At 41.2% G+C, this 144,179-nt stretch overlaps 7 protein-coding genes across 7 annotated transcripts; 2 read left to right on the top strand and 5 right to left on the bottom strand.

Moving 5' to 3' along the window:
* Nucleotides 1-25,726: 25,726 nt before the first annotated feature.
* Nucleotides 25,727-29,737, bottom strand: LOC145876150 (uncharacterized). Its single transcript, XM_082971940.1, has 2 exons — nucleotides 29,733-29,737; nucleotides 25,727-26,605 (listed from the first exon to the last, which is right to left on the bottom strand). The coding sequence occupies exons 1-2, from the start codon at nucleotides 29,735-29,737 to the stop codon at nucleotides 25,897-25,899; spliced, it is 714 nt and encodes a 237-aa protein (XP_082828066.1). The 3' UTR covers nucleotides 25,727-25,896.
* Nucleotides 29,738-41,364: 11,627 nt separating this feature from the next.
* Nucleotides 41,365-45,217, bottom strand: LOC145876149 (uncharacterized). Its single transcript, XM_082971938.1, has 2 exons — nucleotides 45,205-45,217; nucleotides 41,365-43,149 (listed from the first exon to the last, which is right to left on the bottom strand). The coding sequence occupies exons 1-2, from the start codon at nucleotides 45,215-45,217 to the stop codon at nucleotides 42,227-42,229; spliced, it is 936 nt and encodes a 311-aa protein (XP_082828064.1). The 3' UTR covers nucleotides 41,365-42,226.
* Nucleotides 45,218-49,209: 3,992 nt separating this feature from the next.
* Nucleotides 49,210-55,711, bottom strand: LOC123733113 (uncharacterized). Its single transcript, XM_045712471.2, has 2 exons — nucleotides 55,100-55,711; nucleotides 49,210-50,524 (listed from the first exon to the last, which is right to left on the bottom strand). Exons 1-2 carry the CDS (start codon nucleotides 55,479-55,481, stop codon nucleotides 49,638-49,640), a joined length of 1,269 nt encoding a protein of 422 aa, XP_045568427.2. The 5' UTR covers nucleotides 55,482-55,711; the 3' UTR covers nucleotides 49,210-49,637.
* Nucleotides 55,712-69,239: 13,528 nt separating this feature from the next.
* On the top strand, nucleotides 69,240-106,122 carry LOC145876148 (uncharacterized). The gene is made up of 4 exons (XM_082971937.1): nucleotides 69,240-69,245; nucleotides 72,861-73,339; nucleotides 78,890-78,897; nucleotides 105,249-106,122. The coding sequence occupies exons 1-4, from the start codon at nucleotides 69,240-69,242 to the stop codon at nucleotides 105,896-105,898; spliced, it is 1,143 nt and encodes a 380-aa protein (XP_082828063.1). The 3' UTR covers nucleotides 105,899-106,122.
* Nucleotides 80,835-84,915, bottom strand: LOC145876141 (uncharacterized). The gene has a single exon (XM_082971929.1). It carries the CDS (start codon nucleotides 84,913-84,915, stop codon nucleotides 83,671-83,673), a length of 1,245 nt encoding a protein of 414 aa, XP_082828055.1. The 3' UTR covers nucleotides 80,835-83,670.
* Nucleotides 106,123-112,613: 6,491 nt separating the features above from the next.
* Nucleotides 112,614-126,314, top strand: LOC145876145 (uncharacterized). The gene is made up of 2 exons (XM_082971934.1): nucleotides 112,614-113,138; nucleotides 122,354-126,314. Exons 1-2 carry the CDS (start codon nucleotides 112,850-112,852, stop codon nucleotides 123,826-123,828), a joined length of 1,764 nt encoding a protein of 587 aa, XP_082828060.1. The 5' UTR covers nucleotides 112,614-112,849; the 3' UTR covers nucleotides 123,829-126,314.
* A 7,887-nt stretch (nucleotides 126,315-134,201) lies between these two features.
* LOC145876144 (uncharacterized) lies at nucleotides 134,202-142,006 on the bottom strand. Its single transcript, XM_082971932.1, has 2 exons — nucleotides 141,428-142,006; nucleotides 134,202-137,703 (listed from the first exon to the last, which is right to left on the bottom strand). The coding sequence occupies exons 1-2, from the start codon at nucleotides 141,795-141,797 to the stop codon at nucleotides 136,649-136,651; spliced, it is 1,425 nt and encodes a 474-aa protein (XP_082828058.1). The 5' UTR covers nucleotides 141,798-142,006; the 3' UTR covers nucleotides 134,202-136,648.
* Between the last annotated feature and the right edge of the window lie 2,173 nt (nucleotides 142,007-144,179).

The following is a 144,179-nucleotide window of genomic DNA, read 5'->3' as shown; positions in this document are numbered from 1 at the left end:
TCCCTCCCTCTAGTCAGGTTATAGTGATGACTGGCTCCCTCCCTCTAGTCAGGTTATAGTGATGACTGGCTCCCTCCCTCTAGTCAGGTTATAGTGATGACTGGCTCCCTCCCTCTAGTCAGGTTATAGTGATGACTGGCTCCCTCCCTCTAGTCAGGTTATAGTGATGACTGGCTCCCTCCCTGTAGTCAGGTTATAGTGATGACTGGCTCCCTCCCTCTAGTCAGGTTATAGTGATGACTGGCTCCCTCCCTCTAGTCAGGTTATAGTGATGACTGGCTCCCTCCCTCCAGTCAGGTTATAGTGATGACTGGCTCCCTCCCTCCAGTCAGGTTATAGTGATGACTGGCTCCCTCCCTCTAGTCAGGTTATAGTGATGACTGGCTCCCTCCCTCTAGTCAGGTTATAGTGATGACTGGCTCCCTCCCTCTAGTCAGGTTATAGTGATGACTGGCTCCCTCCCTCTAGTCAGGTTATAGTGATGACTGGCTCCCTCCCTCTAGTCAGGTTATAGTGATGACTGGCTCCCTCCCTCTAGTCAGGTTATAGTGATGACTGGCTCCCTCCCTCTAGTCAGGTTATAGTGATGACTGGCTCCCTCCCTCTAGTCAGGTTATAGTGATGACTGGCTCCCTCCCTCTAGTCAGGTTATAGTGATGACTGGCTCCCTCCCTGTAGTCAGGTTATAGTGATGACTGGCTCCCTCCCTCTAGTCAGGTTATAGTGATGACTGGCTCTCTCCCTCTAGTCAGGTTATAGTGATGACTGGCTCCCTCCCTCTAGTCAGGTTATAGTGATGACTGGCTCCCTCCCTCTAGTCAGGTTATAGTGACGACTGGCTCCCTCCCTCTAGTCAGGTTATAGTGATGACTGGCTCCCTCCCTCTAGTCAGGTTATAGTGATGACTGGCTCCCTCCCTCTAGTCAGGTTATAGTGATGACTGGCTCCCTCCCTCTAGTCAGGTTATAGTGATGACTGGCTCCCTCTAGTCAGGTTATAGTGATGACTGGCTCCCCTCTAGTCAGGTTATAGTGACGACTGGCTCCCTCCCTCTAGTCAGGTTATAGTGATGACTGGCTCCTCCTCTAGTCAGGTTATAGTGATGACTGGCTCCCTCCCTCTAGTCAGGTTATAGTGATGACTGGCTCCCCTCTTGTCAGGTTATAGTGAATGACTGGCTCCCTCCCTCTAGTCAGGTTATAGTGATGACTGGCTCCCTCCCTCTAGTCAGGTTATAGTGATGACTGGCTCCCTCCCTCTAGTCAGGTTATAGTGATGACTGGCTCCCTCCCTCTAGTCAGGTTATAGTGATGACTGGCTCCCTCCCTCTAGTCAGGTTATAGTGATGACTGGCTCCCTCTAGTCAGGTTATAGTGATGACTGGCTCCCTCCCTCTAGTCAGGTTATAGTGATGACTGGCTCCCTCTAGTCAGGTTATAGTGATGACTGGCTCCCTCTGGTCAGGTTATAGTGATGACTGGCTCCCTCTGGTCAGGTTATAGTGATGACTGGCTCCCTCCCTCTAGTCAGGTTATAGTGATGACTGGCTCCCTCCCTCTAGTCAGGTTATAGTGATGACTGGCTCCCTCCCTCTAGTCAGGTTATAGTGATGACTGGCTCCCTCCCTCTAGTCAGGTTATAGTGATGACTGGCTCCCTCCCTCTAGTCAGGTTATAGTGATGACTGGCTCCCTCCCTCTAGTCAGGTTATAGTGATGACTGGCTCCCTCTAGTCAGGTTATAGTGATGACTGGCTCCCTCTAGTCAGGTTATAGTGATGACTGGCTCCCTCCCTCTAGTCAGGTTATAGTGATGACTGGCTCCCTCCCTCTAGTCAGGTTATAGTGATGACTGGCTCCCTCCCTCTAGTCAGGTTATAGTGATGACTGGCTCCCTCTAGTCAGGTTATAGTGATGACTGGCTCCCTCCCTCTAGTCAGGTTATAGTGATGACTGGCTCCCCTCTAGTCAGGTTATAGTGATGACTGGCTCCCTCCCTCTAGTCAGGTTATAGTGATGACTGGCTCCCCCTCTAGTCAGGTTATAGTGATGACTGGCTCCCTCCTCTAGTCAGGTTATAGTGATGACTGGCTCCCTCCCTCTAGTCAGGTTATAGTGATGACTGGCTCCCTCCTCTAGTCAGGTTATAGTGATGACTGGCTCCCTCTAGTCAGGTTATAGTGATGACTGGCTCCCTCTAGTCAGGTTATAGTGATGACTGGCTCCTCCCTCTAGTCAGGTTATAGTGATGACTGGCTCCCTCCCTCTAGTCAGGTTATAGTGATGACTGGCTCCCTCCCTCTAGTCAGGTTATAGTGATGACTGGCTCCCCTCTAGTCAGGTTATAGTGATGACTGGCTCCCTCCCTCTAGTCAGGTTATAGTGATGACTGGCTCCCTCCTCTAGTCAGGTTATAGTGATGACTGGCTCCCTCCCTCTAGTCAGGTTATAGTGATGACTGGCTCCCTCTAGTCAGGTTATAGTGATGACTGGCTCCCCCTCTAGTCAGGTTATAGTGATGACTGGCTCCCTCCCTCTAGTCAGGTTATAGTGATGACTGGCTCCCTCCCTCTAGTCAGGTTATAGTGATGACTGGCTCCCTCCCTCTAGTCAGGTTATAGTGATGACTGGCTCCCTCCCTCTAGTCAGGTTATAGTGATGACTGGCTCCCTCCCTCTAGTCAGGTTATAGTGATGACTGGCTCCCTCCCTCTAGTCAGGTTATAGTGATGACTGGCTCCCTCTAGTCAGGTTATAGTGATGACTGGCTCCCTCTAGTCAGGTTATAGTGATGACTGGCTCCTCCCTCTAGTCAGGTTATAGTGATGACTGGCTCCCTCCCTCTAGTCAGGTTATAGTGATGACTGGCTCCCTCCCTCTAGTCAGGTTATAGTGATGACTGGCTCCCCTCTAGTCAGGTTATAGTGATGACTGGCTCCCTCCCTCTAGTCAGGTTATAGTGATGACTGGCTCCCTCTAGTCAGGTTATAGTGATGACTGGCTCCCTCCCTCTAGTCAGGTTATAGTGATGACTGGCTCCCTCCCTCTAGTCAGGTTATAGTGATGACTGGCTCCCTCCCTCTAGTCAGGTTATAGTGATGACTGGCTCCCTCCCTCTAGTCAGGTTATAGTGATGACTGGCTCCCTCCTCTAGTCAGGTTATAGTGATGACTGGCTCCCTCCCTCTAGTCAGGTTATAGTGATGACTGGCTCCCTCCCTCTAGTCAGGTTATAGTGATGACTGGCTCCCTCCCTCTAGTCAGGTTATAGTGATGACTGGCTCCCTCCCTCTAGTCAGGTTATAGTGATGACTGGCTCCCTCTAGTCAGGTTATAGTGATGACTGGCTCCCTCTAGTCAGGTTATAGTGATGACTGGCTCCCTCCCTCTAGTCAGGTTATAGTGATGACTGGCTCCCTCCCTCTAGTCAGGTTATAGTGATGACTGGCTCCCCCTCTAGTCAGGTTATAGTGATGACTGGCTCCCTCCCTCTAGTCAGGTTATAGTGATGACTGGCTCCCTCCTCTAGTCAGGTTATAGTGATGACTGGCTCCCTCCCTCTAGTCAGGTTATAGTGATGACTGGCTCCCTCCCTCTAGTCAGGTTATAGTGATGACTGGCTCCCTCCCTCTAGTCAGGTTATAGTGATGACTGGCTCCCTCCCTCTAGTCAGGTTATAGTGATGACTGGCTCCCTCCCTCTAGTCAGGTTATAGTGATGACTGGCTCCCTCCCTCTAGTCAGGTTATAGTGATGACTGGCTCCCTCTAGTCAGGTTATAGTGATGACTGGCTCCCTCCCTCTAGTCAGGTTATAGTGATGACTGGCTCCCTCTAGTCAGGTTATAGTGATGACTGGCTCCCTCCCTCTAGTCAGGTTATAGTGATGACTGGCTCCCTCTAGTCAGGTTATAGTGATGACTGGCTCCCTCCCTCTAGTCAGGTTATAGTGATGACTGGCTCCTCCTCTAGTCAGGTTATAGTGATGACTGGCTCCCTCCTCTAGTCAGGTTATAGTGATGACTGGCTCCCTCTAGTCAGGTTATAGTGATGACTGGCTCCCTCCCTCTAGTCAGGTTATAGTGATGACTGGCTCCCTCCCTCTAGTCAGGTTATAGTGATGACTGGCTCCCTCCCTCTAGTCAGGTTATAGTGATGACTGGCTCCCTCCCTCTAGTCAGGTTATAGTGATGACTGGCTCCCTCCCTCTAGTCAGGTTATAGTGATGACTGGCTCCCTCCCTCTAGTCAGGTTATAGTGATGACTGGCTCCCTCCCTCTAGTCAGGTTATAGTGATGACTGGCTCCTCCCTCTAGTCAGGTTATAGTGATGACTGGCTCCCTCTAGTCAGGTTATAGTGATGACTGGCTCCCTCCCTCTAGTCAGGTTATAGTGATGACTGGCTCCCTCCCTCTAGTCAGGTTATAGTGATGACTGGCTCCCTCCTAGTCAGGTTATAGTGATGACTGGCTCCCTCTAGTCAGGTTATAGTGATGACTGGCTCCCTCCCTCTAGTCAGGTTATAGTGATGACTGGCTCCCTCCCTCTAGTCAGGTTATAGTGATGACTGGCTCCCTCTAGTCAGGTTATAGTGATGACTGGCTCCCTCTAGTCAGGTTATAGTGATGACTGGCTCCCTCCCTCTAGTCAGGTTATAGTGATGACTGGCTCCCTCCCTCTAGTCAGGTTATAGTGATGACTGGCTCCCTCTAGTCAGGTTATAGTGATGACTGGCTCCCTCCCTCCAGTCAGGTTATAGTGATGACTGGCTCCCTCCCTCTAGTCAGGTTATAGTGATGACTGGCTCCCTCCCTCTAGTCAGGTTATAGTGATGACTGGCTCCCTCTAGTCAGGTTATAGTGATGACTGGCTCCCCTCTAGTCAGGTTATAGTGATGACTGGCTCCCTCCCTCTAGTCAGGTTATAGTGATGACTGGCTCCCTCTAGTCAGGTTATAGTGATGACTGGCTCCCTCCCTCTAGTCAGGTTATAGTGATGACTGGCTCCCTCTAGTCAGGTTATAGTGATGACTGGCTCCCTCCCTCTAGTCAGGTTATAGTGATGACTGGCTCCCTCCCTCTAGTCAGGTTATAGTGATGACTGGCTCCCTCCCTCTAGTCAGGTTATAGTGATGACTGGCTCCCTCCCTCTAGTCAGGTTATAGTGATGACTGGCTCCCTCCCTCTAGTCAGGTTATAGTGATGACTGGCTCCCTCTAGTCAGGTTATAGTGATGACTGGCTCCCTCCCTCTAGTCAGGTTATAGTGATGACTGGCTCCCTCTAGTCAGGTTATAGTGATGACTGGCTCCCTCTGGTCAGGTTATAGTGATGACTGGCTCCCTCTAGTCAGGTTATAGTGATGACTGGCTCCCTCCCTCTAGTCAGGTTATAGTGATGACTGGCTCCCTCCCTCTAGTCAGGTTATAGTGATGACTGGCTCCCTCCCTCTAGTCAGGTTATAGTGATGACTGGCTCCCTCCCTCTAGTCAGGTTATAGTGATGACTGGCTCCCTCTAGTCAGGTTATAGTGATGACTGGCTCCCTCTAGTCAGGTTATAGTGATGACTGGCTCCCTCCCTCTAGTCAGGTTATAGTGATGACTGGCTCCCTCCCTCTAGTCAGGTTATAGTGATGACTGGCTCCCTCCCTCTAGTCAGGTTATAGTGATGACTGGCTCCCTCTAGTCAGGTTATAGTGATGACTGGCTCCCTCTAGTCAGGTTATAGTGATGACTGGCTCCCTCTAGTCAGGTTATAGTGATGACTGGCTCCCTCCCTCTAGTCAGGTTATAGTGATGACTGGCTCCCTCCCTCTAGTCAGGTTATAGTGATGACTGGCTCCCTCTAGTCAGGTTATAGTGATGACTGGCTCCCTCCCTCTAGTCAGGTTATAGTGATGACTGGCTCCCTCTAGTCAGGTTATAGTGATGACTGGCTCCCTCTAGTCAGGTTATAGTGATGACTGGCTCCCCTCTAGTCAGGTTATAGTGATGACTGGCTCCCTCTAGTCAGGTTATAGTGATGACTGGCTCCCTCTAGTCAGGTTATAGTGATGACTGGCTCCCTCTGAGTCAGGTTATAGTGATGACTGGCTCCCTCCCTCTAGTCAGGTTATAGTGATGACTGGCTCCCTCACTCTAGTCAGGTTATAGTGATGACTGGCTCCCTCTAGTCAGGTTATAGTGATGACTGGCTCCCTCCCTCTAGTCAGGTTATAGTGATGACTGGCTCCCTCCCTCTAGTCAGGTTATAGTGATGACTGGCTCCCTCCCTCTAGTCAGGTTATAGTGATGACTGGCTCCCTCTAGTCAGGTTATAGTGATGACTGGCTCCCTCTAGTCAGGTTATAGTGATGACTGGCTCCCTCCCTCTAGTCAGGTTATAGTGATGACTGGCTCCCTCCCTCTAGTCAGGTTATAGTGATGACTGGCTCCCTCCCTCTAGTCAGGTTATAGTGATGACTGGCTCCCTCCCTCTAGTCAGGTTATAGTGATGACTGGCTCCCTCCCTCTAGTCAGGTTATAGTGATGACTGGCTCCCTCCCTCTAGTCAGGTTATAGTGATGACTGGCTCCCTCTAGTCAGGTTATAGTGATGACTGGCTCCCTCTAGTCAGGTTATAGTGATGACTGGCTCCCTCTAGTCAGGTTATAGTGATGACTGGCTCCCTCCCTCTAGTCAGGTTATAGTGATGACTGGCTCCCTCCCTCTAGTCAGGTTATAGTGATGACTGGCTCCCTCTAGTCAGGTTATAGTGATGACTGGCTCCCTCCCTCTAGTCAGGTTATAGTGATGACTGGCTCCCTCCCTCTAGTCAGGTTATAGTGATGACTGGCTCCCTCCCTCTAGTCAGGTTATAGTGATGACTGGCTCCCTCCCTCTAGTCAGGTTATAGTGATGACTGGCCCCCTCCCTCTAGTCAGGTTATAGTGATGACTGGCTCCCTCTGGTCAGGTTATAGTGATGACTGGCTCCCTCTGATCAGGTTATAGTGATGACTGGCTCCCTCCCTCTAGTCAGGTTATAGTGATGACTGGCTCCCTCACTCTAGTCAGGTTATAGTGATGACTGGCTCCCTCTAGTCAGGTTATAGTGATGACTGGCTCCCTCCCTCTAGTCAGGTTATAGTGATGACTGGCTCCCTCTAGTCAGGTTATAGTGATGACTGGCTCCCTCCCTCTAGTCAGGTTATAGTGATGACTGGCTCCCTCCCTCTAGTCAGGTTATAGTGATGACTGGCTCCCTCCCTCTAGTCAGGTTATAGTGATGACTGGCTCCCTCCCTCTAGTCAGGTTATAGTGATGACTGGCTCCCTCCCTCTAGTCAGGTTATAGTGATGACTGGCTCCCTCCCTCTAGTCAGGTTATAGTGATGACTGACTCCCTCTAGTCAGGTTATAGTGATGACTGGCTCCCTCCCTCTAGTCATGTTATAGTGATGACTGGCTCCCTCTAGTCAGGTTATAGTGATGACTGGCTCCCTCCCTCTAGTCAGGTTATAGTGATGACTGGCTCCCTCTAGTCAGGTTATAGTGATGACTGGCTCCCTCCCTCTAGTCAGGTTATAGTGATGACTGGCTCCCTCTAGTCAGGTTATAGTGATGACTGGCTCCCTCCCTCTAGTCAGGTTATAGTGATGACTGGCTCCCTCTAGTCAGGTTATAGTGATGACTGGCTCCCTCCCTCTAGTCAGGTTATAGTGATGACTGGCTCCCTCCCTCTAGTCAGGTTATAGTGATGACTGGCTCCCTCACTCTAGTCAGGTTATAGTGATGACTGGCTCCCTCTGGTCAGGTTATAGTGATGACTGGCTCCCTCCCTCTAGTCAGGTTATAGTGATGACTGGCTCCCTCCCTCTAGTCAGGTTATAGTGATGACTGGCTCCCTCTAGTCAGGTTATAGTGATGACTGGCTCCCTCCCTCTAGTCAGGTTATAGTGATGACTGGCTCCCTCTAGTCAGGTTATAGTGATGACTGGCTCCCTCCCTCTAGTCAGGTTATAGTGATGACTGGCTCCCTCTAGTCAGGTTATAGTGATGACTGACTCCCTCCCTCTAGTCAGGTTATAGTGATGACTGGCTCCCTCTAGTCAGGTTATAGTGATGACTGGCTCCCTCCCTCTAGTCAGGTTATAGTGATGACTGGCTCCCTCCCTCTAGTCAGGTTATAGTGATGACTGGCTCCCTCCCTCTAGTCAGGTTATAGTGATGACTGGCTCCCTCCCTCTAGTCAGGTTATAGTGATGACTGGCTCCCTCTAGTCAGGTTATAGTGATGACTGGCTCCCTCCCTCTAGTCAGGTTATAGTGATGACTGGCTCCCTCCCTCTAGTCAGGTTATAGTGATGACTGGCTCCCTCCCTCTAGTCAGGTTATAGTGATGACTGGCTCCCTCTAGTCAGGTTATAGTGATGACTGGCTCCCTCCCTCTAGTCAGGTTATAGTGATGACTGGCTCCCTCCCTCTAGTCAGGTTATAGTGATGACTGGCTCCCTCCCTCTAGTCAGGTTATAGTGATGACTGGCTCCCTCCCTCTAGTCAGGTTATAGTGATGACTGGCTCCCTCTAGTCAGGTTATAGTGATGACTGGCTCCCTCCCTCTAGTCAGGTTATAGTGATGACTGGCTCCCTCTAGTCAGGTTATAGTGATGACTGGCTCCCTCTAGTCAGGTTATAGTGATGACTGGCTCCCTCCCTCTAGTCAGGTTATAGTGATGACTGGCTCCCTCCCTCTAGTCAGGTTATAGTGATGACTGGCTCCCTCCCTCTAGTCAGGTTATAGTGATGACTGGCTCCCTCCCTCTAGTCAGGTTATAGTGATGACTGGCTCCCTCCCTCTAGTCAGGTTATAGTGATGACTGGCTCCCTCTAGTCAGGTTATAGTGATGACTGGCTCCCTCTAGTCAGGTTATAGTGATGACTGGCTCCCTCCCTCTAGTCAGGTTATAGTGATGACTGGCTCCCTCACTCTAGTCAGGTTATAGTGATGACTGGCTCCCTCACTCTAGTCAGGTTATAGTGATGACTGGCTCCCTCACTCTAGTCAGGTTATAGTGATGACTGGCTCCCTCACTCTAGTCAGGTTATAGTGATGACTGGCTCCCTCCCTCTAGTCAGGTTATAGTGATGACTGGCTCCCTCCCTCTAGTCAGGTTATAGTGATGACTGGCTCCCTCCCTCTAGTCAGGTTATAGTGATGACTGGCTCCCTCCCTCTAGTCAGGTTATAGTGATGACTGGCTCCCTCCCTCTAGTCAGGTTATAGTGATGACTGGCTCCCTCCCTCTAGTCAGGTTATAGTGATGATTGGCTCCCTCCCTCTAGTCAGGTTATAGTGATGACTGGCTCCCTCCCTCTAGTCAGGTTATAGTGATGACTGGCTCCCTCCCTCTAGTCAGGTTATAGTGATGACTGGCTCCCTCTAGTCAGGTTATAGTGATGACTGGCTCCCTCCCTCTAGTCAGGTTATAGTGATGACTGGCTCCCTCTAGTCAGGTTATAGTGATGACTGGCTCCCTCTAGTCAGGTTATAGTGATGACTGGCTCCCTCCCTCTAGTCAGGTTATAGTGATGACTGGCTCCCTCCCTCTAGTCAGGTTATAGTGATGACTGGCTCCCTCTAGTCAGGTTATAGTGATGACTGGCTCCCTCCCTCTAGTCAGGTTATAGTGATGACTGGCTCCCTCCCTCTAGTCAGGTTATAGTGATGACTGGCTCGCTCCCTCTAGTCAGGTTATAGTGATGACTGGCTCCCTCCCTCCAGTCAGGTTATAGTGATGACTGGCTCCCTCCCTCTAGTCAGGTTATAGTGATGACTGGCTCCCTCTAGTCAGGTTATAGTGATGACTGGCTCCCTCCCTCTAGTCAGGTTATAGTGATGATTGGCTCCCTCCCTCTAGTCAGGTTATAGTGATGACTGGCTCCCTCCCTCTAGTCAGGTTATAGTGATGACTGGCTCCCTCCCTCTAGTCAGGTTATAGTGATGACTGGCTCCCTCTAGTCAGGTTATAGTGATGACTGGCTCCCTCCCTCTAGTCAGGTTATAGTGATGACTGGCTCCCTCCCTCTAGTCAGGTTATAGTGATGATTGGCTCCCTCCCTCTAGTCAGGTTATAGTGATGACTGGCTCCCTCCCTCTAGTCAGGTTATAGTGATGACTGGCTCCCTCCCTCTAGTCAGGTTATAGTGATGACTGGCTCCCTCTAGTCAGGTTATAGTGATGACTGGCTCCCTCCCTCTAGTCAGGTTATAGTGACGACTGGCTCCCTCTAGTCAGGTTATAGTGATGACTGGCTCCCTCCCTCTAGTCAGGTTATAGTGATGATTGGCTCCCTCCCTCTAGTCAGGTTATAGTGATGACTGGCTCCCTCCCTCTAGTCAGGTTATAGTGATGACTGGCTCCCTCCCTCTAGTCAGGTTATAGTGATGACTGGCTCCCTCCCTCTAGTCAGGTTATAGTGATGACTGGCTCCCTCCCTCTAGTCAGGTTATAGTGATGACTGGCTCCCTCCCTCTAGTCAGGTTATAGTGATGACTGGCTCCCTCCCTCTAGTCAGGTTATAGTGATGACTGGCTCCCTCCCTCTAGTCAGGTTATAGTGATGACTGGCTCCCTCCCTCTAGTCAGGTTATAGTGATGACTGGCTCCCTCACTCTAGTCAGGTTATAGTGATGACTGGCTCCCTCCCTCTAGTCAGGTTATAGTGATGACTGGCTCCCTCTAGTCAGGTTATAGTGATGACTGGCTCCCTCCCTCTAGTCAGGTTATAGTGATGACTGGCTCCCTCCCTCTAGTCAGGTTATAGTGATGACTGGCTCCCTCCCTCTAGTCAGGTTATAGTGATGACTGGTTCCCTCTAGTCAGGTTATAGTGATGACTGGCTCCCTCTAGTCAGGTTATAGTGATGACTGGCTCCCTCCCTCTGGTCAGGTTATAGTGATGACTGGCTCCCTCCCTCTGGTCAGGTTATAGTGATGACTGGCTCCCTCCCTCTAGTCAGGTTATAGTGATGACTGGCTCCCTCTAGTCAGGTTATAGTGATGACTGGCTCCCTCTAGTCAGGTTATAGTGATGACTGGCTCCCTCTGGTCAGGTTATAGTGATGACTGGCTCCCTCCCTCTAGTCAGGTTATAGTGATGACTGGCTCCCTCTGGTCAGGTTATAGTGATGACTGGCTCCCTCCCTCTAGTCAGGTTATAGTGATGACTGGCTCCCTCCCTCTAGTCAGGTTATAGTGATGACTGGCTCCCTCCCTCTAGTCAGGTTATAGTGATGACTGGCTCCCTCCCTCTAGTCAGGTTATAGTGATGACTGGCTCCCTCCCTCTAGTCAGGTTATAGTGATGACTGGCTCCCTCCCTCTAGTCAGGTTATAGTGATGACTGGCTCCCTCCCTCTAGTCAGGTTATAGTGATGACTGGCTCCCTCCCTCTAGTCAGGTTATAGTGATGACTGGCTCCCTCCCTCTAGTCAGGTTATAGTGATGACTGGCTCCCTCCCTCTAGTCAGGTTATAGTGATGACTGGCTCCCTCCCTCTAGTCAGGTTATAGTGATGACTGGCTCCCTCTAGTCAGGTTATAGTAATGACTGGCTCCCTCTAGTCAGGTTATAGTGATGACTGGCTCCCTCCCTCTAGTCAGGTTATAGTGATGACTGGCTCCCTCCCTCTAGTCAGGTTATAGTGATGACTGGCTCCCTCTAGTCAGGTTATAGTGATGACTGGCTCCCTCCCTCTAGTCAGGTTATAGTGATGACTGGCTCCCTCCCTCTAGTCAGGTTATAGTGATGACTGGCTCCCTCCCTCTAGTCAGGTTATAGTGATGACTGGCTCCCTCTAGTCAGGTTATAGTGATGACTGGCTCCCTCCCTCTAGTCAGGTTATAGTGATGACTGGTTCCCTCCCTCTAGTCAGGTTATAGTGATGACTGGTTCCCTCCCTCTAGTCAGGTTATAGTGATGACTGGCTCCCTCTAGTCAGGTTATAGTGATGACTGGATCCCTCCCTCTAGTCAGGTTATAGTGATGACTGGATCCCTCCCTCTAGTCAGGTTATAGTGATGACTGGCTCCCTCTAGTCAGGTTATAGTGATGACTGGCTCCCTCCCTCTAGTCAGGTTATAGTGATGACTGGCTCCCTCCCTCTAGTCAGGTTATAGTGATGACTGGCTCCCTCCAGTCAGGTTATAGTGATGACTGGCTCCCTCTAGTCAGGTTATAGTGATGACTGGCTCCCTCCCTCTAGTCAGGTTATATTGATGACTGGCTCCCTCCCTCTAGTCAGGTTATAGTGATGACTGGCTCCCTCCCTCTAGTCAGGTTATAGTGATGACTGGCTCCCTCCCTCTAGTCAGGTTATAGTGATGACTGGCTCCCTCCCTCTAGTCAGGTTATAGTGATGACTGGCTCCCTCTAGTCAGGTTATAGTGATGACTGGCTCCCTCCCTCTAGTCAGGTTATAGTGATGACTGGCTCCCTCTGGTCAGGTTATAGTGATGACTGGCTCCCTCCCTCTAGTCAGGTTATAGTGATGACTGGCTCCCTCTAGGTCAGGTTATAGTGATGACTGGCTCCCTCCCTCTAGTCAGGTTATAGTGATGACTGGCTCCCTCCCTCTAGTCAGGTTATAGTGATGACTGGCTCCCTCCCTCTAGTCAGGTTATAGTGATGACTGGCTCCCTCCCTCTAGGTCAGGTTATAGTGATGACTGGCTCCCTCCCTCTAGTCAGGTTATAGTGATGACTGGCTCCCTCCCTCTAGTCAGGTTATAGTGATGACTGGCTCCCTCCCTCTAGTCAGGTTATAGTGATGACTGGCTCCCTCCCTCTAGTCAGGTTATAGTGGTGACTGGCTCCCTCCCTCTAGTCACGTTATAGTGATGACTGGCTCCCTCCCTCTAGTCATGTTATAGTGATGACTGGCTCCCTCCCTCTAGTCAGGTTATAGTGACGACTGGCTCCCTCCCTCTAGTCAGGTTATAGTGATGACTGGCTCCCTCTAGTCAGGTTATATAAATGACTGGCTCCCTCCCTCTAGTCAGGTTATAGTGATGACCGGCTCCCTCCCTCTAGTCAGGTTATAGTGATGACTGGCTCCCTCCCTCTATTCAGGTTATAGTGATGACTGGCTCCCTCCCTCTAGTCAGGTTATAGTGATGACTGGCTCCCTCCCTCTATTCAGGTTATAGTGATGACTGGCTCCCTCCCTCTAGTCAGGTTATAGTGATGACTGGCTCCCTCCCTCTAGTCATGTTATAGTGATGACTGGCTCCCTCCCTCTAGTCAGGTTATAGTGATGACTGGCTCCCTCCCTCTAGTCAGGTTATAGTGATGACTGGCTCCCTCTAGTCAGGTTATATTGATGACTGGCTCCCTCCCTCTAGTCAGGTTATAGTGATGACTGGCTCCCTCTAGTCAGGTTATAGTGATGACTGGCTCCCTCCCTCTAGTCAGGTTATAGTGATGACTGGCTCCCTCTAGTCAGGTTATAGTGATGACTGGCTCCCTCCCTCTAGTCAGGTTATATTGATGACTGGCTCCCTCTAGTCAGGTTATAGTGATGACTGGCTCCCTCTAGTCAGGTTATAGTGATGACTGGCTCCCTCTAGTCAGGTTATAGTGATGACTGGCTCCCTCTAGTCAGGTTATAGTGATGACTGGCTCCTTCCAGTCAGGTTATAGTGATGACTGGCTCCTTCCAGTCAGGTTATGTTGACGACTGGCTCCCTCGTCATTTGTGTGTTTTAATTATTTAATGAAATAGCATGCTTAAAGCATCAGACAAGTTCAGTACATATAGTTGATTTTATTAAAACACATGGGGTGATTGGTAGAAAGAACAGATGACTCTTGGTTGACCAAGATGTATTTTAGTTGGGGACAGCACTAGAACATGATTTTGGGGCTCCCGAGTGGCGCAGCGGACACTGCATCTCAGTGCTTGAGGCATCACTACAGACACCCTGGTTCAAATCCAGGCTGTATCACAACCGGCCGTGATTTGGAGTCCCATAGGGCGGCGCACAACTGGCCCAGCGTCGTCAGTCATTGTAAATAAGAATTTTTTCTTAACTGACTTGCCTAGTTAAATAAAGGTTACGTTGAAATAAATTTAAAAAATTGTGTTTCATGACAAACCATTTTTTACAAATCCGGCAAGGCACCAACTTTGAGAAGGTTTCAAACCAATTCATGAATGTAATTGAATCTAGGTATGTCTTGCCTTTAATGTAATGGCATGAAAAAAAATTGGCTGAATTTTATACAATGACTTATCAACAGCTCTAATAATTTGCCTCCACAGGAAATCTACACTGGCAGTTATAGAATATACTATATATCCTAGAAACCTGGTTAAACTATCATTATGACATCATGGATGAATTCTAGAATATACTATATATCCTAGAAACCTGGTTAAACTATCATTATGACATCCTGGATGAAAACTAGAATATACTATATAGCCTAGAAACCTGGTTAAACTATCATTATGACATCATGGATGAATTCTAGAATATACTATATAGCCTAGAAACCTGGTTAAACTATCATTATGACATCATGGATGAATTCTAGAATATACTATATATCCTAGAAACCTGGTTAAACTATCATTATGACATCATGGATGAATTCTAGAATATACTATATAGCCTAGAAACCTGGTTAAACTATCATTATGACATCATGGATGGCCAGTCTTTGTATTCATAGTGTAGTGAATTCAGGGGGAGGCCCTGAGCTGAACTCAAACCTGGGTCCAGCGACTGTCATGCCAACACCTTATAACTGTTACGCCAAGATGTCTAAACTTCTTGAAGAGGTTGCTAGGTGTTGGGTTACGGTTTCTACAATAGCTTTCTCTATGAATTTGAGAGTGGTTACACTTCTTCCCCCATTCCTCAGCTGTTTACCAAACCAAGCCTCTGGGCAGCCATTTTGTTGCCGTTTAAAAAACCCACACAACCCATCAATCTGCAGTTCAAACAATAACAAAGCTGTAATTCCACCACTGTTTTGGTAATAAGATGATTATGGGGTTGGAGAAATGTAACTACTTTCAAATTCATAGACAGACCTATGGATGCAAGGACTGACCATCCATGATATCAACATTATAGTTTTAACCATGTTGAGGGTATACAGTGTTGATTTACATTTCTTTACTCTAATGTTTAGAACCAAGCTTATTTGGGGATCTGATGGGGTACAACAGTTGAACTAAGCTCATGAGGCATGTGTTATATTCTTCAAGAATCAATGGCTATAAATAAATAATTTAAAAGTCCAAATATAGATGTAGCTATTGCAGATTTCCGCTTTAACACCACACATCAGTTCAACAACTGCAGAGTTTGTGCCTCTGTATTTAAGACAGTACTTACTAGTGTTAATCAGGGAACGGTTTCTCAAAACCATCTTATGGCTAAGTTCACCGTTAGAACCATTGGACGCCTTAAGATGCGTTTGGGAAACCGGGCCCAGATGTCCAGTTTCCTCCTCTATCGATGTAACAGTCATCTCCCCCTCTTCCTCTTCCTCTTCATAAACTGCATCCTCCTCTTCTTTTACTGTAACATCCTCCTCCTCTTTCACTCTGAACGCGTATTTTTCTTCTTTCACAGTAACGGCCTCACCCTCTACTTCTTGTTTTACTGTGACATTCTCTTCATTAGCAGGAGAGTAGCTCAGTGACCGCATGGTCGGAGATGTTAGCTAGCTAGGCTAATGCTAAATTAACCAGCCCGCTAGCTGATCAATAACAAAAACACCGTAAATATGAAATTAAATCTGATAACTAACTAGACGACAGAAGTGGTTTTAAAACACAGTGGTTAATATACACTAAAGCGTCTAAAGAGCTTTATTGTTCGGCTATTTTGTCTAGCAAGCTACCGTGGTGTCCGACTAACTGTTGCTGCTGTTGAAAGAAGAGTTCCGTCCACTACATTATACGTCACACCAACAGCATCGCGTTAAATTCCCAGACCGCCATCTGCTGACTGGAGTGGGTAACGCAGTTGAGTAAAATGTATATTTTGTCAGACAAAAAGTTAAAGGGTAGGAATAAGGGACATCGCTGGTCATAAAATATTCATTACTTTCTTCAGCAATACTAGGAGAGAGGGGTACCCCTACACAGAACTGAACTGGATCTAAGATGGCGGACAGAAATACTAGGAGAGAGGCGTACCCCTACACAGAACTGAACTGGATCAAAGATGGTGGACAGAAATACTAGGAGAGAGGGGTACCCCTACACAGAACTGAACTGGATCTAAGATGGAGGACAGAAATACTAGGAGAGAGGGGTACCCCTACACAGAACTGAACTGTATCAAAGATGGTGGACAGAAATACTAGGAGAGAGGGGTACCCCTACACAGAACTGAACTGGATCAAAGATGGCGGACAGAAATACTAGGAGAGAGGGATACCCCTACACAGAACTGAACTGGATCAAAGATGGCGGACAGAAATACTAGGAGAGAGGGATACCCCTACACAGAACTGAACTGGATCAAAGATGGCGGACAGAAATACTAGGAGAGAGGGATACCCCTACACAGAACTGAACTGGATCAAAGATGGAGGACAGAAATACTAGGAGAGAGGCGTAACCCTACACAGAACTGAACTGGATCAAAGATGGCGGACAGAAACACTAGGAGAGAGGGGTACCCCTACACAGAACTGAACTGGATCAAAGATGGCGGACAGAAATACTAGGATGGAAGCAAATGTAAGGGATTATAACGTCATAACGAATCATGCAGAAACATGTACAGTTGACAGAAATGTTAGTTAATGTAGAGACAAACGATTATGCTTTTTTTTATCATAAAGTTTATTTACGAAAATCGCGATTTAGCCAGCTAGCTGAATAGCTAACATTAGCCAGCTAACGGACTAGCTAACATTAAACAGCTAACGGACTAGCTAACATTAAACAGCTAGCTGACTAGCTAACATTAACCAGCTAGCTGACTAGCTAACATTAACCAGCTAGCTGACTAGCTAACATTAGCCAGCTAGCTGACTAGCTAACATTAGCCAGCTAGCTGACTAGCTAACATTAACCAGCTAGCTGACTAGCTAACAATAACCAGCTAGCTGACTAGCTAACATTAACCAACTAGCTGACTAGCTAACATTAGCCAGCTAGCTGACTAGCATTATGGGTGTTGTGACATGAGTATGTAATTGTCATTCTGGTTGTTTTAGGGACTCCTGAAACAACCAGCAAACCAGGCTGTTGTTTTGTGAAACAGTGAATGTATAGAATCTAGCCAGCTGAAGAATTTACTGAAAATTTAATGTACAATTGTGTTAGCTTGCCTTGCTGATATTTGCCATGCAGATAGATGAAATAACGTAGCTAGCTATGTTCTTGCTTATTGTGCAGTGGATGATTAAAATACCTGTATGCCTATGGATGTGTAGCTAGCTATCTAGCCGATCTGTGTATGGACCCAAACGTTTGGTATACATATTAGTTCAAAACCTATGAACCTCAGCTATCATAGCCAGTTGTATCAACTTCAAAACAGCCTGAATGACATTAATGAAGCCTATGGATTGAGTAGAATATAATATCATGTTGTGCCAAGGATGCAAGTCGTATATACATGTAGTTATTACCATGCATGAGATCCCCACATTGTAGCCTGTACATTTAACATATTCACTGATCATGTACTCTACCTTGGCAAATAAAGGTGCAGTTTAGGTATGAATGTCTTTGAGATTATTTTTCAGTCATATCCAATACCAGGAGTATCAAATTCCAGTCTTTGAATGACGCTGTGTCTGCATGCATGTATTACAATTATACACTTCAACAGTGTTTACCAATCTTGGTCCTGGGACATCAATGGTTACACATTGTAACTAATAGACAAGAAACATGATTTAACTAGTTAATTCATATATACAGAAATATCATGTTAAAAAACAGAACACTACACTTCCTATGCATCATGTAAATACTCTAACACTGGTTCATCTCAACATCTAATCTCCTTCATCTGCATTGATCTGATAAACACAGGATAGGTGGAGTATTTCATCACATTACACTTCATTTCAACCAGTAGAGAATGTGAAACGCTTTATTGAAAAGCTCATTATCCAAGTGTTATAAATACAAGTTTAATCTGTACTTCAATTCACATCTGTTGTGCATTATAAAAACAGAGGAAGAAAGAGGAGGTGGTGAGAGAGGTGTAAAAGACAGAAAGGGAAAGAGGTAAGCACATAGGAGCAGGGAAGGCAGCACATGATTAATGAATCACAGTGCTACATAAATATTCTCTCAGTTCATCACAATTACATAATAGTGTCTCTAGTCGGCCCAAAGGTTCTTAAAAGCAGGTGAGGTGGTGATGATGGGACTGGGGGTTGGCATCCTCTCACATCAAAACATACCTGCAGATGAGAGAGAGAGCATGTTTAAACCTTGTGTTTATATTTTTTATTCTAACATTGTTAGTCATCAATCAGGAGGTGAAATAAAAAACTGACCTTGGATCATTAACTCTGGGACTATTGCATTTCTATCTGTATTTCAATGTAAAGCATCTCTTTACTAATACTTCCTGTATAATATAAACTGACCTGGGATCATTAACTCTGGGACTACTGCATCTCTGTCTGTATTTCAATGTAAAGCATCTCTTTAATAATACTTCCTGTATAATATAAACTGACCTGGGATCATTAACTCTGGGACTACTGCATCTCTATCTGTATTTCAATGTAAAGCATCTCTTTAATAATACTTCCTGTATAATATAAACTGACCTGGGATCATTAACTCTGGGACTACTGCATCTCTGTCTGTATTTCAATGTAAAGCATCTCTTTAATAATACTTCCTGTATAATATAAACTGACCTGGGATCATTAACTCTGGGACTACTGCATCTCTATCTGTATTTCAATGTAAAGCATCTCTTTAATAATACTTCCTGTATAATATAAACTGACCTGGGATCATTAACTCTGGGACTACTGCATCTCTGTCTGTATTTCAATGTAAAGCATCTCTTTAATAATACTTCCTGTATAATATAAACTGACCTGGGATCATTAACTCTGGGACTACTGCATCTCTATCTGTATTTCAATGTAAAGCATCTCTTTAATAATACTTCCTGTTGACCTGACCAAGTGACCTCTCACCTCTGATCATGCTGTGCCCTCTATGTAGCCAGTTCAGATGCAGGAGGGGTTCACCGACACAGCTGATATAACCTAGAGGATTTAGGGAGAAGAGGAGAGAGGGATGAAGTGAAGGAGAGAGACTGTTATTGAGAAAATAAGGTAGTTAAAGCGACAGTGTTCACAGGAATCTGTGTGTGGCCTCACCTGGTGTCCACACCACACTAAGTGGCTGCAGAGTACTTTATGCTGAAAAACATGAACGGACCCACAAGGACAAACAATATAGCGTAGTTATAGAAATAATGAAGTGTCTTACTATTCTCCATGGTTGGCCCTCTTGCCTATTCTTTGAAGGTGGAAGGAGAACACAGTTATACACCTGAACCTGCTTACTGCACAACACAATCCATCAATCAGATTGATACATTAGTGTGTAGGTGTGGGTTATAAGGGTGTCCAATTGTTCTACATTTTTTCAATATGGGTGATTTAAAATAGTCTGTTTTGTTTTTGCACAGACATCACACCCTTATCTAAACAGCACCCTCACCTGAGAAGTAGAAATCAAAGGGAGAGAAACTGTGAATTGAATAACTGCAGTTGACATAGCTCAGTAAATGGAAGAATACTCTTATTGCAATGTGAATGGCTCTTAAAAGAGCCTTTGGTTGTGCATAGTGACGTCTATGGTGTTGCCAGGGAACAGCACCCTCTTTGAAGAAGTAGGAGGTGAAGATCTCCTGCACACGGATTGCCTCTCTTGCTGCGTTGTTGGACCCCATCCTTGAAACATCCTGCAGAGCAGCAGACTCCTCCTCTGGCACACGGCGGCGAGCTGCAGATCCCCTCCTGGTCCTTGGTCACCCAACCTTGCAGTGCCCTACACGTTAACTGTAGGCAATCATTTTGAAGGAATCTCCAGTTACAAGGTATCTGTAGGAATATGGAAGACAATGTAATTATTAGACTTTTTTTGATAGATGCATGGGCACACATATGTACATGTGTAGCATGTGACAATAACAGGATCATATCAAGGATGGCATCACAAATGAATACATAAATACCACTTGAAGCTTGATGATGAGTTTGAATCATTTGAATCAGCTGTGCAGTGTGAAGGCAAAAACAACAATGTGCCCCTCTGAGTCCCCAGGACTGAGAACCACTGCTCTTCATTGGGACCTCTTCATATGTAGACTGGCTTTCATAGAGCTCTTTATCTGAGGACAGAAAACCTCACAAGAAACAGACTTCATTATAGTCAAATTACACCACACTGAATATTATGTTACTATTATCTCCGTCCTCACTTCTAGGGACAGGAACTACACAAAAGTACCTGCCCTATCCAGAATAGCCTCCTCTCTCACTGACAGTTGGGGTTGCTATCCTTTCACCCTCCTCCATGGCTGTTAGCTAGCTACCTACAAATAAATGCATGTGGAGTTTGTTTTTTACAGTGATAAATACATCAAGATAGCTAGCTAAAATGAAGTTAGGTAGCTGGTGATATTTAATTATATCTATACAGAATGTGATATTTAATTCTATCTAGCTATCTATCTATACAGAATGTGTAGTTGGCTAGATAGCTAGCTCATTTAGCAGCTCATTTGAGTTAGCCTGCACTGCAGCTAGTTAGCTAATAATACATCGTTGTTTTTTTACATTTTCAAAATCTATTTACTTACTTGAATAGGTTCTCCCAGCCATGTGGACAACTGGAAACAGGGCAGCAAAGTTTGTCACCAGAGCGTTTTAGAGGATATTACTATTGAACTATGTACCCATTTAATAGCCAGACCTTCATACAAACTTGCTCTGCTGAATTCTTGATGGAGTCACAATGGGCGGCCTAAGAGGCATCTAGTCCATCTGCTGACTGGACGCAGTTCAGTAAAATGTACATTTTATCTTCAGACAAAAAGTTAAAATGTAGGAAGCATGAGTTTTTACTCACCAGTGTAACAACACAGTGTGGTTAAAGACTTAGTAACTGAGCTGTAGTCATGATCTGGTTCCCTATAAGTACAAACAGTTGTTTTTGTTTTAAATTTACAAAATTAAAATTACAAATTTACATTTTAAATGTTTTCTTTACTCAAGTATTACAATTGTTTTATTAGGGGTGTAGGGTGGAAGCTGTCTCCGCGTAACAGGGAATTCCTGTCCGTCGGCTTCCTGTATAGGTCTGTGCTTAATCCACCCTTCTCCCTCTTAATCAAAATGTCCAGATAACTTGTTTCATGCACATGAAAGGTGAGGGTGAATTTCAGATGTTTACTGCTTGTATTGATGAAGGAGTGGAATCGATGAAGTTCCTCTGCTGTCCCCTGGAATAGATGGAACACGTTATCAATGAAGTCTTTTTCAGAGCCTGGTGAGGTGCTAGAATGGATTGTTAGGGCTGACAATCACATTCTTCTCTAACAACCCCACATACAGATTGGCATAATTTAGGGTGACCAAATTTTAGTTTTCCAAAAAGAGGACATGTCCGGGAAAAAGAGGACGTATGGTCACCCTACTGTAAATGCAATATATTTGGAAAAAATCCCATTATTTTCCAGTGTTTCTTTGATGTATTGCGCGATCGTATCAGCTGTCTCATTTGGAGTGTTTTTAACTTCGACTAATTTACTTTGCACGCCACCATTCTTCCAATCAAAATACTGAATAAGCAGAGGGAATATTTTCACAGCACCGTGATTGCTCCCATCAGTAGAAACAAGACAGTAAGGTATGTCTTCTAGTGCTTTCTGAGCTATGTCGACAGAATGTGGTGCTATCACAGCGTTAACAATTGTTTCGGTCGTAGTACGAGCGCTTGAAAGCGGTCAAAGCAATGCAAAACCCCCAAAACGCACACAATGAATGGAGACTGTAGGAAGCAAAAGCCGAATCCCGGACATTTTAGGCGATTTAGAAATCCCGGCCGGACGCATTTTTTTTGGTCCAAAAAGAGGACATGTCCGGGAAAAAGAGGACGTATGGTCACCCTACATAATTAGATGCTATTTTTTAAACTACAATGACCATAATGCACTGCGTGCCTACTTGTCTTGTCTGTGTTTATTTTACACCTGCTATGTAAAAGAGACAGAAGAATGCATGATGGTCAATGCTATCTGGGATCCTTGGTACATCCCTATCCTAAACCCTAACCTTAACCCCTACCTTAACCATTTTAAATGTCAACTTCAATGGGCTAGGGACGTCCCAAGGATGTATCTCTACCTGAAAATACATGATCTAAGTGATTGATAGTTGGTATTCAGCAGTCATAAAGCCTTATTTACTTTAATGAACTACTAAAATAGTGATTTTGTCAGACAGCAGCTCTACACTTTATTGACTGACTGATCCATTCATCCTTCCATCCCTCCTCAGCCTTCCTCTCCTCTGAAGACCCAGTGAGGGTGGAGCTCAGTCAGAGAGCTGTTGAGGGACTGGTTAGGAAGAACACTTCTACAGCCAGAGAGGTGAGAGGTCACACATGGTTTAGATGGTAAATATTTATGTCCCCTTAGCGGTTCATCACGTCAGCAAAAGGGAATATGTTCCATCATCTATATTTATTTACATTAGTGCAAATTGTCCACTGATATTGGTGTAATTTCTCATCCCCGTTGGCTGTATGAAAGTTAATTTCCCCTCAGACACACACATTTGTTCTTTGATATTATGAAGGTCATTTGTGTCAAATGTACCTTTCCCCACTCATTCACCCCATCTCTTTACATTGCTGATGCATATTCGGTGGCCTGGCTGCATCCAGACGATGTCAAAGGCCCATCCTGGTAGATCTGAACCTAATGCAGTTTAGAGTGATCGGATGACAGATGTCACATTTAGGTGCCAGGTGTAACTGAGGCCATAGATGCTCCATATCCATTACTTTGAGTGTTTTATTTAACATGATTAAATGTGTTTATTTCTGTGTTACAGGGACAGTCAATAAATGGAACAGCAAGGCCACAGAACATGACATAAGCAGAGCTGTGGGAGACCACCTCAAGCCCCTGGTAGAGCCGGGGGTGGTGTTTACCGCTCCACCACGCCTTCAGCAGGCTGGAAAAGTGGGATTGATCTGGTTGATCCATTTGTTTGTTTCGGTTTGCAGTAGTTGAATCCTTTGACGTATTGTTGAATTAAACATTTATCTTCAACAAATGCACTGGGTTGGTTGAAAAGTGATACAAAACTTACATACCATGAACTATTTTGACATAGTGGGAGATTTACTGACTTTATACTGTTTTTCATACTAAGATGGATAAAGATGTGTTGCTTTTTGCACATATTTGTTCATTGGTTTAGCAAGAGTCTGTTGATTGGTCAGTCATTGGGTTAATTTGTTTTACAATATGTTCAAATCAAATCAAGCTTTATTTATACAGCACATGTCAGACATGGATGCAACACAATGGCTTCACAGGAAAAACCTATGAAAATAATCAGAAATATTTAGTACACAAATATGAGGATAAAAAACAATAATAACAACTGAAAGACTAATGAGCATTGTAAGGAAATGCCATTGATTAAAATATCAACAATAGGATGCAACATCCAACCCAAAATATAACTTGTTTTTTAGGAGGGGCTCTGAAAGACACTATGGGGGTGTCCACTGGAAGTTGACTAGTAACAACAACTGGGACCTAAAAGACACCCACCATGAGACCCACTAAATCTGCCCAAGAAGAGGCAAACAAAAGAAAAACCCACACCAAACTTAAAGACAGGAAGTAAACCAAAAAGGTGGAGCAACTAAAGGTGTTGACTCTCCACATGTATCAAGACAACTGGAGCACTGGGCCAGACACTCTTAAATAGAACCTGGACCAGCTCAGGTGAAACACCTTCCCACTAACGAGATGGACAAGCCAGCACAGGTGTAACACATACTGACTAACGAGGTGACACCAATCAGTGCGTCCTACGTGCTAACGAGCTAGACGCGCTGACGAGCTAGACGTGCTAAATTCCAAACCTCAAAACATAAATGGAAAAACCAAAGCCTGTAACACCTTAAGACAACAAATATATCCTATATTTATGTTGGACAAGTTTGCTCACCACCAACAGAAAACAACTTCCATTTCATATTATAATCAACTAAAATGCTTCACACTCCTGTCAAAAATTAAAAACAAGAAAAACACACTTATTTCTAAATAATAATATACAATTGAACTATTTTTTTCTCCTTTTTCTCTTCTTTCTATAGAATCCTAAAACTCACTAGCTTCTAGAACTCTCGTCTTCCTAAAACTCACTAGCTTCTAGAACTCTCCTCTTCCTAAAACTCACTAGCTTCTAGAACTCTGGTCCACTTGGAACGAGCCCAAACAAAACATCTGCAAAACGGAAAAAGTCAAAATGAATTGTGATCAAATGTACACCCTTTTGTTAATATGTATTGGCAATAATTAACTTAAAGGTCAGGCATGGAATAATAAAACGTATATTTTGTCAGGCTGAATGTTTGAAATATCAGGTGATTTGAGACATGATTCTTCAGTAGTGGAATAAAGACAATTAACGCTTGAATGTTGTGAAGAAATACTGGAGTGATGTAGGATTGTTAATAAAATTGATTACAGACCAAATGATTATACTGCGTCCATGTGTATTTATTTCTTTATTTTAACCTTCATTTAACAGTAACCGAAAGGTTGCTGGATTGAATCGCGAGCTGACAAGGTAAATCTGTCGTTCTGCACCTGAACATGGCAGTTAACCCTCTGTTCCCCGGTAGGCAATAATTGTCAATAAGTCAGTTATGAACAAATTCTGATTTACAATGACGGACCAACGCTCTAACCACTAGGCTACCTGCAACTAAAGTTGAAATTAAGTTTTTTTCAAGTCACTGAAAAAACGGGGCATAGTCTTCTTTTCAATTACATTTTTCTAGGTGGGATAGCCCGATGTCAAAACACAGTTTTAACGTGTCCAAATCAATAACCAATAAGCAGAAACAGTTTGGGATGAATTGAAAACCTAAACATAACATGTGCTATATACACAAACATCTGCCACAATAATCATATTACTTGTAATTTTTAAAACAAGCACCTTATAAACTGCACCAGAAACGCTGTTGTTTTGACAAGTAGCAATAAATCACTGATATCGATTAGGGGGGAAATCAGGTTGTAAGTGCTGTTGAAACTAACACAACTAAAATAAACACATGGAAATGGAGATATATTTTACCTCATTAGAGGACAACCTGCAGAAGACAGTCAGCTACATTTTGGAGTGATGCATTTAAATTTAGGGGTCGCTAAACAAAGGAACTTATTTGTCATCACTCATCGATATCATGTTGAAATCAATTATGCAAGAGGAGGGACATGAGGTTGCACATCCTGTTAAAACGAACAGCTGAAAAACCACATGGAATCTGGGAGTAATGTGTACATCCCTGGTCAGAGGACAACTTGTAGAAAGCTGCTAGCTACATTTTGAAGTGTTGCATTTTGATTCAAGTGGGTCACCAACATGGTAAGTGTAACACAACTCTTTTTTTGTTAGTCACTTTTTATTAAATCTCATAAATAGTACTCTTCCATTTCAGAGCCTGGATTTTCCCCCTGAGGCTAATATCCATATCATGTTGAAATCAATAGAACAGGGGACAAACGTTTAGTGTTCTACATTGTGACATCATTAAAATACTCCTTCTACAATGTTAAAACATTCTACATTGTGACATTAATTCATTGATATCATGAAACAACTCCATCAATTCCTTCATGTATTTTCTGATGTTTAATCAGAGAACGTTTTTCAGAGTATCTCTTCCCACATTGATTGCAGCTATAAGGTTTCTCTCCTGTGTGTGTTCTTTGGTGTCTGGTCCACATGCTAAAGTAAGCAAAACTCTTCCCACATTGAGCACAGCTATAAGGTTTCTCTTCTGTGTGTGTTTTCTGGTGTGATATCAGGCTGCTTAGCAGAGTAAAACTCTTCCCACATTGAGCACAGCTATAAGGTTTCTCTCCTGTGTGTGTTCTTTGGTGTCTGGTCCACATGCTAAAGTAAGCAAAACTCTTCCCACATTGAGCACAGCTATAAGGTTTCTCTTCTGTGTGTGTTCTCTGGTGTGATATCAGAGCGATTAAAATAGGAAAACTCCTCCCACATTGATCACAACTGTAAGTTCTCTCTCTTGTGTGTGTTCTCTGGTGTATAATAACATTCCTAGATTTATAAAAACTCTTCCCACATTGATCACAGCTATAAGGTTTCTCTCCTGTGTGTGTTCTCTGGTGTGATATCAGGCTGGTTGACAGAGGAAAACTCTTCCCACAGTCAGAGCAGAAGTAAGGTTTCTCTTTTGTGTGATTTCTCAGGTGTATTTTGAGTTCTGATGAAGATTTAAAAAATTTCCCACAATCAGAGCAGCAGTGAGAATTATCCGGTGTGATATAATGCCTGATGAGGTGCACCTTTTCCCACAGTCAAAGCAGCGGTGAGATCTTTTCCCTGTGGTTCTCCGCTGGCGTTTCTTGAGGTGTTCTGATGTGGAGAGACTCTTCTCTGCCTTGTCAGCATCATGAGGTTGTTGAGGCTCCCCAGAGGATCCACGATAGTCCCGTCTCTCTCCTGTGTGAACAACAAAGTCAAACAGATGGTTAATGGCCCACAACAGCGGTAATCCACTGTAAAAGGTGATGCCAACAGCGTAGCCATGATGTTGTACAACAATTGACGTCTGTAATGAATGTAATGATTACTTGACATTTGTCTTAAAATGAGCAAGAAAAGTTATATTTTGTCTTGTTTTCACATTAGTAGTGACATCGATGATTGTAGGCTAGAAATAAGTTATTCATGTTGTTGAAACTCTAAGCAGTGTGCCAGACGACTTTTGGTCTCCAATATAGGCCCCTTTCTGTGTTTGCTAAAATTGCGGCATGAGGGCGATGCATACGCAATTTGGTTGTAGAAACTCCTCCATGCTAATGAGGAAACCACTAGTTATGGATGTAGTATATCTGGTAATGAGGAAACCACTAGTTATGGATGTAGTATATCTGGTAATGAGGAAACCACTAGTTATGGATGTAGTATATCTGGTAATGAGGAAACCACTAGTTATGGATGTAGTATATCTGGTAATGAGGAAACCACTAGTTATGGATGTAGTATATCTGGTAATGAGGAAACCACTAGTTATGGATGTAGTATATTTGGTAATGAGGAAACCACTAGTTATGGATGTAGTATATCTGGTAATGAGGAAACCACTAGTTATGGATGTAGTATATCTGCTAATGAGGAAACCACTAGTTATGGATGTAGTATATCTGGTAATGAGGAAACCACTAGTTATGGATGTAGTATATCTGCTAATGAGGAAACCACTAGTTATGGATGTAGTATATCTGGTAATGAGGAAACCGATAGTTATGGATGTAGTATATCTGGTAATGAGGAAACCATTAGTTATGGATGTAGTATATCTGGTAATGAGGAAACCACTAGTTATGGATGTAGTATATCTGGTAATGAGGAAACCACTAGTTATGGATGTAGTATATCTGGTAATGAGGAAACCACTAGTTATGGATGTAGTATATCTGGTAATGAAGAAACCATTAGTTATGGATGTAGTATATCTGGTAATGAGGAAACCACTAGTTATGGATGTACTATATCTGGTAATGAGGAAACCACTAGTTATGGATGTAGTATATCTGGTAATGAGGAAACCACTAGTTATGGATGTAGTATATCTGGTAATGAGGAAACCACTAGTTATGGATGTACTATATCTGGTAATGAGGAAACCACTAGTTATGGATGTAGTATATCTGGTAATGAGGAAACCATTAGTTATGGATGTAGTATATCTGGTAATGAGGAAACCACTAGTTATGGATGTAGTATATCTGGTAATGAGGAAATCACTAGTTATGGATGTAGTATATCTGGTAATGAGGAAACCACTAGTTATGGATGTACTATATCTGGTAATGAGGAAACCACTAGTTATGGATGTAGTATATCTGGTAATGAGGAAACCACTAGTTATGGATGTAGTATATCTGGTAATGAGGAAACCACTAGTTATGGATGTAGTATATCTGGTAATGAGGAAACCACTAGTTATGGATGTACTATATCTGGTAATGAGGAAACCACTAGTTATGGATGTACTATATCTGGTAATGAGGAAACCACTAGTTATGGATGTAGTATATCTGCTAATGAGGAAACCACTAGTTATGGATGTAGTATATCTGGTAATGAGGAAACCACTAGTTATGGATGTAGTATATCTGGTAATGAGGAAACCGATAGTTATGGATGTAGTATATCTGCTAATGAGGAAACCACTAGTTATGGATGTACTATATCTGCCTGGAGAAAAAATGGTGAGCGAAGATTATCGTTTTTCACAATGCATTCTGAATATTACAGCGCAAGATCAGGAGTGCTACTCAAGGAAACTCACATTAAGCTCTGTGTCTATTCACTAATTCACCACCGTGGGGGAAACTCAGGGGAGTTCTCATAGGCTGACTGCAAAAATAGCCTCCATTTACAGGTTGTTTATGAGTGCATTTCACATTACTTCTGGATTATAATTCTAAGGCTCGTTTGAACCTCCTGCTTAATATGTTTGTGTTATTGTCGCAAATCAACTGCTTTATACTTAAAAAACACTTCAACCAGTAAAATGCTCCTTGGCTAGCTTTTCCATCAGCCTGACAATGAGGGTTTGAACAGTAAGTGTTTAACAAACAATAACATAGTAGAGGTCGACCGATTATGATTTTTCAACGCCGGTACCGATTATTGGATGACCCCAAAAAAAAAAACATACCGATTAAATCGGCCGATTTTAAATATATATTTGTAATAATGACAATTACAACAATACTGAATTAACACATTTATTTGAACTTAATATAATACATCAATAAAATCAATTTAGTCTCAAATAAATAATGAAACATGTTCCAGTTGGTTTAAATAAATAATGAAACATGTTCCATTTGGTTTAAATAATGCAAAAACACAGTGTTGGAGAAGAAAGTAAAAGTGCAATATGTGCCATGTAATAAAGCTAACGTTTAAGTTCCTCGCTCAGAACATGAGAACATATGGAAGCTGGTGGTTCCTTTTAACATGAGTCTTCAATATTCCCAGGTAAGAAGTTTTAGGTTGCAGTTATTATAGGAATTATAGGACTATTTCTCTCTATACCATTTGTATTTCATACACCTTTGACTATTGGATGTTCTTATAGGCACTTTAGTATTGCCAGCATAATCTCAGGAGTTGATAGGCTTGATGTCATAAACAGCGCTGTGCTTCAAGCATTGCTAAGAGCTGCTGGCAAACGCAGGAAAGTGCTGTTTGAATGAATGCTTACGAGCCTGCTGCTGCCTACCACCACTCAGTCACAGCTCAGTCAGACTGCTCTATCAAATATCAAATCATAGACTTAATTATAATATAATAAACACAGAAATACGAGCCTTAGGTCATATTCAATTTAATATCGCTCTTCAAAGACCCAGGAAGGGGTGGAGCCAAACAGGTGTTGTACCTCATTTCCCTCCTTCAGGGAACAGTAATTATAGTCATAAAGTTACACTCCCTTTCAGTCGGTCAACTTCGGTACAACATACTATGGGGAAATACAATCATTCCCCAACTGACCCAAACGGATACTAAATGAAACGGCCCCTGGCAGACCACCCAGACCTGACCCCGCAAGATGCGTCAGTTCTGTCAATTTATTAATTGGCTTTTGTTTGAAACACTCCTGTCAATGTTGAGTAAGGACGCACACCTAATTACACATATAGAAGTAGGACTAGTCTACCTGGTTACCCATATAGAAGTAGGACTAGTCTACCTGGTTACACATATAGAAGTAGGACTAGTCTACCTGGTTACACATATAGAAGTAGGACTAGTCTACCTGGTTACACATATAGAAGTAGGACTAGTCTACCTGGTTACCCATATAGAAGTAGGACTAGTCTACCTAATTACACATATAGAAGTAGGACTAGTCTACCTGGTTACCCATATAGAAGTAGGACTAGTCTACCTGGTTACACATATAGAAGTAGGACTAGTCTACCTGGTTACACATATAGAAGTAGGACTAGTCTACCTAATTACACATATAGAAGTAGGACTAGTCTACCTGGTTACACATATAGAAGTAGGACTAGTCTACCTGGTTACACATATAGAAGTAGGACTAGTCTACCTGGTTACACATATAGAAGTAGGACTAGTCTACCTGGTTACACATATAGAAGTAGGACTAGTCTACCTGGTTACACATATAGAAGTAGGACTAGTCTACCTGGTTACACATATAGAAGTAGGACTAGTCTACCTGGTTACACATATAGAAGTAGGACTAGTCTACCTGGTTACCCATATAGAAGTAGGACTAGTCTACCTGGTTACACATATAGAAGTAGGACTAGTCTACCTAATTACCCATATAGAAGTAGGACTAGTCTACCTAATTACACATATAGAAGTAGGACTAGTCTACCTGGTTACCCATATAGAAGTAGGACTAGTCTACCTGGTTACACATATAGAAGTAGGACTAGTCTACCTAATTACACATATAGAAGTAGGACTAGTCTACCTGGTTACACATATAGAAGTAGGACTAGTCTACCTGGTTACCCATATAGAAGTAGGACTAGTCTACCTGGTTACACATATAGAAGTAGGACTAGTCTACCTGGTTACACATATAGAAGTAGGACTAGTCTACCTGGTTACACATATAGAAGTAGGACTAGTCTACCTGGTTACACATATAGAAGTAGGACTAGTCTACCTGGTTACACATATAGAAGTAGGACTAGTCTACCTGGTTACCCATATAGAAGTAGGACTAGTCTACCTGGTTACACATATAGAAGTAGGACTAGTCTACCTGGTTACACATATAGAAGTAGGACTAGTCTACCTGGTTACCCATATAGAAGTAGGACTAGTCTACCTGGTTACACATATAGAAGTAGGACTAGTCTACCTGGTTACACATATAGAAGTAGGACTAGTCTACCTGGTTACCCATATAGAAGTAGGACTAGTCTACCTGGTTACACATATAGAAGTAGGACTAGTCTACCTGGTTACACATATAGAAGTAGGACTAGTCTACCTGGTTACCCATATAGAAGTAGGACTAGTCTACCTGGTTACACATATAGAAGTAGGACTAGTCTACCTGGTTACACATATAGAAGTAGGACTAGTCTACCTGGTTACACATATAGAAGTAGGACTAGTCTACCTAATTACCCATATAGAAGTAGGACTAGTCTACCTGGTTACACATATAGAAGTAGGACTAGTCTACCTAATTACACATATAGAAGTAGGACTAGTCTACCTGGTTACACATATAGAAGTAGGACTAGTCTACCTGGTTACCCATATAGAAGTAGGACTAGTCTACCTGGTTACCCATATAGAAGTAGGACTAGTCTACCTGGTTACCCATATAGAAGTAGGACTAGTCTACCTGGTTACCCATATAGAAGTAGGACTAGTCTACCTGGTTCTCATATAGAAGTAGGACTAGTCTACCTGGTTACACATATAGAAGTAGGACTAGTCTACCTGGTTACACATATAGAAGTAGGACTAGTCTACCTGGTTACACATATAGAAGTAGGACTAGTCTACCTAATTACACATATAGAGGTAGGACTAGTCTACCTGGTTACACATATAGAAGTAGGACTAGTCTACCTGGTTACCCATATAGAAGTAGGACTAGTCTACCTGGTTACACATATAGAAGTAGGACTAGTCTACCTAATTACACATATAGAAGTAGGACTAGTCTACCTGGTTCTCATATAGAAGTAGGACTAGTCTACCTAATTACACATATAGAAGTAGGACTAGTCTACCTGGTTACACATATAGAAGTAGGACTAGTCTACCTAATTACACATATAGAAGTAGGACTAGTCTACCTGGTTACCCATATAGAAGTAGGACTAGTCTACCTGGTTACACATATAGAAGTAGGACTAGTCTACCTGGTTACCCATATAGAAGTAGGACTAGTCTACCTGGTTACACATATAGAAGTAGGACTAGTCTACCTAATTACACATATAGAAGTAGGACTAGTCTACCTGGTTACCCATATAGAAGTAGGACTAGTCTACCTGGTTACACATATAGAAGTAGGACTAGTCTACCTGGTTACCCATATAGAAGTAGGACTAGTCTACCTGGTTACACATATAGAAGTAGGACTAGTCTACCTGGTTACACATATAGAAGTAGGACTAGTCTACCTAATTACACATATAGAAGTAGGACTAGTCTACCTGGTTACCCATATAGAAGTAGGACTAGTCTACCTGGTTACACATATAGAAGTAGGACTAGTCTACCTGGTTCTCATATAGAAGTAGGACTAGTCTACCTAATTACACATATAGAAGTAGGACTAGTCTACCTGGTTACCCATATAGAAGTAGGACTAGTCTACCTGGTTACACATATAGAAGTAGGACTAGTCTACCTGGTTACACATATAGAAGTAGGACTAGTCTACCTAATTACACATATAGAAGTAGCACTAGTCTACCTGGTTACCCATATAGAAGTAGGACTAGTCTACCTGGTTCTCATATAGAAGTAGGACTAGTCTACCTAATTACACATATAGAAGTAGGACTAGTCTACCTGGTTACCCATATAGAAGTAGGACTAGTCTACCTGGTTACACATATAGAAGTAGGACTAGTCTACCTGGTTACACATATAGAAGTAGGACTAGTCTACCTGGTTACCCATATAGAAGTAGGACTAGTCTACCTGGTTCTCATATAGAAGTAGGACTAGTCTACCTGGTTACACATATAGAAGTAGGACTAGTCTACCTAATTACCCATATAGAAGTAGGACTAGTCTACCTGGTTACACATATAGAAGTAGGACTAGTCTACCTAATTACACATATAGAAGTAGGACTAGTCTACCTGGTTACACATATAGAAGTAGGACTAGTCTACCTGGTTACCCATATAGAAGTAGGACTAGTCTACCTGGTTCTCATATAGAAGTAGGACTAGTCTACCTGGTTACCCATATAGAAGTAGGACTAGTCTACCTGGTTACCCATATAGAAGTAGGACTAGTCTACCTAATTACACATATAGAAGTAGGACTAGTCTACCTGGTTACACATATAGAAGTAGGACTAGTCTACCTGGTTACACATATAGAAGTAGGACTAGTCTACCTAATTACACATATAGAAGTAGGACTAGTCTACCTGGTTACACATATAGAAGTAGGACTAGTCTACCTGGTTACACATATAGAAGTAGGACTAGTCTACCTAATTACACATATAGAAGTAGGACTAGTCTACCTGGTTACACATATAGAAGTAGGACTAGTCTACCTGGTTACCCATATAGAAGTAGGACTAGTCTACCTGGTTACACATATAGAAGTAGGACTAGTCTACCTGGTTACCCATATAGAAGTAGGACTAGTCTACCTGGTTACACATATAGAAGTAGGACTAGTCTACCTGGTTACACATATAGAAGTAGGACTAGTCTACCTGGTTACCCATATAGAAGTAGGACTAGTCTACCTGGTTACACATATAGAAGTAGGACTAGTCTACCTGGTTACACATATAGAAGTAGGACTAGTCTACCTGGTTACCCATATAGAAGTAGGACTAGTCTACCTGGTTACCCATATAGAAGTAGGACTAGTCTACCTGGTTACCCATATAGAAGTAGGACTAGTCTACCTGGTTACCCATATAGAAGTAGGACTAGTCTACCTAATTACACATATAGAAGTAGGACTAGTCTACCTGGTTACACATATAGAAGTAGGACTAGTCTACCTAATTACACATATAGAAGTAGGACTAGTCTACCTGGTTACCCATATAGAAGTAGGACTAGTCTACCTGGTTACACATATAGAAGTAGGACTAGTCTACCTGGTTACCCATATAGAAGTAGGACTAGTCTACCTGGTTCTCATATAGAAGTAGGACTAGTCTACCTGGTTACACATATAGAAGTAGGACTAGTCTACCTAATTACACATATAGAAGTAGGACTAGTCTACCTGGTTACACATATAGAAGTAGGACTAGTCTACCTGGTTACCCATATAGAAGTAGGACTAGTCTACCTGGTTACACATATAGAAGTAGGACTAGTCTACCTAATTACACATATAGAAGTAGGACTAGTCTACCTGGTTCTCATATAGAAGTAGGACTAGTCTACCTGGTTACACATATAGAAGTAGGACTAGTCTACCTGGTTACACATATAGAAGTAGGACTAGTCTACCTGGTTACCCATATAGAAGTAGGATTAGTCTAATAGCCTACAGGTGTGTCTGTCCCAAACTCACTGGCGCAGGAAACTCTGTGGGCCCAGAATATTTTATACAATGTTGCAAGCTTGCCTTCTTCAGTTTCAGGCTACCCAGTTGATAGTAGATACAATGTTTCAAAATCATTGTAGACAGGCCATGTGCAGCCAATGTGATTTATAAGGTATTTATTTTGATCAGGATATTTTCTAACTGCAGTCTGCAATGTTTTTATTTGTTGGCTATTTTTACATAGTTGGCAATAAAAGTTACTTTTAGATTTGTATAATTTATATTTAGATTTAGATAGAATGTAGATTAATCACAGACAATGATTTTGAGATACTATTAGGAATTAAAATGAAACTGTTCCACGAAAATGAAAATATGAAAATCATAACTGGCACCAGATCTGTAGAAATGGTCAGATAAATTGGCACCAAATGGAAAAGGTTGCTGACTGCTGGTGTAGCCTAATACCAGAAACTATAGGAGCATAACGACTGCTGGTGTAGCCTATTACCAGAAACTATAGGAGCATAACGACTGCTGGTGTAGTCTATTACCAGAAACTATAGGAGCATAACGACTGCTGGTGTAGCCTATTACCAGAAACTATAGGAGCATAACGACTGCTGGTGTAGTCTATTACCAGAAACTATAGGAGCATAACGACTGCTGGTGTAGTCTATTACCAGAAACTATAGGAGCATAACGACTGCTGGTGTAGTCTATTACCAGAAACTATAGGAGCATAACGACTGCTGGTGTAGTCTATTACCAGAAACTATAGGAGCATAACAACTGCTGGTGTAGCCTATTACCAGAAACTATAGGAGCATAACAACTGCTGGTGTAGCCTATTACCAGAAACTATAGGAGCTTTGTGGGCTATACTCGGCCTTGTCTTCGGACGGTAAGTTGGTGGTTGTAGACATCCCTCTAGTGGTGTGGGGGCTGTGCTTTGGCAAAGTGGGTGGGGTTATATCCTGCCTGTTTGGCCCTGTCCGGGGGTATCATCGGATGGGGCCACAGTGTCTTCTGATCCCTCCTGTCTCAGCCTCCAGTATTTATGCTGCAGTAGTTTATGTGTCGGGGGGCTAGGGTCAGTCTGTTACATCTGGAGTATTCTCTTGTCTTATCCGGTGTCCTGTGTGAATGTAAATATGCTCTCTCTCTTTCTCTCTTTCTTTCTTTCTCTCGGAGGACCTGAGCCCTAGGACCATGCCTCAGGACTACCTGGCATGATGACTCCTTGCTGTCCCCAGTCCACCTGGCCATGCTGCTGCTCCAGTTTCAACTGTTCTGCCTGCGGCTATGGAACCCTGACCTGTTCACCGGACGTGCTTGTTGCACCCTCGACAACTACTATGATTATTATTATTTGACCATGCTGGTCATTTATGAACATTTTAACATCTTGACCATGTTCTGTTATAATATCCACCCGGCACAGCCAGAAGAGGACTGGCCACCCCTCATAGCCTGGTTCCTCTCTAGGTTTCTTCCTAGGTTTTTGGCCTTTCTAGGGAGTTTTTCCTAGGGAGTTTTTCCTAGCCACCGTGCTTCTTTCACATGCATTGCTTGCTGTTTGGGGTTTTAGGCTGGGTTTCTGTACAGCACTTTGAGATTTCAGCTGATGTACGAAGGGCTATATAAAAATAAATTTGATTTGATGATAACGACTGCTGGTGTAGCCTATTACCAGAAACTATAGCAGCATAACGACTGCTGGTGTAGCCTATTACCAGAAACTATAGGAGCATAACGACTGCTGGTGTAGCCTATTACCAGAAACTATAGCAGCATAACGACTGCTGGTGTAGCCTATTACCAGAAACTATAGGAGCATAACGACTGCTGGTGTAGCCTATTACCAGAAACTATAGGAGCATAACGACTGTAGTCTATTACCAGAAACTATAGGAGCATAACAACTGCTGGTGTAGTCTATTACCAGAAACTATAGGAGCATAACGACTGCTGGTGTAGCCTATTACCAGAAACTATAGGAGCATAACGACTGCTGGTGTAGCCTATTACCAGAAACTATAGGAGCATAACGACTGTAGTCTATTACCAGAAACTATAGGTGCATAACAACTGCTGGTGTAGTCTATTACCAGAAACTATAGGAGCATAACAACTGCTGGTGTAGTCTATTACCAGAAACTATAGGAGCATAACGACTGCTGGTGTAGTCTATTACCAGAAACTATAGGAGCATAACGACTGCTGGTGTAGTCTATTACCAGAAACTATAGGAGCATAACGACTGCTGGTGTAGCCTATTACCAGAAACTATAGGAGCATAACGACTCTTCTAAGGAAGAGGTTTATTTTCTGATGGTTAGGCTCTTATTTCAGAGGGGTGTCATCAATTGCCCATAATGACAAAGTGAAAACAGGTCAAAAAACAAAATACCTTATTTACTGAAGTATTCAGACCATTTGCTATGAGACTCGAAATTGCTTTCAGGTGCATCTTGTTTCCATTAATCATCCTTGAGATGTATCTACAAGTTGTTCGGAGTCCACCTGTGGTAAATTCAATTGATTGGATATGATTTGGAAGGCACACACCTGTCTATATAACGTCCCAGAGTTGACAGTGCATGTCAGAGCAAAAACCAAGCCATGAGGTCGAAGGAACTGTCCGTAGAGCTCCAGGACAAGCTTGTGTCGAGGCACAGATCTGGGGAACGGTACCAAAAACAAATTCTGCAGTATTGAAGGTCCCCAAGAACACAGTGACCTCCATCATTCTTAAATGGAATACTCTTCTTAGAGCTGGTCACCCGGCCAAACTGAGCGATTGGGGGAGAAGGGCCTTGGTCAGGGAGGTGACCACAAACCTGATGGTCACTCTGACAGAGCTCCAGAGTTCCTCCTCCTCTTGCATGAATGCCAAGAGTCAGGTCTGGAGGAAACCTGGCACCATCCCTACGGTGAAGCATGGTGGTGGCAGCATCATGCTGTGGGGATGTTTTTCAGCAGCAGGGACTGGGAGACTAGTCCGGAAAGTATTATGTGAAATTATTTTGATGTGATATTTAAATATTGTGTGAAATTATTCTGAATTGATATGAAAGTATATGTGAAATTATTTTGATGTGATATGAAAGTACAGCAATTTATGTTTCTAGAAACGTATTGCAATTGAGAATCGATTCACATTTAGATGGAATATTTGGCTATTTTACCTGAACAGAGCCAGTCTACCTCTGAAAATAACATACAGTCCTTGGACCTTGAGGAGTAACGGGGGCAGAAATCAGCAGTAGAAACAATAACAAAGCGTCCTCCCTGCCCGTTTCGGTAAAAAGCTGAGGGATGGGGCTGGAGAAATGTAACCATCCATGATATCAACATTCTAGTTTTAACCATGTTTTGAGGATATACAGTGTTTGTTTATATTTACTGATAAACATTGGAGTAAATAAAAGCTTATATTTTGGGTTCTGATAGGGTATGACAGTTGAACTAAGCTCATGAGGCATTTATAAGTGATTTATTCAAGAAACAATTGGTACATATCATTAATGTATAAGTCCCTAAATGGATGTAACAACTGCTGATGGCCCCTTTAAGAGAACATCTTGGGCTAATCTAATAGGAGATATTGAGGACTACAGTATTTCAGGCATTGTCATTGGATGCATTTGATCAATTGTTAACGTTTTGTTGATGGTCCACTCTTGATGTTCTACACGTTACAGTGAAGCTTCAGCCATTCCTACAGAACAACATTAAAGTGTAGAACCCCTTTACTGCATATTGGTTCAACGACTGCAGAGACGGTACTTACTGGTGTTAAACAGATCTCCAACCTCCTCTTCTTCCTCCAATGTGACAGTCATCTCCCCCTCCTCCTCTTTCACTCCAAAAACTGCATCCTCCTCTTCTTCTTTTACTGTAACATCCTCCTCCTCTTTCACTCTGAACGGCTCTTCCTCTTCTTTAACTGAAACGTCTTTCTCTTCTTCTTTCACGGTAACAGCCTCACCCTCTACTTGTTTTTGTATTGTAACATCTTTCTCTTCCTCCTCCTCTTTCACAAGAGTTTCTTTCTCCGTCCAGCAGACCTCCTCTTTAACAGGAGGAGAGTAGCTTAGTGAACTCATGGTCGGGGATGTTAGCTAGTTAGCATTAGCGACTAGCCTAGTTCTAAGCTAACTTAGCAAACCAGCTAGCTGACAAACAACGTAAATATATAATTAAATGGGCCAACAAGTACATACAACAGAAGTGTGTTTAATACACATCGACTAATATACACCAAAACAGTGTAAAGAGCGTGAATGTTGTAGCTATGTTTGCTAGAAAGCTACCGAGGTGTCTGACTAGTTGTTGTTGTTGAAGGAGCGTCCCGTCCACTAGATTATACGTCACACTGGCAGCATCGCCTGAACCTAAAAGACGCACATCGCCATCTGCTGACTGGACTGGGCAACGCAGTTGAGGAACCAAACGTTTATTTTTCATTTATTTCATAAAAGTTTAATATTATATTAAGTCGTTCAAAGAGAAGCATGTGTTGATTGATTCGTTTTTAATGAGTGAGAATTTAAAACAAACTTTACACCCACTACATATTTGCGTTGAACCATACTTCTGACATGGATCATTTTGACCCCAGAGGCATATCTTTTATCATAGCCAAAATGTATTTTATTCAATTCTTCATGACTTTGTCAATCACCTGGTTCTTAATAAATCTATATCATGGTTTAGTGTTTCTGTATCAATATGGACTTTTAACAAATTCAAATCCTTTGGAGTCATTTTGACCCCAGACAAAAGCACCTTTGATAAATAGGACGTTTATTTCAAATCAAAATCACATTTTATTGGTCACATACACATGTTTAGCAGATGTTACTGCGGGTGTAGCGAAATGCTTGTGTTTCTATCTCAGACGGTGCAGTAATATCTAACAAGTAATATCTAACAATTTCACAACATAGACCCAATACACACACATCTAAGTATTTGAATCTAAGTTTCTCTGTAGACATGATCCATCCCACCAGATGGTGGAGGGGCACCTGTATCAGTGGTTTTGACCAGATAGACACCTGCAGATACACAGTATAGTGCCTCCCATGTACTCTCGTAAGATTGGACCTTTCTATACCATGTATCACGTGACTGTGTACAAAACTGCCAGCGGTAGAAAACTCTGCCAGTGGTATACAGTGCATTCGTAAAGTATTCAGACCCCTTCACTTTTCCACATTTTGTTACATTACAGCCGTATTCTAAAATGTCATAATTTTTCCCCTCATCAATCTACACACAATACCCCATAATGAAAAACCAAAAACAGTTTTTTTTACATTTTTGCAAATTTATTTACTGAAGTATTCGTACCTCAGCCAGGATTGTGAAATGTTAGGAAATAATATGTCATAATTTACTCGTACCTCAGCCAGCATTGTGAATGGTTAGGAAATAATATGTCATGTTTTACTAGTACCTCAGCCAGCATTGTGAATGGTTAGGAAATAATATGTCATGTTTTACTCGTACCTCAGCCAGCATTGTGAATGGTTAGGAAATAATACGTCATGTTTTACTCGTACCTCAGCCAGCATTGTGAATGGTTAGGAAATAATACGTCATGTTTTACTCGTACCTCAGCCAGCATTGTGAATGGTGTCTGATGCAGTGACATACTAGACCATGGCAGTAAATCTAATATTTAGGTGTTTTTAGGCATGAAAGGTCTGGGGTGGTTCTGTGGTTATAAGTTACATCTCTGGCCATGCTGGCAGGGTCTGAATCAAACCCAATGTCCAGTAGGATTGATCTGTTTGATCCATTTGTTTGTTTCAGTTTCCAGTAGTTGAATCCTTTAACATATTGTTGATTTCAACATTTTTCATTTTCAACAAATGAACTGGGTTGGTTGAAAAGTGATACTTAAACTTACATACCAGCACTATTTTGACATAGTGGAAGATATACTGAATTTATACTGTTTTTCATACTAAGATGGACCAAGATACGTGTTGCTTTTGCACATATTTCTTCATTAGTTTTGCAAAAGTCTGTTGATTGTCAGTCATTGGGTTCATTAGTTTTATATGTTCAAATCAAGCTTTATTTATACAGCATATTTCAGACATGGATGAAACACAATGGCTTCACAGGGAAAAGAAAACAAAAAAACAATGAAAATAAACAGCAATATTTACCACAAACATAAGAGGATAAAAAAAATGAAGAATAACAACTGAAAGACTAATGAGCATTCTAAGGAAAATTAATTGATTACAATATTAACAATTGGATGTTATATTCAACCATAACGAGATGGACAAGCCAGCACAGGTGTAACACAGTGACTAACTGAGGTGACACCAATCAGTGCGTCCTACGTGCTAACGAGCTAGACGGGCTAACGAGCTAGACGTGCTAACGAGCTAAAGTCCAACCTCAAAACATAAATGGAAAAACCAAAGCCTGTAACACCTTCCACCTTAAGACAAAAAATATATCCTATATTTTTGATGGACAAGTTTGCTCACCACCAACAGAAAACAACTTACATTTCATATTAAAATCAACAAAAATGCTTCCCTTCTACAATATAAACATGGTGTCCACTGGATGTCAACAATTAAAAACACGTATTTCTAAATAATAATATACAATCGTATTATTTTTTTCTCCTTTTTCTTTCTATAGAATCCTAAATCCCACTAGCTTCTAGAACTCTCGTCTTCCTAAAACTCACTAGCTTCTAGAACTCTCGTCTTCCTAAAACTCACTAGCTTCTAGAACACTCGTCTTCCTAAAACTCACTAGCTTCTAGAACTCTCGTCTTCCTAAAACTCACTAGCTTCTAGAACTCTCGTCCCCTTGGAACGAGCCCAAACAAAACTCATCTCCAATACGGAAAAACGTGCAGTCAAAATAAATTGTGATCCATGGCAACGGACTGGCTAAACACAAAACACTAAACTTTTTAACTGCCCACCCTTGAGACAATCAGCAACCAAGTTGTCCTCACCACAGACATGTCTGATTTCAAGAGGAAACTCCTGCAATATCCGTAGTAACTTTCCACCTCATTGCAGAGCTTCTCTCTCTTTTCAGTGTTCACTAGATAGGCATGTTGTTGGATCGGGGCCCAGTCCCCAATGTCATGCTCTAGTACACTTGGGTTGGCACATCTGAGAATTAACCCTGATATTCTAAAAGCAGGGCAACAGTGATGCATTTACATTTAAGGGTCGCTGAACAAAGGAACACAACACTTATTTGTCATCACTCATCGATATCATGTTGAAATCAATTGTGCGAGAGGAGGGAGATGAGGTTGCACGTCCTGTTAAAACTAACAGCTCAAAAACCACATGGAATATGGGAATAATGTGTACATCACTGGTTAGAGTACAATTTGTAGAAAACAGCTAGCTACATTTTGAAGTGTTGCATTGTGATTCCAGTGGGTCACCAACGTGGTAAGTGTAACAGAACTCTTTTTTTGTTAGTCACTTTTTGTTAAATCACATAAATAGTAACTCTTCCATTTCAGAGCCTGGATTTTTCCCCCTGAGGCTAAAATCAATTGAACAACAAACGTTTAGGGTTCTACATTCTGACGTTATTAAAATACTCCTACTACAATGTTAAAACATTCTACATTGTGACATTATTTCACTGATATCATGAAACAACTCCTTCATGTAGTTTCTGATGTTTGATCAGAGATCTTTTATCAGAGTATCTCTTCCCACACTGATCACAGCTATAAGGTTTCTGTCCTGTGTGTGTTCTCTGGTGTTTAGTTAGACAGCTAGATGTAGTAAAACTCTTCCCACACTGATCACAGCTATAAGGTTTCTCTCCTGTGTGTGCCCTCTGGTGTGCCGTCAGACAGCCAAACGTACTAAAACTCTTTACACATTGATCACAGACATAAGGTTTATCTCCTGTGTGTGTCCGCTGGTGTACTATCAGGCTGTTTAGCTGAGTAAAACTCTTCCCACATTGATTACAGCTATATGGTTTCTCTCCTGTGTGTGTTCTCTTGTGTATAGTTAGATAGCTAGATGTCGTAAAACTTTTCCCACATTGATTACAGCCATAAGGTTTCTCTCCTGTGTGTGTCCGCTGGTGTACTATCAGGCTGTTTAGCTGAGTAAAACCCTTCCCACATTGATCACAGCCAAAAGGTTTCTCTCCAGTGTGTATCCTCTGGTGTGATTTCAGAGTTTGTAGCCGAATAAAACTCTTCCCACATTGATCACAGCCATAAGATTTCTCTCCAGTGTGAATTCTTTGATGTATTTTAAGGCCTAGTGAAGAGTTGAATATTTTCCCACAGTCAGAGCAGCAGTGAGATTTCTCTCCTGTGTGAACTCGCTGGTGTTTCTTGAGGAGTTCTGATCTGGAGAGACTCTTCTCTGCCTCATCAGCATCATGATGTTGCTGAGGCTCCCCAGAGGATCCACAATAGTCCCGTCTCTCTCCTGTGAGAACAAAGTCAGGCAGATGGTTAAAGGTCCACAACAGCAGAAATCCACTGTTTATTTGAGGTAAAAGGTGATGCCCAGAGCGTACCCATGAAGTTGTACAACAATTGACGTCTGTTAAAATATTTGACAATTAAGACAGTCAACTTAGCAACAATCATATTTTGTCTTGTTTTCACATTAGTAGAAACTAGAAAAGTTTTTAAAGTTGTTGAAACCCTAAGCAGTGTGCCAGATGACTTTTGGTCTCCAATATTGGCCCCTTTCTGTGTTTGCTAAAATTGCGACACGAGGTCAATGCGCACACAAAAATGATTGCAGAAACACTTCCCTGCTAATGAGGAAACCACTAGTTATGGATGTAGTATATCTGGTAATGAGGAAACCACTAGTTATGGATGTAGTATATCTGGTAATGAGGAAACCACTAGTTATGGATGTAGTATATCTGCTAATGAGGAAACCACTAGTTATGGATGTAGTATATCTGGTAATGAGGAAACCACTAGTTATGGATATAGTGTATCTGGTAATGAGGAAACCACTAGTTATGGATGTAGTATATCTGCCTGGAGCAAAAAATAGTGAGCAAAGATTTTAGTTTTCACAATGTATTCTGAATATTACAGCACAAGATCAGGAGTGCTACTCAAGGAAACTCACATTAAGCTCTGTGTCTATTCACTAATTCACCACCGTGGGGGAAAACTCAGGGGAGTTCTCATAGGCTGACAGCAAATATAGCCTCCATTTACAGGTTGCTTATGAGTGCATTTCACATTAAATATGGATTATAATTGTAAGACTCGCTTGAATCACCTACTTAATATGTTTGTGTTATTGTCGCATATCAACTGATTTATACTTAAAAAACACTTCAACCAGTAAAATGCTCTTTGGCTAGCTTTAACATCAGCCTGACAATGAGGGTTTGTACACTAAGTGTTTAACAAATTGGCCCATAACTTCACCTAACAATAACATAGACCAACTGTAAGACCCATAACTTCACCTAACAACATAGACCTACTGTAGGACCCATAACTTCACCTAACAACAACATAGACCTACTTCACCTAAGACTATATATAATTTTATATTTCAGGTGAAACATGGAAACTAACATGTCTTTGTCATGACATTTCATAACCTGATCACCAGATAATTTTGTGAATAATCCCACTAGGCTACTCTGTAATGTGTTGTCATTCTAAATGTCCTGAATAAAGGAAAATAGCTCTGTGTGTTGTACAATAGCCTATCCATCAAGGAACAGTTCTCTACACATTATGAGCTAAGTATCTCTGTGCACAAACAGAGTAATGAGACCCTACTGTAAATCAGCCAGACAGTAACACATTATAAACATCGATTTGTTTGGGATGTTGGATCCAACGTGGAGCACGGCATAACTGTCTTTACCAGAGTAATGAATGAAGAAGCACTTTGGTTGTTGTTGCATGTCGTGATGTTTGTCATGTGACTGTCATTCAGAAAATGATTTCCTGGATCAGCTGATGATAGTTGAACATGTGACTGTAACTAAACAGCTACAGTATTAAGTATTATGTGTAATTATTGAAGAACGACGTTAATGACAGTATCTATTTGGGTGTTGTAAATAAAGTTAAGGTGACTCTCGGTTAGAACCATTGGATTTAGCAAACTCTGAAATTATTTAGGATTTCTGTGCCCATGAAAACTGTTTTTCCAGCGTAACATAAGGAGACACTAAATGTTACGTAGGTAGAGAGCATTTCAGAGATCTGAATACAAAAAACTGTCCTAACAGGACAATAACCTAAACCACAAGGCCAAATCTACACTGGAGGAGCTTACCAAGATGACATTGAATGTTCCTGAGTGGCCTAGTTACAGTTTGGACTTAAATCATCTTGAAAGTCAATGGCAAGACTTGAAAATGGCTTTCTAGCAATGATCAACAACCAACTTGACAGAACAGGAAGGATTTTAAAAAGAATAATGAATATTCACATGAAGATCAGCCTCCTATTGGATGACATCACGACTTCCCATCAAGCCAACTCCTTGGAGGCCTCACTATGACATCACTCACTCCTTCTAGTTTGCAGTTGTTAAAAAAACACTATTTTGCTCAAAACATTTATTTGTTTCATGTTTCAACAGGAAAGGTTTTTTTTTAATCACTGGAGGACGTCATGAACAATTCCGACAGTACAAAAACATATTTGAGTGTAGAATGCCCTTTTAAAAATCACACATTAGTTCAACATCTGCAGAGTTTGTGTCCCTGTTTTATTAGATAGTACTCACTGTATTTACTGGTGTTAATCAGATCAATGTCCCTGTTTTATAAGATAGTACTCACTGTATTTACTGGTGTTAATCAGATCAATGTCCCTGTTTTATTAGATAGTACTCACTGTATTTACTGGTGTTAATCAGATCAATGTCCCTGTTTTATTAGATAGTACTCACTGTATTTACTGGTGTTAATCAGATCAATGTCCCTGTTTTATTAGATAGTACTCACTGTATTTACTGGTGTTAATCAGATCAATGTCCCTGTTTTATTAGATAGTACTCACTGTATTTACTGGTGTTAATCAGATCAATGTCCCTGTTTTATTAGATAGTACTCACTGTATTTACTGGTGTTAATCAGATCAATGTCCCTGTTTTATTAGATAGTACTCACTGTATTTACTGGTGTTAATCAGTTCTCCAGTCTTCTCTTCTTCGTCCTCCTCTAATGTGACAGTAATCTCCCCCTCTTCATCCTTCATTCCAAAAACGTCTTCATCTTCTTTCACTTCATCCTCCACTCCAAAAACTGCATCTTCCTCCTCTTCTTTTACTGTAACATCCTCCTCCTCTTTCACTCTGAACGCTTCCTCTTCTTTCACTGAAACGTCTTTCTCTTCTTCTTTCACGCTAACAGCCTCACCCTCTACTTGTTTTTGTATTGTAACAGCCTCCTCTTCCTCCTCCTCTTTCACCAGAGCTTCTTTCTCCGTCCAGCAGGCCTCTTCTTTAACAGAAGAGTAGCTTAGTGAACTCATGGTCGGAGATAATAGCTAGTTAGCATTAGCGACTAGACTAGTGCTAACTTAACCAGCCAGCTAGCTGACTTACAACGTAAATATTACATAAAATGGAGTACTATGTTTAAATCACAGTGGCAATTAAACCACGAAATTGTCTAAAGAACTTGAATGTTCCGACTTTGTCGGCTAGCGAGCTACCGAGGTGGCTGCAGTTGCTGAAGAAGCGTTCCGTCCACTAGATTATACGTCACACTAGAAACATCGCCTGAAAGACACATATCGCCATCTGCTGTCTGGAGGGAGGAAACGCAGTTGAGGAGGGAAAACTATTTTTATTCTTCATTGAATTATAATATTATAAAGCAGTTTAGGGAAACGTTTTTTCCTCTCCATTAAATATGAATATTATATCAACACGTACAAAGAGCAACAAGTGTTGTTTGATTAGTTCAGATTTTTTTATGAGAATTTAAAACAAACTCTACATCTACTCCACATCTGTATTTCTGATTCAGTCAAATAACTACATATCAAAATAAGCACCTAGTTATTGATACCCTTGATAAAGATGAGAAAAAAATTACTGTATAAAATAAATAAATAAACTTTACCCACTACCAGGATATTTTAGCCCAAAACCTGGTTACCTCTCTGCTAGGAGGCTGAGACTTGGCCATAAGTGGATCTTCCAGCAAGACACATCAACATCAAAGAAGAAATGGTTAATTGAGCACAAAATCAACATTTTTAATGGCCATCTCAGTCTTCGGACTTGAACTCCATTGAAAACCTGTGGTTTGAATTGAACAGGGCAGTCCACAAGCGCAGACTAAATAAATCAAGGACATGGAGAGATTCTGTATGGAGGAATGGTCTAAGGTCCCACCCAATGTGTTCTCTAATCTCATAAAACATTTCAGTGTCATTATCCTCCCAAGGGGAGGGTGCTGGAGTATTGAAAACATGGGTGGCAATAATTCAGACCCCAACCTTTTGAGAATTACATTTTAAACTAAATCTCTTTCTCTGAGCAATTGTATTAGTATAAAATAATATAATTTCCTTTTTTTGTGTTGGTGTAACAATACATCATGTAGATGTATATAATGAACAGACTAGGTCTATACTGCTCCTACATGGTGTAACAATACATCATGTAGATGTATATAATGAACAGACTAGGTCTATACTGCTCCTACATGGTGTAACAATACATCATGTAGATGTATATAATGAACAGACTAGGTCTATACTGCTCCTACATGGTGTAACAATACATCATGTAGATGTATATAATGAACAGACTAGGTCTATACTGCTCCTACATGGTGTAACAATACATCATGTAGAAGTATATAATGAACAGACTAGGTTCTATCCTATTCTACTGTATCTTAGTCTATGTATTACTCATCACATATGTATATACTGTATTCTATCCTATTCTACTGTATCTCTCTATGCATTACTCATCTCATATGTATATACTGTATTCTATCCTATTCTACTGTATCTGTCTATGTATTACTCATCTCATATGTATATACTGTATTCTATCATATTCTACTGTATCTGTCTATGTATTACTCATCTCATATGTATATACTGTATTCTATCCTATTCTACTGTATCTGTCTATGTATTACTCATCTCATATGTATATACTGTATTCTATACTATTCTACTGTATTTTAGTCTATGCCACTCTGACATTGCTCGTCCAAATATTTATATATTCTTAATTCCATTCCTTTACTTTAGATGTGTGTATTTGTTGTGAAGTTGTTACATATTATTGCACTGTTGTCCTTGAGTGGTCCAGCCAGAGCCCGGACTTGAACCCGATCAAACATCTCTGGAGAGACCTGAAAATAGTTGTGCAGCGATGCTCCCCATCCAACCTGACAGAGCTTGAGAGGATCTGCAGAGAAGAATGGGAGAAACTCCCCAAATACAGTTGTGCCAAGCTTCTAGCGTCATACCCAAGAAGACTCAAGGCTGTAATCGCTGCCAAAGGTGTTTCAACAAAGTACTGAGTTAAGGGTCTGAACACTTATGTAAATGTAGGATTGGGCCGTTGTCATCAAACTTCCATGATTAGTAAGAATTAGGGTAGATTTATAGGACTATTGTTTTTATGATTCATACATACTTTCCTAACCCTAAAATGTACCTAAATAATCTACAAGATCAGAGTATTTTTAAATCTACCAGTTGGTGTTGAAACAGAGACGAATGATGACTTTCTTGAATTGATCCCTAGTTTCTGACTCCGTGTATTCTATTGAGTCCGTCAACAAAATTAGAATGAAAAGGTATTTAAAGGCACAACATTCTAATTAAAGGTATTACCGTATTTAAAAGAATGGCTTAAGATGAAATGGACTCTAAACCCTATTGAATGAAAACTCCATGACAAAATCTGTTGGCCAACAACTGTGAGGGTTTTCAGCCAGGTATCAACACATGCAGAGTGTGAGTAAGCAAGACATACATTCCTAAATGGGGATCGGCCCCAGTCTCCTGGTAAAACACCAGAACCCTCCCCCTACAGCATTTATGTTCATTTTGAGAAAGTAGCACTACAGTCTCCGGGTAAAAAACTACTTTTGGGTAAAAAAGACGCGACACCTGTCTATGAATTTGAGAGGTTACATTGATGCTCCAGATACTCAACTAGTCTAAAGCAGACCAGTTTTATTGCTTCTTTAATCATAACAACAGTTTTCAGCTGTGCTAACATAATTGCAAAAGGGTTTTCTAATGATCAATTAGCCTTTTAAAATGATAAACTTGGATTAACTAACACAACGTGCCATAGGAACACAGGAGAGATGGTTGCTGATAATGGGCCTCTGTACGCCTATGTAGATATTCCATTAATAATCATCTGTTTCCAGCTACAATAGTCATTTACAACATTAACAATGTCTACACTGTATTTCAGATCAATTTGATGCTATTTTAATGGACAAAAAATTGCTTTCTTTTAAAAACAAGGTTATTTCTAAGTGACCCCAAACTGTTGAACGGTAGTGTACATCTACATCCTCCCATGTTGCTGAACCACTGATCAATAACTCCCTATTACAGGAAAAAACACTATTTCCATTGGTTGTTAGTACTGTACTGACCTCTCGTCCTCTGTCTCTCTCGTACTCTGCCTTGTGTATTTATCTTCAAAATATTCTTATAGTCCCAACATAGAACCAAATAGACTTCCCAAAAATAATATGGCATTTACTTTATTTCACATTTATTTAATCAGATATGTCAATTGAGAACCAATACGCATTTACAATGACAATCTGAATGAAGAAATACTAATATCAATCTATTTAATAATTAACATGTTTGAAACATCCCAATTATATAGTGAACAACATTTAGGGGTTTACACTTGCATTCAATCAATCTTAAGTTCATAATCAAAACATTTTTTTTTACTCTTTTAATCCGATTTTCGACATGATCATGTCTTGAGCTGGAAAAAACATGTAGACCTATTTTTCAGTATGATTTCATTCATACAATATTATTTAATGTAGAATGAACAAAAACACAATTTCTCAATCAAAAACATAAGTCAGAACACAGCCTCTCTATTCTCTCATGTGATTTCAGGTCCTCTGACTGGGAAAATGTCTTTCCACAATGAGAGCAGTGGTATGTCTTCTCCTCCTGTGTATTAGTATGTTGGAAAGGCTTTTCTCCTGTGTGTGTTCTCTCATGCTTTTTCAAGCTCCCTAACCGGGTAAAACTCTTTTCACATCGGGAACATTTGTAAGGCTTTTCTCCTGAGTGTATTCTCTCATGCGCTTTCAGGCTCCCTCGATGGGTAAAACTCTTTTCACAATTGGAACAGTGGTAAGGCTTTTCTCCTGTGTGTATTCTCTCATGCTCCTTCAGGCTCGCATACCACCTAAAATTCCTTCCACAGTGGGAACAGTGATAAGGCTTCTCTCCAGTGTGTCCCCTCTCATGTGGTTTCAGGCTCCCTAACTGAGTAAAACTCTTTACACAGTGGGAACAGTGGTACGGCTTCTCTCCAGAGTGTCTTCTCATATGTATTTTCAGGTTCCCTAACCCAGTAAATATCTTTCCACACTGAGAGCAGTGGTAGGTCTTCCTATCTTCTGTGTGTATTTCTTCATGTTGTTTCAGGTACCGTAACTGGGTAAACCTCTTTCCACACTGGGAACATTGGAAACTCTTTTCTCTTGTGTGTGTCCTCTCATGCTCTTTTAGGTTCCCTAACTTGGTAAAACTCTTTCCACAGTGGGAGCATTCGTAAGGGTTTTCTCCTGTATGCGTTCTCTCATGTACTTTCAGGTTCCTTAACCACTTAAAACTCTTTTCACACTGGGAACAGTGGTGTTGTCTCGCTGGTTTGGGCGTCTCTGGGTCTGGTTCCCTTGAAGGAGTCTCCCCGCTGTCAGAGTGAGAGTCTGGTCCCTCTCCTACCAAAGACAGAGTATTTAGTTCAATATTAAACAGAGAACTGAATTAAACCTCCATAAAATAAAACTGTCTTCCTGTGAGGCTAGATTCCTCAAAAACCTGAAGTCAGTTTTCAGAACATTACATAATTTAATAAAAACTTGGTGGCTGCCCTAATAATAATAATAATGTAGAACATAAAATCTAATCTTTCTCACATGTTTATAGGCTGAGCAGAGCTCTACAATAGGGAAAGGGGGATACCTAGTCAACTGAATGGATTAAACTGAAATGTGTGTCCCGTATTTAACCCAACCCCTCTGAATCAGAGAGGTGCGGGGGGCTGCCTTAATAGACATCCACGTCATCGGCAGCCAGGGAACAGTGGGTTAACTTCCTTGCTCAGGGGCAGAATGACAGCGTTTTTACCTTGTCAGCTCGGGGATTTGATCCAGCAACCTTTCGGTTACTGGCTCCTACCTGCCAGGCTACATAATGTCGTATTTTAGGCTGAGCAGAGCTCTATAATAATAGATAATGTCATGTTTATAGGCTGAGCAGAGCTGTATAATAATAGATCATGTTTATAGGCTGAGCAGAGCTGTATAATAATAGATAATGTCATGTCTATAGGCTGAACAGAGCTCTATAATAATAAATAATGTCATGTTTACAGGCTGAGCACAGCTCTATAATAATAGATAATGTCATGTTTACAGGCTGATCAGAGCTCTATAATAATAGATAATGTTTATAGGCTGAGCAGAGCTCTATAATAATAGATCATGTTTATAGGCTGAACAGAGCTCTACAATAATAGATAATGCCATGTTTATAGGCTGATCAGAGCTCTATAATAATAGATAACGTCATGTTTATAGGCTGATCAGAGCTCTATAATAATAGATCATGTCATGTTTATAGGCTGAGCAGAGCTCTATAATAATAGATAATGTCATGTCTTCAGGCTGATCAGAGCTCTATAATAATAGATAATGTCATGTTTATAGGCTGAGCAGAGCTCTATAATAATAGATAATGTCATGTTTACAGGCTAATCAGAGCTCTATAATAATAGATAATGTCATGTTTACAGGCTGATCAGAGCTCTATAATAATAGATAATGTCATGTTTCCAGGCTGATCAGAGCTCTATAATAATAGATAATGTCATGTTTACAGGCTGATCAGAGCTCTATAATAATAGATAATGTCATGTTTATAGGCTGAACAGAGCTCTATAATAATAGATAATGTCATGTTTATAGGCTGAGCAGAGCTCTATAATAATAGATAATGTCATGTTTATAGGCTGAACAGAGCTCTATAATAATAGATAATGTCATGTTTATAGGCTGAGCAGAGCTCTATAATAATAGATCATGTCATGTTTACAGGCTGATCAGAGCTCTATAATAATAAATAATGTCATGTTTATAGGCTGAACAGAGCTCTATAATAATAGATCATGTTTATAGGCTGAGCAGAGCTCTATAATAATAGATCATGTTTATAGGCTGATCAGAGCTCTATAATAATAGATAATGTCATGTTTATAAGCTGAGCAGAGCTCTATAATAATAGATAATGTTTATAGGCTGATCAGAGCTCTATAATAATAGATCATGTTTATAGGCTGAGCAGAGCTCTATAATAATAGATAATGTCATGTTTATAGGCTGAGCAGAGCTCTACAATAATAGATAATGTCATGTTTACAGGCTGAGCAGAGCTCTACAATAATAGATAATGTCATGTTTACAGGCTGATCAGAGCTCTATAATAATAGATAATGTCATGTTTATAGGCTGAGCAGAGCTCTATAATAATAGATCATGTTTATAGGCTGATCAGAGCTCTATAATAATAGATAATGTCATGTTTATAGGCTGAGCAGAGCTCTATAATAATAGATAATGTCATGTTTATAGGCTGATCAGAGCTCTATAATAATAGATAATGTCATGTTATAGGCTGAACAGAGCTCTATAATAATAGATAATGTCATGTTATAGGCTGATCAGAGCTCTATAATAATAGATAATGTCATGTTTATAGGCTGAACAGAGCTCTATAATAATAGATCATGTTTATAGGCTGATCAGAGCTCTATAATAATAGATAATGTCATGTGTATAGGCTGATCAGAGCTCTTTAATAATAGATAATGTCATGTGTATAGGCTGATCAGAGCTCTATAATAATAGATAATGTCATGTTATAGGCTGATCAGAGCTCTATAATAATAGATCATGTTTATAGGCTGAGCAGAGCTCTATAATAATAGATAATGTCATGTTTATAGGCTGAACAGAGCTCTATAATAATAGATCATGTTTATAGGCTGATCAGAGCTCTATAATAATAGATAATGTCATGTTTATAGGCTGATCAGAGCTCTATAATAATAGATCATGTTTATAGGCTGAACAGAGCTCTTTAATAATAGATAATGTCATGTTTATAGGCTGATCAGAGCTCTATAATAATAGATCATGTTTATAGGCTGAACAGAGCTCTATAATAATAGATAATGTCATGTTATAGGCTGATCAGAGCTCTATAATAATAGATAATGTCATGTTTATAGGCTGATCAGAGCTCTATAATAATAGATAATGTCATGTTTATAGGCTGATCAGAGCTCTATAATAATAGATAATGTCATGTTTATAGGCTGATCAGAGCTCTATAATAATAGATCATGTTTATAGGCTGATCAGAGCTCTATAATAATAGATAATGTCATGTTATAGGCTGATCAGAGCTCTATAATAATAGATAATGTCATGTTATAGGCTGAACAGAGCTCTATAATAATAGATCATGTTTATAGGCTGATCAGAGCTCTATAATAATAGATAATGTCATGTTTATAGGCTGATCAGAGCTCTATAATAATAGATAATGTCATGTTTATAGGCTGAGCAGAGCTCTATAATAATAGATAATGTCATGTTTATAGGCTGAGCAGAGCTCTATAATAATAGATAATGTCATGTTTATAGGCTGAACAGAGCTCTATAATAATAGATCATGTTTATAGGCTGAGCAGAGCTCTATAATAATAGATAATGTCATGTTATAGGCTGATCAGAGCTCTATAATAATAGATCATGTCATGTTATAGGCTGATCAGAGCTCTATAATAATAGATAATGTCATGTTTATAGGCTGATCAGAGCTCTATAATAATAGATAATGTCATGTTTATAGGCTGATCAGAGCTCTATAATAATAGATAATGTCATGTTATAGGCTGATCAGAGCTCTATAATAATAGATAATGTCATGTTATAGGCTGATCAGAGCTCTATAATAATAGATAATGTCATGTTATAGGCTGATCAGAGCTCTATAATAATAGATCATGTTTATAGGCTGATCAGAGCTCTATAATAATAGATAATGTCATGTTATAGGCTGATCAGAGCTCTATAATAATAGATAATGTCATGTTTATAGGCTGATCAGAGCTCTATAATAATAGATCATGTTTATAGGCTGATCAGAGCTCTATAATAATAGATAATGTCATGTTATAGGCTGATCAGAGCTCTATAATAATAGATAATGTCATGTTTATAGGCTGATCAGAGCTCTATAATAATAGATCATGTTTATAGGCTGAACAGAGCTCTATAATAATAGATAATGTCATGTTATAGGCTGATCAGAGCTCTATAATAATAGATAATGTCATGTTTATAGGCTGAGCAGAGCTCTATAATAATAGATAATGTCATGTTATAGGCTGTATTTGATCCAATGTAAATAACATTTTGTTGGTGTCCCACTTCATCTCTAAAGTAATAATTACCATATTTTCTAAATGATAATTCTTTAGTTCAGCCTTTCCTTGAAATGGCTATTTTATTTTATGTTTTTTTGTAGACTTACAAACGTTTGCTAATATGTTCAGTCTCCCCAAAACGCTTGTCCTTTTGCTAATATGTTCAGTCTCCCCATAACACATGTCCATTTCATGTCAATAATGCATCTTATTTTATGTATTTCTCCAACATTATTTAGAAATCTGCTTTTTGTTGGTATACACGCAAGGCCTACAATAGACACACGTCAAAAGTTTCATTTATAACTTGTTTGCCATTCTGTGAGACAATTAAGTTGTGATTTTGTGGTGGGAGGGACTCTGATGGTATACACATGTTACAGTTAAGCAATAAGACCAGAGGAAGTGTGGTATATGGCCAATATAGCACGGTTAAAGACTGTCCTTATGTACAACATAACACAGAGTACCTGGATACAGCCCTTAGCCGTGGTATATTGGCCATCTATCACTGAGGTGTCTTATTGCTATTATAAACTGGTTACCAACGTAATCAGAACAGTAAAAATACATGTTGTCATACCCATGGTATACGGCCTGATATACCACGGCTGTCAGCCAATCAGCATTCAGGGATTTAATCACCCATTTTAAAATGTAGCTTCAACATTATATTATAACATAAATTCCTATAGTACAGAACAACATTTTCAAGTATAGAATTTCAGTAGCATGCTGCTTTAAAACAACACATTCGTTCAAAACCTTTGCAGTTAGAGCTCGTTTTTAAGACAGTACTTACTGGTGGTAATCAGATCTCCTGACTCCTCTGTCAATATGACAGTTCTCTCTCCCTGTTTCCCCTCCTTCACTTCAAAAACTACATCCTCCTCTTTCACCTCTTCCTCTTCTTTCACAGTAACATCCTCCTCCTCTTTCACTCTGAACGCGTCTTCCTCTTGTTTAACTGAAACGTCTTTCTCTTCTTCTTTCACTGTAACAGCCTCACCCTCTACTTCTTGTTTTACTGTGACATCCTCCTCTTCCTCTTCCTCCTCTTCTTTTACTGTAACAGCCTCCTCTTCCTTCTCCTCTTTCACGACAATGTTCAGCCCCAGAGCTTCTTTCTCCGTCCAGCAGACCTCCTCTTCTTTAACAGGAGGGGAGTAGTTTAGGGAGCTCATGTTCGGGGATGTTAGCTAGCTAGCTAGTTAGCATGAGCGACTAGTTTAGTGCTAGGCTAATTTATCAAGCCAGCTAGTTGACTAACAATGTACCTATAACATTTAAATGGGGGCAATTAACTAGATGTCAGAAGTATATTTAAAAAACAGAGGCAAATATGCACAGAAACAGTCTAAATGTTTCGGCTGTTGGCTACCGAGGTGGCTGACTAGATGTTGTTGAAGAAGTGTTCCGTCCACTAGATTTTACGTCACGCTGCAGCGTCGCCTGAAAGACGCACATCGCCGTCTGCTGACTGGAGGGAAACGCAGTTGTTGTTGCACACAAATGTATTTTTCATTCCTTTCATTAAATAATAATATTATATTGAGACGTTCAAAAAGAGCAGTGCATATTTTGAGTGAGAATTTAAAACATACTGTGCTTCACATCTGTATTTAAGGCAGTTTCATATTCATTCATTTAAAGAAACCCACTGGTCACACTGGTTGAATTATCTGTCAAACTAGGAACTCCGCAGCCTAGTTGAACAGTGATCTATGTTCTATGAACGCTGCTGGGAGCAAACTGGAGAGTAGCTAGAGGAAAACAAACCTAACTGCATGTCCAGGCCCTGGTATATCACCAGACTGTACAAACCTAACTACATCCCCAGTCCCTGGTATATCACCAGACTGTACAAACCTAACTACATCCCCAGTCCCTGGTATATCATCAGACTGTACAAACCTAACTACATCCCCAGTCCCTGGTATATCACCAGACTGTACAAACCTAACGGCATCCCCAGTCCCTGGTATATCATCAGACTGTACAAACCTAACTGCATCCCCAGTCCCTGGTATATCATCAGACTGTACAAACCTAACTGCATCCCCAGTCCCTGGTATATCACCAGACTGTATACAAACCTAACTGCATCCCCAGTACCTGGTATATCACCAGACTGTATACAAACCTAACTGCATCCCCAGTCCCTGGTATATCACCAGACTGTACAAACCTAACTGCATCCCCAGTCCCTGGTATATCACCAGACTGTATACAAACCTAACTGCATCCCCAGTCCCTGGTATATCACCAGACTATACAAACCTAACTGCATCCCCAGTCCCTGGTATATCATCAGACTGTACAAACCTAACTACATCCCCAGTCCCTGGTATATCACCAGACTGTACAAACCTAACTGCATCCCCAGTCCCTGGTATATCATCAGACTGTACAAACCTAACTGCATCCCCAGTCCCTGGTATATCACCAGACTGTACAAACCTAACTGCATCCCCAGTCCCTGGTATATCACCAGACTGCATACAAACCTAACTGCATCCCCAGTCCCTGGTATATCACCAGACTGTACAAACCTAACTACATCCCCAGTCCCTGGTATATCATCAGACTGTACAAACCTAACTACATCCCCAGTCCCTGGTATATCACCAGACTACATACAAACCTAACTACATCCCCAGTCCCTGGTATATCATCAGACTGTACAAACCTAACTACATCCCCAGTCCCTGGTATATCACCAGACTATACAAACCTAACTGCATCCCCAGTCCCTGGTATATCATCAGACTGTACAAACCTAACTACATCCCCAGTCCCTGGTATATCACCAGACTGCATACAAACCTAACTGCATCCCCAGTCCCTGGTATATCACCAGACTGTATACAAACCTAACTGCATCCCCAGTACCTGGTATATCACCAGACTGTATAAAAACCTAACTGCATCCCCAGTCCCTGGTATATCACCAGACTGTATACAAACCTAACTGCATCCCCAGTCCCTGGTATATCACCAGACTGTACAAACCTAACTACATCCCCAGTCCCTGGTATATCACCAGACTATACAAACCTAACTGCATCCCCAGTCCCTGGTATATCATCAGACTGTACAAACCTAACTACATCCCCAGTCCCTGGTATATCATCAGACTGTACAAACCTAACTGCATCCCCAGTCCCTGGTATATCACCAGACTGTACAAACCTAACGGCATCCCCAGTCCCTGGTATATCATCAGACTGTATACAAACCTAACTGCATCCCCAGTCCCTGGTATATCACCAGACTGTACAAACCTAACTGCATCCCCAGTCCCTGGTATATCACCAGACTGCATACAAACCTAACTGCATCCCCAGTCCCTGGTATATCACCAGACTGTACAAACCTAACTGCATCCCCAGGCCATGGTATATCACCAGACTGTACAAACCTAACTACATCCCCAGTCCCTGGTATATCACCAGACTGTACAAACCTAACTGCATCCCCAGTCCCTGGTATATCACCAGACTGTACAAACCTAACTGCATCCCCAGTCCCTGGTATATCATCAGACTGTACAAACCTAACTACATCCCCAGTCCCTGGTATATCATCAGACTGCATACAAACCTAACTACATCCCCAGTCCCTGGTATATCACCAGACTGTACAAACCTAACTGCATCCCCAGTCCCTGGTATATCACCAGACTGTACAAACCTAACTGCATCCCCAGTCCCTGGTATATCACCAGACTGCATACAAACCTAACTGCATCCCCAGTCCCTGGTATATCACCAGACTGTACAAACCTAACTACATCCCCAGTCCCTGGTATATCACCAGACTGTACAAACCTAACGGCATCCCCAGTCCCTGGTATATCATCAGACTGTATACAAACCTAACTACATCCCCAGTCCCTGGTATATCACCAGACTGCATACAAACCTAACTGCATCCCCAGTCCCTGGTATATCATCAGACTGTACAAACCTAACTACATCCCCAGTCCCTGGTATATCATCAGACTGTACAAACCTAACTGCATCCCCAGTCCCTGGTATATCACCAGACTGTACAAACCTAACTGCATCCCCAGTCCCTGGTATATCACCAGACTGTATACAAACCTAACTGCATCCCCAGTCCCTGGTATATCATCAGACTGTACAAACCTAACTACATCCCCAGTCCCTGGTATATCATCAGACTGTATACAAACCTAACTGCATCCCCAGTCCCTGGTATATCACCAGACTACATACATACATAATGGGTGTGTCCCAGGATAAATGCACCTCTTCCCCGTTCATTGAGGAGACTCTCTCCATGCAGACACAGACAGATTTTGGGTGTCTGCGTTGGCACCTTTCAACACCCCTCATTATCACATGTATACACGCGACCACTCACTTACACTACTGACTAAACACACACCATTGTTCATTGTATTTACTTTACTTCAGTTAATAAATATATTTTGTTATTCTTTATCTCCACGTTGTCTCACGTTTTGTTACGGTCTTCGAGCCGGTTCGTGACACTATGGTCAGCGAGCTGGAGCTATTAGCCTAACCAGCGCAGCCAATCAGCACGGCTATGGTCAGCGAGCTGGAGCTATTAGCCTAACCAGCGCAGCCAATCAGCACGCCTATGGTCAGCGAGCTGGAGCTATTAGCCTAACCAGCGCAGCCAATCAGCACGGCTATGGTCAGCGAGCTGGAGCTATTAGCCTAACCAGCGCAGCCAATCAGCACGGCTATGGTCAGCGAGCTGGAGCTATTAGCCTAACCAGCGCAGCCAATCAGCACGGCTATGGTCAGCGAGCTGGAGCTATTAGCCTAACCAGCGCAGCCAATCAGCACGGCTATGGTCAGCGAGCTGGAGCTATTAGCCTAACCAGCGCAGCCAATCAGCACGGCTATGGTCAGCGAGCTGGAGCTATTAGCCTAACCAGCGCAGCCAATCAGCACGGCTATGGTCAGCGAGCTGGAGCTATTAGCCTAACCAGCGCAGCCAATCAGCACGGCTATGGTCAGCGAGCTGGAGCTATTAGCCTAACCAGCGCAGCCAATCAGCACGGCTATGGTCAGCGAGCTGGAGCCTAACGAATGGAGACCAGTTACAACCTAAATAACAAAACCCAACTAAAACATGACTGCAGATCAGAAGAGACATACAGAATGATGGCAGGGAAAATCACAGCATTTAGAACAGACACATTTTATACGTAGCAGCACAGCCTTTATGTCATTATTATAGATGGTATCCCACACCGTAGCAGCATAGCCTTTATGTCATTATTATAGATGGTATCCCACACCGTAGCAGCATAGCCTTTATGTCATTATTATAGATGACATCCCACACCGTAGCAGCATAGCCTTTATGTCATTATTATAGATGACACACCGTAGCAGCATAGCCTTTATGTCATTATTATAGATGGTATCCCACACCGTAGCAGCATAGCCTTTATGTCATTATTATAGATGGTATCCCACACCGTAGCAGCATAGCCTTTATGTCATTATTATAGATGGTATCCCACACCGTAGCAGCATAGCCTTTATGTCATTATTATAGATGGTATCCCACACCGTAGCAGCATAGCCTTTATGTCATTATTATAGATGGTATCCCACACCGTAGCAGCATAGCCTTTATGTCATTATTATAGATGGTATCCCACACCGTAGCAGCATAGCCTTTATGTCATTATTATAGATGATGTCCCACACCGTAGCAGCATAGCCTTTATGTCATTATTATAGATGGTATCCCACACCGTAGCAGCATAGCCTTTATGTCATTATTATAGATGGTATCCCACACCGTAGCAGCATAGCCTTTATGTCATTATTATAGATGATGTCCCACACCGTAGCAGCATAGCCTTTATGTCATTATTATAGATGGTATCCCACACCGTAGCAGCACAGCCTTTATGTCATTATTATAGATGGTATCCCACACCGTAGCAGCATAGCCTTTATGTCATTATTATAGATGGTATCCCACACCGTAGCAGCATAGCCTTTATGTCATTATTATAGATGACATCCCACACCGTAGCAGCATAGCCTTTATGTCATTATTATAGATGACATCCCACACCGTAGCAGCATAGCCTTTATGTCATTATTATAGATGACATCCCACACCGTAGCAGCACAGCCTTTATGTCATTATTATAGATGGTATCCCACACCGTAGCAGCATAGCCTTTATGTCATTATTATAGATGGTATCCCACACCGTAGCAGCATAGCCTTTATGTCATTATTATAGATGACATCCCACACCGTAGCAGCATAGCCTTTATGTCATTATTATAGATGGTATCCCACACCGTAGCAGCATAGCCTTTATGTCATTATTATAGATGGTATCCCACACCGTAGCAGCAAAGCCTTTATGTCATTATTATAGATGACGTCCCACACCGTAGCAGCATAGCCTTTATGTCATTATTATAGATGGTATCCCACACCGTAGCAGCATAGCCTTTATGTCATTATTATAGATGGTATCCCACACCGTAGCAGCATAGCCTTTATGTCATTATTATAGATGGTATCCCACACCGTAGCAGCATAGCCTTTATGTCATTATTATAGATGGTATCCCACACCGTAGCAGCATAGCCTTTATGTCATTATTATAGATGGTATCCCACACCGTAGCAGCATAGCCTTTATGTCATTATTATAGATGGTATCCCACACCGTAGCAGCATAGCCTTTATGTCATTATTATAGATGGTATCCCACACCGTAGCAGCATAGCCTTTATGTCATTATTATAGATGACATCCCACACCGTAGCAGCATAGCCTTTATGTCATTATTATAGATGACATCCCACACCGTAGCAGCATAGCCTTTATGTCATTATTATAGATGACACACCGTAGCAGCATAGCCTTTATGTCATTATTATAGATGGTATCCCACACCGTAGCAGCATAGCCTTTATGTCATTATTATAGATGGTATCCCACACCGTAGCAGCATAGCCTTTATGTCATTATTATAGATGGTATCCCACACCGTAGCAGCATAGCCTTTATGTCATTATTATAGATGGTATCCCACACCGTAGCAGCACAGCCTTTATGTCATTATTATAGATGGTATCCCACACCGTAGCAGCATAGCCTTTATGTCATTATTATAGATGACATCCCACACCGTAGCAGCATAGCCTTTATGTCATTATTATAGATGACATCCCACACCGTAGCAGCATAGCCTTTATGTCATTATTATAGATGGTATCCCACACCGTAGCACGTAGCAGCATAGCCTTTATGTCATTATTATAGATGGTATCCCACACCGTAGCACGTAGCAGCATAGCCTTTATGTCATTATTATAGATGATGTCCCACACCGTAGCAGCATAGCCTTTATGTCATTATTATAGATGACATCCCACACCGTAGCAGCATAGCCTTTATGTCATTATTATAGATGGTATCCCACACCGTAGCAGCATAGCCTTTATGTCATTATTATAGATGGTATCCCACACCGTAGCAGCATAGCCTTTATGTCATTATTATAGATGGTATCCCACACCGTAGCAGCATAGCCTTTATGTCATTATTATAGATGATGTCCCACACCGTAGCAGCATAGCCTTTATGTCATTATTATAGATGATATCCCACACCGTAGCAGCATAGCCTTTATGTCATTATTATAGATGATATCCCACACCGTAGCAGCATAGCCTTTATGTCATTATTATAGATGGTATCCCACACCGTAGCAGCATAGCCTTTATGTCATTATTATAGATGGTATCCCACACCGTAGCAGCATAGCCTTTATGTCATTATTATAGATGGTATCCCACACCGTAGCAGCATAGCCTTTATGTCATTATTATAGATGGTATCCCACACCGTAGCAGCATAGCCTTTATGTCATTATTATAGATGACATCCCACACCGTAGCAGCATAGCCTTTATGTCATTATTATAGATGGTATCCCACACCGTAGCAGCATAGCCTTTATGTCATTATTATAGATGGTATCCCACACCGTAGCAGCATAGCCTTTATGTCATTATTATAGATGACATCCCACACCGTAGCAGCATAGCCTTTATGTCATTATTATAGATGGTGTCCCACACCGTAGCAGCATAGCCTTTATGTCATTATTATAGATGACATCCCACACCGTAGCAGCATAGCCTTTATGTCATTATTACACAGGAAGGAGCAATGAATGGACAGTTCATTTATTTCCAAAGCTGCAATGATGGGACACACACAGTATGGATGAATGATCAGTAGTGACGGGATATAAATAGCACTCCCATAGCAATTCTCCATAAATCTGCCCTATAATATACTAACAAAAAACAATCAAGATGTCTGTCAAAGTTATTGTGATCATATAGTGGATTTAACAATTCCTACTAATTTCTAATTTACTATAATAAAATAAATACATAGTTTCCATGTGTAATCTCATATTCACAACATCAGAATAAACTGTCATCCATTTTAGTATCAAAATATATCAAATTAACCTGAAATATTACTCAATGTCCCCCTCTGGTGGTGAAGAAGTATAATCCACCTAAACTAACAGAACCGGGCTGATAAACTGGCTGGTGTTCATGAGTTTATAAAACACATACTTTATACATGTCATAAATTACCTGCATTGATGAGACACACAGTGTGGATGAATGATCAGTAGTGACAGGATATAAATAGCACTCCTAAAGAAGATGCAGTGTGGATGAATGATCAGAATATAAATAGCACTCCTAAAGAAGATGCAGTGTGGATGAATGATCAGGATATAAATAGCACTCCTAAAGAAGATGCAGTGTGGATGAATGATCAGAATATAAATAGCACTCCTAAAGAAGATGCAGTGTGGATGAATGATCAGGATATAAATAGCACTCCTAAAGAAGATGCAGTGTGGATGAATGATCAGTAGTCGACAGGATATAAATAGCACTCCTAAAGAAGATGCAGTGTAGATGAATGATCAGGATATAAATAGCACTCCTAAAGAAGATGCAGTGTGGATGAATGATCAGTAGCGACAGGTTATAAATAGCACTCCTAAAGAAGATGCAGTGTGGATGAATGATCAGGATATAAATAGCACTCCTAAAGAAGATGCAGTGTGGATGAATGATCAGGATATAAATAGCTCTCCTAAAGAAGATGCAGTGTGGATGAATGATCAGGATATAAATAGCTCTCCTATAGAAGATGCAGTGTGGATGAATGATCAGGATATAAATAGCTCTCCTATAGAAGATGCAGTGTGGATGAATGATCAGGATATAAATAGCACTCCTAAAGAAGATGCAGTGTGGATGAATGATCAGGATATAAATAGCATTCCTAAAGAAGATGCAGTGTGGATGAATGATCAGTAGTGACAGGATATAAATAGCACTCCTAAAGAAGATGCAGTGAGGATGAATGATCAGTAGTCGACAGGATATAAATAGCACTCCTAAAGAAGATGCAGTGTGGATGAATGATCAGGATATAAATAGCATTCCTAAAGAAGATGCAGTGTGGATGAATGATCAGTAGTGACAGGATATAAATAGCACTCCTAAAGAAGATGCAGTGAGGATGAATGATCAGGATATAAATAGCACTCCTGAAGAAGATGCAGTGTGGATGAATGATCAGGATATAAATAGCATTCCTAAAGAAGATGCAGTGTGGATGAATGATCAGTAGTGACAGGATATAAATAGCACTCCTAAAGAAGATGCATTTTCCAGTTTGCTACCAACTTGAAAGAGGGAACTTTAGCATAAAACCCACATGGAAAACTGACATTCGGCAAATAACATATAAAGAGGGGCCAAACCAACAACAGAAGTTACTAAAACATAAATTGCTAATGTATGATTTAAAAGGTGGATTTTATGATCTAATGTCAACTTTATACATTTCTATCCCAGGACCACCCAATTTTCAAATTCTCCATAAATCTGCTGTGGATTACCCAGAATCCCATACCTTTATCACTGAATGTAATGTAAACACACGAGCAGCAGTCTAAGGTCCTGCATCTCAGTGGTAGAGGCATCACTACAGACCCGGGATCAAAACTACAGACACGGGTCCGTTATTGTAAATAAGAATTTGTCCTTAGCTGGTTTGCCTTGTTAAATAAAGGTTAAATAAATGTTTTAAATGTAACTTCATTACACCGTTACACTGGCATACAAACCCGGTAGCATAGAGTTGATAATACATATGACGTTGGAAAATAGTGCATTGTGGGTAGTTTAGAAGATTTCCCTAAATAAGTTAATACTGTAACGACCCTGGGTTTATAAGCACGGATATTGACTCTGCCGTTCGAGCTTTTGCGGCACAGTCGATAGCGCGCTGGACTTCGGGCTTGAAGGTCGAGGGTTCGAGACCTGCTCCCTGCTGTTTCATTACAATACATTTGTAATAACGCAAAAAACATAACTGTTTGTCCTTATAGGGAACCAGATCGTGACTACAACTAGCTTACTAAGTCTTTAACCACACTGTGTTGTTACACTGGTGAGTAAAAAAATCTTCCTACAATCAAACTTGTCTGAAAATAAAATAGACATTTTACTCTACTGCGTTACCCACTCCAGTCAGCAGATGGCGGTCTGGGAATTTAAGGTAATGCTGTTGGTGTGACGTATAATCTAGTGGACGGAACGCTTCTTTCAACAGCAACAACAGTTATTCAGCCACCTCGGTAGCTTGCTAGACAAAATAGCCGAACCAATAAAGCTCTTTAGATGCTTTAGTGTATATTAGCCACTGTGTTTTAAACCCACTTCTGTCGTCTAGTTAGTTATCCGTTTTAATTTCATATTTACGGTGTTTTTGTTATTGATCAGCTAGCGGGCTGGTTAAGTTAGCATTAGCTTAGCTAACATCCCCGACCATGAGCTCACCAAGCTACTCTCCTCCTGCTAAAGAAGAGGTCTGCTGGACGGAGAAAGAGGGACTGTGGCTGAACGTTTTCGTGAAAGAGGAGAAGGAAGAGGAGGCTGTTTCAATACAAAAACAAGTAGAGGGTGAGGCTGTAACTGTGAAAGAAGAAGAGAAAGACGTTTCAGTGAAAGAAGAGGAAGTCGCGTTCAGAGTGAAAGAGGAGGAGGATGTTACAGTAAAAGAAGAGGAGGATGCAGTTTATGGAGTGAAAGAGGAAGAGGGGGAGATGACTGTTACATCGATAGAGGAGGAAACTGGACATCTGGGCCCGGTTTCCCAAACGCATCTTAAGGCGTCCAATGGTTCTAACGGTGAATTTAGCCATAAGATGGTTTTGAGAAACCGTTCCCTGATTAACACTAGTAAGTACTGTCTTAAATACAGAGGCACAAACTCTGCAGTTGTTGAACTGATGTGTGGTGTTAAAGCGGAAATATGCAATAGCTACATCCATATTTAGACTTTTTACATTATTTATTTATAGCCATTGATTCTTGAAGAATATAACACATGCCTCATGAGCTTAGTTCAACTGTTGTACCCCATCAGAACCCCAAATAAGCTTTTTTTACTCCAATGTTTAGAAACAATGTAAATCAACACTGTATAGCCTCAACATAGTTAAAACTATAATGTTGATATCATGGATGGTCAGTCCTTGCATCCATAGGTCTGTCTATGAATTTGAGAGTAGTTACATTTCTCCAGCCCCATCATCATCTTATTACCAAACTAGTGGTGGAATGACAGCTTTGTTGTTGTTTCAACTGCAGATTGGTTGATAGATGTGTGGCTATTTTATAGGGATAACCTAGGATTTAAATAGCAAAAAATTATCAGCCCTGAGGCTTGGTTTGGTAAACAGCTGAGGGATGGGGGATGGAGAAATGTAACCACTCTCAATTTCATAGAGAAGCTATTGTAGCAACCGTAACCCAACACCTAGCTACCTCCTCAAGAAGTTCAGACATCTTGACATAACAGTTATAAGGTGTTGGCTTGACAGTTGCTGGACCCAGGTTTGAGTCTAGCTCAGGACCTCCCCCTGAATTCACTACACTATAAATACAAAGACTGGCCATCCATGATGTCATAATGATAGTTTTAACCAGATTTCACAGCTATACAGAAGATATAAGGCTTGTTTACAAACAGTGGCGTTATACAAGCTTATGTTTTGGTTTCTGGTGGGGTAATACAGTTTGAGGCATTTATAAGTTATATTCTTCAAGAATCAATGGTTATATAGTAAATGGGTGTTTACAGATGGGCTATGTACAGGTGCAGTGATCTGTGAGCTGCTCTGACAGCTGGTGCTTAAAGCTAGTGAGGGAGATATGAGTCTCCAGCTTCAGAGATTTTTGCAGTTCGTTCCAGTCATTGGCAGCAGAGAACTGTAAGGAAAGACGACCAAAGGAGGTGTTGGCTTTGGGGGTGACCAGTGAGATATACCTGCTGGAGCGCATGCTACGAGTGGGTGGTGCTATGGTGACCAGTGAGTTGAGATAAGACGGGGCTTTACCTAGCAGAGACTTGTAGATAACCTGTAGCCAATGGGTTTGGCGACGAGTATGAAACGAGGGCCAACCAACGAGAGCGTACAGGTCGCAATGGTGGGTGGTATATGGGACTTTGGTGACAAAACGGATGGCACTGTGATAGACTGCATCCAGTTTGTTGAGTAGAGTTTTGGAGGCTATTTTATAGATGACATCACCGAAGTCGAGGATCGGTAGGATGGTCAGTTTTACGAGGGTATGAAGGATGCTTTGTTGAGATATAGGAAGCCGATTCTAGATTTAATTTTGGATTGGAGATGCTTAATGTGAGTCTGGAAGGAGAGTTTACAGTCTAACCAGACACCCAGGTATTTGTAGTTGTCCACGTATTCTAAGTCAGAGCCGTCCAGAGTAGTGATGCTGGACGGGCGAGCAGGTGCGGGCAGTGATCGATTGAATAGCATGCATTTAGTTTTACCTGCGTTTAAGAGCAGTTGGAGGCCACGGAAGGAGAGTTGTATGGCATTGAAGCTCGTTTGGAGGTTAGTTAACTTCTCTAGGGCCAGTGGGACGATTTCGTCCCACCTACGTAACAGCCAGTGGCGCGTTATTCAAATACCTTAGAAATGCTATTACTTCAATTTCTCAAACATATGACTATTTTACACCATTTTAAAGACAAGACTCTCGTTAATCTAACCACACTGTCCGATTTCAAAAAGGCTTTACAACGAAAGCAAAACATTAGATTATGTCAGCAGAGTACCCAGCCAGAAATAATCAGACACCCATTTTTCAAGCTAGCATATAATGTCACATAAACCCAAAAGACAGCTAAATGCAGCACTAACCTTTGATGATCTTCATCAGATGACAACCCTAGGACATTATGTTATACAATACATGCATGTTTTGTTCAATCAAGTTCATATTTATATCAAAAACCAGCTTTTTACATTAGCATGTGACGTTCAGAACTAGCATACCCCCCGCAAACTTCCGGTGAATTTACTAAAAATGTACTAAATTACTCACGATAAACGTTCACAAAAAGCATAACAATTATTTTAAGAATTATAGATACAGAACTCCTCTATGCACTCGATATGTCCGATTTTAAAATAGCTTTTCGGTGAAAGCACATTTTGCAATATTCTAAGTAGATAGCCCGGCATCACAGGGCTAGCTATTTAGACACCCAGCAAATTTAGCACTCACCAAACTCAGATTTACTATAAGAAAAATGTTATTACCTTTGCTGTTCTTCGTCAGAATGCACTCCCAGGACTTCTACTTCAATAACAAATGTTGGTTTGGTCCCAAATAATCCATAGTTATATCCAAATAGCGGCGTTTTGTTCGTGCGTTCAAGACACTATCTGAAAGGGTAAATAAGGGTTACGCGCCCGACGCGTTTTGTGACAAAAAAATTCTAAATATTCCATTACCGTACTTCGAAGCATGTCAACCGCTGTTTAAAATCAATTTTTATGCAATTTTTCTCGTAAAAAAGCGATAATATTCCGACAGGGAAAGCGTGTTTACGTTCAAAGAGAGAGAAAGTAAAAGCATGGGATCCCCTCGTGCACGAGCCTCAGTCTGATGGCCCTCTGATCGACTTCCATCCAAACGCGCTAAAGTTTTTCAGCCAGCGGCTGGAATTACATCATTCAGCTTTTTCCCGGGTTCTGAGAGCCTATGGGAGCCGTAGGAAGTGTCACGTTACAGCAAATATCCTAAATTTTCTTTAAACAGAGCCAAGAAGCCCAAGGAATGGTCAGAGAGGGTACTTCCTGTTTGGAATCTTCTCAGGTTTTTGCCTGCTATATGAGTTCTGTTATACTCACAGACACCATTCAAACAGTTTTAGAAACTGTAGGGTGTTTTCTATCCAAAGCCAATAATTATATGCATATTCTAGTTTCTGGGCAGTAGTAATAACCAGATTAAATCGGGTACGTTTTTTATCCGGCCGTGTAAATACTGCCCCCTAGCCCTAACAGGTTAACACAGTGTCCAAAGAGGGGCCAGAAGTATACAGAATGGTGTCATCTGCGTAGAGGTGGATCAGAGACTCACCAGCAGCAAGAGCGACATCATTGATGTATACAGAGAAGAGAGTCGGCCTGAGAATTGAACCCTGTGGCACCCCCATAGACTGCCAGAGGCCCGGACAACAGGCCCTCCGATTTGACACACTGAACTCTATCAGAGAAGTAGTAGGTAAACCAGGCGAGGCAATCATTTGAGAAACCAAGGCTGTCGAGTTTGCCAATAAGAATGTGGTGATTGACAGAGTCGAAAGCCTTGGCCAGGTCGATGAATACGGCTGCACAGTAATGTCTCTTATCGATGGCGGTTATGATGTCGTTGATGTAGTTAGTATGCCAAAAGTTCCCGGATGTCGTACTAAATTCGCCAAAATATGACGTATACACGCAGTACTTTAGGGCCCATAATGCAATTCTTCATGAAATGGACGTAGCTTCACATCATTTTCAGATTTGAAGAAAATGGCGGAAAATATGCAGCCGAAGTCCAATGAGAGCCGAAACAAATTCATTGCTTTAACTAATTATGACAAATGTTAAGAACATGTTAAGCAATATAATAAAGACATTTCTTTTCAAGTAAGTTACCTTACACGATATTTTGGCTGACAATTTGCTTGCATGTTATTACAGCAGTATGTACCGGCATGTTAAAACCTCTCTGGGGTAGGTGGGACGCTACCGTCACACCTCGCCAACAGCCATTGAAATAGCAGGGCGCCAAATTCAAAACAACAAAAATCTCATAATTCAAATTTCTCACACATACAAGTATTATACACCATTGTAAAGGTACACTTCTCATTAATCCAACCACAGTGTCCGATTTCAAAAACACTTTACGGCGAAAGATTATGTTAGGACACCACCTAGACAAGAAAAACCACACAGCCATTTTCCAAGCAAGGAGAGGCGTCACAAAAACCAGAAATATAGCTAAAATTAATCACTAACCTTTGATGATCTTCATCAGGTGGCACTCATAGGACTTCATGTTACACAATATATGTATGTTTTGCTCGATAAAGTTCATATTTATATCCAAAAACCCCATTTTACATTGGCATGTAATGTTCAGAAATGTTTTGCCTCCAAAACCCCCGATGAATGAGCACATCAATTTACAGAAATACTCATCATAAACGTTGATAAAAGATACAAGTGTTATGCATAGAATTAAAGATATACTTCTCCTTAATGCAACCGCTGTGTCAGATTTCAAAAAAGCTTTACGGCGAAAGCACACTTTGCAATAATCTGAGTACAGCGCTCAGACACCAAAACAAGCCATACAGATACCCGCCATGTTGTGGAGTCAACAGAAGTCAGAAATACCATTATAAATATTCACTTACCTTTGATGATTTTCATCGGAATGCACTCCCAGGAATCCCAGTTCCACAATACATGTACGTTTTGTTTGATAAAGTTCATGTTTATGTCCAAATACCTCCATTTTGTTCGCGCGTTAGGTTCACTATTCCAAATGCAGAAGGCGCGCGCACTAAAGTCCAGACGAAAAGTCAAAAAAGTTCTATTACAGTTTGTAGAAACACGTCAAACGATGTGTAGAATCAATCTTTAGGATGTTTTTATCATAAATCTTCCATAATATTCCAACCGGACAAGTCCTTTGTCTTCATAAAGGAAAGAGAACTGAGCTCGTGCTCATGGCTGCGCACATAACTAAAATAAGACACCTGACTCAATCAGCTCTTATTCTCTCCCCATTCACAGTAGAAGCCTGAAACAACGTTCTAAAGACTGTTGACATCTAGTGGAAGCCTTTGGAAGTGCAATATGACCCCATAGACACTGTATATTGGATGTTAAATAGGCAATCTCTTGAAAAACTACAAACCTCAGATTTCCACACTTCCTGGTTGGATTTGCCTGACATATGAGTTCTGTTATACTCACAGACATTATTCAAACCGTTTTAGACACTTCAGTGTTTTCTATCCAAATCTACTAATTATATGCATATTCTAGCTTTTGGGACTGAGTAGCAGGCAGTTTACTCTGGGCATGCTTTTCATCCGGACGTGAAAATACTGCCCCCTACCCCGATGAAGTTAAGCATTTCCAATCCAAAATTAAATCTAGAATCGGCTTCATATTTCGCAACAAAGCCTCCTTCACTCACACTGCCAAACATACCCTCGTAAAACTGACTATCTTATAAATCCTTGACTTCGGCGATGTCATTTTCAAAATAGCCTCCAACACTCTACTCAGCAAACTGGATGCAGTCTATCACAGTGCCATCCGTTTTGTCACCAAATCCCCATATACCACCCACCACTGCGACCTGTATGCTCTCGTTGGCTGGCCTTCTCTACATATTCGTCGCCAAACCCACTGGCTCCAGGTCATCTATAGGTCTTTGCTAGGCCGCCTTCACTCAGCTCACAGGTCACCATAGCAACACCCACCCATAGCACGCACTCAAAGAGGTATATCTCACTGGTCATCACCAAAGCCAACACCTACTTTGGACACATTTCTTTCCAGTTCTCTGCTGCCAATGACTTGAACGAATTGCAAAAATCGCTGAAGTTGGAGACATATATCTTCCTCACTAACTTTAAGCATCAGCTATCTGAGCAGCTAACCGATCGCTGCAGCTGTACACAGTCCATCTGTAAATAGTCCATCCAACTGCCTACCTCATCCCCATGTTTTTATTTACTTTTTTGCTCTTTTGCACACCAGTATTTCTACTTGCACATCATCATCTGCACATCTATCACTCCAGTGTTCATTTGTTAAATTGTAATTACTTCGCTACTATGGCCTATTTATTGCCTTACCTCCGTACTCCATTTGCACACACTGTATATAGATTTTTCTATTGTGTTATTGACTGTACGTTTGTTTATTCCATGTGTAACTCTGTGTTGTTTGTGTCGCACTGCTTTGCTTTATCTTGGCCAGGTCGCAGTTGTAAATGAGAACTTGTTCTCAACTGGCCTACCTGCTTAAATAAAGGTGAAAAACAAAATGTAATTAAAAATAAATTTAAAAAATCATAACTTTATTGACAACACCCAAATGGATACGGTCATTAACTCGGTTCTTAATACTGTAGCAAACATTATATTAAGCAGGACATTCAAGCGAGCTTTACAATTATAATCCAAAGTAGCGTGAAATGCACTCATAAGCAACCTGGAAATGGAAGTTACTTCCCTGAGTTTTTCCCCATTCACATTCAGAATACATTGTGAAAAACTAAAATCTTTGCTCACCATTTTTGCTCCAGGCAGATATACTACATCCATAACTATCGGTTTCCTCATTACCAGATATACTACATCCATAACTAGTGGTTTCCTCATTAGCAGGGAGGAGTTTCTGCAATCAAATTGCCCTCGTGCCGCAATTTTAGCAAACACAGAAAGGGGCCTATATTGGAGACCAAAAGTCGTCTGGCACACTGCTTAGAGTTTCAACAACATGAATAACTTATTTCTAGCCTACAATCATCGATGTTACTACTTATGTGAAAACAAGACAAAATATGACTATTCTTGCTCATTTTAAGACCATTGTTAAATAATTTTAACATTCATTACAGACGTCAATTGTTGTATAACATCATGGCTACGCTGTTGGCATCACCTTTTACAGTGGATTACCGCTGTTGTGGGCCTTTAATCATCTGTCTGACTTTGTTGTTCACACAGGAGAGATACTTAACTATCGTGGATCCTCTGGGGAGTCTCAACAACCTCATGATGCTGAAGAGGCAGAGAAGAGTCTCTCCAGATCAGAACACCTCAAGAAACACCTGCAGAGATCCACAGGGAAGAGAACTCACTGCTGCTCTGACTGTGGGAAGAGATTCACCTCATCAGGCATTAAAATTCATCAGATAATTCACACAGGAGAGAAACCTTATAGCTGTGGTCAGTGTGGGAAGCGTTTTGGTCTATCTGGAGGTCTGACAGTGCACCAGAGAACACACACAGGAGAGAAACCTTATAGCTGTGATCAATGTGGGAAGAGTTTTACTACATCTGGCTCTCTGACTTTACACCAGAGAACCCACACAGGAGAGAAACCTTATAGCTGTGGTCAATGTGGGAAGAGTTTTAGTACGTCTGGCTCTCTGACTTTACACCAGAGAACCCACACAGGAGATAAATCTTATAGGTGTGGTCAATGTGGGAAGAGGTTTACTCAGTCAATCAGCCTGATATCACACCAGAGAACACACACAGGAGAGAAACCTTATAGCTGTGATCAATGTGGGAAGGGTTTTAGTATGTCTGGCTCTCTGACTTTACACCAGAGAACACACACAGGAGAGAAATCTTATAGCTGTGGTCAATGTGGGAAGAGTTTTGCTGCACCTAGCACACTGACTCGACACCAGAGAATACACACAGGAGAGAAACCTTTTAGCTGTGATCAGTGTGGGAAGAGTTATGGTCGATCTGGAGAGCTGACAGTGCACCAGAGAATACACACAGGAGAGAAATCTTATAGCTGTGATCAATGTGGGAAGAGTTTTAGTAAGTCTGGCTCTCTGACTTTACACCAGAGAACACACACAGGAGAGAAATCTTTTAGCTGTGATCAGTGTGGGAAGAGTTTTGGTCGATCTGGAGAGCTGACAGTGCACCAGAGAATACACACAGGAGAGAAACCTTTTAGCTGTAATCATTGTGGGAAGAGTTTTGGTCGATCTGGAGAGCTGACAGTACACAAGAGAATACACACAGGAGAGAAATCTTTTAGCTGTGATCAGTGTGGGAAGAGTTTTGGTCGATCTGGAGAGCTGACAGTACACAAGAGAACACACACAGGAGAGAAACCTTATAGCTGTGACCAGAGATAATCTGATAAAAGACCTCTGATCAAATATCAGAAAATACATGAAGGAGTTGTTAAATGATATCAATATATTTTAATGATGTCACAATGTAGAACCCTAAACGTTTGCCCCCTGTTCTATTGATTTCAACATGATATGGATATTAGCCTCAGGGGGAAAATCCAGGCTCTGAAATGGAAGAGTTACTATTTATGTGATTTAACAAAAAGTGACTAACAAAAAAAGAGCTGTGTTACATTTACAGCATTGGTGACCCACTTGAATCAAAATGTAGCCAGCTGTTTTCTACCAGTTGTCCTCTAACCAGGGATGTACACATTATTCCCAGATTCCGTGTGGTTTTTGAGCTGTTAGTTTTAACAGGACGTGCAACCTCATCTCCCTCCTCTCGCACAATTTATTTCAACATGATATCGATGAGTGATGACAAATAAGTGTTATGTTCCTTTGTTTAGTGACCCCTACATTTAAATGCATCACTCCAAAATGTAGCTGACTGTCTTCTGCAGGTTGTCCTCTAACCAGTGAGGTAAAATATATCTCCATTTCCATGTGTTTTGTTGTGTTAGTTTCAGGAGCAGGTTCAACCTGATTTCCCCCCAAATGGATATAAGATTTGTGTTTTGTGTTTAGGCAGTGCGTTGCCATGGATCAGAATTTATTTTGACTGCACGTTTTTCCGTATTGGAGATGAGTTTTGTTTGGGCTCGTTCCAAGGAGACGAGAGTTCTAGAAGCTAGTGGGATTTAGGAAGAGGAGAGTTCTAGAATCTAGTGAGTTTTAGGAAGATGAGAGTTCTAGAAGCTAGTGGGATTTAGGAAGACGAGAGTTCTAGAAGCTAGTGGGTTTTAGGATTCTATAGAAAGAAAAAGGAGAAACAAATAATCCTATTGTATATTATTATTTAGAAATACGTGTTTTTTTCTTGTTTTTAATTGTTGACAGCCAGTAGACACCATGTTTATATTGGTGAAGGTGAAGCATTGTGGTTGATTATATTGGGAAAGTAAGTTGTTTTCTGTTGGTGGTGAGCAAACTTGTCCAAAAGAAATATAGGATATATTTGTTGTCTTAAGGTGTTACAGGCTTTGGTTTTTACATTTATGTTTTGAGGTTGGACTTTAGCACGTCTAGCTCGTTAGCCCGTCTAGCTCGTTAGCACGTCTAGCTCGTTAGCACGTCTAGCTCGTTAGCACGTCTAGCTCGTTAGCACGTCTAGCACGTCTAGCTCGTTGGGCGCACTGATTGGTGTCACCTCGTTAGTCAGTATGTGTTACACCTGTGCTGGCTTGTCCATCTCGTTGGTAGGAAGGTGTTTCACCTGAGCTGGTCCAGGTTCTATTTAAGAGTGTCTGGCCCAGTGCTCCAGTTGTCTTGATACATGTGGAGAGTCAACACCTTTAGTTGCTCCACCTTTTTGGTTTGCTTCCTGTCTTTAAGTTTGGTGTGGGTTTTTCTTTTGTTTTCCTCTTCTTGGGCAGATTTAGTGGGTCTCATGGTGGGTGTCTTTTAGGTCCCAGTTGTTGTTACTAGTCAACTTTCAGTGGACACTGAGAGCAAAACTGCAAGATTATGTTATAATACTTTTATTGCATCAAATGGTTGTTTTATGCAACAGAATAGAGGGTTCTTAGAACTATTGTGTCTGTGTTCTACTGAGGATGGGCCTCTGGGAGAAAACACTGACAGGAGATTTACAATGTCTTTTGGGTGATAAAACCTAAAGAGACCGCATTCCAGAACATGAGTTAATGTTTCTGTTCTATATGGGACCAGGGAGAGATGACCCCAGGGCCAGACCCTGGTCTCTACATAGAGTACTGTTTTTACAGCAGATACTGTCTGCTGAGAATTATAAGTATCTTTCATACAAATCTTAACCTTGTGACCCGTTCTATACATCTGTTGTTGGTCATGTAGGTTGAAAGGGGTGTATCTTGGCTGTAAAAGACCATTGTACTTTTGTATCGTGGCTCTCAACGAATCATCTGGGGGTGATTTGTCGACCAGCCATCATTTTCGTAGAACACTCAATTGATTCACTTTATTTGTGTGTGTTGTATTGACCTGCTCCCGTATTAATAAGTGAATAAAGATTTAGTTTTAGAATAACGCTGACTTGTGTGATAAGTTTGTTTCCTCAATTGATATTAAAGAAATTAACCTCCACATTTGGCGATGGGGATGTGAATCTTGACCTGACTCCTGACGACCTGGGTAAATGACCTGGCTCCTGACGACCTGGGTAAATGACCTGGCTCCTGATGACCTGGGTCAATGACCTGACTCCTGACGACCTGGGTTAATTTCCTGACGACCTGGGTAAATGACCTGACTCCTGACGACCTGGGTAAATGACCTGACTCCTGACGACCTGGGTAAATTACCTGGCTCCTGATGACCTGGGTAAATGACCTGACGACCTGGGTAAATGACCTGGCTCCTGATGACCTGGGTAAATGACCTGGCTCCTGATGACCTGGATAAATGACCTGACTCCTGATGACCTGGATAAATGACCTGACTCCTGATGACCTGGGTAAATGACCTGGCTCCTGATGACCTGGGTAAATGACCTGACTCCTGACGACCTGGATAAATGACCTGTCTCCTGACGACCTGGGTAAATGACCTGACTCCTGACGACCTGGGTAAATGGTGCACGAGGGATCCCTCTAACTTGGGATCTCAGGGAGACTTCGGGAACGGAGCAGATGAACCCACCTTTGATCTGAGTGGATGCCACAACTCAAACCTAATTTAAAAAATAATGAGGTGAGCGAAACACGCAAAGTGGAGATTTTAGAAAATCCTCGTAGGCTCTGAGTGTGTATTCCTGTGTGAGGGGGGGCACCTTGGAGGTGTAAACAGGGCCCAGTCAGGAGGCTCTGAGTGTGTATTGCTGTGTGGAGGTGTAAACAGGGCCCAGTCAGGAGGCTCTGAGTGTGTATTCCTGTGTGGAGGTGTAAACAGGGCCCAGTCTGGAGGCTCCGAGGCTGAGTCAGCTATCTGTGAACTGGATGAAAACTAGAATCTGTGTTTACTAGTTAAGACCATTTATGATATAGTATAAGATAGTAAGGTGCACCTGTAATTGTTTTAAACCTGGACCCCATTTTAGAAGTATTGAGAGATGTAAATGTATGACTTACATTATCCTAGGAACTAACCATGAGATAAATGTGAAAATATTCCTGCAGGTTAAAATATTGTTGAAAAACAACTAATTGATTAGGTATGTTTGGGAATAGCATTGTGTGACTGTGATATGAGAGTTGTGTGACTGTGATATGAGAGTTGTGTGACTGTGATATGAGAGTTGTGTGACTGTGATATGAGAGTTGTGTGACTGTGATATGGGAGTTGTGTGACTGATATGAGAGTTGTGTGACTGTGATATGAGTCTTAATCTGACGTTTGGATAGTAACATATAGAAATATGCTTAATCAGATGATTGAAATGTGGATAATAAGCGGGATAATATTTTAGAAAGCAGAGGAAGGTCTATAGTTCCTGGGAGGCTTGATTTTGCCGTGGTCTCTGGGAGGTTAGAGAACCGTTGAGGATCCCATGGTCATTGTCCGGGAAACAAAAGTTTATTTTTGGTTCTGCTGGGAGGATGTTTGGAGAGATGCTTCGTAGCTATGGAGAGTCCCTGAAAAAGCAAATGGAATGGTTGTCGTGACTACCTGAGAATTTCTTACGTTTTATATGGATTCTGTGATGAATTGTATGTGTGTATAATGATTACTAGAGATTTGATGAAGTAATACTGGGAATATAATTAGATACAATTTAAACAACCCATATGTAGACGAACGTAGGCTTTGAGTTGGTATCTTTAATGGATCATTTGATAAAGATGAGGTTTAAGCATTATTAAACTGTCTACAAAGTCTGAGCAGTTGTCTCAGAAACTGATGGGAGTGTGTCCACTTTAGGGTAAGTTACCTTAACGATGTAACTATAAAACGCTTATTGGATTTTCTCCGTCCGGGTACTACATTTCAAATACATGTAAATCTACATTTGAAATGGGGGGGGGTTCTTCCTGGTATGAGAGGAGTTGGGGGGGAGTTTAGTTAGTTAGTTAACGAAGCTAACATTAGCTAGTTCATTATCACAAAAGTGAGAACTGCTCTAGATTGGAAACTTACGTTAATGAGTGTAAAGCCATGTTGGCTTTATGGAAACGATATACAATATATGGGAAAGAATATAGTTGAGGAAATAATCCAAACCTAGTTGTGCCTAGTTAGGACATAACGTTAGCTAGCTAGCTAACGGTACTGTACTGTAGCTCATACAACGCCGACGGTCAAACCCGGCTTTCTAATATTTACGTTCATTAACTATAGTAACGTTATGGAAGATATTCACAGAAAACCATCATTGTCTTCGTTATTCATTATTAGTATGTTATATTATTATAATACATTATTTCGAGACATATTCAGAGCCAAACATCAACCCAACTTAACCTTTTTAACTGTTGTCGCATCCAAACTTGTCACCATCGTTTTCAGTTGTAATTGCGAAGTTCCCGGAAGAAGTCCAGCAACAACGGAGGTTCCTCGATGAACCCACCTTCTAACAAGTTCTTTGAAGAACCTTTTGGGGCTGTTTTTCATTGACCAAGAACCCTACGGTTCTTAGGGGATCTGAGAACAACTCCAATTGAACCCTTCATTTTTAGAGTGTAGTCGGCTCTATTTACTCTCAGATTCAAACATGATGATTAGTATCAACGATCAAGTCAGCTGCTGCTGCTCCAATACAGTATGAGGTGAGACGGTGAACTGATGTTGAACTGGGCAGTCAGCTGCTGCTGCTCCAATACAGTATGAGGTGAGACGGTGAACTGATGTTGAACTGGGCAGTCAGCTGCTGCTGCTCCAATACAGTATGAGGTGAGACGGTGAACTGATATGAGTCTGGTCTATCATTGTTACTGCACATTGTGGTGGAATTTCTAACCAATAAGGAGAGACTTTGTCATTTCTTTAAACAATCAACCTTTATTTGATAAGAATTGCAATAAAGTAGCTGGTCAGCCCTACACTCTGAGGTGGAAGGCCGAGAGCTCGATGACACAAGGAGTTCAGAAGCCTTATATAGTCAAACTATCTTGTGCATATAGAAAACATGTGATCTTGGTTTGTATACGTGTGTGGAGAACGAGACACAGACTAACTGTGAATTGGTCGTCTCGTTCTGTAGCAACAGCTAGTTATTCTAGTTTTCCAGTGAGGTGTCAAAACAACAGGAAATCACTCTAGACACAGTTCCTCTGAAGTAGATCAATGGTTCCCTGAATTGGGCCAAGCGCCTTTGGCCTGTCTGTCGAGAGGGTGTGTGGTTGCAGACCCACATAAACATACACATAAACTTCTCAACCTTAAAGAGATCCTTCAACACATTAGAAGTCATATCAACTTAAAGAGGTTAACATAGATTTTCCCTCACAAGAGATAAATCAGACCCAGACTGAACTGTGTGATGTAGTAGAGAGTTGTAGTTTCTCTAGAGATAAATCAGATTCAGCCTGAACTGTGTGATGTAGTAGGGAGTTGTAGTTTCTCTAGAGATAAATAAGATCCAGACTGAACTGTGTGATGTAGTAGGGAGTTGTAGTTTCTCTAGAGATAAATCAGACCCAGACTGAACTTTGTGATGTAGTAGGGAGTTGTAGTTTCCAACAGGCCAATATTCTACATAGCTTAGCGCATAAAACGTAATTAACTACAATGACCATAATGCACTGCGTGCCTACTTGTCTTGTCTGTGTTTCTTTTACACCTGCTATGTAAAAGAGACAGAAGAATGCACAATGGTCAATGCTATCTGGGATCCTTGGGACATCCCTACCCTAAACCCTAACCTTAACCCCTACCTTAACCATTTTAAATGTCAACTTCAATAGGCTAGGGACGTCCCAAGGATGTATCTCTACCTGAAAATACATGATCTAAGTGATTGATAGTTGGTATTCAGCAGTCATAAAGCCTTATTTACTTTAATGAACTACTAAAATAGTGATTTTGTCAGACAGCATAGACAGCAGCTGTAAACTTTATTGACTGACTGATCCATTCATCCTTCCATCCCTCCTCAGCCTTCCTCTCCTCTGAAGACCCAGTGAGGGTTGAGCTCAGTCAGAGAGCTGTTGAGGGACTGGTTAGGAAGAACACTTCTACAGCCAGAGAGGTGAGAGGTCACACATGGTTTAGATGGTCAATATTTATGTCCTCTTAGCGGTTCATCACGTCAGCAAAAGGGAATATGTTCCATCATCCATGTTTATTTACATTAGTGCAAATTGTCCACTGATATTGGTGTAATTTCTCACCCCTTTTGGCTGTATTAAAGTTAATTTCCCCACAGGCACACACATATGTTCTTTGTTATTATGAAGGTCATTTGTGTCAAATATACTTTTCCTCACTCATTAACCCCATCTCCTTACATTGCTTATGTATATTCAGTGGCCTGACTGCATCCAGACTATGTCAAAGGCCCATCCTGGTAGATCTGAACCTAATGCAGCTTGGAGTGATCGGTTGACAGAAGTCACATTTAGGTGCCAGGTGTAACTGAGGCCATAGATGCTCCATATCCATTACTTTGAGTGGTTTATATAATATGACTAAATGTGTTTCTGTGTTGCAGGGGCAGTCAAGAAATGGAACAGCAAGTCCACAGAACATGACATAAGGAGAGCTGTGGGAGACCACCTCAAGCCCCTGGTAGAGCCGGGGGTGGTGTTTACCACTCCACCACGCCTTCAGCAGGCTGGAAAAGTGGTTGGTCGGTCATTGGGTTCATTTGTTTTATTATATGTTCAAATCAAATCAAGCTTGATTCATACAGCACATTTCAGACATGGATGCAACAAAATGGCTTCACAGGAAAAATATTTTTAAAAACATTGAAAATAAACAGAAATATTTAGTACACAACATAAGAGGATAAAAAACAGAAGACTAAACTGAAAAACGATTAAAATGTTAATTGGATGCAATATCCAACCCAAAATATAAGCTTGGGACACTGAAAGTTGACTAGTAACAACAACTGGGACCTAAAAGACACCCACCATGAGACCCACTAAATCTGCCCAAGAAGAGACAAACAAAAGAAAAACCCACACCAAACTTAAAGACAGGAAGTAAACCAAAAAGGTGGAACAACTAAAGGTGTTGACTCTCCACATGTATCAAGACAACTGGAGCCCTGGGCCAGACACTCTTAAATAGAACCTGGACCAGCTCAGGTGAAACACCTTCCCACTAACGAGATGGACAAGCCAGCACAGGTGTAACACATACTGACTAACGATGTGACACCAATCAGTGCGTCCTACGTGCTAACGAGCTAGCTTGTTATGGATAGGGGGCAGTATTTTCACGGCCGGATAAAAAACGTACCCGATTTAATCTGATTATTACTCCTGCCCAGAAACTAGAATATGCATATAATTATTAGCTTTGGATAGAAAACACTCTAAAGTTTCTAAAACTGTTTGAATGGTGTCTGTGAGTATAACAGAACTCATTTGGCAGGCCAAAACCTGAGAAGATTCCAAACAGGAAGCGCCCTCTCTGACTATTTCTTGGCCTTCTTGATCATCTCTATCCAAAACAGGGGATCTCTGGCATAACGTGACATTTTCTAACGCTCCCATAGGCTCTCAGAAGGCGCCAGAACTTTGAATGATGACTTTGCAGGCCATGGCTGAAAAACAGTAGCGCATTTGGATAGTGGTCGATCTGAAAACAATGAGACTGGGGGCGCGTGCGCGAGCCGACACCATGTTTTTATTTTTTCGTCTTTGAACGAAAACAGGGTTTCCCAGTCGGAATATTATCGCTTTTTTACGAGAAAAAATTGCATAAAAATTGATTTTAAACAGTGTTTGACATGCTTTGAAGTACGGTAATGGAATATTTGTAAAAATGTTGTCACGAAACACGCCGGGCGCGTCACCCTTCTTTACTCTTCGGATAGTGTCTTGAACGCACAAACAAAACGCCGCTATTTGGATATAACTATGGATTATTTGGAACCAAACCAACATTTGTTATTGAAGTAGAAGTCCCGGGAGTGCATTCTGACGAAGAACAGCAAAGGTAATCCAATTTTTCTTATAGTAAATCTGAGTTTGGTTAGTACCAAACTTGGTGGCTGTCAAAATAGCTAGCCATGATGGCCGGGCTATCTACTCAGAATATTGCAAAATGTGCTTTCACCGAAAAGCTATTTTAAAGTCGGACACCGCGATTGCATAAAGGAGTTCTGTATCTATAATTCTTAAAATAATTGTTATGTTTTTTGTGAACGTTTATCGTGAGTAATTTAGTAAATTCACCGGAAGTGTTCGGTGGGAATGCTAGTTCTGAACGTCACATGCTAATGGAAAAAGCTGTTTTTTTATATAAATATGAACTTGATTTAACAAAACATGCATGTATTGTATAACATAATGTCCTAGGAGTGTCATCTGATGAAGATCATCAAAGGTTAGTGCTGCATTTAGCTGTGGTTTTGGTTTTTGTGACATTATATGCTAGCTTGAAAAATGGGTGTCTGATTATTTCTGGCTGGGTAATCTCCTGACATAATCTAATGTTTTGCTTTCGTTGTAAAGCCTTTTTGAAATCTGACAGTGTAGTTAGATAAAGGAGAGTCTTGTCTTTAAAATGCTGTAAAATAGTCATATGTTTGAAAAATGGAAGTTTTCGGATTTTCGAGGACTTTGTATTTCGCGCCACGCCCATCATTGGATATTGGAGCAGGTGTTCCGCTAGCGGAACGTCTAGATGTAAGAGGCTAGACGTGCTAACGAGCTAGACGTGCTAACGAGCTAGACGTGCAAAAATCCAAACCTCAAAACATAAATGGAAAAACCAAAGACTGTAACACCTTAAGAGAATGCTTACCACCAACAGAAAACAACTTCCATTTCACATTATAATCAACTACAATGCTTCACCTTCACCAATATAAACATGGTGTCCACTGGCTGTCAACAATTAAAAACAAGAAAAAAACGTATTTTTTCCCCACTAGCTTCTAGAACTCTCGTCTTCCTAAAACCCACTAGATTCTAGAACTCTCCTCTTTCTAAATCCCACTAGCTTCTAGAACTCTCGTCTCCTTGGAACGAGCCCAAACAAAACTCATCTCCAATACGGAAAAACGTGCAGTCAAAAAAAGATCCATGGCAACTCACTGGCTAAACGCGAAACTTTTTGACTACCCAACCTTGAGACAGTTACAAACCAAATTGTCCTCGTCATGGACACAACAATCAAATACACTGTTGTTTTGACAAGTAGCAATAAATCAATGATATCGATTAGGCGGGAAATCAGGTTGTACGTGCTGTTGAAACTAGCACAACTAAAAAAACACATGGAAATGGGAGATATCTTTTACCTCACTGGTTAGAGGACAACCTGAAGAAGACAGTCAGCTACATTTTGGAATGATGCATTTAAATGTAGGGGTCGGTAAACAAAGGAACACAACACTTATTTGTCATCACTCATTAATATCATGTTGAAATCAATTGTGTGAGAGGAGGGAGATGAGGTTGCACGTCCTGTTAAAACTAACAGCTCAAAAACCACACGGAATCTGGGAATAATGTGTACATCCCTGGTTAGAGGACAATTTGTAGAAAACAGCCTGTTGCATTTTGATTCCAGTGGGTCAGCAACGTGGTAAGTGTAACACAACTCTTTTTTTGTTAATCACTTTTTGTTAAATCACATAAATAGTAACTCTTCCATTTCAGAGTCTGGATTTTCCCCCTGAGGCTAATATCCATATCATGTTGAAATCAATAGAACAGGGGACAAACATTTACGATTCTACATTGTGACATCATTAAAATACTCCTTCTACAATGGTAAAACATTCTACATTGTGACATTAATTCATTGATATCATGAAACAACTCCTTCATGTATGTATTTTCTGATATTTGATCAGAAGTCTTTTATCAGATTATCTCTGGTCACAGATATAAGATTTCTCTCCTGTGTGTGTTCTCTTGTGTACTGTCAGACCGCTAGATGAAACAAAACTCTTCCCACATTGACCACAGATATAAGGTTTCTCTCCTGTGTGTATTCTCTGGTGTGAAGTCAGAGAGCCAGATGTAGTAAAACTCTTCCCACATTGATCACAGCTATAAGGTTTCTCTCCTGTGTGTGTTCGTAGGTGTATAGTCAGATACCAAGATGTAGTAAAACTCTTCCCACATTGATCACAGCTACAAGGTTTCTCTCCTGTGTGTGTTCTCTGGTGTAGTGTAAGAGTTCTAGATGCAGCAAAATTCTTCCCACATTGACCACAGCTATAAGATTTTTCTCCTGTGTGTATTCTCTGGTGCACTATCAGCGCTCCAGATCGACCAAAACTCTTCCCACATTGATCACAGCTATAAGATTTCTCTCCTGTGTGTGTTCTCTGGTGTTGAGTCAGAGTGCTAGATGCAGTAAACCTCTTCCCACATTGACCACAGCTATAAGATTTCTCTCCTGTGTGTGTTCTCTGGTGTAGAGTCAGAGCTTTAGATGTAGCAAAACTCGTCCCACATTGACCACAGCTATAAGGTTTCTCTCCTGTGTGTGTTCTCTGGTGTGATACCAGATGGCAAGATCGACCAAAACTCTTCCCACATTGACCACAGCTATAAGATTTCTCTCCTGTGTGTATTCTCTGGTGTAGAGTCAGGGCACTAGATGTAGCAAAACTCGTCCCACATTGACCACAGCTATAAGGTTTCTCTCCTGTGTGTGTTCTCTGGTGTGATACCAGCTGGCCAGATTGACCAAAACTCTTCCCACATTGACCACAGCTATAAAGTTTCTGTCCTGTGTGTATTCTCTTGTGTTGAGTCAGATGGCTAGATCGACCAAAACTCTTCCCACATTCACCACAGCAATAAGGTTTCTCTCCTGTGTGTGTTCTCTGATGAATTTTAATGCCTGATGAGGTGAATCTCTTCCCACAGTCAGAGCAGCAGTGAGTTTTCTTCCTTGTGGATCTCTGCAGGTGTTTATTGAGGTGTTCTAAAGTGGAGAGACTCTTCTCTGCCTCTTCAGCATCATGAGGTTGTTGAGGCTCCCCAGAGGATCCACGATAGTCCCGTCTCTCTCCTGTGTGAACAACAAAGTCAGACAGATGATATAAAGGCCCACAACAGCGGTAATCTACTGTAAAAGGTGATGCCAACAGTGGAGCCATGATGTACAACAACTGACATCTGTAATGAATGTTACAATTATTTAATTTCTTAAAATGAGCAAGAATAGTCATATTTAGTCTTGTTTTCACATTAGTAGTAAAACTGATGATTGTAGGCTAGAAATCAATTATTAAAGTTGTTGAAATCCTAAGCAGTGTGCCAGACGACTTTTGGTCTCCAATACAGGCCCTTTCTGTGTTTGCTAAAATTGCGGCAGGAGGGCAATTTGGTTGTAGAAACTCCTCCCTGCTAATGAGGAAACCGATATTTATTACATTTACATTACATTTAAGTCATTTAGCAGAAGCTCTTATCCAGAGCGACTTACAAATTATGGATGTAGTATATCTGGTAATGAGGAAACCACTAGTTATGGATGTAGAATATCTGGTAATGAGGAAACCCCTAGTTATGGATGTAGTATATCTGCTAATGAGGAAACCACTAGTTATGGATGTAGTATATCTGGTAATGAGGAAACCACTAGTTATGGATGTAGTATATCTGCTAATGAGGAAACCACTAGTTATGGATGTAGTATATCTGGTAATGAGGAAACCACTAGTTATGGATGTAGTATATCTGCTAATGAGGAAACCACTAGTTATGGATGTAGTATATCTGGTAATGAGGAAACCACTAGTTATGGATGTAGTATATCTGCTAATGAGGAAACCACTAGTTATGGATGTAGTATATCTGGTAATGAGGAAACCACTAGTTATGGATGTAGTATATCTGCTAATGAGGAAACCACTAGTTATGGATGTAGAATATCTGGTAATGAGGAAACCACTAGTTATGGATGTAGTATATCTGCTAATGAGGAAACCCCTAGTTATGGATGTAGTATATCTGGTAATGAGGAAACCACTAGTTATGGATGTAGTATATCTGGTAATGAGGAAACCACTAGTTATGGATGTAGTATATCTGGTAATGAGGAAACCACTAGTTATGGATGTAGTATATCTGCCAGGAGAAAAAAATGGTGAGCAAAGATTTTAGTTTTTCACGATGTATTCTGAATATTACAGCACAAGATCAGGAGTGGTACTCAAGGAAACTCACATTAAGCTCTGTGTCTATTCACTAATTCACCACCGTGGGGGAAAACTCAGGGGAGTTCTCATAGGCTGACTGCAAAAATAGCCTCCATTTCCAGGTTGATTATGAGTGCATTTCACACTACTATTAGATTATAACTGTAAGGATCGTTTGAATCTCCAACTTAACTTTGTGATATAAACCAACTGCTTTATACTTAAACACTTCAACCAGTAAAATGCTCTTTGGCAAGTTTAGCTTTGCCATCAGCCTGACAATGAGGGTTTGTACACTAAGTGTTTAACTTCTTACGGATCAGTGTTCTGCTAGCGTTCCACTTAGACAACATCCGGTAAATTGCAGAGCGTGAAATTCAAAATACAAAAATCGTAATATTAAACATTCATGAAAATACAAGTGTCATACATGATTCTTTAGTTTAGAATCTTGGTAATCGAACCGCATTGTCCGATTTACAATAGGCTTTACGGTGAAAGCATAGCATTTTATTATCTGAGGACAAAGCTAACCTACAAAGCATTACATGGGCTTCCTCCTACCTATCTTTCCGATTTGGTCCTGCCGTACATACCTACACGTACGCTACGGTCACAAGACGCAGGCATCCTAATTGTCCCTAGAATTTCTAAGCAAACAGCTGGAGGCAGGGCTTTCTCCTATAGAGCTCCATTTTTATGGAATGGTCTGCCTACCCATGTGAGAGACGCAGACTCAGTCTCAACCTTTAAGTCTTTACTGAAGACTTATCTCTTCAGTAGGTCCTATGATTAACCTCTATGGGCTAGGTGGGACGCTAGCGTGCCACCCGTGGTGCACTCCATCAACAGCAGGTGCATTTCAAGAGCGGCAAATTTGAATCCAAATAAATGTCAAAATTCAAATTTTTCAAACATACAACTATTTTACACCCTTTGAAAGATAAACATCTCCTTAATCTAACCACGTTTTACGATTTCAAAAAGGTTTTACGGCGAAAGCATAAATTTAGAGTATGTTAGGACAGTACATTTACAAGAGTTGTGTGTAATGTTTTGTCAAGTCAAAGACAGGGTCACCAAAACCATAAAACCAGCTAAAATGATGCACTAACCTTTTACAATCTCCATCAGATGACACTCCTAGGACATTATGTTAGACAATGCATGCATTTTTAGTTCTATCAAGTTCATATTTATATCCAAAAACAGCGTTTTACTATGGCATTGATGTTGAGGAAATCGTTTCCCTCCAATAACCGGCAGTCAAGTCAGCGTCACAAATTAAATAATTAAAATTAGAAAACATTGGTAAAATATTATATTGTCATTTAAAGAATTATAGATTTACATCTCTTGAACGCAATCAACTTGCCAGATTTAAAAATAACCTTACTGGGAAATCACACTTTGCAATAATCTGAGCACTGCGCCCAGAAAAATACGCGTTGCGATACAGACTAGACGTCATGTTGGGGAGATCTAAAATCGAAAATACTATGTAAATAATCCATTACCTTTGATTCTCTTCATCAGATGTCACTTCCAGGTATCACAGGTCCATAACGAATGTAGTTTTGTTCAAAAAAAATCATCATTTATGTCCAAAAATCTCCGTCTTGTTAGCACATGATCTAAGCCAGCCGGACTTCTCGTCATGAACGAGGGGAAAAAATATATTTACGTTCGTTCAAACATGTCAAACGTTGTATAGCATAAATCATTAGGGCCTTTTTTAACCAGAACATGAATAATATTCAAGGTGGACGAATGCATACTCTTTTATAACGTATTGGAACTAGGGTACCCAACATGAACTCGCGCGCCAGGTGTCTAATGGGACATCATCGTTCCATGGCTCTTGTTCGGTCAGATCTCCCTCCAGAAGACTCAAAACACTTTGTAAAGGCTGGTGACATCTAGTGGAAGCAATAGGAAGTGCCAAAATATTCCTCAGCCCCTGTGTTTTTCAATGGGATAGGTTTAAAGTCAATACAACACATCAGGTATCCACTTCCTGTCAGAAAATGTCTCAGGGTTTTGCCTGCCAAATGAGTTCTGTTATACTCACAGACACCATTCAAACAGTTTTAGAAACTTTAGAGTGTTTTCTATCCATATATAATAAGTATATGCATATTCTAGTTACTGGGTAGGATTAGTAACCAGATTAAATCGGGTACATTTTTTTTATCCAGACGTGCAAATGCTGCCCCCTAGCCCTAACAGGTTAAGTATAGTCTGGCCCAGGAGTGTGAAGGTGAACGGAAAGGCTGGAGCAACGAACCGCCCTTGCTGTCTCTGCCTTGCCGGTTCCCCTCTTTCCACTGGGATTCTCTGCCTCTAACCCTATTACAGGGGCTGAGTCACTGACTTACTGGTGTTCTTCCATGCCGTCCATGGGAGGGGTGCGTCACTTGAGTGGGTTGAGTCACTGACGTGGTCTTCCTGTCTGGGTTGGCGCCCCCCCCTTGGGTTGTGCCATGGCGGAGATCTTTGTGGGCTTTACTCGGCCTTGTCTTCGGACGGTAAGTTGGTGGTTGTAGACATCCCTCTAGTGGTGTGGGGGCTGTGCTTTGGCAAAGTGGGTGGGGTTATATCCTGCCTGTTTGGCCCTGTCTGGGGGTATCATCGGATGGGGCCACAGTGTCTTCTGATCCCTCCTGTCTCAGCCTCCAGTATTTATGCTGCAGTAGTTTATGTGTCGGGGGGCTAGGGTCAGTCTGTTACATCTGGAGTATTCTCTTGTCTTATCCGGTGTCCTGTGTGAATTTAAATATGCTCTCTCTAATTCTCTCTTTCTCTCTTTCTTTCTTTCTCTCGGAGGACCTGAGCCCTAGGACCATGCCTCAGGACTACCTGGCATGATGACTCCTTGCTGTCCCCAGTCCACCTGGCCATGCTGCTGCTCCAGTTTCAACTGTTCTGCCTGCGGCTACGGAACCCTGACCTGTTCACCGGACGTGCTTGTTGCACCCTCGACAACTACTATGATTATTATTATTTGACCATGCTGGTCATTTATGAACATTTTAACATCTTGACCATGTTCTGTTATAATATCCACCCGGCACAGCCAGAAGAGGACTGGCCACCCCTCATAGCCTGGTTCCTCTCTAGGTTTCTTCCTAGGTTTTTGGCCTTTCTAGGGAGTTTTTCCTAGCCACCGTGCTTCTTTCACATGCATTGCTTGCTGTTTGGGGTTTTAGGCTGGGTTTCTGTACAGCACTTTAAGATTTCAGCTGATGTACGAAGGGCTATATAAATACATTTGATTTGATTTGATAGCGCCCCGCATAGTTGCTGCATAGAAATATTTCTCAAACCAGCACAGCCGTCACAAAAATCAAAAATAGCGATAAAATAAATCACTTACCTTTGAAGATCTTCCTCTGTTTGCAATCCCAAGGGTCCCAGCTACACAATAAATGGTTGTTTTGTTTGATAAAGTCCCTCTTTATATCCCAAAAACTCAGTTTGGTTGGCGCGTTTTGTTCAGTAATCCACCCGTTCAACATGCAGACAAAATAATCCAAAAAGTTACCAATAAACTTCATCCAAACAAGTCAAACAACGTTTCTAATCAATCCTCAGGTACCCTAATATGTAAATAAACAATAAAACTGTAAATCAAGCAAAGTGTTTTCTATCAAATACAACCAATTATATGCATATCCTAGCTTCTGGGTCTGAGTAACAGGCAGTTTCCTTTGGGCATGCCAGACTCTCCGAACTTCCGAACACTGCCCCCTAGCCCGAAGAAGTTAACAAATTGGCCCATAACTTCAACAAACAATAACATAGACATACTGCAGGACCCATAACTTCACCTAACAACATAGACCTAGGACTATAAATAATTTCATACTTCAGGTGAAACATGGAAACTAAAATGTCTTTCATGACATTTCATAACCTGATCACCAGATAATTTTGTGAATAATCCCACTAGGCTATTCTGTAATGTGTTGTCATTCTAAATGTCATGAATAAAGGAAAATAGCTCTGTGTGTTGTACAGTAGCCTATCCATCAAGGAACAGTTCTCTACACATTATGAGCTAAGTATCTCTGTGTGCAAACAGACTAACGAGACGCTACTGTAAATCAGGCAGACAATAACACATTATAAACATCAATTTCTTAGGGATGTTGGATCCAACGTGGAGCACGGCATAACTGTCTTTACCAGAGTAATGAATGAAGAAGCACTTTGGTTGTTGTTGCATGTCGTGATGTTTGTCATGTGACTGTCATTCAGAAAATGATTTCCTGGATCAGCTGATGATAGTTGAACATGTGACTAACTAAACAGCTACAGTATTAAGAATTATGTGTAATTATTGAAGAACTGCGTTAATGACAGTATCCATTTGGGTGTTGTCAATAAAGTAAAGATGACTCTTGGTTAGAACCATTGGATTTAGCAAACTCTGAAATGATTTAGGATTTCTGTGCCCATGAAAACTGTTTTCCCAGCGTAATATAAGGAGACACTAAATGTTACGTAATTAGAGAGCATTTCAGAGATCTGAATACAAAAAAACTGTCCGACAGCAAGATCCAGTATTTAAGTTAAAGTTCATCATTTGACAAGCGTAACGTTATGACTATAACTACTGTTCCCTGAAGGAGGGAAACTAGGTACAACATACTATTAAATCCACACGTTATGACTATAACTACTGTTCCCTGAAGGAGGGAAACTAGGTACAACATACTATTAAATCCACGCCTCGCTGGAAGCCCCGCCTTCTACAGGTGATGAGCGCGAGGCTCAGATTTCTTCCTTAAATTTAATACCGCTCTTCACCGACCCAGGAAGGGGTGGGGCCAAACAGGTGTTGTACCTCGTTTCCCTCCTTCAGGGAACAGTAATTATAGTCAAAGTTACATTTGGGGATGTCTGATAGTATTTCTGATTGTCTTAACACACCACCACTAATGAGTTGGCGTGTTTAAATTTTTGGGCTTTATGTAGGTCATTTTAAACTTAGCAATGGAAATAAAAATGTATATTTATAATTTTCATTTAAATAGAATGTAGATTAACCACAGAGAATGATGTTGAGATAAAGACAATTATAATTATTAATACTATTATAAATTAAATGAAACTGTTCCAGTAAAATGTGAATATGAAAATCATAACTAGCACCAGATCAGTAGAAATGATCAGAAATTGGCACCAAATGGAAAAGGTTGCTGACTGCTGGTGTAGCCTAATACCAGAAACTATAGGAGCATAACGACTGCTGGTGTAGTCTATTACCAGAAACTATAGGAGCATAACGACTGTAGTCTATTACCAGAAACTATAGGAGCATAACGACTGCTGGTGTAGTCTATTACCAGAAACTATAGGAGCATAACGACTGCTGGTGTAGCCTAATACCAGAAACTATAGGAGCATAACGACTGCTGGTGTAGCCTAATACCAGAAACTATAGGAGCATAATGACTGCTGGTGTAGACTATTACCAGAAACTATAGGAGCATAATGACTGTAGTCTATTACCAGAAACTATAGGAGCATAACGACTGCTGGTGTAGCCTATTACCAGAAACTATAGGAGCATAACGACTGCTGGTGTAGTCTATTACCAGAAACTATAGGAGCATAACGACTGTAGTCTATTACCAGAAACTATAGGAGCATAACGACTGCTGGTGTAGTCTATTACCAGAAACTATAGGAGCATAACGACTGCTGGTGTAGCCTATTACCAGAAACTATAGGAGCATAACGACTGCTGGTGTAGTCTATTACCAGAAACTATAGGAGTATAACGACTGCTGGTGTAGCCTATTACCAGAAACTATAGGAGTATAACGACTGCTGGTGTAGCCTATTACCAGAAACTATAGGAGCATAACGACTGCTGGTGTAGCCTATTACCAGAAACTATAGGAGCATAACGACTGTAGTCTATTACCAGAAACTATAGGAGCATAACGACTGCTGGTGTAGTCTATTACCAGAAACTATAGGAGCATAACGACTGCTGGTGTAGCCTACTACCAGAAACTATAGGAGCACAACGACTGCTGGTGTAGTCTATTACCAGAAACTATAGGAGCATAACAACTGTAGTCTATTACCAGAAACTATAGGAGCATAACGACTGCTGGTGTAGTCTATTACCAGAAACTATAGGAGCATAACAACTGCTGGTGTAGCCTATTACCAGAAACTATAGGAGCACAACGACTGCTGGTGTAGTCTATTACCAGAAACTATAGGAGCATAACGACTGCTGGTGTAGCCTATTACCAGAAACTATAGGAGCATAACGACTGCTGGTGTAGTCTATTACCAGAAACTATAGGAGCATAACGACTGCTGGTGTAGCCTATTACCAGAAACTATAGGAGCATAACGACTGCTGGTGTAGTCTATTACCAGAAACTATAGGAGCATAACGACTGCTGGTGTAGCCTATTACCAGAAACTATAGGAGCATAACGACTGTAGTCTATTACCAGAAACTATAGGAGCATAACGACTGCTGGTGTAGTCTATTACCAGAAACTATAGGAGCATAATGACTGCTGGTGTAGACTATTACCAGAAACTATAGGAGCATAACGACTGCTGGTGTAGCCTATTACCAGAAACTATAGGAGCATAACGACTGCTGGTGTAGTCTATTACCAGAAACTATAGGAGGATAACGACTGCTGGTGTAGTCTATTACCAGAAACTATAGGAGCATAACGACTGCTGGTGTAGTCTATTACCAGAAACTATAGGAGCATAATGACTGCTGGTGTAGTCTATTACCAGAAACTATAGGAGCATAACGACTGCTGGTGTAGCCTATTACCAGAAACTATAGGAGCATAACGACTGCTGGTGTAGCCTATTACCAGAAACTATAGGAGCATAACGACTGTAGTCTATTACCAGAAACTATAGGAGCATAACGACTGCAGGTGTAGTCTATTACCAGAAACTATAGGAGCATAACGACTGCTGGTGTAGTCTATTACCAGAAACTATAGGAGCATAACGACTGCTGGTGTAGTCTATTACCAGAAACTATAGGAGCATAACGACTGTAGTCTATTACCAGAAACTATAGGAGCATAACGACTGCTGGTGTAGCCTATTACCAGAAACTATAGGAGCATAACGACTGCTGGTGTAGCCTATTACCAGAAACTATAGGAGCATAACGATTGTAGTCTATTACCAGAAACTATAGGAGCATAACGACTGCAGGTGTAGTCTATTACCAGAAACTATAGGAGCATAACGACTGCTGGTGTAGTCTATTACCAGAAACTATAGGAGCATAACGACTGTAGTCTATTACCAGAAACTATAGGAGCATAACGACTGCTGGTGTAGTCTATTACCAGAAACTATAGGAGCATAACAACTGCTGGTGTAGTCTATTACCAGAAACTATAGGAGCATAACGACTGCTGGTGTAGCCTATTAGCAGAAACTATAGGAGCATAACGACTGCTGGTGTAGTCTATTACCAGAAACTATAGGAGCATAACGACTGCTGGTGTAGTCTATTACCAGAAACTATAGGAGCATAACGACTGCTGGTGTAGCCTATTACCAGAAACTATAGGAGCATAACGACTGTAGTCTATTACCAGAAACTATAGGAGCATAACGACTGCTGGTGTAGCCTATTACCAGAAACTATAGGAGCATAACAACTGCTGGTGTAGTCTATTACCAGAAACTATAGGAGCATAACGACTCTTCTAAGGAAGAGGTTTTTCTGATGGTTAGGCTATCTATATTCAGAGGGGTGTCATCAATAGCCCATAATGACAAAGTGAAAACAGGTAAAAAACAGAAATACCTTATTTACTGAAGTATTCAGACCCTTTGCTATGAGACTCAAAATTGCTTTCAGGTGCATCTTGTTTCCATTAATCATCCTTGAGATGTATCTACAAGTTGTTTGGAGTCCACCTGTGGTAAATTCAATTGATTGGATATGATTTGGAAAGGCACACACCTGTCTATATAAGGTCCCACAGTTGACAGTGCATGTCAGAGCAAAAACCAAGCCATGAGGTCGAAGGAATTGTCTGTAGAGCTCCGAGACAGGATTGTGTCGAGGCACAGATCTGGGGATGGGTACCAAAAATAATTCTGCAGTATTGAAGGTCCCCAAGAACACAGTGGCCTCCATCATTCATAAATGGAATACTCTTCCTAGAGCTGGTCACCCGGCCAAACTGAGCGATTGGGGGAGAAGGGCCTCGGTCAGGGAGGTGACCACAAACCTGATGGTCACTCTGACAGAGCTCCAGAGTTCCTCTGTGGAGATGGGAGAACCTTCCAGAAGGACAACCATCTCTGCAGCAGTCCACCAATCAGACCTTTATGGTAGAGTGGCCAGACAGAAGCCACTCCTCAGTATAAAGCATATGACAGCCCTCTTGGAGTTTGACAAAAGGCACCTTAAGACTCTAAGACCATGAGAAACAAGATTCTCTGACTTGATGAAACCAAGATTGAACTCATTGGCCTGACTGCCAAGAGTCACATCTGGAGGAAACCTGGCACCATCCCTACGGTGAAGCATGGTGGTGGCAGCATCATGCTGTGGGGATGTTTTTCAGCAGCAGGGACTGGGAGACTAGTCCGGAAAGTATTATGTGAAATTATTTTGATGTGATATTTAAATATTGTGTGAAATTACTCTGAATTGATATGAAAGTACAGCAATTTATGCTTCTAGAAACGTATTGCAATTGAGAATCAATTCACATTTAGATGGATTATTTGACTATTTTACCTGAACAGAGCCAGTCTACCTCTGAAAATAACATACAGTCCTTGGACCTTGAGGAGTAACGGGGGCAGCAATCAGCAGTAGAAACAATAACAAAGCGTACACCCTGCCCGTTTCAGTAAAAAGCTGAGGGATGGGGCTGGAGAAATGTAACCATCCATGATATCAACATTCTAGTTTTAACCATGTTTTGAGGATATACAGTGTTTGTTTATATTTACTGACAAACATTGGAGTAAAAGAAGCTTATATTTTGGGTTCTGATGGGGTACGACAGTTGAACTAAGCTCATGAGGCATTTATAAGTGAATTCTTCAAGAAACAGATGGGTACATATCATTAATGTATAAGTCCCAAAATGGATGTAACAACTGCTGATTGCCCCTTTAAGAGAACATCTTGGGCTAATCTAATAGGAGATATTGAGGACTACAGTATTTCAGGCATTGTCATTGGATGCATTTGATCAATTGTTAACGTTTTGTTGATGGTCCACTCTTGATGTTCTACACGTTACAGTGTAGCTTCAGCCATTCCTACAGAACAACATTAAAGTGTAGAACCCCTTTACTGCATATTGGTTCAACGACTGCAGAGACGGTACTTACTGGTGTTAAACAGATCTCCAACCTCCTCTTCTTCCTCCAATGTGACAGTCATCTCCCCCTCCTCCCCTTTCACTCCAAAAACTGAATCCTCCTCTTTCTCTGCCGCCTCTTCTTTTACTGTAACATCCTCCTCCTCTTTCACTCTGAACCCGTCTTCCTCTTCTTTCACTGTAACGTCTTTCTCTTCCTCTTTCACGCTAACAGCTTCACCCTCTACTTGTTTTTGTATTGTAACAGCCTCCTCTTCCTCCTCCTCTTTCACTAGAGCTTCTTTCTCCGTCCAGCAGACCTCCGCTTCTTTAACAGGAGGAGAGTAGCTTAGTGAACTCATGGTCGGGGATGTTAGCTAGCTAGCATTAGCGACTAGCCTAGTTCTAAGCTAACTTAGCAAACCAGCTAGCTGACAAACAACGTAAATATATCATTAAATGGGCCAACAAGTACATACGACAGAAGTGTGTTTAATACACAGCGACTAATATACACCAAACCAGTGTAAAGAGCGTGAATGTTGTAGCTATGTTTGCTAGAAAGCTACCGAGGTGTCTGACTAGTTGTTGTTGTTGAAGGAGCGTCCCGTCCACTAGATTATACGTCACACTGGCAGCATCGCCTGAACCTAAAAGACGCACATCGCCATCTGCTGACTGGACTGGGCAACGCAGTTGAGGAACCAAACGTTTATTTTTCATTTATTTCATAAACGTTAAATATTATACTAAGTCGTTCAAAGAGAAGCATGTGTTGATTGTTTTAAATTCTCACTCATTAAAAACGAATCAAACTTTACACCCACTACATATTTGCATTGAACCATACTTCTGACATGGATCATTTTGACCCCAGAGGCATATCTTTTATCATAGCCAAAATGTAGTTTATTCAATTCTTAATGACTTTGTCAATCAACTTGTTCTTAATAAATCTAAATCATGGTTTAGTGTTTCTGTATCAATATGGACTTTTAACAAATTCAAATCCTTTGGAGTCATTTTGACCCCAGCCAAAAGCACCTTTGATAAATAGGACGTTTATTTCAAATCAAAATCACATTTTATTGGTCACATCACATGTTGAGCAGATGTTATTGCAGGTGTAGCAAAATGCTTGTGTTTCTAGCTCCGACAGTGCAGTAATATCTAACAAATAATATCTAACAATTTGACAACATATACCCAATACACAAATCTAAGTATTTGAATCTAGGTTTCTCTGTAGATATGACAAATCTGTTGTTCTGCCCCTGAACAAGGCAGTTCTGTTCATAGGCTGTCATTGAAAATAAGAATTTGTTCTTAACTGACTTGCCTAGTTAAATAAAGGTTAACATGTTTTGTTGTTGAAAACTCTACACAATCCCAAAGCAGGTTTTTAGACATTTTTACAAATGTACTTAAGTATTCAGACCCTTTGCTATGAGACTCAAAATTGAGTTCAGATGCATCCTGATTCCATTAATCATCCTTGAGATGTTTCTACAACTTGATTGGAGTCCACCTGTGGTAAATTAAATTGGTTGGACATGATTTAGAAAGGCACACACCTCTCTATATAAGGTTCACAGTGCATGTCAGAGCAAAAACCAAGCCATGAGGTCAAAGGAATTGTCCATAGAGCTCTGAGACATTATTGTGTCAAGGCACAGATCTGGGGAAAGGTACCAAAAAATGTCTGCAAGAACACAGTGGCCTCCATCATTCTGAAATGGAAGAAGTTTGGAACCACCAAGACTCTTCCTAGAGCTGGCCGCCCGGCCAAACTGAGCAATCGGGGGAGAAGGGCCTTGGTCAGGGAGGGGACCAAGAATCCGATGGTCACTCTGACAGAGCTCCAGAGTTACTCTGTGGAGATGGGAGAACCTTCCAGAAGGACCATCATCTCTGCAGCACTCCACCAATCAGGCCTTTATGGTAGAGAGGACAGACAGAAGCCACTCCTCAGTAAAAGGCACATGACAGCCCACTTGGAGTTTGCCAAAAGGCACCTAAAGGACTCTGAGACCATGAGAAACAAGATTCTCTGGTCTGATTAAACCAAGATTGAACTCTTTGGCCTGAATGCCATGTGTCACGTCTGGAGGAAAATTGGCACCATCCCTACGGTGAAGCATGGTGGTGGCAGCATCATGCTGTGGGGATGTGTTTCAGCAGCAGTGCAAATTGTCCACTGATATTGGTATAACTTCTCACCCCTTTTGGCTGTATGAAAGTTAATTTCCCCTCAGACACACATTTGTTCTTTGATATTATGAAGGTCATTTGTGTAGAATGTACTTTTCCCCACCTCTTTATTTTTTTTTCAAGAGAAAAACTGCTGATGCACATTTCTAAATGACACCTTGTCTATTCTTCTATTCTAACTCTCAACAGTAAGTTTAGACCCCGACTGATTTAAATATATATATATATATATTATTTATTACAAACAACACAAGGAAGGGGTAACATTAAAGTATTAGAACATGAAGGACAAACAATACAGCATCAAGACACTATCAAACATGTATCAGTCTGTCCACAACAGAGCCATCCTTATGTGTGAGGGTGCATGTGCATGATAGTGATATATACAGCAGAGCCATCCTTATGTGTGAGGGTGCGTGTGCATGATAGTGATATATACAACAGAGCCATCCTTATGTGTGAGGGTGCGTGTGCATGATAGTGATATATACAACAGAGCCATCCTTATGTGTGAGGGTGTGTGTGCATGATAGTGATATATACAACAGAGCCATCCTTATGTGTGAGGATGCGTGTGCATGATAGTGATATATACAACAGAGCCATCCTTATGTGTGAGGGTGCGTGTGCATGATAGTGATATATACAACAGAGCCATCCTTATGTGTGAGGGTGCGTGTGCATGATAGTGATATATACAACAGAGCCATCCTTATGTGTGAGGGTGCGTGTGCATGATAGTGATATATACAACAGAGCCATCCTTATGTGTGAGGGTGCGTGTGCATGATAGTGATATATACAACAGAGCCATCCTTATGTGTGAGGGTGCGTGGGCATGATAGTGATATATACAACAGAGCCATCCTTATGTGTGAGGGTGCGTGTGCATGATAGTGATATATACAACAGAGCCATCCTTATGTGTGAGGGTGCGTGTGCATGATAGTGATATATACAACAGAGCCATCCTTATGTGTGAGGGTGCGTGTGCGTCCCCACAGTTCCCCAATAGCTGTCCCTCAACCCTCCAAGATCCCCCCACAGTTCCCCAATAGCTGTCCCTCAACCCTCCAATATCTCCCCACAGTTCCCCAATAGCTGTCCCTCAACCCTCCAAGATCCCCCCACAGTTCCCCAATAGCTGTTCCTCAACCCTCCAAGATCCCCCCACAGTTCCCCAATAGCTGTCCCTCAACCCTCCAAGATCCCCCCCACAGTTCCCCAATAGCTGTCCCTCAACCCTCCAAGATCCCCCCACAGTTCCCCAATAGCTGTCCCTCAACCCTCCAAGATCCCCCCACAGTTCCCCAATAGCTGTTCCTCAACCCTCCATGATCCCCCCCACAGTTCCCCAATAGCTGTTCCTCAACCCTCCAAGATCCCCCCACAGTTCCCCAATAGCTGTTCCTCAACCCTCCAAGATCCCCTCCACAGTTCCCCAATAGCTGTCCCTCAACCATTCGAGACCCCTCCCACATTCCCCCCTAATAAAAAAAGACAGTTAATTCCATTCCCCTAAGTATTGAACTAAAGCCATTTCAGATCTTTTTTAAAAGATTGGGGAATTTTTTACAATTTTGAAATAATATGTCTTGTTTTACTCGTACCTCAGCCAGCATTGTGAATGGTTAGGAAATAATATGTCATGTTTTACTCGTACCTCAGCCAGCATTGTGAATGGTTAGGAAATAATATGTCATGTTTTACTAGTACCTCAGCCAGCATTGTGAATGGTTAGGAAATAATATGTCATGTTTTACTCGTACCTCAGCCAGCATTGTGAATGGTTAGGAAATAATATGTCATGTTTTACTCGTACCCCAGCCAGCATTGTGAATGGTTAGGAAATAATATGTCATGTTTTACTAGTACCTCAGCCAGCATTGTGAACGGTTAGGAAATAATATGTCATGTTTTACTCGTACCTCAGCCAGCATTGTGACTGGTGTCTGATGCAGTGACATACTAGACCATGGCAGTAAATCTAATACTTAGGTGTTTTTAGTCATGCATGAAAGGTCTGGGGTGGTTCTGTGGTTATAAGTTACTGACCTTGGAATACATTTCTGGCCATGCTGACAGGGTCTGAATTAAACCCAATGTCCACCTGGTACACTGACAGGGTCTGAATCAAACCCAATGTCCACCTGGTACACTGGCAGGGTCTGAATCAAACCCAATGTCCACCTGGTACACTGACAGGGTCTGAATCAACCCAATGTCCATCCGGTACACTGGCAGGGTCTGAATCAACCCAATGTCCACCTGGTACACTGACAGGGTCTGAATCAAACCCAATGTCCACCTGGTACACTGGCAGGGCCTGAATCAAACCCAATGTCCACCTGGTACACTGACAGGGTCTGAATCAACCCAATGTCCACCTGGTACACTGACAGGGTCTGAATCAAACCCAATGTCCACCTGGTACACTGACAGGGTCTGAATCAACCCAACGTCCACCTGGTACACTGGCAGGGTCTGAATCAACCCAATGTCCACCTGGTACACTGACAGGGCCTGAATCAACCCAATGTCCACCTGGTACACTGACAGGGCCTGAATCAACCCAATGTCCACCTGGTACACTGACAGGGTCTGAATCAAACCCAATGTTAAGGGGAGGGAAGATTGGTCTGATAAATTTTATTATTATTTTAATGGATGAAAAATGTGCTTTCTTTAAAAAACAAGGACATTTCTAAGTGACCCCAAACTTTTGAACGGTAGTATATATCTACATGATGTATTGTTACACCATGTAGGAGCAGTATAGACCTAGTCTGTTCATTATATACATCTACATGATGTATTGTTACACCATGTAGGAGCAGTATAGACCTAGTCTGTTCATTATATACATCTACATGATGTATTGTTACACCATGTAGGAGCAGTATAGACCTAGTCTGTTCATTATATACATCTACATGATGTATTGTTACACCATGTAGGAGCAGTATAGACCTAGTCCTATAGCTAGTCCTATATTATTTTAAACTAATACAATTGTTCAGAAAAAGAGATTTAATTTAACATGTAATTCTCAAAAGGTAGGGGTCTGAATTATTGCCACCCATGTTTTCAATACTCCAGCACCCTCCCCTTGGGAGGATAATGACACTGAAATGTTTTATGAGTCTGAAGACTGAGATGGCAATTGAAAATGTTGATTTTGTGCCCAATTAACCATTTCTTTGTGGATGTTGATGTGTCTTGCTGGAAGATCCTCTTATGGCCAAGTCTCAGCCTCCTAGCAGAGAGGTAACCAGGTTTTGGGCTAAAATATCCTGGTAGTGGGTAAAGTTTATTTATTTATTTTATACAGTAATTTTTGCTCATCTTTATCAAGGGTATCAATAACTAGGTGCTTATTTTGATATCTAGTTATTTCACTGAATCAGAAATACAGATGTGGAGTAGAGGTTAAGTTTGTTTTAAATTCTCATAAAAAAAATCTGAACTAATCAAACAACACTTGTTGCTCTTTATACGTGTTGATATAATATTCATATTTAATGGAGAGGAAAAAAACGTTTCCCTAAAATGCTTTATAATATTATAATTCAATGAAGAATAAAAATAGTTTTCCCTCCTCAACTGCGTTTCCTCCCTCCAGACAGCAGATGGCGATATGTGTCTTTCAGGCGATGTTTCTAGTGTGACGTGTAATCTAGTGGACGGAACGCTTCTTCAACAACTGCAGCCACCTCGGTAGCTCGCTAGCCGACAAAGTCGGAACATTCAAGTTCTTTAGGCAATTTCGTGGTTTATTTGCTACTATGATTTAAACATACTTATGTGGAAACAACTAGCTACCCCATTTAATTTAATATTTACGTTGTAAGTCAACTAGCTGGGTGGTTAAGTTAGCACTAGTCTAGTCGCTAATGCTAACTAGCTATTATCCCCGACCATGAGTTCACTAAGCTACTCTCCTCCTGTTAAAGAAGAGGTCTGCTGGACGGAGAAAGAAACTCTGGTGAAAGAGGAGGAAGAAGAGAAAGATGTTACAATACAAAAACAAGAAGTAGAGGGTGAGGCTGTTACCGTGAAAGAAGAAGAGAAAGACGTTTCAGTGAAAGAAGAAGAGAAAGACGCGTTCAGAGTGAAAGAGGAGGAGGATGTTACTGTGAAAGAAGATGAAGACGTTTTTGGAATGAAGGATGAAGAGGGGGAGATTACTGTCACATTAGAGGAGGACGAAGAAGAGAATACTGGAGAATTGATTATTACCAGTAAATACAGTGAGTACTATCTAATAAAACAGGGACATTGATCTGATTAACACCAGTAAATACAGTGACTACTATCTAATAAAACAGGGGCATTGATCTGATTAACACCAGTAAATACAGTGAGTACTATCTAATAAAACAGGAACATTGATCTGATTAACACCAGTAAATACAGTGAGTACTATCTTATAAAACAGGGATATTGATCTGATTAACACCAGTAAATACAGTGAGTACTATCTAATAAAACAGGGACATTGATCTGATTAACACCAGTAAATACAGTGAGTACTATCTAATAAAACAGGGACATTGATCTGATTAACACCAGTAAATACAGTGAGTACTATCTAATAAAACAGGGACATTGATCTGATTAACACCAGTAAATACAGTGAGTACTATCTAATAAAACAGGGACATTGATCTGATTAACACCAGTAAATACAGTGAGTACTATCTAATAAAACAGGGACATTGATCTGATTAACACCAGTAAATACAGTGAGTACTATCTAATAAAACAGGGACATTGATCTTTTATTTTATTTTTTATTTCACCTTTATTTAACCAGGTAGGCAAGTTCAGAACAAGTTCTCATTTACAATTGTGACCTGGCCAAGATAAAGCAAAGCAGTTCGACAACATACAACAACACAGAGTTACACGTGGAGTAAAACAAACATACAGTCAATAATACAGTAGAAAAATAAGTCTATATACAATGTGAGCAAATGAGGTGAGATAAGGCAGGTAAAAGCAAGATTTTTGTAGTTCGTTCCAGTCATTGGCAGCAGAGAACTGGAAGAAGAGGCGGCCGAAGGAGGAATTGGCTTTGGGGGTGACCAGGGAGATATACCTGCTGGAGTGCGTGCTACAGGTGGGTGCTGCTATGGTGACCAGCGAGCTGAGATAAGGGGGGACTTTACCTAGCAGGGTCTTGTAGATGACCTGGAGCCAGTGGGTTTGGCGACGAGTATGAAGCGAGGGCCAGCCAACGAGAGCGTACAGGTCGCAGTGATGGGTAGTATATGGGACTTTGGTGACAAAACGGATGGCACTGTGATAGACTGCATCCAATTTATTGAGTAGGGTATTGGAGGCTATTTTGTAAATGACATCGCCGAAGTCGAGGATCGGTAGGATGGCCAGTTTTATGAGGGTATGTTTGGCAGCATGAATGAAAGATGCTTTGTTGCGAAATAGGAAGCCAATTCTAGATTTAACTTTGGATTGGAGATGCTTATAGTGAGTCTGGAAGGAGAGTTTAGTCTAACCAGACACCTAGGTATTTGTAGTTGTCCACATATTCTTAGTCAGAACTGTCCAGAGTAGTGATGCTGGACGGACGGGCAGGTGCAGGCAGCGATCGGTTGAAGAGCATGCATTTAGTTTTACTTGTATTTAAGAGCAGTTGGAGGCCATGGAAGGAGAGTTGTATGGCATTGAAGCTCGTCTGGAGGGTTGTTAACACAATGTCCAAAGAAGGGCCAGAAGTATACAGAATGGTGTCGTCTGCGTAGAGGTGGATCAGAGATTCACCAGCAGCAAGAGCGACATCATTTATGTATACAGAGAAGAGAGTCGGCCCAAGAATTGAACCCTGTGGCACCCCCATAGAGACTGCCAGAGGTCTGGACAACAGGCCCTCCGATTTGACACACTGAACTCTATCAGAGAAGTAGTTGGTGAACCAGGCGAGGTAGTCATTTGAGAAACCAAGGCTGTTCAGTCTGCTGATAAGAATACAGTGATTGACAGAGTTGAAAGCCTTGTCCAGGTCGATGAATACGGCTGCACAGTATTGTTTCTTATCGATGGCGGTTAAGATATATCGTTTAGGACCTTGAGCGTGGCTGAGGTGCACTTGCTGTTTGAGGTGAAGAAACATTTGCTTTGAGATGCTCCACAACTCATTAGTGGTGGTGCATTAACTTCTATGGGCTACGTGGGACGCTAGCGTCCCACCCCCGGTACACACTATCAACAGCCAGTGAAATATCAAGGGCGCCAAATTTGAAAACAATTAAATATCATAATTCAAATTTCTCAAACATACAACTATCTTACACCCTTTGAAAGATAAACATCTCCTTAATCTAACCACGTTGTCCGATTTCAAAAAGGCTTTACGGCGAAAGCATAAAGTTAGATTATGTTAGGACAGTACATTGACAAAACATTACATACAGCTATTTTCAATGCAAAGACAGGCATCACCAAAAGCAGAAAACCAGCAAAAATTATGCACTAACCTTTGACAATCTTCATCAGATGACACTCCTAGGACATTATGTTAGACAACACATGCATTTTTTGTTCTATCAAGTTTATATTTATATCCAAAAACAGAATTTTACAATGGCGGTGATGTTCAGAAAATATTTTCCGTCCAATACCACCAGTGAATCAGCACAACAAATTAAAATATTACTATTCAAAAACATTGGTAAAATATAATATTGTCATTCAAAGAATTATAGATTAACATCTCGTGAATGCAACCGCATTGCCAGATTCAAAAATAACTTTACAAAAATAACTAGTGGTTTCCTCATTACCAGATATACTACATCCATAACTAGTGGTTTCCTCATTAGCAGATATACTACATCCATAACTAGTGGTTTCCTCATTACCAGATATACTACATCCATAACTAGTGGTTTCCTCATTACCAGATATACTACATCCATAACTAGTGGTTTCCTCATTACCAGATATACTACATCCATAACTAGTGGTTTCCTCATTACCAGATATACTACATCCATAACTAGTGGTTTCCTCATTACCAGATATACTACATCCATAACTAGTGGTTTCCTCATTACCAGATATACTACATCCATAACTAGTAGTTTCCTCATTACCAGATATACTACATCCATAATTTGTAAGTCGCTCTGGATAAGAGCTTCTGCTAAATGACTTAAATGTAATGTAAATGTAATAACTATCGGTTTCCTCATTAGCAGGGAGGAGTTTCTGCGCATTGCCCTCGTGCCGCAATTTTATTAAACACAGAAAGGGGCCTATATTGGAGACCAAAAGTCGTCTGGCACACTGCTTAGGATTTCAACAACATGAATAACTTATTTCTAGCCTACAATCTTAATGTTACTACTAATGTGAAAACAAGATAAAATATGACTATTCTTGCTCATTTTAAGACAAATATCAAATCATTTTAACATTCATTACAGATGTCAATTGTTGTATAACATCATGGCGCCGCTGTTGGCATCACCTTTTACAGTGGATTACCGCTGTTGTGGGCCTTTAACCATCTGTCTGTCTTTGTTGTTCACACAGGAGAGAGACGTGACTATCGTGGATCCTCTGGGGCGCCTCAACAACCTCGTGATGCTGAAGAGGCAGAGAAGAGTCTCTCCAGATCAGAACACCTCAAGAAACACCTGCAGAGACCCACAGGGAAGAAAACTCACTGCTGCTCTGACTGTGGGAAGAGATTCACCTCATCAGGCATTAAAATGCATCAGAGAACACACACAGGAGAGAAATCTTACAGCTGTGATCAATGTGGGAAGAGTTTTGGTCAATCTTGCCATCTGGTATCACACCAGAGAACACACACAGGAGAGAAACCTTATATCTGTGATCAATGTGGGAAGAGTTTTAGTCAATCTGAAACTCTGAGAGTGCACCAGAGAACACACACAGGAGAGAAATCTTATAGCTGTGATCAATGTGGGAAGAGTTTTAGTCAATCTGAAACTCTGAGAGTGCACCAGAGAATACACACAGGAGCGAAATGTTATAGCTGTGATCATTGTAGGAAGAGTTTTACTACATCTGGCTCTCTGACTGTACACCAGAGAACACACACAGGAGAGAAACCTTATATCTGTGGTCAATGTGGGAAGAGTTTTATTTCATCTGGCCAGCTGACTTTACACCAGAGAACACACACAGGAGAGAAACCTTATAGCTGTGATCAATGTGGGAAGAGTTTTGTTTCATCTGGCCAGCTGACTTTACACCAGAGAACACACACAGGAGAGAAATCTTATATCTGTGGTCAATGTGGGAAGAGTTTTGTTTCATCTAGCGGTCTGACAGTACACCAGAGAACACACACAGGAGAGAAATCTTATAGCTGTGACCAGAGATAATCTGATTAAAGATCTCTGATCAAACATCAGAAAATACATGGAATTGTTTCATGATATCAATGAAATGAAATCTCACAATGTAGAATGTTTAAACATTGTAGAAGGAGTATTTTAATGATGTCACAATGTAGAACCCTAAACGTTTGTCCCCTGTTCTATTGATTTCAACATGATGTGGATATTAGCCTCAGGGGGAAAATCCAGGCTCTGAAATGGAAGAGTTACTATTTATGAGATTTAACAAAAAGTGACTAACACAAAAAGAGCTCTGTTACACTTACCACGTTGGTGACCCACTTCAATCAAAATGCAACACTTCAAAATGTAGTTAGCTGTTTTCTACAAGTTGTCCTCTAACCAGTGATGTACACATTATTCCCAGATTCCGTGTGGTTTTTGAGCTGTTAGTTTTAACAGGACGTGCAACCTCATCTCCCTCCTCTCGCACAATTGATTTTAGCGATGAGTGATGACAAATAAGTTCCTTTGTTTAGGGACCCTACATTTAAATGCATCACTCCAAAATGTAGCTGACTGTCTTCTGCAGGTTGTCCTCTAACCAGTGAGGTAAAATATATCTCCATTTCCATGTGTTTTTTAGTTGTGTTAGTTTCAACAGCACGAACAACCTGATTTCCCCCCTAATCGATATCAGTGATTTATAGCTACTTGTCAAAACAACAGCGTTTTTGGTGCTTGTGCATTTTATAAGGTGCTTGTTTTAAAAAATACAAGTAATATGATTATTGTGGCAGATGCTTGTGTATATAGCACATTTTATGTTTTCAATTTATCACAAACTGTTTCCGCATATTGGTTAATGATTTGGACACGTTTAAACTGTGTTTGGACATTGGGGATATCCCACCTAGCAACATGTCATTGAAAATAAGACAATCAAATATTTCATATTTACATGTAACATTTAGTACTGATAATTATTTATGCAACCAACTGACAATTTTTGGGTTTTTGGTACAATTATATTGACATTGTTGCCCTGCTTTTAGAATATCAGGGTTCATTCTCAGATGTGCCAACCCAAATGTACTGGAGCATGACATTGGGGACTGGACCCCGATCCAACAACATGCCTATCTAGTGAACCCTGAAAAGAGAGAGAAGCTCTGCAGTGAGGTGGAAAGTTACTATGGATATTGCAGGAGTTTCCTCTTGAAATCAGACATGTCTGTGATAAGGACAACTTGGTTTCTGATTGTCTCAAGGGTGGGCAGTCAAAAAGATTTGTGTTTTCCTCTTTTGGACGACTTGGTTCCTGATTGGGGTGATGAGAGTTCTAGAAGCTAGTGAGTTTTTCAAAAAATAAGGTTGTAGAAAAATATATATTTAGAAATATGTTTATAGGGGGGGGGGTCATAAACCTCTATATTTAACACAGTCTATTCAGGTCCTTCAGTAGATTCAGAGAGGGGAAGAGAGAAAGGTATTTATGGGGGGGGGGTCATAAACCTTACCCACAGGCCAACGTCATGACAGTGTTGTGTGTGGGTATTATCAAACCCTAAAGTAAAAACAAACAAAATATGTCCAGGCCTTTTCCATTTGGGTAGTTTACAGCCTCAATCTCACTCACCCAAGATTATAGTCCCAGGAAACATTCCCAAGAGAGACAATGAAATCCCCATTTTCCCAAAGACAAACACAAAACACTTCGTTAGCATTCATTATACAACTGATTCAGAAACCCAAAAGTTAACTACAAACAAAACCTAATGATAATTCCACTGTACTCCCTCAAATCATTAATCATTAGTTTTAATCTGCATCAATTGTATATGCATGCTTAATTGACCCTTAGACACAATTATCCTGGTATCATTACTAGACCAATGTCCAACAAATATGTGATAGCTTTTTCCACCTTTGGATTGTTCAGCAATATTTAATCCCAGGCATTTAATAAAATGTAGTTTGAGACGTGTTCTCTCATGTCGCCTTTAATACTTCAGTTGACTTTCATCCGTCCTGGAGGAAAGAATCCTACTCAAACACATCAGATAATACAATGTTTAAGTGAAAACAACACCAAAAATAAACAGTAAACAATAAACAAACCCATAACCTCTTTCCAGCAATCAAATCATTTCAACCTGTAGCATAAATTTAGTACAACAATCCTTGTTTAACAAATCTAAAACCTTTCAAAAAATGTGTGCTGTCTCATCAGCGTAAGAATCAAAACAAACTTTTTTCCATTCATAATATACAATGTTTTAATTCCCCAAAGGTCAATACTGTTCAGCTCATACATGAATGATCTTCCTTCTGTCTGTACAGGGTCTGAAGTTCCAATGTATGCAGATGATACAGTGATAAATGCATGCAATTAACAAACAACCTACACAAAAACTCACTACTGTAACGGTTCAGATGACAAAGTTGCTAAGAGACTCATGTTTGCATCTCAATAAAATTAAAAAACACCAAACACAGTCTGCATGTTCCTTACAAGGAAAACAACTGATGCCCCTGAGACAGATGTCTATTGTATCAGGGGAAAAGTTCCAGGTGATATCTGATTTTAAGTTCCACGGCATCATACTTGATTCCAACCTCTCTTTTAAAAGCAAATGAAAAAAATGTCTTCAAATAACCATATGCAACCTAGCTAATTTCCAAAACATATGAAATTGTTTTACTACAGAAGTAACTAAACTATGCTTCAAGGTCTCAGAGCGAGTAACGCTATTAGCGCGCACCACCGCTAACTAACTAGCCATTTCACATCGGTTACACTCACCCCCTCACAAAGCTCGTCCTCGCGCTATCTTACGTCTTACAGGAACGCGCATACCGGCCAAGCACACGCACAACTGTGATGAATTTGCCCTGTCCCTGTAAATATAAAATTAACTCAACCTGTAATTCACTGTACTGTCCTGACATTGTTCCACGTAATGGAAACAGAGTATAATGTTTAAATACATAAACTTCCTTTTGTAATTCACTGGTGTTACCTAAACATTCAAACCAAGAATCAATAACCAGCTTCACATCACAAAATGCTTCCTTCCAGCCAAACATAGCCCAAGCATAGCTCAGCGCACATAACCAATTCTCTTCTCATCTTTTGTTTTACCCGTAAGCAAAAATATAACCCACTACTCAACCAACGTTCTGCCTTACCTCTATAGTAAAATTAAAACCAATGTTCCAACTGTATCTCTTTCGGCTTCACATTTTTGAAATGTCTATGACTTTATATGTACCATGTAAATCGCCAAATTTATATAATACTTAATACAATTTATTACTACTCCCTATCCGCTCATTATAATTCATTAGATTTCGGTAACCTTCTCTTCATTTTAAACTAAACAAGCCATCAAAACGTTCGGTTTATATCTTAAACAACCACCATCAACCTTATGGTTCCATTCAAAACATAACAATAAAATTGTAGTCCCATAGTGCATGGGCTGGGATCCGAACCCAGGCCTCCCGCGTGGCAGGCGAAAATTCTACCACTGAACCACCAATGCTATTGCTTGGAGGTGCAATTTCGGTGGTTATGTCCAACTCCGTCACAATGTTTACAGGGTGTATAACAGTTTCTTGCGAGATGTCCCGTCCTATCGCAGTTAAAACACCGCTTCACTCCGTCTTTGTCAGCGTATCTCCCTGTTTTTCCCCTTCTGTCTACGGAGTCTCTGCTCCTCCCCGCTATTTCTCCTAGGTTTGTTATCAGGTACTCTGTTACCCCGACAGTTACTGTTAGTTGCTCTATCTCAACCGATTCACTCTTTTTGCAGTTTCGACCTATTTTATTGCAGTGTTTACACAGAACCTCACATTCTCTAGCAAAATGACCCGGTTTGTGACAGTTAAAGCATCCATCTCCCCCTTTCTTTTGTCTATTCCCATCCGGACTTTGGTTATGGTAAACGGGTCTACTGGGGGCTCTGGGTGGTGCAGCACCACTTACACGCTCTCGACCCCACGTTCTTATCATTATATCTCCCTTTGTTTCTATCCACTTTTTTAATAAAGTGGCTACATCCTGTCCTCCTCCCTGTGTCTCTTCCTCTTTACCTCCCTCGGCTCCCTGAGGACTAGCATATGGGGGAGGGGGTAAAGTTACGGGCGGCACTTGATATAGTTGCCTCCGTCCCACTACCACCACCTCGCTATCTGGTTTCTCCCGCCACCCCTGGTCAGCCATGGAGGGGTATAATATGGTTTTAGATGTTGTCTCTGTGTGAGCCGTGGGAGTCCTCTCTGTCTTTTCCTGTTCCTCCTCGTTACTTTGTTTTTCTTTCCCCATTTACTTAAGCTTCTCTATCATTATCAGTCCTATTCTCTCCTTCTGTCTGGCTTTCTCCATTGCTTCCATAAATGTACCTTCTCCGGGTTCTCCCGCTTTCTTCCATTTCCCCTCTGCTTTCTGAATTTTCCGCTTCAATGCTCCCAGTATTCCACCTGGCTCACCTTCTGTGGGAACTCCATCAGGAGACAATACCCAACCATCCTCTATCCAATCCATATAGAGTTTCTCTCCTCGTCTCTTCTATTCTTTCCCTCCGTTGATTTCCAGCGTGGATTTTAGAGCCTGTAATACTCTCTCCACTTCTTCACTGATAGTCATATTTTAGTTTTACTGTATGATTTTAGTTTTTATTTCTGACCAATTCGATAATTAGTCCCTTATTTAAAGCACGTTAACTATTTATTTAAATCCACTTATTTCAACCTATTTAGTTAAACTCGGTTCTTATTTTAACCTAATTATATGGAACCGGAGTTATTCAATACAATTCAAATATCACTCCATAACATTTCAAACCAATTATTTAAACCCGGGTTTTACAGTGTCAAGCTTCAAACATCAACTAATTTGATAACTCTCCAGTCGAGTCAACAATATCTCTCATTTAAACCATATATTCTTCAGACCCAACCACTCCCGCAGTATGGGCCTTGCCAATAGCCACAATTATCGTCCTATCTAAAATATTCCTCCCGTCTTTTATTGCTTTTTCGTTAATAATTTCAAACAGTAAACTATTCCCTATTATTCCACGCCTAAATGTATCATATTATTTTATTTCCAATCCTTTTATTATACCATTATTCTCTTATCTTTAAATCCTCAATTCAGTATTCCTCTTTTATTTCGCCTTATAACCTCACCTCCTTTCCCAAGAATTACTCTACCGAACCCAACCGCACCTTTATATGAACGAATCTTGCCGGTCATCCAGTATTCAAATCTAAAATTTCACGATCATTGTCGGGGTAATTCCTCGAACCTAACCGCACTTTTATATGTACGAATCATTACCGATACCAATTACAAACCCAATTATTCTCTATCTAAAATTTCCCGATCGAACCTAACCGCATTTCTATATGTACGAATCATTGCCGATACCAATTACAAACCCAATTATTCCCTATATCATCGAACCTAATCGTATCCTTCCTTACGAATCTCGCCGATAGATTTCAGTATTCTCCCTGAACCTAACCGCACCTTTTATATTTTACGGATCTCGCCAGGTGCAAAATACTCAAAGGTACCATTAATAACAACACATCTACCACAGGTTTGCATTTCACAATGGTGACTATCAAATTTCTTATCTACTCATAATAATTCATAATTTTGTTCACTTACATCGAACAGGTGCTTCACAAAATTAATTTGGTTAAAGCCAATATGCAGATCTTTAGTTATTATAACAATAGGTGTCTGCTTACCTGTTTTTAGTAGCCCGGACAATTTGTAAAGTACACCGTTTCCCCGAAAGCGAAGTCCAATTGGCTGATTAAATGCTCAGCGTAAACGTCCTATATACCAGACCGTCCGGGTTCACCATGTTAATGTTGCGACAGTTCGTTTCTGGTAACAGAACAAAATAGTCAGCACATAGTAACTTCTGATTTAGCTGTACTTTAATTAATGCAAACACGTGCGTGGTATATGTGTGGTTCGTGTATATATACGGTCTCGCTGTTTTACCTCGCAGGGCAAAACAGAGAAGAGAGCAACACATCCTATTGTTCTGTCTTTTATACTGACAGAGAGAGTTCCCGCTCAATGCTGGCCTGTCCGAGGGAGGAGGAGCGTGGTTTAAACTTGCTCCTCCTGTCGTCGGCGTGTAGGCTGATAACCAGCGTCGTGACGCACTTCCTGTTGCCGGTTGTAGTTCTTCTTGTCTTCAGTTGATTTACTCGCAGTTCATATACTTAATATTGTAGCATAGCTTCCCCAGTATATTATAAAGGTTATGCATACAAATAGCCAGTTCAACCCTAACAATTGTTACACCATGTAGGAGCAGTATAGACCTAGTCTGTTCATTATATACATCTACATGATGTATTGTTACACCATGTAGCAGCAGTATAGACCTAGTCTGTTCATTATATACATCTACATGATGTATTCTTACACCATGTAGGAGCAGTATAGACCTACAGCAGCTGGCTACTTATTTATATGTTGTTTGACTGAATGAAACTGCCTTAAATGTGCTGTAGTAAACATTTTTTATTCTCACTAATCAATCACCACATTCCTGTCTTTGTATGTCTCAATAGTATTATTTAATTAAATCCATGTAAAATAATCTTTGACTGAATATAAAATGTGATCCTCAACTGCGTTTCCCTCCAGTCAGCAGACGGCGATGTGCGTCTTTCAGGCGATGCTGCAGCGTGACGTATAATCTAGTGGACGGTTCTTCATAAACAGCTCGTCAACCACCTCGGTAGCTTGCTAGCCAACATAGCCGAAAGAATCAAGCTATTTATACGCTTTCGGTCTATATTAGCTACTGTGTTTTAGACACACTTCTGTCGTATCTACTTGTTAACCTATTTAATTTAATATTACGTTATTTTTTATTAGTCAGCTATAGTAGCTGGCTGGTTAAGTTAGCATTAGCCTAGTCGCTAATGATAGCTAGCTAGCTAACATCCCCGAACATGAGCTCCCTAAACTACTCCTCTCCTGTTAAAGAAGAGGAGGTCTGCTGGACGGAGACAGAAGCTCTGGGGCTGAACATTGTCGTGAAAGAGGAGAAGGAAGAGGAGGATGTTACAGTAAAACAAGAAGTAGAGGGTGAGGCTGTTACAGTGAAAGATGAAGAGAAAGACGTTTCAGTTAAACAAGAGGAAGAAGAGGATGATGCTGTTTTTGGAGTGAAGAAGGAAGGGGAGATTACTGTCACATTGAAAGATGAAGAGGAGGAGATAGGAGATCTGATTAACACCAGTAAGTACCGCCTTCAATTAGTTTTTAACTTTGGATATTCGGAGTTGGCTCGTCAATACCTCTTCAACGGAGGGCCCTGGGATGATGACTGATATGTCTAGAATCAGACGACGTAGAGACAAGCTACCCCTTGTTTTCTCCGTTCCGTTTCCAAAAAGTGACTTAACATATATATTTGAGGAGGGTCTATCTGCTGACTGCAGACTGGGGGGCCACGGCATGTAGTGATTTTAATGTAGTGATGTTTTACTACACACCGTGACCCCCAATAGAGCCATGTGAGAGTTGGGTTGGCTACACCAAAGATTATGGATATACTGACAAGATGTCTCTCCGTCCTGACAAGGGGAGTCGTTGTCCACAAAGCTGCACTGTGGGTTGTCTATCTCCCGCCTATCCTGTCTTTGGATTGGTGGATACATCTTATTATTGTAATCTATTGTTTATATTCTATGAGGGTTGTTGTCGTCAACCGCCTGTATTCAATGGAGAGAGATGCTAAGCTACTAGCATGAATATGCATAGCGATCTGGAGACAACTCCAATAGTGTTTTTATCAAAGTTGTCGGTATGTCACGTGTCCACGTAACAACTTAATCATTACGAAACTTCTGTTAGATCAAGTAAACCTCACGTAGCAAATAAGCCATTCATTTTGTTGTTGACCAAATTCAACACTTTCCACATTGGGTTGATAATTGTTTCCACTTGGATACAACCAACTGTAACCTACTGGCATGACCTAGAGAGATACAACCTACTGTAACCTACTGGCATGACCTAGAGAGATACAACCTACTGTAACCTACTGGCATGACCTAGAGAGATACAACCTACTGTAACCTACTGGCATGACCTAGAGAGATACAACCTACTGTAACCTACTGGCATGACCTAGAGAGATACAACCTACTGTAACCTACTGGCATGACCTAGAGAGATACAACCTACTGTAACCTACTGGCATGACCTAGAGAGATACAACCTACTGTAACCTACTGGCATGACCTAGAGAGGTACAACCTACTGTAACCTACTGGCATGACCTAGAGAGTTACAACCTACTGTAACCTACTGGCATGACCTAGAGAGTTACAACCTACTGTAGCCTATTGGCATGACCTAGAGAGGTACAACCTACTGTAGTCTACTGACATGACCTAGAGAGATACAACCTACTGTAACCTACTGGCATGACCTAGAGAGTTACAACCTACTGTAGCCTACTGGCATGACCTAGAGAGTTACAACCTACTGTAACCTACTGGCATGACCTAGAGAGATACAACCTACTGTAGCCTACTGGCATGACCTAGAGAGATACAACCTACTGTAACCTACTGGCATGACCTAGAGAGATACAACCTACTGTAACCTACTGGCATGACCTAGAGAGGTACAACCTACTGTAACCTACTGGCATGACCTAGAGAGGTACAACCTACTGTAACCTACTGGCATGACCTAGAGAGTTACAACCTACTGTAACCTACTGGCATGACCTAGAGAGATACAACCTACTGTAGCCTACTGGCATGTCCTAGAGAGTTACAACCTACTGTAACCTACTGGCATGACCTAGAGAGTTACAACCTACTGTAGCCTACTGGCATGTCCTAGAGAGTTATAACCTACTGTAACCTACTGGCATGACCTAGAGAGTTACAACCTACTGTAACCTACTGGCATGACCTAGAGAGGTACAACCTACTGTAACCTACTGGCATGACCTAGAGAGGTACAACCTACTGTAACCTACTGGCATGACCTAGAGAGATACAACCTACTGTAACCTACTGGCATGACCTAGAGAGGTTCAACCTACTGTAACCTACTGGCATGACCTAGAGAGTTACAACCTACTGTAACCTACTGGCATGACCTAGAGAGATACAACCTACTGTAGTCTACTGGCATGACCTACAGAGTTACAACCTACTGTAACCTACTGGCATGACCTAGAGAGTTACAACCTACTGTAACCTACTGGCATGACCTAGAGAGTTACAACCTACTGTAACCTACTGGCATGATCTAGAGAGATACAACCTACTGTAACCTACTGGCATGACCTAGAGAGATACAACCTACTGTAACCTACTGGCATGACCTAGAGAGATACAACCTACTGTAACCTACTGGCATGACCTAGAGAGTTACAACCTACTGTAACCTACTGGCATGACCTAGAGAGATACAACCTACTGTAACCTACTGGCATGACCTAGAGAGGTTCAACCTACTGTAACCTACTGGCATGACCTAGAGAGATACAACCTACTGTAGCCTACTGGCATGACCTAGAGAGTTACAACCTACTGTAACCTACTGGCATGACCTAGAGAGATACAACCTACTGTAGCCTACTGGCATGACCTAGAGAGTTACAACCTACTGTAACCTACTGGCATGACCTAGAGCGTTACAACCTACTGTAATCTACTGGCATGACCTAGAGTTACAACCTACTGTAACCTACTGGCATGACCTAGAGAGTTACAACCTACTGTAACCTACTGGCATGACCTAGAGAGATACAACCTACTGTAACCTACTGGCATGACCTAGAGAGATACAACCTACTGTATTCTTTCTACCAATTGATTGGTTGAAATTTTATGACGTGTATTTGTTCATATAGACACACCCCATGTGTTTAATAAAATCAACTGTATGTGCAGAACTTGAATTGAACTGATGCTTCAAGCATTTGATTAAATAATTAACACAAACAAATTACTTGAGGAAGCCAGAGGTCAATATAACCAGAAGAAAATAACCAATTCCCCACCTGCTGCTGGCCTTCGTTAATTCTGACGTTATGCTCCTGAAGTTTCCGGTAAAATAGGCAAACTTTTTCCACTTCCGTTTGAAGTGCCAATTTATCTTACCATTTCTACGATCTGCGTGCCAGTTATGAACGAGTTACAACACCTGTTTGGCTCCTCCACTTCCTGGGTCGGTGAAGTGAGGTATTACATTTAAGGATTAAATCATTTAACCTCTATGGGCTAGGTGGGACGCTACGTAACAGCCACTGGCAGCCTGTGGCGCGATTTTCAAAACCTTAAAAATCCTATTACTTCAATTTCTCAAACATATGACTATTTTACAGCTATTTAAAGACAAGACTCTCGTTAATCTAACCACACTGTCCGATTTCAAAAAGGCTTTACAACGAAAGCAAAACATTAGATTATGTCAGCAGAGTACCAAGCCAGAAATAATCAGACACCCATTTTTCAAGCCAGCATATAATGTCACCAAAACCCAGAAGACAGCTAAATGCAGCACTCACCTTTGATGATCTTCATCAGATGACAACCCTAGGACATTATGTTATACAATACATGCATGTTTTGTTCAATCAAGTTCATATTTATATCAAAAACCAGCTTTTTACATTAGCATGTGACGTTCAGAACTAGCATACCCCCCGCAAACTTCCGGGGAATTCGCTAACATTTTACTAAATTACTCACGATAAACGTTCACAAAAAGCATAACAATTATTTTAATAATTATAGATACAGACCTCCTCTATGCACTCGATATGTCCGATTTTAAAATAGCTTTTTGGTGAAAGCACATTTTGCAATATTCTAAGTACATAGCCCAGGCATCACGGGCTCGCTATTTAGACACCCGGCAAGTTTAGCACTCACCATAATCATATTTACTATTATAAAAGTTTGATTACCTTTTGTTGTCTTCGTCAGAATGCACACCCAGGACTGCTACTTCAATAACAAATGTTGGTTTGGTCCAAAATAATCCATCGTTATATCCGAATAGCGGCGTTTTGTTTGTGCATTCCAGACACTATCCGAAATAGTAAAGAAGTGTCGCGCGCATGGCGCAATTCGTGACAATAAAATTCTAAATATTCCATTACCGTACTTCGAAGCATGTCAACCGCTGTTTAACCTCTTGGGGCTAGGTGGGACGCTAGCGTGCCACCCGTGGTGCACTCCATCAACAGCAGGTGCATTTCAAGAGCGGCAAATTTGAATCCAAATAAATGTCAAAATTCAAATTTTTCAAAAATACAACTATGTTACACCATTTGAAAGATAAACATCTCCTTAATCTAACCACGTTTTACGATTTCAAAAAGGTTTTACGGCGAAAGCATAAATTTAGAGTATGTTAGGACAGTACATTTACAAGAGTTGTGTGTAATGTTTTGTCAAGTCAAAGACAGGGTCACCAAAACCATAAAACCAGCTAAAATGATGCACTAACCTTTTACAATCTCCATCAGATGACACTCCTAGGACATTATGTTAGACAATGCATGCATTTTTAGTTCTATCAAGTTCATATTTATATCAAAAAACAGCGTTTTACTATGGCATTGATGTTGAGGAAATCGTTTCCCTCCAATAACCGGCAGTCAAGTCAGCGTCACAAATTAAATAATTAAAATTAGAAAACATTGGTAAAATATTATATTGTCATTTAAAGAATTATAGATTTACATCTTTTGAACGCAATCAACTTGCCAGATTTAAAAATAACCTTACTGGGAAATCACACTTTGCAATAATCTGAGCACTGCGCCCAGAAAAATACGCGTTGCGATACAGACTAGACGTCATGTTGGGGAGATCTAAAATCGAAAATACTATGTAAATAATCCATTACCTTTGATTCTCTTCATCAGATGTCACTTCCAGGTATCACAGGTCCATAACGAATGTAGTTTTGTTCAAAAAAGCTCGTCATTTATGTCCAAAAATCTCCGTCTCGTTAGCACATGATGTAAGCCAGCCGGACTTCTCGTCATGAACGAGGGGAAAAAATATATTTCCGTTCGTTCAAACATGTCAAACGTTGTATAGCATAAATCATTAGGGCCTTTTTTAACCAGAACATGAATAATATTCAAGGTGGACGAATGCATACTCTTTTATAACGTATTGGAACGAGGGTACCCAACATGAACTAGCGCGCCAGGTGTCTAATGGGACATCAACGTTCCATGGCTCTTGTTCGGTCAGATCTCCCTCCAGAAGACTCAAAACACTTTGTAAAGGCTGGTGACATCTAGTGGAAGCAATAGGAAGTGCCAAAATATTCCTAAACCCCTGTGTTTTTCAATGGGATAGGTTTAAAGTCAATACAACACATCAGGTATCCACTTCCTGTCAGAAAATGTCTCAGGGTTTTGCCTGCCAAATGAGTTCTGTTATACTCACAGACACCATTCAAACAGTTTTGGAAACTTTAGAGTGTTTTCTATCCATATATAATAAGTATATGCATATTGTAGTTACTGGGTAGGATTAGTAACCAGATTAAATCGGGTACATTTTTTTTATCCAGACGTGCAAATGCTGCCCCCTAGACCCAACAGGTTAAAATCAATTTTTACGCCATTTTTCTCGTAGAAAAGCGATAATATTCCGACAGGGAATCTCCTTTTCGGCAAACAGAGGAAAAAATCCCAAAGGCGGGGGCGGTCGGGTCACGCGCATAAGCCCAGTGTCCCTTGATCGGCCACTTGAGAAAGGCGATAATGTGTTTCAGCCTGGGGCTGGAATGACGACATTCTGTTTTTTCCCGGGCTCTGAGCGCCTATGGACGACGTGGGAAGTGTCACGTTAGAGCAGAGATCCTTAGTAAATGATAGAGATGGAAAAGAAGTTCAAGAAATGGTCAGACAGGCCACTTCCTGTAAAGGAATCTCTCAGGTTTTGACCTGCCATTTGAGTTCTGTTATACTCACAGACACCATTCAAACAGTTTTAGAAAATTTAGGGTGTTTTCTATCCATATGTAATAAGTATATGCATATTGTAGTTACTGGGTAGGAGTGGTAACCAGATTAAATCGGGTATGTTTTTTATCCAGCCGTGTCAATACTGCCCCCTAGCCCTAACAGGTTAAGGAATATATCCGAGTCTCACGCTCATCACCTGTGGAATGCGGGGCTTCCAGCGAGGTGTGGATTTAATAGTATGTTGTACCTAGTTTCCCTCCTTCAGGGAACAGTAATTATAGTCACAAATCAAATCAAATGTATTTCTTACATCAGCTGATATCACAAAGTGCTGTACAGAAACCCAGCCTAAAACCTCAAACAGCAAGCAATGCAGGTGTAGAAGCACGGTGGCTAGCAAAAACTCCAGAGAAAGGCCAAAACCTAGGAAGAAACCTAGAGAGGAACCAGGCTATGAGGGGTGGCCAGTCCTCTTCTGGCTGTGCCGGGTGGAGATTATAACAGCACATGGCCAAGATGTTCAAATGTTCATAAATGACCAGCATGGTCAAATAATAATAATCATAGTAGTTGTCGAGGGTGCAACAAGTCAGTAACACAAGAGTAAGTGTCAGTTGGCTTTTTCATAGCCGATCTTTGAGAGTATCTCTACCGCTCCTGCTCTCTAGAGTGTTGAAAACAACAGGTCTTTGACAGGTAGCACCTCCGGTGAACAGGTCAGGGTTCCATAGCTGCAGGCAGAATAGTTTGAACTGGAGCAGCAGCACGGCCAGGTGAACTGGGGACAGCAAGGAGTCATCAAGCCAGGTAGTCCTGAGGCATGGTCCTAGGGCTCAGGTCCTCCGAGAATTAGAGAGAGCATATTTAAATTCACACAGGACACCGGAAAAGACAAGAGAAATACTCCAGATGTGACAGACTGACCCTAGCCCCCCCGACACATAAACTACTGCAGCATAAATACTGGAGGCTGAGACAGGAGGGGTCAGGAGACACTGTGGCCCCATCTGATGAAACCCCCGGACAGGGCCAAACAGGTAGGATATTACCCCACCCACTTTGCCAAAGCGCAGCCTCCACACCACTGGAGGGATATCTCCAACCACCAACATACCATCCCGGGACAAGGCCGAGTATAGCCCACAAAGATCTCCGCCACGGCACAGCCCAAGGGGGGGCGCCAACCCAGACAGGAAGACAACGTCAGTGACTCAACCCACTCAAGTGACGCACCCCTCCCATGGACGGCATGGAAGAACACCAGTAAGCCAGTGGATTTAATAGTATGTTGTACCTAGTTTCCCTCCTTCAGGGAACAGTAGTTATAGTCATAACGTGTGGATTTAATAGTATGTTGTACCTAGTTTCCCTCCTTCAGGGAACAGTAGTTATAGTCATAACGTGTGGATTTAATAGTATGTTCTACCTAGTTTCCCTCCTTCAGGGAACAGTAGTTATAGTCATAACGTTATGCTTGTCATATGATGAACTTTAACTTAAATACTGGATCTTGCTGTCGGACAGTTGTTTTGTATATTCAGATCTCCGAAATGCTCTCTAACTACGTAACATTTAGTGTCTCCTTATGTTACGCTGGGAAAACAGTTTTCATGGGCACAGAAATCCTAAATCATTTCAGTTTACTAAATCCAATGGTTCTAACCGAGAGTCACCTTAACTTTATTGACAACTCCCAAATGGATACTGTCATTAATGCGGTTCTTCAATAATTACACATAATACTTAATACTGTAGCTGTTTAGTTACAGTCACATGTTCAACTATCATCAGCTGATCCAGGAAATCATTTTCTGCATGCCAGTCAAACGTAGTTCTTCATTCATTACACCGGTAAAGACAGTTATGCCGTGCTCCACGTTGGATCCAACATCCCAAACAAATCGATATTTATAATGTGTTATTGTCTACTTGATTTACAGTAGGGTCTCGTTAGTCCGTTTGGAAACGGAGATACTTAGCTCATAATGTGTAGAGAACTGTTCCTTGATGGATAGGCTATTGTACAACACACAGAGCTATTTTCCTTTATTCAGGACATTTAGAATGACAACACATTACAGAGTAGCCTAGTGGGATTATTCACAAAATTATCTGGTGATCAGGTTATGAATTGTCATGACAAAGACATTTTAGTCTCCTTGTTTCACCTAAAATATTAAATGATTTATAGTCCTAGGTCTATGTTGTTGTTAGGTGAAGTTATGGGTCCTACAGTAGGTCTATGTTATTGTTAGGTGAGATTATAGACCATTTTGGCATACACTTAGTGGACAAAACCTCATTGTCAGGCTGATGTCAGGCTGATGGAAAACTAGCCAATGAGCATTTTACTGGTTGAAGTCGTTTTTAAATATAAAGTAGTACATTTGACAATAACACAAATATTATATTAAATCAGGACATTCAAACGAGCCTTACAATTATAATCCAAAGTAGTGTCAAATGATGATAATAATCATAATCAACCTGGAAATGGAGGCTATTTTTGCTGTCAGCCTATGAGAACTCCCCTGAGTTTCCCCCACGGTGGTGAATTAGTGAATAGACACAGAGCTTAATGTGAGTTTCCTTGAGTAACACTCCTGATCTAGTGCTGTAATATTCAGAATACATTGTGAAAACTAATCTTTGCTCACCATTTGTTAAATATATATTTTTTTTCACCCCTTTTTTCTCCCCAATTGGTACTTACAGTCTTGTCTCATTGCTGCAACTCCAATACGGACTCTGGAGAGGCGAAGGTCGAGAGCCATGCGTCCTCTGAAACACAACCCAACCTAGCCGCGCTGCTTCTTGACACAATGCCCATCCAACCCGGAAGCCAGCAGCACCAATGTGTCGGAGGAAACACTGTACACCTGGCGACCTGGTCAGCGTGCACTGCGCCCGGCCCGCCACAGGAGTCGCCAGTGCGCGATGAAACAAGGATATCCCTGCCGGCCAAACCCTCCCCTAACCCGGACGACGCTGGGCCAATTGTGCGTCGCCCCATGGGCCTCCCGGTCGCGGCCGGCTGCAACAGAGCTTGGACTCGAACCCAGAATCTCTAATGGCACAGCTTAGGCCACTTGCTCACCATTTTTGCTCCAGGCAGATATACTACATCCATAACTAGCGGTTTCTGCATTAGCAGGGAGGTGTTTCTGCAATCAAATTGTGTGCGCATCGCCCTTGTCGCAATTTTAGCAAACACAGAAAGGTGCCTATATTTGAGAACAAAAGTCGCCTGGCACACTGCTTAGGAGTTCAACACCTTTTACTTATTTCTAGTTACTACTAATGTGAAAACAAGACTAAATATGACTATTGTTGCTCACTTGACTGTCTTAAGACAATTGTCAAGTCATTTTAACATTCATTACAGACGTCAATTGTTGTACAGTATCATGGCTACGCTGTTGGCATCACCTTTTTCAGTGGATTTCTGCTGTTGTGAGCCTTTAACTATCTGTCTGACTTGTTCACACAGGTGAGAGACGTGACTATCATGGATCCTCTGGGGAGCCTCAACATCATGATGCTGACGAGTCAGAGAAGAGTCTGTCCAGATTCTATCACCTCAAGAAACACCAGCAGAGACCCACAGGGAAGAAATCTATCTGCTGCTCTGACTGTGGAAAACATTGCAAATCTTCATCAGAACTTAAAATACACCAGCGAACACACACAGGAGAGAAATCTCACCACTGTTTTGATTGTGGGAAGAGTTACTCAAGTTTAAAAGCACTAAAAGTACACCTGAGAATTCACACTGGAGAGAAACCGTACAGCTGTACTCAATGTGGGAAGAGTTTTACTCAGTCAAGCAACCTGTTATCACACCAGAGAACACACACAGGAGAGAAACCTTATAGCTGTGATCAATGTGGGAAGACTTATATTTCATCTTGCCATCTGAGTAGACACCAGCGAGTACACACAGGAGAGAAACCTTATAGCTGTAATCAATGTGGGAAGAGTTTTACTCGGCCAGACAGCCTGATAATACACCAGAGAACACACACAGGAGAGAAACCTTATAGCTGTGATCAATGTGGGAAGACTTATATTTCATCTTGCCATCTGACTAAACACCAGCGAGTACACACAGGAGAGAAACCTTATAGCTGTAATCAATGTGGGAAGAGTTTTACTCGGCCAGACAGCCTGATATTACACCAGAAAACACACACAGGAGAGAAACAATATAGCTGTGATCAATGTGGGAAGAGTTTTGCTGCATCTGGCTCTCTGACTCTACACCAGAAAACACACACAGGAGAGAAATCTTTCCACTGTTCAGATTGTGGAAAAATATTCTCAACTTCACAGAATATGAAGAAGCACCAGAAAACACACACAGGAGAGAAACCTTATAGCTGTAATCAATGTGGGAAGAGTTTTACTCGGTCAGACGGCCTGATATTACACCAGAGAACACACACAGGAGAGAAACCTTATAGCTGTAACCAATGTGGGAATAGTTTTTCTACATCTAGCTATCTCACTATACACCAGAGAACACACACAGGAGAGAAACCTTTTAGCTGTAACCAATGTGGGAATAGTTTTTCTACATCTAGCTATCTCACTAAACACCAGAGAACTCATACAGGAGAAAAACCATATAGCTGTACTCAATGTGGGAAGAGTTTTTCTACGTCTAGCTATCTCACTATACACCAGAGAACACACACAGGAGAGAAACCATATAGCTGTACTCAATGTGGGAAGAGTTTTTCTACGTCTAGCTATCTCACTATACACCAGAGAACACACACAGGAGAGAAACAATATAGCTGTAGTCAATGTGGGACAAGATTTTCTTGGCTAACCAGCCTAGTATCACATCAGAGAACACACACAGGAGAGAAATCTCCTAGCTGTGATCAATGTGGGAAGAGATACTCTGATAACAGATCTCTGATTAAACATCAGAAAATACATGAAGGAGTTGTTTCATGATATCAATGAAATAATGTCACAATGTAGAATGTTTTAACATTGTAGAAGGAGTATTTTAATGATGTCACAATGTAGAACCAAAAAGAGCTGTGTTACACTTACCATGTTGGTGACGCACTTGAATCAAAATGCAACACTTCAAAATGTAGCTAGCTGCTTTCTACAAATTGTCCTCTAACCAGGGATGTACACATTATTCCCAGATTCCGTGTGCTTTTTGAGCTGTTCGTTTTAACAGGACGTGCAACTTCATCTCCCTCCTGTCACACAAATGATTTTAACATGATATCGATGAGTTATGACAAATAAGTGTTGTGTTCCTTTGTTTAGCGACCCCTACATTTAAATGCATCACTCCAAAATGTAGCTGACTGTCTTCTGCAGGTTGTCCTCTAATCAGTGAGGTAAAATATATCTCCCATTTCCATGTGTTTTGTTTAGTTGTTAGTTTCAACATCACGTACAACCTGATTTCCCCCTAATTTCCCCCTATTTTATAAGGAGTAACATGATTATTGTGGCAGATGTTTGTGTATATAGCACATTTTATGTTTTCAATATATCCCAAACTGTTTCTGCATATTGGTTATTGATTTGGACACGTTAAAACTGTGTTTTGACATTGGGGATATCCCATCTAGCAACATGTCATTGAAAAGACATTGAAAATATGACTATGCAACCAAATATTTCATATTTACATTTCATGATCAGATTTAGTAATCGATTTATTGATGATATTTATTCATGCAACCAACTGACAATTTTTGGTACAATTATATTGACATTGTTGCCCTGCTTTTAAAATATCAGGGTTCATTCTCAGATGTGCCAACCCAAATGTACTAGAGCATGACATTGGGGACTGGGCCCCGATCCAACAACATGCCTATCTAGTGAACCCTGAAAAGGGACAGAAGCTCTGCAGTGAGGTGGAAAGTTACTATGGATATTGCAGGAGTTTCCTCTTGAAATCAGACATGTCTGTGGTGAGGACAACTTGGTTGCTGATTGTCTCAAGGTGGGCAGTCAAAAAGTTTTGTGTTTAGACAGTGCGTTGCCATGGATCACAATGTATTTTGACTGCACGTTTTTCCGTATTGGAGATGAGTTTTGTTTGGGCTCGTTCCAAGGGGACGAGAGTTCTAGAAGCTAGTGAGTTTTAGGAAGACGAGAGTTCTAGAAGCTAGTGGGATTTAGGAAGACGAGAGTTCTAGAAGCTAGTGAGTTTTAGGAAGACGAGAGTTCTAGAAGCTAGTGTTTTTTAGGTAGACGAGTGTTCTAGAATCTAGTGAGTTTTAGGAAGACGAGAGTTCTAGAAGCTAGTGAGTTTTAGGAAGACGAGAGTTCTAGAAGCTAGTGGGATTTAGGATTCTATAGAAAGAAAAAGGAGAAACAAATAATACTATTGTATATTATTATTTAGAAATACGTGTTTTTTTTCTTGTTTTTAATTGTTGACATCCAGTAGACACCATGTTTATATTGGTGAAGGTGAAGCATTGTAGTTGATTATAATGTGAAATGGAAGTTGTTTTCTGTTGGTGGTGAGCAAACTTGTCCAAAAGAAATATAGGATATATTTGTTGTCATAAGGTGTTACAGGCTTTGGTTTTTCCATTTATGTTTTGAGGTTGGACGTTAGCACGTCTAGCTCGTGAGCACGTCTAGCCCGTTAGCCCGTCTAGCCCGTTAGCTCGTTAGCACGTCTAGCTCGTTAGCCCGTCTAGCTCGTTAGCCCGTCTAGCTCGTTAGCACGTCTAGCTCGTTAGCCCGTCTAGCTCGTTAGGACGTATAGCTCGTTAGCACGTCTAGCTCGTTAGCCCGTCTAGCTCGTTAGCCCGTCTAGCTCGTTAGCCCGTCTAGCTCGTTAGCACGTAGGACGCACTGATTGGTGTCACCTCGTTAGTCAGTATGTGTTACACCTGTGCTGGCTTGTCCATCTCGTTAGTGGGAAGGTGTTTCACCTGAGCTGGTCCAGGTTCTATTTAAGAGTGTCTGGCCCAGTGCTCCAGTTGTCTTGATACATGTGGAGAGTCAACACCTTTAGTTGCTCCACCTTTTTGGTTTACTTCCTGTCTTTAAGTTTGGTGTGGGTTTTTCTTTTGTTTTCCTCTTCTTGGGCAGATTTAGTGGGTCTCATGGTGGGTGTCTTTTAGGTCCCAGTTGTTGTTACTAGTCAACTTCCAGTGGACACCCCCATAGTGTCTTTCAGAGCCCCTCCTAAAAACATGCTTATATTTTGGGTTGGATGTTGCATCCAATTAATATTTTAATCAATGGATTTTCCTTAGAATGCTAATTCGTCTTTCAGTTGTTAATCTTATGTTTGTTGTGGTAAATATTTCTGTTTATTTTCATTGTTTTATTTTTTTCCTGTGAAGCATCCATGTCTGAAATGTGCTGTATAAATAAAGCTTGATTTGAACATATTGCAAAAGAAATTAACCCAATGACTGACAATCAACAGACTCTTGCAAAACCAATACGTATCTTGGTCCATCTTATTATGAAAAAAGTATAAATTCATTATATTTCCCACTATGTCAAAATAGTGCTGGTATGTACGTTTAGTATCACTTTTCAACCAACCCAGTGCATTTGTTGAAGATAAATGTTTAATTCAACAATATGTCAAAGGATTCAACTACTGGAAACGGACACAAACAAATGGATCAACCAGATCAATCCCACTTTTCCAGCCTGCTGAAGGCGTGGTGGAGTGGTAAACACCACCCCCGGCTCTACCAGGGGCTTGAGGTGGTCTCCCACAGCTCTGCTTATGTCATGTTCTGTGGCCTTGCTGTTCCAGTTCTTGACTGTCCCTGCAACACAGAAAGAAATGCATTTAGTCATATTATATAAACCACTCAAAGTAATGGATATGGAGCATCTATGGCCTCAGTTACACCTGGCACCTAAATGTGACATCTGATCACTCCAAGCTGCATTAGGTTCAGATCTACCAGGATGGGCCTTTGACACAGTCAGGCCACTGATTATGCATCAGCAATGTAAAGAGATGGGGTGAATGAGGGGAAAAGTACATTTGACACAAATGACCTTCATAATAAATCAAATGTTGTTGGTCACATACAGGTGTTCAGCAGATGTTATTGCAGGTGTAGTGAAATGCTTGTCCTTCTAGTTCCCACAGTGCAGGAATATCTAACAATTAATATCTAACAATTTCACAACAAATACCTAATACACACAAATCTAAGTAAAGGAATGGAATTAGGAATATATAAATATATGGATAAACAATGTCAGAGCAGCATAGACTGAGATACAGTTTATACATATGAGATGAGAAATGATATGTAAACATTATTAAAGTGACTAGTGTTCCATTTATTAAAGTGGCCAATGATGTCAAGTCTATATGTAGGCTGCAGCCTCTCTGTGCTGTTTAACAGTCTGATGGCCTTGAGATAGAAGCTGTTTTTCTGTCTTTCGGTCTCAGCTTTGATGCACCTGTACTGACCTCGCCTTCTGGATGATAGCAGGCTGAACAGGCAGTGGCTCGGGTAATAACAAAGAACAAATGTGTGTGCCTGAGGGGAAATTAACTTTCATACAGCCAAAAGGGGTGAGAAATGTGAACAATTTGCACTAATGTAAATAAATATAGATGATGGAACATATTCCCTTTTGCTGACGTGATGAACCACTAAGGGGACATAAATATTTACCATCTAAATCATGTGTGACCTCTCACCTCTCTGGCTGTAGAAGTGTTCTTCCTAACCAGTCCCTCAACAGCTCTCTGACTGAGCTCCACCCTCACTGGGTCTTCAGAGGAGAGGAAGGCTGAGGAGGGATGGAAGGATGAATGGATCAGTCAGTCAATAAAGTGTAGAGCTGCTGTCTATGCTGTCTGACTAAATCACTATTTTAGTAGTTCATTAAAGTAAATAAGGCTTTATGACTGCTGAATACCAACTATCAATCACTTAGATCATGTATTTTCAGGTAGAGATACATCCTTGGGACGTCCCTAGCCCGTTGAAGTTGACATTTAAAATGGTTAAGGTAGGGGTTAAGGTTAGGGTTTAGGGTAGGGATGTCCCAAGGATCCCAGATAGCATTGACCATTGTGCATTCTTCTGTCTATTTTACATAGCAGGTGATGGGTTCTGACTTCTGAACTTGAAAATATTAAATATCCTTATTATGTGAAATTGAATGAAACAATGTATGTTGATGCTAATATGATGTACAATATTCCATGATGTTTCTATATGATAACAATAGAGTAATATATTTAATATATTCCATGATGTTTCTATATGATAACAATACAGTAATATATTTAATATGATGTACAATATTCCATGATGTTTCTATATGATAACAATACAGTAATATATTTAATATGTCATATACTATTTAACAGTTTCACTAATTCATTTTAATGAACTTAATGATTATGACACACCCCTCACTATTGTCATTGGTTGCACTAATTGCACTGTTTGTCTACATAACCTGGTTCAAGTATTGATGACATCACCCTGAAGAAGGCACAGTGATGCTGAAACGTTGGTAAATACCCAATAAATTACTGGGAGTTTAAACATGGAGTGTGCAACTTTATTTTGATAGTTTATAGTTTATTCGCCGTTAGTCAGCACCTCCTCACAAACTATTCTTCTGGGTGTGCGCCAGCTCATGTTTTTTAAGGGTAGGTAACAACACATCCGCCACACTGATCCTCAACACAGGGGCCCCTCTGGGTTGCGTGCTCAGCCCCCTCCTGTACTCCCTGTTCACTCATGACTGCACAGCCAGGCACGACTCCAACACCATTATTAAGTTTGCCGATGCCACAATAGTGGTAGGCCTGATCACCAACAACGATGAGACAGCCTATAGGGAGGAGGTCAGAGACCTGGCCGTGTGGTGCAAGAAAAACAACCGCTCTCTCAACATGATCAAGACAAAGGAGATGATTGTGGACTACAGGAAAAGGAAGACAGCACGCCCCCATTCTCATCGACGGGGCTGTAGTGGAGCAGGTTGAGAGCTTCAAGTTCCTTGGTGTCCACATCACTAACAAACTATCATGGTCCAAGCACACCAAGATAATCGTGAAGAGGGCACGACAAAACCTATTCCTCCTCAGGAGACTGAAAAGATTTAGCATGGGTCCTCAGATCCTCAAAAGCTTCTACAGTTGCACCATCGAGAGCATCCTGACTGGTTGCATCTCTGCCTGGTATGGCAACTGCTCTGCCTCCGATCGCAAGGCACTACAGAGGGTAGTGCGTACAGCCCAGTACATCACTGGGGCCAAGCTCCCTGCCATCCAAGACCTCTTTACCAGGCGGTGTCAGAGGAAGGCCCCTCCCCCCCACTCTCTGTTATCATCTCTGCATAGTCACTTTAATAACTCTACCTACATGTACATATTCACCGTCTCACCTCATACTGTATTGGAGCAGCAGCAGCTGACTGCCCGGTTCAACATCAGTTCACCGTCTCACCTCATACTGTATTGGAGCAGCTGACTGCCCGGTTCAACATCAGTTCACCGTCTCACCTCATACTGTATTGGAGCAGCAGCAGCTGACTGCCCGGTTCAACATCAGTTCACCATCTCACCTCATACTGTATTGGAGCAGCAGCAGCTGACTGCCCAGTTCACCGTCTCACCTCATACTGTATTGGAGCAGCTGACTGCCCAGTTCAACATCAGTTCACCGTCTCACCTCATACTGTATTGGAGCAGCAGCAGCTGACTGCCCGGTTCAACATCAGTTCACAGTCTCACCTCATACTGTATTGGAGCAGCAGCAGCTGACTGCCCGGTTCAACATGAGTTCACCGTCTCACCTCATACTGTATTGGAGCAGCAGCAGCTGACTGCCCGGTTCAACATCAGTTCACCGTCTCACCTCATACTGTATTGGAGCAGCAGCAGCTGACTGCCCGGTTCAACATCAGTTCACCGTCTCACCTCATACTGTATTGGAGCAGCAGCAGCTGACTGCCCGGTTCACCGTCTCACCTCATACTGTATTGGAGCAGCAGCAGCTGACTGCCCGGTTCACCGTCTCACCTCATACTGTATTGGAGTAGCAGCAGCTGACTGCCCGGTTCAACATCAGTTCACCGTCTCACCTCATACTGTATTGGAGCAGCAGCAGCTGACTGCCCAGTTCAACATCAGTTCACCGTCTCACCTCATACTGTATTGGAGCAGCAGCAGCTGACTGCCCGGTTCAACATCAGTTCACCGTCTCACCTCATACTGTATTGGAGCTGCAGCAGCTGACTGCCCAGTTCACCGTCTCACCTCATACTGTATTGGAGCAGCAGCAGCTGACTTGATCGTTGATACTAATCATCATGTTTGAATCTGAGAGTAAATAGAGCCGACTACACTCTAAAAATGAAGGGTTCAACTGGAGTTGTTCTCAGATCCCCTAAGAACCGTAGGGTTCTTGGTCAATGAAAAACAGCCCCAAAAGGTTCTTCAAAGAACTTGTTAGAAGGTGGGTTCATCGAGGAACCTCCGTTGTTGCTGGACTTCTTCCGGGAACTTCGCAATTACAACTGAAAACGATGGTGACAAGTTTGGATGCGACAACAGTTAAAAAGGTTAAGTTGGGTTGATGTTTGGCTCTGAATATGTCTCGAAATAATGTATTATAATAATATAACATACTAATAATAGTTTTCTGTGAATATCTTCCATAACGTTACTATAGTTAATGAACGTAAATATTAGAAAGCCGGGTTTGACCGTCGGCGTTGTATGAGCTACAGTACAGTACCGTTAGCTAGCTAGCTAACGTTATGTCCTAACTAGGCACAACTAGGTTTGGATTATTTCCTCAACTATATTCTTTCCCATATATTGTATATCGTTTCCATGAAGACAATATGGCTTTACACTCATTAACGTAAGTTTCCAATCTAGAGCAGTTCTCACTTTTGTGATAATGAACTAGCTAATGTTAGCTTCGTTAACTAACTAACTAACTAACTAAACTCCCCCCCAACTCCTCTCATACCAGGAAGAACCCCCCCCCCCCCCATTTCAAATGTAGATTTACATGTATTTGAAATATAGTACCCGGACGGAGAAAATCCAATAAGCGTTTTATAGTTACATTGTTAGGGTAACTTACCCTAAAGTGGACACACTCCCATCAGTTTCTGAGACAACTGCTCAGACTTTGTAGACAGTTTAATAATGCTTAAACCTCATCTTTATCAAATGATCCATTAAAGATACCAACTCAAAGCCTACGTTCGTCTACATATGGGTTGTTTAAATTATATTCCCAGTATTACTTCATCAAATCGCTAGTAATCATTATACACACATACAATTCATCATATTTTCATATATTCACAGAATCCATATAAAACGTAAGAAATTCTCAGGTAGTCACGACAACCATTCCATTTGTTTTTTCAGGGACTCTCCATAGCAACGAAGCAGCTCTCCAAACATCCTCCCAGCAGAACAAAAAATAAACTTTAGTTTCCCAGACAATGACCATGGGATCCTCAACGGTTCTCTAACCTCCCAGAGACCACGGCAAAATCAAGCCTCCCAGGAACTATAGACCTTCCTCTGCTTTCTAAAATATCATCCCCCTCTCAATACCACCCCGTGATCTTCTATGATGGGCAGTGAAGGAACGGAACCCCAAGATAACGTTATAATAAAGCTTATTATCCACATGTCAATCATCTGATTAAGCATATTTCTATATGAGGAACTATAGATCTCTAGGAGGAACTATAGATCTCTAGGAGGAACTATAGACCTCTGTGAGGAACTACAGATCTCTAGGAGGAACTATAGACCTCTAGGAGGAACTATAGCCCTCTAGGAGGAACTATAGACCTCTAGGAGGAACTATAGACCTCTAGGAGGAACTATAGACCTCTAGGAGGAACTATAGATCTCTAGGAGGAACTATAGACCTCTAGGAGGAACTATAGATCTCTAGGAGGAACTATAGACCTCTAGGAGGAACTATAGACCTCTAGGAGGAACTATAGACCTCTAGGAGGAACTATAGACCTCTAGGAGGAACTATAGACCTCTAGGAGGAACTATAGATCTCTAGGAGGAACTATAGATCTCTAGGAGGAACTATAGATCTCTAGGAGGAACTATAGATCTCTAGGAGGAACTATAGATCTCTAGGAGGAACTATAGACCTCTAGGAGGAACTATAGACCTCTAGGAGGAACTATAGACCTCTAGGAGGAACTATAGACCTCTAGGAGGAACTATAGATCTCTAGGAGGAACTATAGATCTCTAGGAGGAACTATAGATCTCTAGGAGGAACTATAGATCTCTAGGAGGAACTATAGATCTCTAGGAGGAACTATAGATCTCTAGGAGGAACTATAGATCTCTGTGAGGAATTACAGATCTCTAAAGGAACTATAGATCTCTAGGAGGAACTATAGAGGAGGAACTATAGATCTCTAGGAGGAACTATAGATCTCTAGGAGGAACTATAGATATCTAGGAGGAACTATAGATCTCTAGGAGGAACTATAGACCTCTAGGAGGAACTATAGATCTCTAGGAGGAACTATAGATCTCTAGGAGGAACTATAGATCTCTAGGAGGAACTATAGATCTCTGTTACTATCCAAACATCAGATTATGACTCAGTCACACAACTCTCATACCACAGTCACACAACTCTCATACCACAGTCACACAACTCTCATATCACAGTCACACAACTCTCATATCAGAAAATATGAAATGGGGTCCAGGTTTAAAATAATTACATGTTTAAAACAATTACAGGTGCACCTTACTATCTTGTACTATATCATAAATGGTCTTAACTAGTAAACACAGATTCTAGTTGTCATCTAGTTCACACAGATTCTAGTTGTCATCTCGTTCACACAGATTCTAGTTGTCATCTCGTTCACACAGATTCTAGTTGTCATCTCGTTCACACAGATTCTAGTTGTCATCTCGTTCACACAGATTCTAGTTGTCATCTCGTTCACACAGATTCTAGTTGTCATCTCGTTCACACAGATTCTAGTTGTCATCTCGTTCACACAGATTCTAGTTGTCATCTCGTTCACACAGATTCTAGTTGTCATCTCGTTCACACAGATTCTAGATATTTAACGCTAAATGACCGAACCCAGGGCATACCTGGCAGCACGTTTAAAATCATTGGAATTCACCACTTCTGAGAGTCACACAGACACTTTTCAGAATGAGGTCCTTCTTCCAATAGAGTTTCACCAGGTACCGTGTTTCACACAGAACCCACAGTCACCCTGGCCCCTCACCCCTACAGACCAATCCCCACTGTGATCAATTCAGTGTCAGGACAGCTCTAGGTCGCCCGCAACCGACCAATGATAGGTGTCTGAGTCGACTGACTCTCAGATCATCCTCCACTGACTCGGCCCTGTTTACGCCTCCAAGGTGCCCCCTCACACAGGAATACACACTCAGAGCCTACTGACTGGGCCCTGTTTACACCTCCACACAGGAATACACACTCAGAGCCTCCTGACTGGGCCCTGTTTACACCTCCACACAGGAATACACACTCAGAGCCTACTGACTGGGCCCTGTTTACACCTCCACACAGGAATACACACTCAGAGCCTACTGACTGGGCCCTGTTTACACCTCCACACAGGAATACACTCTCAGAGCCTACTGACTGGGCCCTGTTTACACCTCTACACAGGAATACACACTCAGAGCCTACTGACTGGGCCCTGTTTACACCTCCACACAGGAATACACACTCAGAGCCTCCTGACTGGGCCCTGTTTACACCTCTACACAGGAATACACACTCAGAGCCTACTGACTGGGCCCTGTTTACACCTCCACACAGGAATACACACTCAGAGCCTACTGACTGGGCCCTGTTTACACCTCCACACAGGAATACACACTCAGAGCCTACTGACTGGGCCCTGTTTACACCTCTACACAGGAATACACACTCAGAGCCTACTGACTGGGCCCTGTTTACACCTCCACACAGGAATACACACTCAGAGCCTACTGACTGGGCCCTGTTTACACTTCCACACAGGAATACACACTCAGAGCCTACGAGGATTTTCTAAAAACTCCACTTTGCGTGCTTCGCTCACCTCTTTCTTTTTTAAACTAGGTTGGAGATGTGGTATCCACTCAGCTCGCTGCCTCTCAGAACATTTGTTCTGTTCCTGAAGTGTGGTCTCCCTGAGATCCCAAGTTAGAGGGATCCCTGCTGCACCCTTTACCCAGGTCATCAGGAGCGGTCACCAAGTGAAGATTCACATCCCCATCGCCAAATGTGGTGGTTAATTTCTTTAATATCAAATGAGGAGACAAACTTATCACACAAGTCAGAGTTACTCTAAAACTAAATCTTTATTCACTTATAAGGCAGCAGGTCAATACAACACACACATACAAAGTGAATCGATTGAGTGTTCTACGATAATGATGGCTGGTAGACGAATCACCCCCAGATGATTCATTGTGAGATGAATCACCCCCAGATGATTCATTGAGAGATGAATCACCCCCAGATGATTCGTTGAGAGATGAATCACCCCCAGATGATTCGTTGAGAGATGAATCACCCCCAGATGATTCGTTGAGAGATGAACCACCCCCAGATGATTCGTTGAGAGATGAATCACCCCCAGATGATTCGTTAAGAGCCATGAGACAAAAGTACAAAGGTCTTTTAAAGCCAAGATGCACCCCTTTCAACCTACATGACCAACAACAGATGTATAGAACGGGTCACAAGGTTAAGATTTGTATGAAAGATACTTATAATTCTCAGCAGACAGTATCTGCTGTAAAAACAGTACTCTTTGTGTAGAGACCAGGGTCTGGCCCTGAGGTCATCTCTCCCTGGTACCATATAGAACAGAAACATTAACTCATGTTCTGGAATGCAGTCTCTTTAGGTTTTATCACCCAAAAGACATTGTAAATCTCCTGTCAGTGTTTTCTCCCAGAGGCCCATCCTCAGTAGAACACAGACACAATAGTTATAAGAACCCTCTATTCTGTTGCATAAAACAACCATTTGATGCAATAAAAGTATTATAACATAATCTTGCAGTTTTGCTCTCAGTGTCCACAAAAGAAAAACCCACACCAAACTTAAAGACAGGAAGTGGAGCAACTAAAGGTGTTGACTCTCCACATGTATCAAGACAACTGGAGCACTGGGCCAGACACTCTTAAATAGAACCTGGACCAGCTCAGGTGAAACACCTTCCCACTAACGAGATGGACAAGCCAGCACAGGTGTAACACATACTGACTAACGAGGTGACACCAATCAGTGCGTCCTACGTGCTAACGAGCTAGACGGGCTAACGAGCTAGACGTGCTAACGAGCTAGACGAGCTGACGAGGTATATGTGCTGACGAGCTAGACGGGCTAACGAGCTAGACGTGCTAACGAGCTAGACGGGCTAACGAGCTAGACGTGCTAACGAGCTAACGAGCTAGACGTGCTAACGAGCTAGACGTGCTAACGAGCTAACGAGCTAGACGTGCTAACGAGCTAGACGTGCTAAAGTCCAACCTCAAAACATAAATGGAAAAACCAAAGCCTGTAACACCTTCACCCTTAAGACAACAAATATGTCCTATATTTTTGTTGGACAAGTTTGCTCACCACCAACAGAAAACAACTTCCACTCCACATTATAATCAACTACAATGCTTCACCTTCTACAATATAAAATTCTTCCTAAGAATCAGAACTCTAGAACTCAAACAAAACTCATCTCCAATATGGAAAAAAGTCCAGTCAAAATAAATTGTTATCCATGGCAACGCACTGGCTAAACGCAAAACACAAATGTTTTTGACTGCCCACCTTGAGACAATCAGCAACCAAGTCGTCCTTATCACAGACATGTCTGACTTCAAGAGGAAACATATTATTATTTTATATTATATTTTGCTAGGTGGGATATCCCCAATGTCAAAACACAGTTTTAACGTGTCTAAATCAATAACCAACATGCAGAAACAGTTTGGGATGAATTGAAAACCTAAACATAAAATGTGCTATATACACAAACATCTGCCACAATAATCATATTACTTGTTTTTTTTTAAACCAAGCTCCTTATAAACTGCACAAGCACCAAAACACTGTTGTTTTGACAAGTAGCAATAAATCACTGATATCAATTAGGGGGGAAATCAGGTTCTACGTGCTGTTGAAACTAACACATCTAAAAAACACACATGGAAATGGGAGATATATTTTACCTCACTGGTTAGAGGACAACCTGCAGAAGACAGTCAGCTACATTTTGGAGTGATACATTTAAATGTCGGGGTCACTAAACAAAGGAACACAACACTTATTTGTCATCACTCATCGATATCACGATGAGATCAATTGTACTAAAAAAGGAATGATCAATTGTGTGACAGAAGGGAGATGAAGTTGCACGTCCTGTTAAAACTAACAGCTCAAAAACCACACGGAATCTGGGAATAATGTGTACATCACTGGTTAGAGGACAACATGTAGAAAACAGCTAGCTACATTTTGAAGTGTTGCATTTTGATTCAAGTGGGTCGCCAACGTGGTAAGTGTAACACAGCTCTTTTTTTGTTAGTCACTTTTTGTTAAATCACATAAATTGTACTCTTTCAATTCAGAGCCTGGATTTCCCCCCTGAGGCTAATATCCATATCATGTTGAAATCAATAGAACAGGGGACAAACATTTAGGGTTCTACATTGTGACATCACTAAAATACTCCTACTACAATGTTAAAACATTCTACATTGTGACATTATATCATTGATATCATGAAATAACTCCTTCATGTATTTTCTGATGTTTGTTCAGATGTCTTTTATCGGTGAATCTCTTGTTACATTGACCACAGCTATAAGGTTTCTCTCCTGTGTGTGTTCTCTGGTGTACAGTCAGAGAGCCAGATGTTATAAAACTCTTCCCACATTGATCACAGCTATAAGATTTCTCTCCTGTGTGTATTCTCTGGTGTACAGTCAGAGAGCCAGATGTTGTAAAACTCTTCCCACATTGATCACAGCTATAATATTTCTCTCCAGTGTGTATTCTCTGGTGTCGTGTCAGATGGCAAGATGTAGTAAAACTCTTCCCACATTGATGACAGCTATAAGGTTTCTCTCCTGTGTGTGTTCTCTGGTGCACTGTCAGCTGTCCAGATTGACAAAAACGTTTCCCACATTGATCACAGCAATAAGGTTTCTCTCCTGTGTGTATTCTCTGGTGTAGTGTCAGATGGCCAGATGTAGTAAAACTCCTCCCACATTGATCACAGCTATAAGGTTTCTCTCCTGTGTGTGTTCTCTGGTGTTTAGTCAGATGGCCAGATGTTGTAAAACTCTTCCCACATTGATCACAGCTATAAGATTTCTCTCCAGTGTGTGTTCTCTGGTGTCGTGTCATATGGCTAGATGTAGTAAAACTCTTCCCACATTGATGACAGCTATAAGGTTTCTCTCCTGTGTGTGTTCTCTGGTGCACTGTCAGCTGTCCAGATTGACAAAAACGCTTCCCACATTGATGACAGCTATAAGATTTCTCTCCTGTGTGTGTTCTCTGGTGCACTGTCAGCTGTCCAGATTGACAAAAACTCTTCCCACATTGATCACAGCTATAACGTTTCTCCCCTGTGTGGATTTTCTGATGAATTTTAATGCCTGATGAGGTGAATCTCTTCCCACAGTCAGAGCAGCAGTGAGTTCTCTTCCCTGTGGATGTCTGCAGGTGTTTATTGAGGTGTTCTGATCTGGAGCAACTCTTCTCTGCCTCTTCAGCATCATGAGGTTGTTGAGGCTCCCCAGAGGACCCACGATAGTTCAGTATCTCTCCTGTGTGAACAACAAAGTCAGACAGATGATTAAAGGCCCACAACAGCGGTAATCCACTGTAAAAGGTGATGCCAACAGCGTAGCCATGATGTTGGACAACAATTGACATCTGTAATGAATGTAATGATTACTTGACATTTGTCTTAAAATGAGCAAGAATAGTCATATTTTGTCTTGTTTTCACATTAGTAGTAACATCGATGATTGTAGGCTAGAAATAAGTTATTCATGTTGTTGAAACTCTAAGCAGTGTGCCAGACGACTTTTGGTCTCCAATATTCTGCCCCTTTCTGTGTTTGCTAAAATTGCAGCACGAGGGCAATGCACACACAATTTGGTTGCAGAAACTCCTCCCTGCTAATGAGGAAACCACTTGTTATGGATGTAGTATATCTGGTAATGAGGAAACCACTAGTTATGGATGTAGTATATCTGGTAATGAGGAAACCACTAGTTATGGATGTAGTATATCTGGTAATGAGGAAACCACTAGTTATGGATGTAGTATATCTGGTAATGAGGAAACCACTAGTTATGGATGTAGTATATCTGGTAATGAGGAAACCACTAGTTATGGATGTAGTGTATCTGGTAATGAGGAAACCACTAGTTATGGATGTAGTATATCTGGTAATGAGGAAACCACTAGTTATGGATGTAGTATATCTGGTAATGAGGAAACCACTAGTTATGGATGTAGTATATCTGGTAATGAGGAAACCACTAGTTATGGATGTAGTATATCTGGTAATGAGGAAACCACTAGTTATGGATGTAGTATATCTGGTAATGAGGAAACCACTAGTTATGGATGTAGTATATCTGGTAATGAGGAAACCACTAGTTATGGATGTACTATATCTGCTAATGAGGAAACCACTAGTTATGGATGTAGTATATCTGCTAATGAGGAAACCACTAGTTATGGATGTAGTGTATCTGGTAATGAGGAAACCACTAGTTATGGATGTAGTATATCTGGTAATGAGGAAACCACTAGTTATGGATGTAGTATATCTGGTAATGAGGAAACCACTAGTTATGGATGTAGTATATCTGCTAATGAGGAAACCACTAGTTATGGATGTAGTATATCTGCTAATGAGGAAACCACTAGTTATGGATGTAGTATATCTGGTAATGAGGAAACCACTAGTTATGGATGTAGTATATCTGCCTGGAGCAAAAAATAGTGCGCAAAGATTTTAGTTTTTCACAATGTATTCTGAATATTACAGCGCACTATCAGGACAAGATCAGGAGTGCTACTCAAGGAAACTCACATTAAGCTCTGTGTCTATTCACTAATTCACCACCGTGGGGAAAACCCAGGGGAGTTCTCAGAGGCTGACAGCAAAAATAGCCTCCATTTACAGGTTGCTTATGAGTGCATTTCACACTACTTTGGATTATAACTGTAAGGCTCGTTTGAATCTCCTGTTTAATATAATATAATAGTCTTCCCTGTGGCTCAGTTGGTAGAGCATGGTGTTTGCAACGCCAGGGTTGTGGGTTCGATTCCCACTGAAGGCCAGTACAAAAATAAAAAAATGTATGAAATGTATGCATTCACTACTTTAAGTCGCTCTAGATAAGAGCGTCTGCTAAATGACTAAAATGTAAAAAAATAATGTTTGTGTTATTGTTGCAAATCAACTGCTTTATACTTAACACTTCAAATGCTATTTGGCTAGCTTTGCCATCAGCCTGACAATGAGGGTTTGTCCACTAAGTGTTTAACATAACTTCACCTAACAATAACCTACTGTAGGATCCATAACTTCACCTAACAATAACATAGACCTACTGTAGGACCCATAACTACACCTAACAATAACATAGACCTACTGTAGGACCCATAACTTAACCTAACAATATAGACCTACTGTAGGACCCATAACTTCACCTAACAACAACATAGACCTACTGTAGGACCCATAACTACACCTAACAATAACATAGACCTACTGTAGGACCCATAACTACACCTAACAATAACATAGACCTACTGTAGGACCCATAACTTAACCTAACAATATAGACCTACTGTAGGACCCATAACTTCACCTAACAACAACATAGACCTACTGTAGGACCCATAACTTCTAACAACAACATAGACCTACTGTAGGACCCATAACTTCACCTAACAACAACATAGACCTACTGTAGGACCCATAACTTCACCTAACAATAACATAGACCTACTGTAGGATCCATAACTTCACCTAACAATAACATAGACCTACTGTAGGACCCATAACTTCACCTAACAACAACATAGACCTACTGTAGGACCCATAACTTAACCTAACAACAACATAGACCTACTGTAGGACCCATAACTTCACCTAACAATAACATAGACCTACTGTAGAACCCATAACTTCACCTAACAACAACATAGACCTACTGTAGGACCCATAACTTCACCTAACAATAACATAGACCTACTGTAGGACCCATAACTTCACCTAACAACAACATAGACCTACTGTAGGAACCATAACTTCACCTAACAACAACATAGACCTACTGTAGGACCCATAACTTCACCTAACAACAACATAGACCTACTGTAGGATTCAGATTCAGATCAAGAACCGCGTTAATGACAGTATCCATTTGGGTGTCAATAAAGTTAAGGTGACACTCGGTTAGAACCATTGGATTTGCAAACTCTGAAATGATTTAGGATTTCTGTGCCCATAAAAACTGTTTTCCCACCGTAACATAAGGAGACACTAAATGTTACGTAGGTAGAGAGCATTTCAGAGATCTGAATACAAAAAACTGTCCTAACAGGACAATAACCTAAACCACAAGGCCAAATCTACACTGGAGGAGCTTACCAAGATGACATTGAATGTTCCTGAGTGGCCTAGTTACAGTTTGGACTTAAATCATCTTGAAAGTCAATGCAAGACTTGAAAACGGCTTTCTAGCAATGATCAACAACATACTTGACAGAACAGGAAGGATTTTAAAAAGAATAATGAATATTCACATGAAGATCAGCCTCCTATTGGATGACATCACGACTTCCCATCAAGCCAACTCCTTGAAGGCCTTACTATGACATCACTCACCCCTTCTAGTTTGCAGTTGTCTAAAAAAACTATTTTGCTCAAAACATTTATTTGTTTCACTTTAGTGTGTTTATACTTCACTGTATTTATCACTTTTCAACAGGAAAAGTTTTTAAAAAATCAATGTAGGACTTCATGGACAATTCTGACAGTACAAAAACATATTCAAGTGTAGAATGCCCTTTTAAAAATCACACATTAGTTCAACAACTGCAGAGTTTGTGTCCCTGTTTTATAAGATAGTACTCACTGTATTTACTGGTGTTAATCAGATCAATGTCCCTGTTTTATTAGATAGTTCTCACTGTATTTACTGGTGTTAATCAGATCAATGTCCCTGTTTTATTAGATAGTACTCACTGTATTTACTGGTGTTAATCAGATCAATGTCCCTGTTTTATTAGATAGTACTCACTGTATTTACTGGTGTTAATCAGATCAATGTCCCTGTTTTATTAGATAGTACTCACTGTATTTACTGGTGTTAACCAGATCAATGTCCCTATTTTATTAGATAGTACTCACTGTATTTACTGGTGTTAATCAGATCAATGTCCCTGTTTTATAAGATAGTACTCACTGTATTTACTGGTGTTAATCAGATCAATGTCCCTGTTTTATTAGATAGTACTCACTGTATTTACTGGTGTTAATCAGTTCTCCAGTCTTCTCTTCTTCGTCATCCTCTAATGTGACAGTAATCTCCCCCTCTTCATCCTTCATTCCAAAAACGTCTTCATCTTCTTTCACTTCATCCTCCACTCCAAAAACTGCATCTTCCTCCTCTTCTTTCACAGTAACATCCTCCTCCTCTTTCACTCTGAACGCTTCCTCTTCTTTCACTGAAACGTCTTTCTCTTCTTCTTTCACTGTAACAGCCTCACCCTCTACTTGTTTTTGTATTGTAACAGCCTCCTCTTCCTCCTCCTCTTTCACGAGAGCGTCTTTTTCCGTCCAACAGACCTCCTCTTCTTTAACAGGAGGAGAGTAGCTTAGTGAACTCATGGTCGGGGATAATAGCTAGTTAGCATTAGCGACTAGACTAGTGCTAACTTAACCAGCCAGCTAGCTGACTTACAACGTAAATATTACATAAAATGGAGTACTATGTTTAAATCACAGTGGCAATTAAACCACGAAATTGTCTTAAGAACTTGAATGTTCAGACTTTGTCAGCTAGCGAGCTACCGAGGTGGCTGCAGTTGTTGAAGAAGCGTTCCGTCCACTAGATTATACGTCACACTAGAAACATCTCCTGAAAGACACATATCGCCATCTGCTGTCTGGAGGGAGGAAACGCAGTTGAGGAGGGAAAACTATTTTTATTCTTCATTGAATTATAATATTATAAAGCAGTTTAGGAAAACGTTTTTTCTCTCCATTAAATATGAATATTACATCAACACGTACAAAGAGCAACAAGTATTGTTTGATTAGTTCAGATTTTTTCTGAGAATTTAAAACAAACTCTACATCTACTCCACATCTGTATTTCTGATTCGGTCAAATAACTAGATATCAAAATAAGCACCTAGTTATTGATATCCTTGATAAAGATGAGCAAAAATTACTGTATAAAATAAATAAATAAACTTTACCCACTACCAGGATATTTTAGCCCAAAACCTGGTTACCTCTCTGCTAGGAGGCTGAAACTTGGCCATAAGTGGATCTTCCAGCAAGACACATCAACATCCACAAAGAAATGGTTAATTGGGCACAAAATCAACATTTTCAGTGGCCATCTCAGTCTTCGGACTTGAACTCCATTGAAAACTTATGGTTTGAATTGAACAGGGCAGTCCATAAGACAGACTAAATAAATCAAAGACCTGGAGAGATTCTGTATGGAGGAATGGTCTAAGATCCCACCCAATGTGTTCTCTAATCTCATAAAACATTTCAGTGTCGTTATCCTCCCAAGGGGAGGGTGCTGGAGTATTGAAAACATGGGTAGCAATAATTCAGACCCCTACATTTTGAGAATTACATGTTAAACTAAATCTCTTTCTCTGAGCAATTGTATTAGTATAAAATAATATAATTTCCCTTATTTTGGTGTAACAATACATCATGTAGTATATAATGAACAGACTAGGTCTATACTGCTCCTACATGGTGTAACAATACATCATGTAGATGTACAGTGGGGGAAAAAAGTATTTGATCCCCTGCTGATTTTGTACATTTTCCCACTTACAAAGAAATGATCAGTCTATAATTTAATAGTAGGTTTATTTGAACAGTGAGAGACAGAATAACAACAAAAAAATCCAGAAAAATGCATGTCAAAAATGTTATAAAATTATTTGCATTTTAGTGAGGGAAATAAGTATTTGACCCCCTCTCAATCAGAAAGATTTCTGGCTCCCAGGTGTCTTTTATACAGGCAACGAGCTGAGATTAGGAGCACACTCTTAAAGGGAGTGCTTCTAACTGAAGAGGGATAATTCCAGTGCAGTCAGGGGCGGAAATCCCAGGGGGGGGGACGGGGGGGACACGACTCCCCCATCCTGGGAAAAATATGATTTGTCCCCCCAATATATCACTGAAACATAACTATGTAATTTAAATAATATTAATAATACGCAATGAAAGCAATTGTGCTGATTATAGACACTTAATAGCGCATTTTTAAGTTTCAAAAGATTGCGACCCCCCACCCTTTGCCTCACAATGGTTTGATCCACTGCCAGTTCCTTAGTTGGCAAGGTAACAGAGGGGTCGTGTCTACTGTCTGAAAGGCACTCAATGCACGTAACTGACGTGAGGTTCATCCAGTCAATCGCGCACACACACTAGCTGAATATGCAGAGCTAGTGCGCAAATATTAACTATTAAGCTAGCTAGTACCTATTCCATTTATGTGGCGTCGTCAAAGATGGAATCTTTGCTATCGTCAATTTATTCCAAGATCAGCATGCAGATGATGTAAGTTAGTGCTTCGAAGTCCCTGTGATAAGGTTAGCGATAAACTGAAGTTTAAACTTAACTGAACTACACTCTCTTCTACCATTGTCTTAACTATATTTAATGGTCTCGTTGCAAAAGCTAAATTGTCGCAAGGGAACTTTTATTTATTTATTTTACTTCACCTTTATTTAACCCGGGTAGCAAAGATTATAGCAAACACCACTGAAACTGAATTGGTGCTCGCTTGCTTTGCAAATTCAGCTATTGTTGGAAGCCAGCAAATATGAAACAAACTATTAAAATTACAAAAGGTTGCAGCATATGTTGTGTAAATGGTGAACTCATACAGCTGTCAACTCTTGTCACTGCAATCCGTTTCACATTTGCTATCTACCTTTTAGATCGAAGCCCAAATAGAATGATAGAAGATGATAGAAGCCCATCTCCTACTGTAAATAACCTACACACTGTGTG

The sequence above is a fragment of the Salmo salar genome, unplaced genomic scaffold (genome assembly GCF_965601325.2).
Source record: "Salmo salar unplaced genomic scaffold, fSalSal1 ptg000465l, whole genome shotgun sequence".
NCBI classification, from domain to species: Eukaryota; Metazoa; Chordata; class Actinopteri; order Salmoniformes; family Salmonidae; genus Salmo; species Salmo salar.
Note: the sequence above shows the minus strand (reverse complement) of the source record. Positions and strands in the feature narration are given on the sequence as shown.

Bases quoted from the DNA above. Each gene is read 5' to 3' on its own strand.
- LOC123733113 (XM_045712471.2), bottom strand. From the start codon at position 55,481: ATGAGCTCCCTAAACTACTCCCCTCCTGTTAAAGAAGAGGAGGTCTGC. The intron at 50,525-55,099 runs GTAAGTACTGTC...TGTCTTTGGTAG, and splicing joins AGGAGATCTGATTACCACCA to GAGAGGGACCAGACTCTCAC.
- LOC145876141 (XM_082971929.1), bottom strand. From the start codon at position 84,915: ATGGCTCCACTGTTGGCATCACCTTTTACAGTAGATTACCGCTGTTGT.
- LOC145876145 (XM_082971934.1), top strand. From the start codon at position 112,850: ATGAGCTCCCTAAACTACTCCTCTCCTGTTAAAGAAGAGGAGGTCTGC. The intron at 113,139-122,353 runs GTAAGTACCGCC...TTGTTCACACAG, and splicing joins AGGAGATCTGATTAACACCA to GTGAGAGACGTGACTATCAT.
- LOC145876144 (XM_082971932.1), bottom strand. From the start codon at position 141,797: ATGAGTTCACTAAGCTACTCTCCTCCTGTTAAAGAAGAGGAGGTCTGT. The intron at 137,704-141,427 runs GTGAGTACTATC...TTGTTCACACAG, and splicing joins GATTAACACCAGTAAATACA to GAGAGATACTGAACTATCGT.